Raw genomic sequence first — 118,296 nt, 5'->3', positions numbered from 1 at the left:
CGGCGAAGAGCAGGATGCTCGTGAGCCGACTCCAACCCCAACACCGGCTACTCCCTTGCCGGTGCCACCACCAGCATCTATCGACACCATTATGGCGCGTCTAGCTCAACAGGACGCCGCCCAAAAGGCGGTAACCGACCAGCTCACTGCTCTCGCTGCCCTCATCGCCCCCCTCGCCGCGAACGCCGACGCAACGACGGCAGCATACCGGCGACAACTTTTCGCCACCGAGAGCTTACCTACTCAAGACGACGCTCCCGACGCCGACGACCGCGTGCCGGCGCAGACAACCAACGCTCGTGGAGACGCCTCCGACGTGCAAACCACCAACGAGCTCGCGGCGCTCAAGCAGTCCATCCTCGACATCAGCTCGCAAATACACCACGTGACAACATCTGCTCCGCAGATCGAACGCGTCCTCGCCGAGTCTCTCCGAACCCCATTTTCCACGAAGATAACCAATGTTAGGCTCCGAAAAATGGACAAGCTCCGCTTGCCGACTTTCGACGGACTCTCTGACCCGACGGTCCATGTCACATCGTTCAACATCGCTATGCGCCGTGCAAATCTCTCCAACGAAGAGAAAGACGCCGGCTTTTGCCAGCTCTTCGTCGAAACCCTAGAAGGAACGGCTTTGGCTTGGTTCACCGGCCTCAAAGAAAACTCTGTCAACAGCTTCCATGACCTCTCCACCGCCTTCCTGAAGAACTATATCATGTTCACTCGCGAGGAAGCAACCGCTTCCGATCTGTGGAACCTAACCCAAGCCAACGGTCAGAGTCTCCGCGACTTCATGGAAAAGTTCAAATCTGTCGTCTCGAAGATAGACATCCCCGACCAGATCGCCGTCGAATCCTTGAAAAACACCCTTCACCTCAAGTCTACTTTCCGAGCCGACCTTTACCGACACCCGACGCGTTCTCTCGCAGATGCCATAGCGCGTTCCCATAACTTCATAAAAATGGAGGAAGACACGAAGGCAATCATCGGACGACAGAACGCTGCAAAAGACGCAGCAGCAAAGCAGAACTCAGCTAAGACGAGTGATAACCGACAGAAGCCGAGGCAACATTCCTCCGGCAATCCGAAGCGCAACTTCGCGTACGCCGTCGCTGACGAAGCGGATCCCGCGTCTACTGCCGCAGTCCGAGAAAAAGGGTGGAACGTCTACAACCGCCCGTCCTCCGAGAACGATCTGAAAGGCCCAACGTCGCCCGAGTCCTCGGGCCCTAACGCACCCCCTTCCCGCAAGTACTGCGCCTATCACAAAGTCGACACTCACAACACGAATGAGTGCAACGTTCTCTACAAACAGTTCTTGTCATCCGTGGAAAGTGGAAAGCTGGAGATCGAGCCACCCCCCAAACCAAAGCCCAAGAACGGCAAAAGCTGGAGGAAAAACAAGGAAAAGAAGTCTCAGAAATCCAAAGAGAAGCAACCTCAAGCCAAAGCGGACGACGAGGATGCTCAGGATAAAGACGACTCATCGGCTGACGAAGAACAGCCGAGGAACCGTCGGCGAGTAGAGGTCATCCTCTCCAAAATAAGTGACTCTTCGGACGACGAGCAGACTGCGCAGACACCTCCCCGAGTAAACGCTACCGACGCAGAAGGGACCGACCTTCGGGCTTTTCTAAAGCGAAAGGCCGCAACTGCAGCGATCCTCGTACCCACCGAAGCTCCGTCCAACGGTCCCACAGATAGCGCGTCCAAATCCCGAAGGATCGATCCGGATCACCCTTTCCAAGTTTCCGATCTACGCGACAGCCTCAACTCTAGGGTTGACGACCTGAGGATAAAGCTCAACCGTTCCAAACGATCTGACCTGCGTAGGCACTTGGAAAAAGCGAAAGAACGCCATTCCACTACCACTGCAGACGACGCTGGGACTAACGACCTCCGCGAACAGATCGAATCTCGACGCAGAAGTCGATTCCCCCGGATCAGCGTAATCATGGGAGGATCCCCCCTCTGCGGTGACTCCGTCAGAGCAGTCAAAGACTACAGGCGACAAGCCGTTACCTCCAGACGTTGGCCTTCGTCTGCTGGAGACGACCATCAAATAACATTTTCCAGCGCCGACGCACGGGGCGTCCACATGCCTCACAACGATCCACTCCTCGTCGACATCGGGATCGGAGAATGTCAAGTCACCAAAGTCTTGATCGATACCGGGAGCTCGGTCGATCTCATCTTCCGCCACACGCTGGATAAGATGGGCGTTGATCTGCAGAACATGAAACCATCTTCTCGCACCCTTACCGGATTTAACGGAGCTTCGGAGCAGATGCTTGGTACGGTACGCCTCCCCGTCTATGCAGGAGACATCGTTCGCACGGTAAAATTCTCCGTTATACAGGCCAGAGCGCCGTATAACGCGATTCTCGGCACCCCCTGGCTCCATGCAATGAGAGCCATTCCGTCGTCTTACCACCAGTGTGTCAAGTTCCCGGGCAAGGACGGCAGTACGCAAACCATCCGCGGAGACCAGCAGGCCGCGAGAGAAATACTCATTGCAACGGTGAAACTCCAGCAATCCGTATCCCTCATCAACTCCGTCTCCAAACCTATCCATAAAGTATACCCTCAGAAGGAAGAAATCCGCGAGGTCCCGCTCGACGTAAACGACCCAACAAAGGTCGTACGAATCGGCGCTTTTCTCTCGGATGAAATGCAAACCCAGATCACCTCTTTCCTCCGAGAGAATGCCTCAACATTCGCCTGGTCCGCAACAGACATGAAGGGAATCGACCCGACTATAACCTCGCACGAATTGAACGTCGACCCCACTTTCAAACCAATCCGGCAGAAAAGGCGTAAACTCGGGCCCGATCGATCGAAAGCAGTCAACGAGGAAGTAGACCGATTACTCGCAGCAGGATCCATCACCGAGGTCCGGTACCCCGAGTGGTTAGCAAATCCGGTTGTCGTCAAAAAGAAAAACGGGAAGTGGCGTGTCTGCGTAGATTTCACCGATCTCAACAAGGCATGCCCGAAAGATAGCTACCCACTCCCCCATATCGATCGACTGGTCGAGTCAACAGCAGGCAACGAACTGCTTACCTTCATGGATGCCTTCTCGGGGTATAATCAAATAATGATGCACCCCGACGACCGAGAGAAGACCGCTTTCATCACTGATCGGGGAACCTACTGCTACAAGGTCATGCCTTTCGGCCTGAAGAACGCTGGAGCGACTTACCAGCGCCTCGTCAATAAGATGTTTGCTGACAGACTAGGCAACACCATGGAAGTATACATCGATGACATGCTAGTCAAATCGCTTCACGCGAGCGATCACCTCGACCATCTGCGCGATTGTTTCACGACGCTAAACGAGTATGGGATGAAACTCAACCCGGCCAAATGCACATTCGGCGTCACCTCGGGCGAGTTCCTCGGATACATAGTGACCCAGCGAGGCATCGAGGCCAACCCGAAGCAGATATCAGCAATCCTCGACCTACCCAGTCCAAAGAACAGTAGAGAGGTGCAGCGTCTAACGGGCAGAATCGCGGCCCTCAACAGGTTTATCTCCCGATCAACCGACAAGTGTCTTCCTTTCTACGAGTTGTTGCGAGGGAACAGACGATTCGTATGGGACGATAAGTGCGAAGAGGCATTCTCTCAACTCAAGCAATACCTCACTACACCACCGGTCCTCGCGAAACCGGAAGTCGGTGATATCCTGTCTCTTTATATCGCAGTCACTTCTTCAGCAGTTAGCAGCGTCCTCATCCGAGAAGACCGAGGCGAACAGAAACCCATTTTTTACATCAGCAAACGCATGACCGAAGCGGAAACCCGCTACCCAACTCTGGAGAAAATGGCCCTTGCTGTCGTTACCTCGGCTCGAAAACTCCGCCCCTACTTCCAGTCACACAGTATCGAGGTTCTCTCCAACCAACCTCTACGGACGGTGATGCAGAACACGAATCAGTCAGGGAGATTGACTAAATGGGCAATGGAACTTAGCGCTCACGACATAACGTACAAGAACCGCACAGCGGCCAAGTCACAAGTCCTTGCTGATTTCCTCATCGAGCTCACGCCAGAGCTCGAACAAGACCTCGTCCTACCCAGTAACAACTGGATACTGCACGTGGACGGTTCCTCCACGAACAAAGGCTCGGGCGCAGGCGTCCAGTTGCAGTCGCCAACCGGAGAATTGATCCGACAATCCTTCACCTTCGGTTTTAACGCTTCAAACAACGAGGCAGAATACGAGTCTCTCATCGCGGGACTCCGTCTCGCCCAAGCAGTCAAAGTTAAACGACTAAGCGCGTATTGCGACTCCCAGCTTGTCGTCAGTCAGTACCACGGAGATTACGACGTACGAAACGACCGAATGGATTCCTACCTTCGCATCGTCCAAGACCTAGCCAAAGGTTTCGAGTTCTTTGAACTAACGAAAGTCCCCCGAGGGGAGAACATCTGCGCAGACGCTCTCGCTGCCCTTGGTAGCAAGCTCCACGATCAAGTAAAGCGAACGATTCCAATCCACCGAATCGAGAAGCCCAGCATTGATCAGGAAGGAGGGACCGTTGCTTCGGTCACCGAAGCGGCATCTCCCATTGACGATTCCCCCACGATGATTGACGATGATCAAACAACCGACTGGCGTCTCGAGTTCATTAACTTCCTCGCCCATGGAACGTTACCCACGGATAAATGGGAAGCAAGGCGATTAAAGCGACGCAGCGCGCATTACGTCGTCACCGAAGGTGAGCTCCACCGATGGACCGCCACTAAAGTTCTCCTCAAATGTATCTATGGCGAACAGACGAGGCTCGTTATGGCCGAAACCCACGAAGGCGCGGCAGGTAATCACTCAGGAGGACGAGCTCTCGCTCTGAAGATCAAGAATCTCGGGTTCTACTGGCCGTCAATGAACACGGATTGCGACTCCTATGTTCGTCACTGCGACAAATGCCAACGCCACGCTTCTACGATCCACAGTCCGACCGAACTCCTCCGAACCATGACCGCACCATACCCTTTCATGCGGTGGGGAATGGACATCATTGGCCCATTGCCGAACTCCAGGCAAAAGCGCTTCATCCTTGTCTTAACTGACTATTTCACAAAGTGGGTGGAAGCAGAGGCATACGCAAACGTCACCGACAAAGAAGTACAGAAGTTCGTCTGGAAAAACATCATTTGCCGTCACGGACTTCCTTATGAAATAGTCACCGACAATGGATCCCAATTTATCTCGCACAACTTCCGTGAGTTCTGTGAGAAATGGAGAATCCGTCTCAACACCGCGACCCCGAGGTACCCGCAGTGCAACGGCCAAGCCGAGTCGACGAACAAAACCGTCATAGACGGTCTGAAGAAACGACTCGACCTGAAGAAGGGATGCTGGGCAGACGAACTGGACGGCGTTCTATGGTCTCACCGAACGACACCTCGGGGAGCAACGCAAGCTACCCCCTTTTCGCTGGCATACGGAGTCGAGGCAATGGCACCAGCCGAAGTCAACGTCACCAGCCTACGACGCTCAAAGATGCCCCTTCACGGTGAGATCAACCGAGACATGCTCCTCGACGCTCTGGACAACATCGAGGAAAAACGCGATCAAGCGCTTCTCCGAATTCAGAATTACCAGAACCAGATCGAAAGCTATTATAATAAGAAGGTTCGATCCCGCCCTCTCGAACTCGGAGACCTCGTCCTACGCAAAGTGTTCGAGAACACTAAAGAGTGGAAAGCCGGCAAGTTAGGCGCCAATTGGGAAGGCCCCTACAAGATTACACAAGTCATACGCCCCGGAGTTTTCCGACTAGAAACCTCGCATGGAGATGCGGTACCCCGCGCCTGGAACTCCATGCATCTACGACGCTTCTACTCATAGGACGAACGTTCGTAAAAAAAAAAAAAAAAAAAAAAAAAAAAAAAAAAAAAAAAACCGAGTAAGTGCACCCTTCAGTCACTCTTACTCATAAAAAAAAAACGAGTAAGTGCACCCTTCGGTCACTCTTACCCGTAAAACCGAGTAAGTGCACCCTTCGGTCACTCTTACTCAAAAACCCGAACTACGAATGGCTTGATCCTCATCCGAGGTACGTAGGCAGCCTTAACCGGTCCAGCTATAACCAAAAACAAAACCAAACTCCCCCCCGGGAAGAGTATCCAACAATACGAGGGTCCGTCCCTCAGCAGCAAAATCTATACGCGAGCTCGGCCCCGTCCTCTCGCAAACGTACAATGATGCTTGCCCCTTCGACGAATACGTCCTGATCAGACACATATTCGCAGGAACATGGTCACGTCGGCACCGAAAGTCGGCGCGCCCGAAACAATGACTCTATTATTTCGTGATTTGTAAAGCAACGGTTTGGCCAACCAAAAACTTTGGAATTACTTCGAAATCAATAGAACCGTTATTGTCTGAAAATTTTCTCTAAGTTTAAAAGAGTCCCACACTCGTCTTTACATTCTCAAAAGAAGAAGCGATAAAGATTAAAACAATAGCACACATCCTTTTAAACAAAAGTTTGGATTCCATCCACCGTTCCCTAAAAAGAAAGCCATCGTTTGCCCCAAAGCCGAGCCGATCGGCAGGCAATTCAATAAAGTATTACAAGCTTTAAAAGCAAAGCCTAACAAGGCACAAAAAGAAATATAACAAGGAAGAAGAAGAGAGGATTAATCCTTAGCAAGATCCTCGGTCACATCCGGTCCCTGCTCCTCGGACCTCCGAGCTTCCGTCCCCGGTCCCCCGGATCCATGCTCCTCGTCTTCACCTTGTTTCCCAGATCCCTCGACCTCCTCCTCTCCTTGGTCGTCCGCCTGATCATCAGCAGAAGTATCCGACACGAGAAGGATCGGAGATCCCTTCCCAGCCACGTCCGAAACAGGCTCTTTCTCCAAGGTTCCTTTTTCCAGAGGCCGGTCAGTGGAAGTCAAAGCGCCGGTAGGATCGTCAACCGAAACCATCTCTCGCGAAGAACCGTCGCCGAGCTCCCTGTGTTCACATCCTTCAGCGATCGAGTCCGAAAGAGCAGCCGCGTCATTCGGATCGATCAGATTGGTGTTGGACCCGAAGGTGTTAAGGCCCGCTAACATCCTCTCGTCAACGAACTGAGAAGGCAACACAAGCGGAGGGAGAGTGAGGTCGCTTTCTGGGATATCTCCCACTTCGAGCTCCTTAGCCGCCTGATCGTAATCCTTCTCCCGAGCCGCAAACATATCAATGGTGTCCTGCGGGATGTCACGGCCTGCTTCCAGCAGAACCTCGAGGCAAGACCTCGTTCCAAACGCCTGATTGTACATGGCATTGGCATCATCAAAAGGTCCGCGACGCTTCTCCCGGTCCATTATGTTGCGAAACCGCCTGTTGCATTTTGCGATCATCTCAGTTTGAACGCGAATCCGCTCCTGCGTCACCTCGAAAACCCGAGAACGCTTCAATCGTTCGATCTCCTTTGCCTGGTGATCGATCTTCTTTTGGCACTGCTCAAGGATCCGTACCTGATCCTTCTCGGTCTCTTCTTCCTTCCCCTTCATCAGAGCTATCTCGGTTTCAAGGATCCCCACGGTTTCTTGAACGACGCCCAGCTCGGCTTCGGTAGCAGCCAACTTCTCTTTCTGGGCCTTCCGACGAGAGATCGCACGAGTCGCCTTCGCCTTGAGTTTATCGGTCTCCGCCGTCCACTCCGCCTTCTTCCTTCTAATAAAGGCATCCTTGGCCTTCACCAGCTTCTCCGAGCGCCGCAGCTCAGTACGAGTCGCCTTGAGCTCGGTATCGTACAACTCCACGACGAAATTCATGCTCCCATCACCCTGCAAAACGAGAAAACCGAAATTGCGGTTAACACCTCGACGAAAATACTTCCAGCTATAAGACAAGAAGAATCCTTACCCGAAGCTTGGCTTGAGCAGCGTCAGTGTACTCCTTCTTGAAGATAAGATCGTTTAAGACCAGTGGCCGGGGACCACCGTTAATCTGACTCATCAGCTCCGCGCACTTGCCCGGAGCGTAGATAAGGGGAGTCGTTCCGTCATACTCAAAAGACACCTTGTCCGGGAACTCGGGAGGACCTCTCCTCGGGGCGGAGCTTCGTCCAGCCGGAGGCTTAGAAGTCGATGGCTGACTCACGGCCGTCGTAAGAACGGGAGCCGGCGGATCCTCGCTTTGGGCATGCCCCTCGCTGGGACCCGTCTCTTTCCTCTTCCTGTTCAATAGCAACTGAGCCTCGGGGGAAGAACGTCCCGTCTCCTCCGCGGAATCAGCAGCTGCATCCCCACCATCACCTTCCTGAGGACCAGTCTTTTCCTGCAAAAGTGGTCCTTCGCCGGCTTTAGCTCCCTTCTTCTTCTTCTTCTTAGGAGGACCCTCAGCATCTGGACAACCGACAGACCCCTCCTCCTGATCCACTTTAGCCGAAGAATCACGCCGGGACCTCTTTTTCCCTTTCTTCTTCGAAGGACTGGGAGTTATCACCGGAGCGTCCTCGGAAGCCTCCACGACTTGCTGAACGTCCACAGCTGGATTCTCAATCGGAAGGTCTTCAACAAGAACCGGAGATCCGTCTCTCGAGGTAGCTAGCGGGGGACTCTCGGCAACAGGCGCCGACACACGGCGCGGAGGATCGGCTCTCGGGAGGTTTAGCTGAGCCCTTATCAACTCACTCAAGTTCGGCTGAGGCCTCATCTTCCTAGCGTCGTTGATTAGCTTCTGAATACGCGGAACGAAAAGCGAAAGACGTCTCTTACCAGGAACGCTACCCAAGGGAATGCTCGAATCCCAATCCCCTGCGAGAAAACACGACAAAAGATTAGCCATCGGAGCGAGCCCTCGCAAACTAAAAAAAAAAAATGGAGCAAGTAAAGGAAAGAAAGCAATACTTACTTCTCGATATCCTATCGATGCTCCGGCGAATCCTCTCCCGAGTAATCGTATTCCAATACTCCTGATGAAGCAAGGCAACCTTACGAGCGCTCGTAAGAAAATCCTCCGGGTATACAGACGATGTCGGATGATCAACTGCATAAACGACAAACAAAAAAAAAACATAAGGTCAGCAACTTGAAGAAGCGTCCGAGATAATCAAAGACGATCTACCAATATCAGGGTTCCATAGGACCCGATAGTCGTCATTTGGAGGATCCTCGAAAGCCGACTCATCCGCCCTAATATAAAAGTAGTATCTCTGCCAATCGTTCGTCTTGCTCAGATACCCGGTGACTACGTTATAGCTCGGGCGCATCTTGACAACCCAAAGCCCATCGTTCATCGTCTGAACGGATGTCAATTCCTCGAAGGCCCGAACACTTAACGACACGTCGTTCTCGGCGGCCATAACCATCAGCGCCACGGCTAGTCGATACGATCCGTTCAGAAACTGACTTATCGCCGCGTCCCGACGTCTAGCATATGAGGTCACCAATCTGGGAATCGGGAACCACAACTTAGTGTCCTTCTGGAAATAGGACTCGTAGACGCATTGATAGCCGAGCGGAGGAGACCACGGCCTTTGATCAGACGAAGGGATCAGGAAAGTCACCCCGGTCCCTCGGAAATCACGGAGTAACCTCTTCACACTGCTCGGTGTCGATCGAGTTCCTTCCACGTTGTCCCAGTCCTGCCCCGCCACGTCAGGCGAACGGATGAATTCAGGAGGCAAGGCCGAGAGCTCTTCGAAGATTCCCTCGGGAAAAAAGACCGTCGGTATGTAGGAAGGGACGGGATCCCGGTCTCTCGCTCCTCCTTGACCATCCCTCCCGGACTCTCGAGTCCGAGAGGCCGTCCCACCTCTCTCCTCTCTGTGAAGCTGCGCTGCTTCGGACACTAGCAGCCTCTGAGCACGGTCCATATTCTCCGTATCCATCATCGCCTCTCGATGGATTCGCTCGGCCTCATCCCCAGCTCCCGCGTCGGGTCCACTCGCCACCCTCTTCCCTTTTTGCTCTCTCGTTAATTTCCGACTCGCCGACATACCGCTATATATTCTACAACAACAACTAGAGAGAGAAGTGGAGGAAGAGAGAGAAAGTACCTGGTCTCGCGGAGAAGAAATGAGAGAAATGAAAAGGAAGGGCGCTATATATAGGAGAGAAGGATTCGCGTCTAATCGAGGCGTCATAATTAGGTCTACCTGGGCCTAATTGGGCCTCGATTAGACATTAATTGCCTCATTAAACCAACGCGTCGCTTCGTCTTCTCGGAGAACCGGAGTAAACCGTAACGAACCGTCGGTTTAAACCGACAATCACCAGACCGAAACACCGGTCCGATTTCCCGCGATAACCAAAACTGACCGGAAAGAGCCAACGGTTCAGAGAGAATTCGATACCGATCTCCAAACCAACAAATTAAAGCTGCAGTACCGAGTGGACGTCGACATCCGAAACCGTTCACCCCGCGTCACCGTAACTCGGTTCATCTATCATTCAAACCATCTCCTCCACAATTCATCGAGCTCGGCTCGCGCCTCCCATCAATAAACTGGGGGGGGGGACTTACTGTAGGGACAGGATTCACATCCTCCCACAAGGCCCGAATAATAGATGACCCGGCCCACTGACGGCTCCGCGTCGGCCCGACTCTCGACAGAACGGCGCCACAAAGCCCGTTGAGTTGAAGTAACGACACCCGGCCCACGGACGAAAAGCCCATCGAGCTTAGGTCACGAAGATTAGGTCATGGGATCAAGAGGATGTCAGCTATAAAAGAGGACGAAGGGACAACGAGGAGGGGATCCGAAATCACACTCACTCACTTGGCGGCTAGAATTAGGGTTTTCATCTTGTATTCTCGCCGTTGTACTTTTCCGACCGACAGCTTCCGAGCTCCGGTCTCTCTTTCTCACCGTTTGTTTCCTCTTTTGTACACCGACTAAACTCTTTCTCATCTGAATAAAAATGTCTTCGACTAAACCCACAATCGAAATCTGTCTACTTTAGCATAGAACCGTTTTCCGATCAAACAGATGCTACAGAAACAGAGGGTTTATTATGAGGCTGGCAGCTACTCCTACTTCTACTTCGTGATTACCCTAAGACCCGTTTTGTCTCCCTTCTCCTAGGCTTCTATTTATTACTGAAGTAAACTATTCCGTATATTCCTAAATGTCATTTTTTTATGAACCGATCCTAAATGTCATTTTTAGTCAATTAAATTCTCTGATATTCAAAAGGTTCTAATCGCTTCGATGAATAAGAACCGGAATGAAGCCGTTCTTAGTCCAAGAAGTTTTCGGTATAAGAGCATTTTCAAGGGTTCACTCTACTTTTTACTCTAAAATAGAGTGACTCTATAATAGAGATGGAGTTTGCTCCAATGGTACTATATTTTAGAGTAAAAAATAGAGTGATGAACAAAAAAAAAACAACTTACTATATATTTAAAGTAAACTTATTTTTCACTTTATTATAGAGTGAGAAATAGAGTACCATTTGAGCATTTTTAACTTTAAACTCTATTTTAGAGTGAGATTATAGAGTGGGGTTGGAGATGCTCTTAGATGTATCTCCAAAAACACTCTATAATTTCATATTTAAAATTTTTTGTTCTCCAAAAGAAACTTCAAAACTTCAAATTTGAAGTTTCACTTTTTATCTGCATTTTGGTCCTTATAATTATATATTATATTTGTTGTCAAAAAAAAAATTATATATTATATTTATGATTCTTGGATATTTTATTGTTTATCATTTTAATCTTTAAAAAATCATATCTCATAATATTTTATATTTATTTTCATAAATTTAAGTTTTACACATAAAACTAAATAAAAACCTTAACATAAGAAGTTTTAAAATTAAAAACATCTTTAGACTTCAATTATAAAGTTTAAAAACATCTTTAAACTTCAAATATGAAGTTTTTAAAGTTTCAAAATAAAGTGTTTTTTCTTGTAGTTTAATCTTTAGTTATATATTTATATTTATAATTTATATATTTACTATAACATTTTATTAATTAATATCAATGTGATATTTTTATATATGTGCTAGTTATTTATAAATTTTTGTGAATTTATATTAGTTATAACAAATATAAGGACCATAGTGTAAAATATAAATAATTTTGAAGTTTGATTTGAAGTCTTGTTTTTGGAGAATAACACTTTAAAACTTTAAATTTAGAATTTCGAAAACCCTAAAATAGAGAGTTTTTTTTGGAGATACTCTTATTGAACTTTAATTGTTTTAATATATAATATTTTATTGAATTTGACTTGAATGAAATTTGATAGATATATCAATATATTTTTGGGTTGGGATACATTTTTCTGAAAAACTAAACTACTTATAAATGTTTTATGGGGTCAGTTGACCTCCCTTTGAATACACTCTTCTGCTTCTGCCCGTGATGATTTTTTCAAGATTGTCTCTATTTTTATCTCTATATTTTTTTCTAAAATTGAAAAATTATATTATATAGATGAATTTGTTTCAATATATGCTATTCTTTTATAAAATTGCTATTTTCATTTCTAAATATAGAAGGAAAAAGTAAAATTTCTTTATATTTTTTTCTAAAATAGAAGAATTATATTATATAGACATATATTAGAACAAATCCACCTATATAATAAAAATTCTATTTTTAAGAAAAAATATAGAAATGTAAAATATAGAAATATACAAACTACTTGATCACATACGCTTTCGGTTATCTTACATCAATTGAGTGACTTGTTTGATGTTAATGTTCATATGCATTTACGGTTAATATGACGTTTGCTAAGCGCGTTTAATTAAATCGAAAAGAATATTCATCGTGGGGCAAATTCATGAAGGGTTATGAACCCACACAATACGGAACTAAAGCTAAATTAGTTACGCCTATTGGATTAAAAACTAATAAAAAGTAGCGCATGTGCATAAAGATACAGTTTTGCACGATAGTGTAACACCCAGAGAGCAAAGTTAACACGGTGCTCCTCCCTCTTTGTTTTATTTCTTTTCATGTTTTTAACTCATTTACTAGATTTTGACCCGCCCTTCAAAGGGCGGGTATATTTTTTGTTTTAATCTTTTTTTGAAAAATTATTTGTTTGTATTTGATTTATTTTATAATCATATTTGTGTTTGTTACTAATTTAATTTAATATAATATTCTTTTAAATAAATGAAATATATAGATGGATCCAATATGTCACATTTATTGGGTTTTTAACCAAAGATTTAAACATAAGTAATTTTATGTTAAATTTAGATACTTGTTCATGTATTACAAAATTTACATGTGATTTGTTCTTTTTTTATTTTTAATTTGAAATTTATATATTTTAGTTTATAGAATTTTATATGATTTAAACGGATAGTCAAACCCAAACTAAAACCCATAAAATATGAATTGAAACAAAAATTTGAATTCTGAATAGACTTAAACCAAAATCTCATCATATAATTAAACTTCTTAATTTATTAATAATAAATATTACAATATCAACAACTTAAAATATTTGTGTTCAAATATTAATAACATAAACAATTTTTCGACCCACACTTGAAAGCACCATATATTTTATGATGTAAAATTTCATTAATAATTTTACAAAAATTATGTAAATTCGTAAAGATTTTGTCTATTTTGAAACAGGAAAATTCGGATATGTTTTCAAATCTATAGATCTAGTGATTCAATATGTAATCCGGTTTGGATTTCAAGAGATATTCATCAACTAAAATTTTGATAAAACCCACAAAAACCGTTAAAACCAGAAGGTGCATGTTGAACCTATAGGTGATTGATATAATTCAATTTTATTTAAATTGTTATTTTTTATAAATTTAAAATTTAATTTCAATGTTTTAATTAGATATTTAGATAATTATTAATTGATAAAAGTCATCTCCAACATAAGTATTTTTATCTCCTATTGGTATAGGTGAACATATGAACATGACCTATTGACCTATACCAAACATAACAAAACGTATACCCGCGGATCTTAAAACATGAAAATGACCTATTGATATAGGTGTGGTCCAACTATTTAATAAAATAGATTAATAACTATTAACTATTTAGAAGAAATATTATACAAAAAAACACAGATACGATTAAAACACATAAATATATATTTTTTTTTTAAATATAAAACAAAAAATATACCCGCCCTTTTAAGAGCGGATCAGAATCTAGTTCTATTTGAATTATATAGCGTAACTCTAATTTGTTGTAGAAAATGTTTAAATTATATTTTATGTGAAATGAAATATAAATAATTTAAATTTTTTAAAATTTCTAAATTTTTAAAAATTACTTTTTAATACTGATATATTTATAAACTATATTATTAAATTAGAAAAATGACCTATTAATAGTCCAGCTATTTTATAAAATTATTAAAACTTTTTACTAATCAGTTAAGAAAAATATTCTACACAAATATGATTACAAAGAAAAACACAAATATGATTAAAAAGATACAAATATAAAAAATTGAATTTCTAGAAAATGTAAAATAAAAAATATACTCACTCTTTGAAATGTTGATCAGAATCTAAATTGTATTATATTATCTTAATTAAACCACAGTTCATTTCCATTAATTTTTATAGTGGACATAATATTTATTAATGTAAAGTATCAATATTATTGTTTCCAAATGATATAATTTTTATTTATTGAACTACGTAAGGTTGTCCACAGTTTGTAATAAGTAGTGAACCACTAATATTTTGGAATTAAAGGGTGACTTTACAAAATATGCATATATCTTAGAAGCATTACAAAATTATTTTATGAATAATAATAATTACTGTAACTGAATTTATTCTGATGGATCCCAAAAGAAAAAAATAACCGCATATTACGTAATATATAGGTGGAAGTTACAGATTTAGAAAACCAATGTGGAAGTTATAATTTTTTAATAAAGATAATTACATAATATATCTAGATAATTATTTAGATGCATTATATTTTATGTTGGACACAACCTTTAATCAATTGGACATGTTGAAGAATTAATAGAATAGATATAACTTTTGTTTGCCTTTGTGAAATTAAATATCAGTAACAGAAAATTATGTAGACAAAACAAAACAAAGTGGAACCCCAAAATGGAGGATGAAAGCGGAATGCACTAAAAAATCTGAACTAAATAAATTATAATTTTAAGAGTAAATACAAACTTAGGTAGCTTATTTGGCTGTGCATTAAGAATTTGAGGGAACTTATGCCTTAGCCAATATCCGTAAGTACTGATCAGGGGAAAATTATAGACTAAGGTTACTAATTTTCAACTTATCAAAAAAATATTTTGAATTAGAAGTATTGAATATATATATATATATATATATATATATATATATATATATATATATATTCAACTTATCGAAATATGTTATGTTATAGTATTATATTACGTAAAAAATCCACGACGCAATGCAAAAACATGCATAATTTATTGGGATTTATTTTACCCCTCAGCAATTGAAGTCGGGCTAGCTAGTTACGCGCGAGGACAACGTCTGAAAGTATATATCGAGCTGCAGCATTTGTATCATATTTTCATCTCTGTGATATGTCTCAGCTGCAATAGAGTGATATTTATCTCTTAGTTAAATATACTTGAGACCCATGTATATCATTAGTGCTCCACCCCACAAAATCTTTGTTAAATATTCGTTGTATGTTTAAAAATTAGAAGATGTTATGATAATGTTTCCATGCAATGCAATATGGACGCACTTTATACCTTATGGAGACCCAAAACATAAAAAGAAATAAAGTTCTAAAGGGACGAAATGATGACAAATTACAATGATTAAAAGTGGAAAATAGTTACATACCCAAACGATCTTGCAGATTTTTTATAAGACAATTTAAGAAACGAAGATAATTTTCTTAACAATTTATAGACCTTGCATTTTTGATGTAAAATATAGCATTTATATAGCTAATATACAAAAGTAATATACAAAGTACTAGTTTATACACTATTTACCATATATGTCATTTCAAATTTTCCTAACAATAACATCCCGACACCTCTCAACTTATTAATGATCATTGCATTTTATGTAAGCAAGAAGCCAAGAAGTGCAACCACAAATTACTTTTTACTACCAATTTATTTATATATAGTTCCATTTCAAGACACACATAATAATTATAGGTTTGAACTTGTGTTTTGATATTTCAAAACCATTGTTAATTTGGAATGCTTAGCGCAAAAGGAAAAATAAAGGACAATAACAACACATACAGTTCAGAAAATATGATTTCCAGATTTATTCCGGGAATAGAATAACAAAAGCCCAAGAAAATCACAAGATTTGACAGAAAAAGTAATTATAATAAATGTGAAAGGGTGATAATTCGTATGATTATGCAACCAAACGAGGTCTATAACGAGAGAGAAGATAGAAGTAATAGTTTGTGTTATTGATCTGTATAGCCAATAGGCTTCTTATATACACACGAGATCTCCTAAACATAAGGAGATAGATACAAAGTATATCCTTATCAATATTACAATAGGAGTTATCTAAATCCCTTAGTACTTATCATATTACTCCCCCTCAAGTTGGAAGTGTGAGATGTCGAACACCCAACTTGGATAGCAAACTCTCAAATAAGGGCCTAGGCAATGCCTTAGTAAGAATGTCGGCTAACTGGTTCTTTGATGTAACATGCTCAGTAGCAATGAGCTTCTTCTTGACCGCGTCGCGAACATGATGACAATCTCTCTCAATGTGCTTAGTACGTTCATGGAAAACTGGATTTGCAGCTATATAAATAGCAGATTTGCTATCACAAAACAAACGCATGGGCTCCGGATGAGGCATTCGAAATGAATCAAACAGCTCCTTCAACCACTTCAACTCCTTCACTGTTTCAGACATAGCACGATACTCAGCCTCGGCTGATGAGAGAGAGACATTATCTTGCTTCTTGGCACGCCATATAACAGGGGATTCTCCAAGAAAAACGATGTAAGCGCTGATAGAACGACGAGTGGTAGGGCAGGAAGACCAATCAGAATCACAGTAGGCGCTTATCTGAACAGAGTCATTGGCTTTTAAGAATATTCCTTGTCCAGGACATCCTTTCAGATAGTGAACAACACGCAGAGCTGCCTCCCAATGGGGTAAGAGAGGCTTCTGCATGAAAGTAGATAGAATATGCACAATGTAACACAGCTCCGGACGAGTGTTAGTCAAATAGATCAGGCGGCCAATCAATCTTCGATACTGCCGTGCGTTTGCAAGAGGACCAGTGGCTTCAGCTAACTTGTGATTAAGTTCCACCGGTACATAACACGGCTTACATCCCAACAAACCAGTCTCCGAGATAATATCCAACGCATACTTACGCTGAGATAAGTAGAAACCAGAGTCATTGCGAGCAACCTCAATGCCTAGAAAATACTTTAGTTTACCAAGGTCTTTCATACGGAAGCATTGTCGTAGATAGTCTTTAAATTCCTTCATCGATGTAGCATCATTGCAGGCGATCACAAAGTCATCAACATAGATCAAGATGTGAAGTGTAACAGATCCCCGGATTTTTGAGAAAAGAGAGTGATCAGCATAGTCATGAGAGAAACCAAACTTTTCCAATGCATCGGAAAGTTTTGAATACCAACATCGGGGGGACTGTCGCAGACCATATAAAGACTTCTTCAAACGGCAGACCTTAGTTGGATCCGAGCACTTGTAACCTTGCGGAAGCTTCATGTAAATTTCCTCATCAAGGTCGCCATGTAAGAAGGCGTTACTGACGTCCATTTGGTGTACTAACCAACCCTTTGCTGCAGCCAACTTGAGTATAATACGAACAGAGGAGAGCTTGGCGACCGGTGCGAAAGTCTCAGCGAAGTCCTCTCCTTCCGTTTGATGGTTACCAAGAACCACAAGTCGAGCTTTTGGCCGTTCCAATGTCCCATCAGCATAATACTTATTAGAATACAACCACATGTTGCCAAGAGCTTTTCGTCCAGGAGGAAGGTGCGTAACGTCCCATGTATTAGTTTCTTCAAACGCATCAACCTCCTTTGTCATAGCGTCGTTCCAAATTTTAAGCTTGACAGCTTCTTTAAAAGACTTTGGAACCTCATCGTTTGTAATGGCAGCCATGTATACCTGATGAGTCGCTGAAAACAAATGGTCAGAGAGATAGCTAGAAATAGGATACGGAGTGTTACCTGAAACCGTTTGTAGAAGACCAAGATCAGTAGAGGAAAGATCAGGGGAGAGTTTATTATTATGCTGAGCAGTGTGCGCGACATAGTCTTTAAGAAGAATCGACGGAGTCTTGTGGCGCAAGCCACGACCGAGTATCTCAGGTAGGCCAGGGGAAGGGGCCTCTGTTTGTTCAGACGAGACAGGAGGAGTTGGAGACGAGGGTTCATGCGTATCTGCAGGTACAATTGTATCAGAAGTAGAAGGGTTAGTAGCAGTAGTATCAGCAGGCGGGTTGGTAGTAGTAGTGTCAACAGGTGTGGTAACATTCGGTGTTGGAGCAGAAGTTGTAGGTGGAGTTGCAGAACTCCCCCTTGATTTCGTAGCTGGTAGAAGCCAGTCGTCAATGGCTGTAACATCATATGTAGTAGGTGGGCGAACATAGTCCTTATAAGCTACACCAGGGAACTTCGACTCAGAGAAAACAACATCCCGGCTTGTAAAGAATTCCTCAGTATCCAAGTCATATAGTTTCCATGCTTTCTTGCCATAGGGGTAACCAACAAAGAGACACTTCCTGCTGCGATCACCGAATTTGTCTTTGTTTCTGGCTCGCCTATGTGCATAACACAAGCATCTGAATACACGCAACTGATCATAGTCTGGTGTTTTGTTAAAGAGCAGTTCATATGGTGATTTACCGTGGAGGACCTGGGATGGCGTATGATTGATTAAATGAGCTGCAGTCAATATGCTTTCACCCCAGAAGGTAGCTGGTAACCGAGCTTGGAAGAGACAGGCTCGTGCAATATTAAGGATGTGGCGATGCTTGCGTTCGACACGACCGTTTTGTTGAGGTGTGTCAACACAAGAAGTTTGATGCTCAATGCCCTGCTTTCTGAAATAAGACGCCAGACACAAGAATTCAGAACCGTTATCAGTTCGAATCTTTTGAACATTCCTATCAAACTGGCGCCTGCAGAGAGCAACGAACTGTTGGATAAGGCCAGAGACTTCTGATTTCTCAAGCATGAGATAGATCCAAACAGCTCTAGAGTAATCGTCAACGATAGTCAAGAAATATCTAGCTCCACAAGAAGTGGGAATGCGATAAGGACCCCAAACATCACAATGAATTAACGAAAACGGAGAATAAGCTTTATTAGAACTATCAGGAAAAACACAACGAGTTTGTTTAGCTCGAAAACAGATCTCACAAGACGCAGCTTGCTCAGAATCAAACACCAATTTATCTAAAAACGGTAGAGAAGACAAAACACGAAAAGATGGATGTCCAAGCCTTCGATGCCAGAGTTCTGATGTAGAAGAGTTTTTCAACACAGTTCGGTGGACACTTGCAGCCGTGACTCCAGTAAAATAATAAACTCCCCCACGTTCTTCACCCGTTCCAATCAGGGTCTTCGTAAAACGGTCCTGCAACACACACAAAGTATCTGTAAATATAGCTATGCAACCAGTTTGTTTAAGTAAGCAAGATACTGAAATCAATGTGCAGTTGAAATCAGGAACATATAAAACGTCAGTCAAATGATAGTCACGACTAAGCATAATAGTGCCCTTCTTCTGTGCTTTAGAATATCGTCCATCAGGGAACTTGATCGATGATGGGAGTATATCAACAACATCAGTTAGTAACGACAGATTCCCTGTCATATGGTGCGAAGCACCGGTATCAATGATCACATCGGTGAATTGTGGTTTACCCGCCAGTTTTTCTGTAGAAATATTGGAACGTTGCTGAGATGTCTGGAGTAGTTGGATGAGCTGTGCGATCTGATCGTTGTTGAGGTTGGTAGAAGATGATGCAGAAGTCGCGTTATTGGTCATTGTCGGTTAGAGTTGCTACGACCGCGTCCTCTGTTTCCAGTAGAAGAGAACCGTCCACCACGTCCTCGTTGACTAGAGTAGTTTGATCCAGATGCCTTCTGCAAATCGTACCACCACTCAGGATACCCGTGAAGTAGAAAACATTCAGTGTGGTCATGACCTTTGCGAGAACAGTGAGTACAGAGTCTATTTGGATCACGACTTCTAGGGGCCACCATTGTAGATGTGGATTGTTCTTGCTTCGGTGACTCGGTCTGGACAGAAAATCCAATGGCGTCGTTCTTCAAATCAGTAGTACGAGCTGAATTGTTATGCTGCTCTTCTCGCACAATCCGTGAGTAGACATTGTTCATGTCAGGTAGAGGATCCTCATCAATGATCTGAGACCGTATAGTTCGGAAGCGAGACTCATCGAGACCAAACAAAAATTTGTGAACTCGGATCTCTTCTCGTTCTTTCTCAATGTCTGAAGCTGCTTCACACGTACAGGAACGTTTTGTGTTAAGGTTGTCAAGCTCTTCCCATAGCTTAGTAAGTCGTCCGTAGTAATCTATGACAGTCTGGCCATTCTGTTGACACGCCCCAATCGCGTCACGTAGCTGATGAATACGAACACCGTTGCTAACAGAGAAACGGCGCTGCAGGGTCTCCCATAGTTTCTGAGCGTCAGGAACAAAAGTGACAGTTGACCGTATTTTAGGATCAATGGAAGTTCGGATCCAACCAACAAGCATAGAGTTGGTTGCAAGCCAACGCGAGAGGTCAGGTTCATCGGTTGGTTTGGATATCGATCCATTGAGAAATCCAAACTTCCGTTTTGCTTGAATGGAGTTAGATAATTCAGTGGACCATTCCGTATAGTTGTCACCGCGAAGCAAAACAAAGGTAATAAGAGCTCCAGGGTTATCAGACGGATGTAGATAGTAAGGAGAAAAAACCGGAGTTTCTGAAGTAATCGCCGGAGTGGACGAGGTAATAATCGCCGGACTTGACGAAGAAGATAAAGTAGATGTAGTTTCTGCCATGTTTGCGTGAGGGACACGGAAGAGAGAAAAAAATTTTAGGTCAAAAAATCTTGAGGCTCTGATGCCATATAACGAGAGAAGATAGAAGTAATAGTTTGTGTTATTGATCTGTATAGCCAATAGGCTTCTTATATACACACGAGATCTCCTAAACATAAGGAGATAGATACAAAGTATATCTTTATCAATATTATAATAGGAGTTATCTAAATCCCTTAGTACTTATCATATTAAGGTCCACGAGGGACGATGGTTAGTGAATCTGTAATTCTGTATGATGTAATGATGAAAAGAGCCCGTAAAAGTAAAAACAGATTCACCTTGTAAACAAGTATATGATAAATATTTCACGCTGTAACACACTCATAACACAGAGTAAACCAATATTGACCGAACCGGGAAATGGAAGAAGTAAAGAGAGCAATGAAAATGGTCCAAACTGAAAATTGAATAATGAGTGATGATGCTTCGAACCTATCTCCAACCATCATTGCGAATCTTTGAGGGACGACGACGGCCTATCACCCTCCTCTTCATCATCATTTTCATTCAATAACTCGTTTCAGCCCTTCTTTGGTTACTTTACTCACTACAAATTACCCCTTCTCCCATCTTAGTATTAAACCCAAGCCGGTCTACATATTAAATGTAACTCTAGGGTAAGAAAGAACCGTTCTTATTGTTTTACTAACAATATAATTTTTTTTTAACATTATAATTTTGAGTTTCATTAAAAGTGTCAAGCTTATTGTTGATAACAAAAGCACCTCAAACTAGTTGGGAGTCTTATGCAATTTTCTTTATTTCTCTACTCTCCTCTTTCGATCATCATTCACATGACGCAACACAAATCGTTTCCCTACTTTTTCCTTCACAAAGTTAAAGCATGTAGAAAAGAAACAAAAACAAAATATATTGAGAGCTGCGAATTCGGCCGCCATTTATGCAAAACCACAACACAAAGCATGATTGTTGTGTCAGGAGAGAGGGGCATGACCCACTTCTCTTTCTCTCCCTTGCTTTTTGTGGCTCTATATAAGAGACACTATCTTCATTTTGTTCTCTTTGTCTCTATACTTTCCATACAACGAATCTCTCTCCCTACAAAACAAATAAACCCACTTTCACTTCTTCATTCGGTTCCAGCACTCTAACCTAAAGGTAATCTCTTTCTCCTTAGAAAACATACCTCCCCTCACGTACAAGCAACGTGAGTATCATTTACATGATCACCCAACTATATTTTTTTGTTTTTTTAACTAACTTTAAATCGATGGGAAAACTCGAAAGTTTTAGCCTTCTCTTTCAGGCAGAGCCAACCCGAATAAACCTTTTTTTTTTGTTTTTTCATTGTAATTTCGAAACTCTCTTTCTCCTTTTCCATGTTCCAATAAAGATCATTGGCTCTGTTTTTACTCGTACCTTGTTTATTTGGGTCTGTTTCTTCTTTTTTTTCTTGTCTAAATGCGTTCTGAGTGTTACAAAAAAAAAGTGTTACAAAAAAAAAAAATGCGTTCTGTATTTTAGTTTTGGAACTTCATCATTATACTTACTGCATCATCATTACTTTATACTTTGTTTTAATGGTTGTGCTGGCTTTATCTTTTCTATTCTCGCAACCACAAAGAGCATGATTGTTTTTCTGTTTGATCATTGTTTACTTCTATAAGAAAAATTGACATTTTTGGTTGAAAACGAAATAAATGCCTTCATGATGTTTGCTTATTGTAATTCCACATTAAACGTGTGAGGCTGCACAGCCCATGTGGTACTGCAATGATTTTACTTCAACAATAATCATAACAGAGAGTTTTAATAACTCAAATCTTCTTCTTCTTTTTGGTTTTAACGTAATTTCATGTTTTCTCTCTTTTATTATTAAAAAAAAGACAGGGCAAGGTCTATCGAAATGGAGAAGCTAAACTCGAAGCTGTACCTGCAAAATTGTTACATAATAAAGGAGAACGAAAGGTTGAGGAAGAAAGCTCAGATTCTGAACCAGGAGAATCAACAACTTCTCTTAGAACTCAAACAGAAACTCTCCAAAACCAAGAACCCTAATGGATCAAATCATGGAAGCAACAGCAACCTCACTTCGTCAAGCTCTGCTTCTGGACAATCATGATGCAACAAAAACTCTTAGGACAAGAATGGGATTTGGTAGGCTGAGAAAACCATCATGACCCTGCTTAATTAGAAGAACCCATCTTTTTATATCTTTTTTTTTGGGTGTAATGTAAGAAAATAAGACTTAAGAGTAGTGGTTAGTTGTAGTATTGTTATTAATTATCAACTAGTTCTCATGTTGTTTTATCTTATTTTAAAATTATGGGTTCTTCTAATTTATTAACTACAAAAAGGACATAAGCAAATGTGTCTCTCTGTCTATCTTCTCAGGGATATTTTACTTTTGTTTCCATTTACATGCTAAGTCGATTTTTTTTTTTTGCCTTTTCATGTGGGGTTTGGTTCTTTAGGATTTGGTTGATTTTGGGACTACGTTGTAACTTGTAACAACAAGTATCTTTATATCTTCTATATCCATTTTATATTCTACATTTTCATTTGTTTACGTTTTTTTAAAATCTAATACTTTTATAATAATATAGTTTTTTATTTGTGTCATAGTTTTGTACTTATGTTAGTTAAGAAATTTGTGATGTAAACGAAATTATGTGGTTAAGTGTTGAAAATGTTTTTTTAGGTGGATGTGTATTGAGTAGTGACAATGATATAAAAGAAGTACAACAACAGTGTTTAACAGATACCTCAACGTCTATCGATATTTACTGGGCCGGTGAGATCCATTGGGTCTTTTAAAAGTGTTACTTTAAGGAAGGACACTATAGTAATTTCCGAAACGTGATGTACGTCAACAAGCCAATGCGAAAAGGCTTTAGTGTATAGCATTTCGTCACATTCAAATATATTACTCTACAGACTGACGAAACTACCCTCAGACACCTTCTTCTTTCATACGCTTCTCTTCTTCTCTCTCTGTAACACCTTCACCGGCACTATGTTCAACAACAGCAGAGGAGGAGGCTACTCATCCTCTTCGAAAGACGAGGAGGAGCCTCTCCTCGACGAGCTCGGGATCCACCCGGAGCAAATCTGGAGCAAGACTCGATCGATCCTCAACCCGTTCCGAACCAACCGGACCGTCCACGAGGACTCGTCGGATCTCTCCGGGCCGATCTTCCTCTACCTCGCGCTCTGCCTATTCCAGCTCTTCGCCGGGAAGATCCAGTTCGGTGTTATACTCGGATGGATCGTGGCCTCGTCTGTTTTTCTCTACGCGGTTTTTAACATGCTCGCGGGGAGGAGGAGCGGGAACTTGGGTCTGCACACGTGTACGAGTTTGGTTGGGTATTGTTTGCTTCCGTTGGTGGTTTTCTCTGCGGTGTCGTTGTTGTTCGTGCCGCGGGAGGGAGATGGGGTTGTTGTTGTTAGGTTTGTGGTTGCGGGTGTGTTTGTGTTGTGGTCTTCGAGGGCTTGTTCTGGTTTGGTTGTGTCTTTAGCTGATGGTGGAGAGGAGCATCGTGGGTTGATCTCTTACGCTTGTTTCTTGATCTATTGTCTCTTCTCTCTTCTCGTTGTGTTTTGATTTAAAGAAAAATATTGATAGTTTTTTTTTTTTTTTTTTTTTTTTGAAACCTTTTTTCTATTAAAAAAGATTGATAGTTTTGTGAATCAAGACTTATATACAAAGATGATTTCATGTAAATAAATACATAACAAGTACAATATACATAATTCCTATTTTTCTTTTCAAAAATAGTTAAGCTTCTTACTCTCAGTCCCTAGTTTTTCAACATAGAGAAACCCTCTAAACCCAACCATATGACTCCAAGCCCTTGACGTTGCCGGCACGGCACCCGATATGTCTGCAGCTGGTAATAGACAGTTCGCCAGTAAAACACTGCCTGTCCTGGCCGGAAATCTCAGACAATCAGACGACCGCGCATCACTCACGGAATCTAGGTTTATCTCGAACAAGTCATCCTCCTCCTCGCCGTCTTCTTCACTAGCTTCCTCGCCACGGCATTGCTTAGGTACATTTGCTTCTTGTTTCTCTTCCTCAGTTTTCAGGTTAACTAAACCGGCGTTACCTGTCATGTCCGATTCTAACTAGTGTCCGGTTTAGGAAAAGCGTTGTGGTTTGGATTTGAGTATGTGGTTGATAAGTATTTATAAAGGTGATTAGACGAGAAGATGGGTTAGTGGAACGGTCCTCAACGAACCTACAACTATCTTTGTTGGGAAATTTTTAGCACTTTGGAGATATTATTATATGTTTACCATGCAAACGGTTGCTATATATAAATGTATTTTAATGAGCAATCGTCATGAATAAACAACGGTTCGAAAAACAATTTGAATTTTCGGAATATGTTTGGAGCAAAACGATATATTTTGAGTGTATTTTAGAAACACAACGTTAGTGCTTCAGCATGATGCTCTTTCCGGTATGATGTTTTTGGTTGCATGATGGTAAATATTTTTCTCTAATGGTGCTATGTTAATCAACGGATTACGTGGATTAATCACTTCCTATTACAGATTAACCAAACAAACAAGAAACGACCAACTTTTCCAAAAGTTTACAAGTAACCTGGTTTAATTAGACCTACCCTCTCTATTCTCACTTTCCACCAACTTTGCCTGCTTCTCTCCTCTTTGCCAATAAGGCCTTACTAATGATCAACAGATTCCACGAGCTCGCGCTCCCTAGGTTTTAATTTTTCTCCTCATACATTTTGAATTCTCCATTAGTTTATCTTAGTTTTTTTTTATTTTAGCGAGGTAGAAAAAGCATGGAACAGTTAAACAAAAAATCAAGAATCTTGTTCAAGAATTGGGACATGGTGATTAGATTCTTGACAATTAGACGATGAATTTAATGATTTACTTTAACAGATTTGGTCTCAAGAGACTTTACTTATTCACTTTATCAGACAATCCAGCCTTCTCCTCCAAAGTTACGTGGCTCTCCTGATAGTCCATTGGTCGCATCACCATGAATTAAGTTCAGAGAAGGAAGACAATTTGGCTTACCAAGAGCATAGTGTTCCTAGAGATGAAGCTTTTGTAAGACCGTCCTTGTCCATGTATCAGATAGTTGCAGCCTTGCAGGCGCCACAATGCCTTCGCAGCTCTACTATAACCTGTACTACATACAAATCTGTAATGATCCTCATGTCAAAATCCACTAATCATTTTGCCACCAGTTCAGAGATTAAATGTTATTGTTGTACGATATTAAGGAAAGTGTGTTTATGGTTTCATTTGTTTATCGAGAAAGTGATCCAAGTAAGGGCCCATAATGAATACTCGTATTTCCGATGCAAAACAATAGCCCACAACGAGAAACGATACATCAAATACGAGCAATAGGTACTTTTCTCAACATCCGACCTTAGCTCAGTTGGTAGAGCGGAAGACTGTAGTAGTTGCTGTGATCTTTAGGTCGCTGGTTCGATTCCGGCAGGTCGTATATTCTTTTTCCAATTTTTTTTTATTTTTATAAATCAGGATAATAGAATCATGGAATTCAGTTTCTCACGTGCTACGGTGCTATTCTTACGAATGAATCCAGATATTTTTGTTATACTATACATTTTGTAGCAGAGAGTCACACGTGTCTAACCATTGAGACGACACTCCAAGAAACAGAAATGTACACGTGTACAACACGTGTCGGACACTGCCGAGCCGATTTTTAGCCTCTGATCACGGGCTTGGACCTGGACTTTTCTAAGTTTGCATGTCTTTGAAATCTTTACAGAGATAACTTTGGACAAAAGATGTAGACACTCACGGTGAACATAAATACATCATCTTAACTCTCTCTTACCGCTTTCCTCTTAACATTTTATCTTTTGATCGAATGATCTCTCCCCCTTTTCAACACCAATACAAAAAAAGCTCCAAAACTTTTCAGTTAAATTTCTCCGGCGGGTTTGAATCTATGTGAAGTAAAAGGAGCACAAAGCTACAGTTTCTGGAAGACATTTAATTTTCAGGTTTTTGTCCAGCTACAACAATTGTTATTTATTTTTTTCAAGATTTTGAGGAATATGTCTTTTTGGATGATTTAATAGAGACTTTTTATATTTTTTTGACTTGTATAGTTGCTTGTTTCTAAGATGTTATTCCATAGTAAATTTGTTGTTTAATTGTTTTCGTTTCATCTTCAACTCTAATCATGATCTGTTGTCCGATCTACTTTGACAAACAGTCTGTTTAAATATTTGCAGACCTTCAAGTTATAATATATTTCTATGTATAAGTTGGGTAAAACATGAAAGGAAGTGGTCCTCTGTAATAGAGTGATATTAAGATAAAAGATTAAACTCTAAACTGTTTTTGCACAGCCGGAATAAGTTCCACAGAAGATAACAACGTTTCATAACAATATGAAGTATATGTTGTTGATAAGTTCGCTTTAAGGGAAAACGAGTGGGGTATGATACTTTCCTCTTTTGGAAGTGGAACCTTTATTGAACTGAGTAATTATTAGTTTTGTTCATTGCTAAATTTGGTATCGCTTGTCGCTGTCACGATAAGGACCGTTCTGCTTTGTTTTCAAGTGGGCCGACTTCAATACCATTTGATTCTTCTTTTTCCCTGTAAACATTTTAAATGCTTCGCATCTGTAAATCACCACTACCTTACCCGTTCACAACTAAATTTATCTTTTATTCATTGCAGTAACTTTTCATTACATAAGTTTAAAAACAGTGACTCTGATTATGTAATATGAATACACCGTTTTATAGAATCCAGATGAGGTGGCAGATTCATAAATCATAATAATCTTGATGCTGTGTTATATGCAGCTGGTAAATGGTAGGTAGAGAGACAAAGATGATGCCTGAGCGAGAAGTACAAAATGGAGGAGGTGGAGAGAATCATCCGTTTACTTCATTGGGAAGACAGTCATCAATCTACTCATTGACCCTAGACGAGTTCCAACACGCTCTCTGTGAGAACGGCAAGAACTTCGGGTCCATGAACATGGACGAGTTTCTCGTCTCTATTTGGAACGCTGAGGAGAATAACAATAACAATCATCAATCAGCCGCAACAGTCGCAGCTTCTCACTCCGTTCCGCCGAGTCGTAACGATTTCAACAACAACAACAATGGTGGAGGTGAGAGTGGAGCCTTTGGTGGTGGTTCTTCAGGTAACCAAAGGGATAATAAGAGGCCAGGGATAGCGAAGCAGAAGAGTCTTCCACGACAAGGCTCGTTGACACTTCCAGCTCCGCTTTGTAGGAAGACTGTTGATGAGGTTTGGTCTGAGATACATAAAGGAGGAGGTAGTGGCGGTGGAGATAGAAATGGAGGTAGTAATAGTAGTAGTAAGGGTCAGAACAATGCTCATAAAGGCGGTGGTGGTGGTGAGAGTGCGGCTAGGCAACCAACATTTGGGGAGATGACGCTTGAGGATTTCTTGGTGAAGGCTGGTGTGGTTAGAGAACATCCCACTAACCCTAAACCTATTCTGAACCCGACCCCATCTAGTGTTATACCTGCTGCGTCTACGCAGCAGCAACAGCTCTACGGCGTGTTTCAAGGAACAGGAGGAGGAGGGTACAATCATCAGGCACCACCTGTTCAACCAGGTGTTTGCTATGGCGGTGGTGGTGGTGGGTTTGGAGCAAGTGGACAGCAAATGGCGATGGTGGGACCGTTAAGTCCGGTGTCTTCAGACGGGTTAGGACATGGACAAGTGGATAACATAGGAGGAGGACAGTATGGAGTTGATATGGGAGGGTTAAGGGGAAGGAAGAGAGTAGTTGATGGTCCGGTAGAGAAGGTAGTTGAGAGAAGGCAGAGGAGGATGATCAAGAACCGTGAGTCTGCTGCTAGGTCTAGAGCAAGAAAGCAGGTTAGTTTTAAATGACTATGAATCTTCATTTTAGTGGAGAACTAATTAATCGTTGTTGTTTTTTTGGGGGTTTATGAAGGCATATACAGTGGAGTTGGAAGCAGAACTGAACCAGTTGAAAGAAGAGAACGCTCAGCTAAAACATGCATTGGTATAATTGATCTTTAATGTGGTTAAAGACTCTTTGTTGTGTTATGATTAGGAGTGTAACAATTAGCCTTTCTTTTGTTTACATCAGGGGGAGTTGGAGAGGAAAAGGAAGCAACAGGTTAACATGCATTCAAGCTATTATGAGTTTATGCATTTCTTGGAACATATGTATCGTGCCTTGGTGAGATTAAAGTTGTTGTTGGTTTATATGGTTGCAGTATTTTGAGAGTTTGAAGACGAGAGCACAACCAAAGTTACCGAAAGCAATCGGGAGGTTGCGGACATTGGTGAGGAATCCAAGTTGTCCGCTCTGAACAAACAAACAAACAGTAGGAGACAAAGAAGACTAGTTGGTTTTGTTTTGTCATGAGGCATAGAGATAAACAAATCTTTACCTTGATGTTTTTCTGTGTTGGTAGGTGGTACACAATCTGAAATCTTCTTTACTTATGTTCCATGTCAACAAGAAAGTGATTCTCTGTTTCAACGTTATGAATCTTTGGAGTATTAATATAGCAAATGTTCTGTTACTAGTTTCAGATACAATCCTTCATCCTTCCCAAGTATCTGTTTTAGTTTGCATCTTCTTTCGGTGAGTACTGAATTGTGACCACTACTCTTAGTCCAAAAGTCAATGATATTCATTATTTTTTTTTTTTTTTGTCAACCATATGGTATAGAATGAGTTTACCTGGTTATCTTTCATAAGATTGAGTTTTTCTCTTAAAAGTTATAAGTTGAAATACTGATTTAAATTATGATTGGCCACTACGAAATGCACTAAGAAATATGGTACTTTGAGGATCTATAATGTAAAACTCTCTTTCATATTATAATGTTGCATGGTAAAGTCAAAAATATGATATACATTTTAAAACCAAAATAGAGGATACATACACACTAAAATATGAAAAACAATCAAACACTAGAAAAATAATAATTATACACATATAATACTAAGTAGGAAAACAATATTGTACTAAACAAACCAATTTAAAATATATTCATTTTTAACCCCGTCTTAACAACATAACTAGATTTTAATCCGCGCTGGGCAGCGCGGATATTGTTCTGTTTATTTTAAAATAATTATTAGTGGTACATGATATATTTGTATTATTTTTATGATTATAGATGGGTAAGTTTTAAAGATATATCGAATTGTGATGCTATTACATAATATTGTTTGCAAAGTGTTTTTTTGTGTTCAGAGATTTTCAATGTTGTACATAGTGATCTTTTTCCGTATAATGTTAGATGTTTCTTTTATAATATTTGATAATAAAAATGTGATTGTTAATTTATTTTCTTATAAATATATTTATATGTTATTAAATATATATTATCAACATATTCCGCTCAAATATTTTATGGATATACTCTTAATATAATAAGTTGGGGGAAAAATCAAGATATAGTTTAATATGTTTTAAATATATGGTTAATTTAAATAAACCGAGATTAAATTATATAATTTTAATATATTTTTATGGGTATTATTTTTTCGTATATATATCCTCTTTATAATTTAAGATGTGAATATAACATACATTTCTTTTATATTTTTGACATATATATGAAATAATTAGACAATTGTGTGATAAATACTTAAATTTAGCACACAACTGAAGCATAATTGTTACACGATGAACCATATAGTTTTCAGAAAATTATAATTGTTGGTAAAGAATTGGCCCATTAGTTCTAACCGTTTTGGTTTGATCAAAATGTACATTAAGCCCACAAGATTTTTTTTTGAACGTGCGGGGAGGAAGGTAAATGACCTTTAACGTTATCTCAAAAAATCAAAAAATCTTTAATTGTACCATCTATGATTAATTTTAATTAATTTGATATGATCCATAAATTATGTAACACACTAACAAATTTCAAACAGACCAAAACTTAAATAAGAACTTTTATGGTAGATAAAATTTAGGACTCTATTTTAATAGAGTAGATTTAACTCTGAACAGTGATATTATAAGAAGAAAATCATTTTCAATTTTAATTGAGTTTATTTATTTTATTTTTATTTTTGGTGAAAGGAGGAGATATTTAGGCAGAAAACACCAAAACCCTCCTCTCCGTCCTCGGGGTTTCAATTCCATAAGCTCCTTTCTCTTCTCTCCTCTTCCTTCAATTCGCGCACACACTCTCTTCAGGTATCTCTCTCGTTTCCCATCCCTAAAAATTGAAACTTTCCTGTTTCTTTCCATGTAAATGCTGCAAATTTCTCAATACCCATCTCGAATTTCTTATAAATTTCAGTTTTTTCCGAGCTAAAGTTTCGTCCTTTATATACTTTTTTAACTCTCAAAGAAATGATGAACTAGGTTAGATAAGTGGGTTTGTAGTGTTATCTAGTTTTGATTGCGACAGCTCTTAATTGAGAGAACCAACCTCTGTTTCATTCACTTCTTGTTTAGGTAAAAGGAGAAACACAATCAGTGGGAAACTTTGGGGTTTGAAGTGGGTTTCGTTTCGACATGGCGTCTTACGTTTCACCGTGTTTTGCTCCTTGTGATTCACGTCTCCTCACTGTTCTTAGAAAGAATGCATCATCATCATCATCATCGTCTTTAACCTCCTTTAAAACCACCGAGACTAAGAAAAACCGAGTCTTTCTTGCTTCTTCTCAGAGACCCGAACCTTCTCTTCCCATCAGAAACTCTCAAAGGCATTCCCATAGCCAAGACCCTTTCTTGAACCTCCACCCCGAGATCTCAATGCTCAGAGGCGAAGGAGGAGCCAACACAGTATCCAACCCGAGGAAAGAAACTACTTCCGTGGTTCCTGTCGATGAGGACTTCGGTGAGCCTTCTGCTCCTAGCGGCTACAACGAGGCGAGGATCAAAGTTATAGGCGTGGGAGGAGGTGGGTCAAACGCTGTGAACCGTATGATAGAGAGCGAGATGATGGGAGTTGAGTTCTGGATTGTGAACACTGACATCCAAGCTATGAGGATGTCTCCTGTTTTGTCTGAGAATCGGTTGCAGATCGGTAAGGAGCTGACCAGAGGTTTGGGCGCTGGAGGGAACCCTGAGATCGGTATGAACGCTGCTCAAGAGAGCAAAGTAGCTATCGAAGAGGCTCTTTATGGTTCAGACATGGTCTTTGTCACGGTATGTACTGATTTGCTTGTAATATTAATGTCACTGGTTTAATGTTCTTTGGTTAATCTTATAGGCTGGAATGGGAGGTGGGACTGGTACTGGAGCAGCTCCAGTGATTGCAGGAATCGCTAAAGCCATGGGGATCTTGACTGTTGGTATAGCCACGACGCCTTTCTCCTTTGAGGGAAGGAGAAGAGCAGTGCAGGCTCAAGAAGGGCTTGCTTCTCTGAGAGACAATGTTGACACGCTCATTGTGATTCCGAATGATAAGCTGCTTACGGCTGTCTCTCAGTCTACTCCTGTGACGGAGGCTTTTAATCTAGCTGATGATATACTTCGTCAGGGTGTTCGTGGCATATCTGATATCATTACGGTAAATGGCTTTTCTTGTGGTTGTTTTTGTGTGTTTATGGCAAATGGTTTAATAGTTTTTGTCTTTTTAACAGATTCCTGGTTTGGTGAATGTGGACTTTGCTGATGTGAGAGCTATAATGGCGAATGCAGGTTCTTCTTTGATGGGGATAGGAACTGCAACAGGTAAGCTTTGGTCTCTGCATAGTTTCATAACCACTATGTAATCTTATGAGCGAGCTGAATCTTTGTGATCAAGCAGGAAAGAGCAGAGCAAGAGATGCAGCGCTGAACGCAATACAGTCACCTTTGCTAGATATTGGCATTGAGAGAGCCACTGGGATCGTTTGGAACATCACTGGTGGAACCGACTTGACATTGTTCGAGGTCTTTCACTCTCTCTCATATTTGTTTCTTATCTCAGTGTGAATCATTTGGTATCTCATAGACTGTGGTGTTCTTGTAGGTAAATGCAGCTGCGGAAGTTATATATGATCTTGTTGATCCAACTGCTAATCTCATATTTGGCGCTGTTGTAGATCCATCTCTCACCGGTCAAGTATGTCCTTTTGTCTTTTACAAACATATATGGCCTCTGGAGATGTAGAGATTGATTGTTTGTTTGGTACAAGGTGAGCATAACACTGATAGCAACTGGTTTCAAACGACAAGAAGAAGGAGAAGGAAGGGCGGGTCAGATGGCACAAGCAGATACCGCCTCGACTGGAGCTACTACGAGAAGACCTTCTTCCTCTTTCAGAGAAGGAGGTTCGGTTGAGATTCCAGAGTTCTTGAAGAAGAAAGGTAGCTCTCGCTATCCTAGAGTCTGATAAGCCTGAGATATGATCACACTATTCTGCACGCTGCAGAGCGACGTTGTCTCTTTGGGGGATACAGCAAGATGTTTTGATGTATGATCAAGAATTGTGTGTGGGTGTGTTTATGCGTTAGCTTTTGTGCTGTGACTTGAATAGGTTTTTGTTATTATAGAGATATATTATGATGATTGGTTATGTTATGTTTCTTTGACTGAAAAATAAAACACAAAGTCTCTTTAATTATGAACTGTAGAAAAATATATACGTGAGAGAGAGAACAAAATTGCATTGTTAAACATGGGACCGACCATGTGAAAGACGATTGATTATGACAATTGCTAATGTAACACTTTCTCCACGTATCTTGTTCTTTTCGATCCATTGCTGGGGATTTTTATTTTTTTTAAGTATCTTTGTATGCTTTTTGCCTCTAGTTACATATGGTTTATACATTTGCCGTCATGAGGACCTGACAAGCTTAGTATCGGCTTGCTGTTATCTTAATGTTTAGTTTAATGCAATGATGTAGTTTACATCTGTTATTTACTACACTTGTTTTCCCTTCCATATCTTAAATTTATAAATAAATGTCACCATAAAGAGAACCTAGATTGCTTTTGATAGATCCACATTACTCAATCATCTCATAAAGCCGTTTTTACACCTGACTCAAGAACCCTCTGATCAGAGTTTTGAAGCTAACTATATTCTAAGCACAACCTTTCCCCTTCATCTCAACATATCCAAAGCCATATTGAGTTTAAAGCTCCTGCAGTAACCATTGATGAGGATGATTGTGCATACATCTACTTACCTTTGCTCTTTCATTTCCTATCCTCTTGGTAAAAAAACTTCACATACCCATTCATTGCAGTGTTGTAAACTCCATCTTCCCAGCTCTATAGTAAGACGTTCTTCTCGTTCGACATACAAAGAAGATGCTTATCCCGGTATGCCTTTGAGGTGAATTATGAATATGGATATTAGTGTAAAGCTTTTTTCATTTAATCAATGTGTACAAGACGTGGAATTCTAGGCGGTTTGCAAGTTGCAGGTGGAATCAACTCGGAGAATTGCTTTCAGAGGAAACAGCAAGTCATGTCATTGTCACTTTCGGTATACGTAATCATAGGGCTTGTGTTTTTTTTTTTGAGAATCATAGGGCTTGTGTTTAGTCTTAATCATGTTTACAGTTGATATTTTCAGAAAGCTTGATCTTAAGAGGTTAACGTTTTAGATTTTTTTTCTTGTAATTATAAGATTGAGATTTTATAACTTAACTAAACTATTTTGTTTTACCAAATGAATTAAATAAAAATATTTGAATAAAATAATTAAATTATATTTCATATGTGTGAGAAAGGAAAATGGTGTTAATATCATTATTGGATATAAAAAATAAGCGTTTCGAACATAGGAAAAATATTAGTCTAGTGGTCTGATTGTCCATTGGATCATTGCCCTCTTAATTGCAATCACAATAGTTAATCAACTAGATATTTGGATTATTTCTCAAAGAAAATAATGTACACATCAATGATTGGAATGAGAAAAAGAAAAATCTACAACTTCACAAGATGTTGAATATTTTCCATCAACTATTTCATTGCTAATTTGACTTCCTTCGTTCTAATAATATAACCGAAATTACCATTTTAGTCTCGTAATGGTAGACGTATGCTTTAACTAATGCATAAATACAAAATGTATTTCTATAACAATTTACGATTCAAAAAAAAAAAGAAATATCAATGATTATAATGTGAAAAAATGTACATGAACAAATACAAAGTGTGGTTGGTGGTGGGGTAAGAATCACCGCCATCGCGTTGCCGTGTTCCTGAAGAACGTTCACCACTTTGCCGCGTCAGCGCCAACGATATTTCAAACACACACAACAACACAGTTAAAGCCGGTCCTACCAAAACCAACCAATCACTAAACATTACACTTGTCGACACGTCAACAACCACCTAACAAATCCCCTCTTCTCCCGGAAGCGAACCGGGTCATCCCACCCAAACCGGGAGCCACCGGTTCAACGTCTCCCGTCGGAAGCCGGCTCATGATGTCCTCGTGTGTCCCATTAGATGACGCGTGTTTGCAGCCACCTCCTATACGGAAGATGGCTCTGAAACTCGCCAAGAACCCGGGTTTCTTGACCCGGTTTGGCTTCTCCGGTCGAACCGAATTTTGACGACGGCTACGTTCTCTTTTGGATCTCACTCTCCCCATGCACGAGACTTTAGGAGAAGAAGGCTCCAGTAGCGAAAGATCCCTCTTCGTTCTTGACCCGACCCGTTTCAAGAAGACACGGTTCTTATCAGTTTTACCGACGTTTCTCCGCTGCTTCGCCTCGTATAAACACGTGTTCTGCGGCTTTGGCAAACCGATGATCGACGCTTTGGAGGAGTACCGTTGAGAGCTAGGGTTCGAGCTGGGGTTGGATTTGATATTCACTGATGAGTTTCCTCTATGCGATTCTTTACGGTCGAAGAAGGCGTTGTCGGTGAGCCACTCGAGCTGAGCATCTTTGGACAAGAAGTAAGATTCCGGCGGGAAATCAGTCGGACTACTCGCGGCGTAGTTGTTGTTGTAGTAAGGACGAGTACTTTCCGAGTCATCAACGAAGGTGGACTCACATGCTATCTTCGTGTCGGAGCCAACGGAGCAAACAAAGGCTTCAAGATCGACTTGAGGCATAGAGCTTGTAGAGACTAGAGTGAGAGAGAGAGAGAGAGAGAGAGAGAGAAGAAGTGAAGGGACAAGAGATGAGAGTATGTCTTCTTATATTATGAAAAGAAGAAACACGAAAGGCTCTTTCTTCAGATTGTTTTTTTGTCTTGTTATTAAAAAAATATGATTTCTGCTCGAGAAACCTGGGGACGGAGTGCCGACGGATAGATACAATAATAATAACCCGGATAAGCTATGATTAATGGTAAATCTGATACTAGAGTGGACCAGTGTTTGGTAATTTTATATGAATTGAATTTCTGTAAGTATTTAGATAAGATGATATAAAATCTTTTTTTAATATCAGCATAGAAAGGTTCTTTATATTTTACCAAAAAAATTCACTGACATTTTTTACAAGCTGTGTTATATAATTAGTGGTTTCGATTAATATTTGTATCTTTAATTACAATTATACTGTACATATCTTCAACTACAAATTAGCGATGTTAATTAAGAGACTCCATTACATATGCAGATTTTTTAATTGAAAAAAAAAACCTTAATATATCTAAATGTTCGATTGAATAAAATTTTAACACCAATTTAACAGCAGCATCAAATTAGTGTCAGTGTTCAGTTTTTTTAAATCGATATATAATCCACGGCTCTGTACATTTTTTTTTATATGATGTTTTTTCTTCCATATGTATTCTTAATTAATGAGATAATCTGATAATTAGTTTTGGCATAATCCAGCACGATAAAGATTACGAGGGGTTGGATCCAGTTAGCTGACGACTCATGATATAATAGTCCTTCTTGATTTCCTCCATCATGATGAATTGAAACGGCACCAAATCTTTTGGAACCTTCTAGACCATTTCCTTATTTTCAGATGCAAGAGATATTACTCGTAACCTAACCAATTGACCTGCACTACGTTGATCATATGTGAAACCTTTTCACTGTAAATAAAAGCTTTCCATGCTGGATAAAGATATTTATAAGATACTATCTAAACTTTAAGATTTGAAAACAGTGGACCGAAGATCACCGACTTGGTATATCTTCTAGATACAACGTATCTATTTGTTTTGTGTGTCCAAGAGAAACCTGTATTTTTGGTTTCGATAAAATACATGCAACTTATAATAATAAAATTGAGTTGATGCAGCACATCACGCTTCAGGGGTCCTACTGTATACACTTCGACTTACTTTGACATTTCTTCCTCTAAATTAAAATCTAGTTTACTGTTCAAGACAAAATAATAATTTGACGTTGAAAATTGTATCGTTTAGTGCGATAGATTCCTAGATGATCAGCTTATCTCTTAACTTTATCGATCTTCAGCATCATTGTTAGTAAAACGAAATACCCAACAACGAGATAACGTGTTAATATTCCTTTTGTATCGCATCATTTGATAAAATATACAATTATGCAAAGAAAAGCCAAAAATACAGACTAATCTGATTGGCTTTGTGGAACTTTTATATAAAGAAAAATACTAACTGTTACTCGATTTTTTAAAGTTTCCATCCTCGTGTTAGCTTTAATTAGTTTTTCTTCCCATATTCTCCGAAGTATTGGTCAAACTTTGAGGATTAGTTTTCCTTTTGTATGAACAGAATTAGCCACCTAGAAACAATAAGTTCGTGACTTTTCAATTAACTAATTTATTTTAATTTTATGGTCAATACTATTTCCTTCTTGGTAGTCATATAATGGGACATTGGTTATCTTGGAAATTAGGTTAAGAAATACTAGGAGGATTAAAATAGACAGCTAAGGAATGATCCCATCGAGTTATTATTGATCAATCACACGTAATATGTGACGAGAATGTAAGATAAGCGTCAAAGGCTTTGAAGCTTGTTTTGCGGTCAAATGTCCAACCCCATGGACTAATTAATACACAAACAATCAAGCGAGTATAAACTCCTTATAATTTCTAGAAATGTTCTTTTACACATCTAGAAACCTACTTTTTGTGGGTTTTAGAATCTCTCTTTGCCCTTAACCAAGAACAAAAAAAATTAAACCAGGTGGTTAATAAGACACGAGAAGATAATAAACCGTTTGGATTTGACCATAATCGATCAACTAGCTCGATGATTCAACTAGTCATGTAATTAATTACTCAGATTAGTGATTAATCTAGCATGCACGTTTCTGATTTGATTATTTACTTTTTTGGGTAAAAATTTGATTAGTTACTTTAGCTACTTAAAACACTCGTAATGTCGTACGCTAGGTTAATTACTGGTTACAAGCAGTCTGTTTCTATGTCCATCAACATCACGATCGAAATTATCGCTATTTGAAACCATGACTAAGCTAGCTATCATTTGTAATGGCAACATGAATTCCTAACAAGTTTGTTGGGTCCTAGAATTTTCTGGGCTGGGCCTATAAAATATACATTGGTTTGGTGGTTACACATTTGCTTTCGGAGTCCATCCAATCAACCATCATAATTTTCATTCGTAATTGATGAAAATGTGAGAGAAAAAGGGGGAAATCGTGTGATGGTTTTACGAAGAGTTATTCTTGAGTTCACTCCTTAGAGTAGGATGAACTTTTAAGTTCACCAATTAATAAGACTCAAGTATTTCATATTTAATATATTTTAAAAAAGGAAACAAAATATTGTTAAATTATATATATTTTCAAATAAATAACTAAAAAAAATAAAAACATTTGTAGTTGCAAAATTTTTTTTTAATAAAAATTCTAAACCCAAAATACTAAATCCTAAACCCTAAATACTAAACCCTAAACCCTAAATCCTTGGAAAATCTGGAACCTTTGGGTAAACTCTAAACTGTTTGGATGAATCATAGTTTTGAATTTTTTTTTAATTCTTTTTCTTCAATTACTACTATCTTTATTTATTTTAGTTATTTATTTTAAAAACATAATATAATTTAATAAGTTTTTATTTCCTTTTTAAAAAGATATTAAATAAAAAAATATTTGATTCCTTAGGGAGTGAACCTAAGAATAAATCTTTTATGAATTGACATTATTTGCATGCATCAACGTAATAGAAAATATTCCACACAGTCAATGTCGTCGTCGTAGACTCCTTTTAAGTTGGCATATTGAAGATAAGGCAAATTAATGGGAATATACAAATCCAGTATTTCAAATTCTTTGAAAAATACATGCATGAATAAAATGATTACTTGCCGTTGAATTATAGGATACATTCTACCACCAAATTAACATACGTACGTTCAATACAATGCATGCATATACACCATTTGTCTAGAATGGTGGTGCATCTTTTTTGATTCGTACATCGAAGTTATCGGAATTGTGAATGAACATTATGGACCAATACTAACATAGACAGACATGGCCTTTTTACTAATACCATTTTTCAGTATAAACACATGGTTCATCAATCATCACAGCTGTGTTAAAATCGATAAGCACAAAACATATATAGTTACTGTAGACAAAATGCGGAACTTGGTCTAAAATTATCATCGGAATTAATTGTAAAGAAACCAACACTAGTATATGAATGATATACATCTTTACTTAGGGGTGGGCACGGAGCGGATATCCGGAATTTTAAGGATATCCGTGATCCGATCCGTGTCTTACGAATATTCGATTTTTCGATCCGATCCGATCCGTAACTCTTCGGATATCCGGAACATCGGATATCCGCGAATATCCGATTTTTTTCGGATATCCGATTCGATCCGTAAAAAATAATAAAAAATTAAAAAAATAAATAAAAATAAAAAAAAGAAGAAAATCTGAAATAAAATAATAATATTTCATTACTTTTTTATAAGAAAATTACATACTTTCAAAATTTTTAATAACTAAATAATTAATTTAGTGAATAAAACATTATAATACTTATATAAAGATATAAAAGTATGTATATTATATAATTTTATAAACATGTATACATATATATGTATATAACGGATCGGATCGGATATCCGTTTCTAAAAATATTAGTATTTGTGATTTGCTTCGTCTTTGACGGATATTGGATTTTAGTATTTGCTTCGATTCGTTAAGTTACGGATATTCGGATTTTTCAGATCGAATCGGAACGAATAACGAATCGAATCAAAATTTACGGATATTTTTTACTCACTGACATTTAAGCGTTAGTTGAAACTAAAGCTTATTGTATTTTTCTAAAACGTTTGAACCAAAGATTATCCATATATTTTTCAAAAAAAAAAAGAAAAGATTATTCCATATTTATCTAGAAAAGGGAGACTTCCATAATCTTGCAGAATTGTTATGGTCTACCTTTGACTTAAACTCTATCATTGATTCCATGTGAAGATGGCATTCGGTGAAAACGCCAACAAGTTTTATTAGTAATAGTCTCAATATCTTTTAAACTCATAAAAGAATGTCGAACATATGAATACATACACATCTACCATAATAATAAAATCCATATTCGTTTTACCATTTGTATATAGTCATAGATAATCGAATAACAGTTGATAATTTGATATTAAGCGATTGGTAATATATATATATATATATATATATATATATATATATATATATATATATATATATTATCCGATTGAATATATGGTTGTTTAATTATTTCTTGCCAGGTAAATTAATTTAACATTTGATTTGAAGACCAATTGGTAATAGTTGTTATAACTTCATCGTATATATCAAGAAATTTCTGATCGAGTTTTACTCAACGACGAATTGGTCATATATGAAGCCAAAACATAAAAATAAAATTTAGCTGAAAGGCATATTCAAAGAAAGAGGCTATTGGAGATAAGGCCCAGTCTAAGGCCCATACGACATCAGTGGACTCAGATCAAGCAAAGCCCACAGCGCTTCTGATTCAACGGTCATCTTCTTCACCTTTGTCGGATTGCGGAACAGAGCAACGCGGTGAGGAAGATGACCGTTGAATCAGAAACGCTGTGGGCTTTGCTTGATCTGAGTCCACTGATGTCGTATGGACCTTAGACTGGGCCTTATCTCCAATAGAGGCGAGACAAATAGATTCATAGAGTAAACCCAGACACATTGGAAGTAGAGAAAATTAGAGTCAAAGTCATACAAGTGGCCAATACGTGTTGGAATATAATCCCAAGCTCGATTTAAAGGAAAACACCGTAGTCCACACTCCACAGTTTCTATAGGTACATCACTTGAGTTTAATGGGGGCCATTAGAAGAGCTTCGAGAAGCTCTAAACCTTTGACTATATGGACAAAGACAAAAGTGTGGTGGCCCCTGGCCCTGTATGGTCCAGTGATTTTTCCACTTGTTTCCACCTTTCAACACTTTCCTGCTTCAAACGATCCTTTTAACCTTTGTTGTCCTTCCTACTTTTTTCTCCTCTACAACTTAAGATCTATCAGAGAAATGGTAGTTATCGTAGGAGGCTAATTGCATATGTATTTGTTGTACGTACAGTTAAAGTCTTGCTTTCCAGTTTGTTCTTTTCTATGTTGACATGGTAAATACTAGCGCTTATTTTAGTCTAAATACATAAAGTTTTACGATATCTATCAACCATCTTTTTCAGAAATTGTAAACGCAAACACAATTATCTACATGCGAGGGAAAACATATTTAATAGATGTAAAACTATACTTGAAATTCGGCCTCTTTGTGCCTCCTTGATTTTGATCTGGTTTGTTTTGGCTTTTCTGTGAAGATCGAAGATGAGCCGTATCTTAATGTAAAGGCTTCATCGGAGGATAGGAAACCAGGTAGTGGCAATCTTATCCTTGGGGTTTGGTAGCCCGAAAGGAACCCCGGAGAGTATGATCCTTGGTACATCGGTAAATCCGTCGATGTACTCTCCAAAGGGTTAAAGTAAGAGTCCTTTTGTTGTTGACTGTAGATCAGACTCTCTAAGCTCCGTTGGAGATCTTTTAATTGATTTTTGAGGCTTGCCGTCTCTGCTTCTTTGCTTCGAAATTGAGTCGTGTCAACCATCATGTGCTTCGCCATCGTCATCATCTCTTGATGGAGACTGTTGAGCCGACCGTGTATTTCTGTTATTGAGTTTTGAAGGCTAAGATGCCTTTTGTTAACTCCTTCAGTCAGCTGATCGACCTTCTGGTTTATTGCTGTTAACATATAATTCTGAGTAAGAGAATTTTCTGTTTGCCAGTTTAGAACCTTTTCTGCTTGGCTAAGCTGAGTAGGTCCAGAAGAACCTATTGCTGCAGAAAGGATTTTTGGGGTATGAGCAACGTCGTCTTTGATGAAATCTTCTGGTGGAGGAAAGTTGTTTGGGCTGATCATCAGAAGTCTTGCTCTGGTTCTTTCTTTGCGCTGGGGTATTCGACTATAAAGTCATACCTATCATCGCCTAACGGACCAACAGAAGGATCTCCTTCGAGATAACTTTTGTATAGAGGGTCTTTTTTTCTTTCTTCTTCGTCTTCGTTTTCATCGTCGGATTCGTAGCTCCAGTAGGCGTCTGAACAGGCTGTGCAGTTGCAGATGTCAAAGCGGCAGTGTCCATCTTCATCTATGAAAGGATAGACTATATTTCCGTCTTTGTCGAATCGACAGGGCCTTGGGATGTCTTGTTTCTTAGCTGGGCCGTAGAAATCTCTTTCATCAATCTCGATGGCAAATTGAGTGAATAATTGCCTCCTGAATGACGAAGATCTTGGTTTTTCAAACTTGATTTCCGTTGTTCCATCTTTTCGCGAATGAAAGCTAACGTCTGAAGATTGAATTGGCGATCGAGTGGCTTGATGAAGCTTCTCGTAGCTTGTCACCCAAGACTCCGGTAGTCGTCTTATCAGCTCTTCGCGTGATAACTGGCGAGGAATTTGTATCGAATTTGGTGCCTGAGATGCTGATGTAACTTCGAGATATAGGGCTTCGTCAGACGAAGGTAGTACAAGATCGAGAGCGTGATCTTGAATTCGGTAGACGATCTGATGATGCAAAGTGGCTGCTACACTCTTCTCTTGCATAGGTGCTCCAATTAGTTGAAGCTGTACCTTGAGCGTCTTCAACAGATTTGGATCTTGTAGCGAAACATTAAAGTTTGGAAACAGCGTTACGAATACTGTTCCTGCATTTAATGTTGTCTGGACTGTTCCGATACACGCTTGTTGATATGACTTTAATCGGGAATCGATTAAAGCTATCCTAGCAATGACTGGTAGACCTTTTCTGGCGTGTAAGGTCAAACCAATTCTCACTACACCGAAGTGGAGATGGGTGTAGCCTTGTTGTTGCCATAATCTGGGTAGGTGCTCCGGAATGTTCAATGAGATGAACTGTTCTTCTTCAGTGGCTGGTACTTGGCAAGATGAGAACTTGCTGGATTGAACATACTCCATAACCTTTCGGTTAGAGGATGGTTTTATGAGTTCGTGAACGCCTTTAACAGAGAAGGCGCTAGGCTTTTTTGCAAAGTATTCATATGGATTTACTAAAGGAAGGGTTGTTTCTGGTAACTGGTCACCCGGAATATACTCGATTTCGTAAAGGGAGTTTATAGTGGAAGAGGAAGAAGAAGAGCGGCTTTTGCTTTTAAGAAGGGTTGAGATCGCAAACTGAGAATCGATTGAAGAAGGTTGTGATGTAGACATTATTTAAGAGGGTTGTTTTCCAGAACACTCAAAACATTCATTAATAAACAAAGATTCTATCATCCAAAACTCAAGATGAAGGCTCTAATACCAGGATAATAGTATGTGCATTAAATAAACCAAGGTAATTACGTTTTTTACTTCATCTGTATACAAATAAACATAGCTTAGAAGATCAATGTACAGTTTATGTTATCGGGTTATGGATTGTCAATCAACTTACTTTTTTGTTTGGACAATAAAATTGTTAGGGTGGCTTTGGCGATTGTTTGAGGGGAAGTGTTCGAACGTTAACGAACCGATTCGCTCGTGACACCGACTCTTTTCTTCGTTATGGAAACTTTATAATTCAATCCAGAATTCAAATGAAACTATGAAAGCTTAATTTTTTTGAGTTACAGTGAGGGAAGACAGGTAGATATTAGTTTTCTTTACATTTTCATCATCTATAAAAGCTAATACAAAGACATATTATAGTAGATGATGGTGGTTTTCTAAAAAATGATTTATATATGTGATGTGTAAAAGACAGACGAATTAAATTATCACTCTAAAATTCTTTTTTTTCACGTACCTACTTTATGCTCTCAACCTAGGCTAGGAGCCTAGGAAGTTGGTGTTGGCAGTTTGGATCATCTAATCATTAAGAAGACGATAACTAAAAACAAGAAGTTTCAATAACGATGGAATATTACGTTGTAAAAGTTGGATATAAAATTCAACCAGTTTTATTTTCTATTCATGCCGACCACAATGGTTACAAGGATGAAGGATATATATGAAACAAAAAAAAATCTAGGAAACCGATTATTAGAATGATTAATACTAATTAATATATGAATGGTAACACTAGAAGTCGCTATAAGCTCTCGCCGTGTAAGAGCCGTCTTGATAATCATTTTTTTCTGCACATAGTTATGACTTGGCTTAAAATTTTCCAACTAGTTGATCAATTTTATAATATGAATCAAAATTCCTGAATCGAAAATTTATGTTCAATTAAGAACAAATCCAAATTGTATTCGTCAAATAAAAACTAAAATTCAATAAAATAATATTTAAATTAAGTATATAAATATCTATTAAAGTATACAAAATTATAATATTAATCGAATTATCTCTAACAAAACAAATAAAAATAAATTGAACTGATATATACGATGAGATTGCAAATAACCTCTTTTTATATATAAGAGGCTTTCCAAATAGCCTTTTCAACATTGAAAAATTCAAAATCCAAATAATTAACAGTAACTAATCCAACTGAATAACTGAATCCTAAATTGATATTTGCAACCCATGATTTTTAATATTCTTAAACACGTTATTTTATACATATATACAATATGCCTATAGATCATAATTCGTATTTTTAAACACAGTATACTTTTGACCTAGACCAAAATAACTATATTCTATTTTTTTTTTTTGAAATTTTAATACATTTGATAGTCACGAAATAAGTTTCGTTCCATACAACCACTCAAACTAACCACTTATTAATCAAAATTTTGAATGATTTCATATTTATTTATGAGATGTTTTCAAGCTAATCAACAAATTCATGCATACATGTCAGTATGCTATTAGATGATTCCCACTTACATACTATTATAAATCATTAAATAGGAGTATAAATCTTATACACTGACTACATTGCAACACTAATTATGACATTTCACCTACTACCAAATACTATATGTAAAGGGTTAGATGCATATGTACATGACATTAAAAATACTAGAGTATATTGATTATCCGATTCCATACCTTTTGTTTTCTTTCATTAAATTAATCAATATTCGTCTTATAGTTAAATGTTTATATCAGATAAGGCATTTGATGATTTTTCGGTTGCTCCAGGCATTGGATGATCACCAACTCCTTATCCGAAGCTTAATTATTTGGGTAATCAAAAAATCATTAATCATTATTGGTTTATTTTTGTGATACAAGCAATCATATCGTTGAATAAAGGGCCACCTCTACATATATGTGTAATCCTGAATCAAACATGACGATTTATAGATTAAATTAAATGTCACGGACCATATGTATGAATAGTCGAATACGAATGTACAAAGGTCTAATTAAAAAAAGGTCTCTATCAAAAAAAGAATGTACAAAGGTCTAAAACTAAAAGTAATAATAACTGGTGGTGCCATATTTATTCATTTATAGACTTCAAAGACATCATGTAAGTTGTAGCCATGATTTGGGATGAGATGTATGCATATTTGTTATCTTAATTATTTAATATTCAAAAGTCACCATTCTCTCCGCGAAGGAATGAACCACCCTATTCCAAGTCAACACTGAAAAAGAAATCGAAAAAAAAAACAAAAATGAAAGGTACAAAAGTCAAGAACTTGCCAGTTTTCTTATTTATTATATTATACATACATCTAATTTTTGTATATAGTAACCAACTATCTTCGTTTCTATTGTCTTCATCTTCAGAATCTTAATTCTTCTACATATCTTACACAAGTTTCCAGAGGTGGAAGATATCATCTTATGTAAGACAAATGATGGGAAAAAGAATAGCATCATTCAAGAACTTAGCCAAGAAAGCAAAGAGTCAAAATGAAAGAAGGCGGCTCCGAGTATGTTCTGCTCGGTGAGGGGGGCGACACTTCTCCGACGAAGACGTCTACGGGAACGTTTGCGGTGTACGTTGGGGAAGAACGCGTGAAGCAGGTGGTTCCGACGAGCTATTTGAAGCATCCTCTATTCAGGATGCTCCTTGACAAGTCACGTGACGAGTTTCACTGTTCCGATCAGAAGGTTATGTTGGTCGTCCCTTGTAGCCTCTCTGCGTTTCAAGATATCGTTAACGCCATCGAGTCTTGTAATGGAAACTTCGATTTCGGCGATTTTGTTGAGGAGTTTCTTTGATATTTTATATGTTATTTCTGCCTTAATCATCGTTTCTTTTCGTTTTGATTGTAAATTTATTGTTTAAATCTTTCTAGAAAAAGATACAATCATTTTTTTGTCAACAGATATAATCATTTTTGTCAATTTTTTGGAATGATTTCCTATTTATTAATGATATGTTTTCAAGTTGTCATAGATGTTTTCAAGTTTTTTTTTGAAACTAAAAGATTTAAATCCATGTCAATTAAAAGACCAAATCTAACCGCTGGATAGAAGATATAGTCTATAGATGAATTATTTTCCGGATATTTAAATGAACCAAAAACAACAATTCGTATCCGCGTGGCAATGAGAATTGAACTGCAGATTTATCGTATTAGGATTATTCCACCAAAAAGCTTGACGAGAAATCGGTACAAGCTCCACTAGCATCAACGAGGAACCAAAGAGCAACAAAGATGAATAACCAAACCTAAACAAAAATTCTACAAAAGCAGTAATAAGGAGAGAGGAAAGGTTTAGGATAACCATGATATAGTATTTAGCTGATAGTTGGTTTTCCTTCTTCAAGGATTTTGTCTACCTCTTTTGGACGTTTGATTGTGGTATCTAGCCTGTTTACACACATAACAGTTTAAATAGCCACTTTTCTATTCTAAATGATGTAATCTTCAGTTCTATTCTATCTAATAACAATAACACCAGACGTTTTATAGATGAAATAAGATAAAATAAAATAAAGAGGCACATGATGTTTTATAGATGAAATTAAATGTCACGACCGTATGTACGAATAGTCGAATAAGGACATCCGTGATAACCTATTGCTCAGCTCGGTCCTGATCACATTTTCATGAAACATTTCAATAGGGTTTCTTTTTGATAGGGTTCCACATATGACCCCGGTTTTGAGATTTTGGGAACCATAGACGAATAAAGAGAGAATTTAATAATTTTGGGGATAAATTTTTCTCTTACAAATTTAGAAATTTATAATATCCACTTAAATTTTTTCAAAATTTTTGAGAATTTGAGAGAAATATTTCATTAGACTTAGCCAGGACAGATCTGGTTTCACAATTCTAAAAGTTTTAGTTATATATATATATATATATATATATGTGTGTAATAGATATTATATTGGTATACTAAATAACATTAATAATAAAAATGAAGATATTTACTCACTTTCATGTAATTTTCTTTTTAGTTTAATTATGCTTAGATATTTTACTTATATTGAGTTTCCTTAAATATATAAAACTTTATAATATAAAGATCTGATTCATGCTAATTTTGAATAAGACCTAATATTTCAGGTACGGCCTTGCCTCGTGTACTAGAGTATATAAAAGTAATAATAAGTGGTGCCATAGTTATTCATTTACATTTTACAGACTCCAAAGACATATATATCACTGTAACCAAGATTTGCCATGAGATTTTCTTAAAAATAAAAAATGATTTGCTACGAGATATACAACTATTTCTGCCAAATGCACCCCACTTTTATAAGCAAGTCAGTCAACTCAGCCAAAAATAAATTCGATAACAAAAAAAATGAAGTCAAAAGCTAACAGTTCTCATTTTACTATATTGTTTTCTGGATGTAAATGTTAAGATTTTATTACATTGTTATACATCTACTCTTTGGTATACAATCACCAAGACACCAACCATCATCTTTGGTATATAATCACCAACAAACATCTTATTCTATTTTCTTCATCTGCACAATCTTAATTCTTCTACATATACCTTACGAGTTTCCAGAGGGGAAAAATATCATTTTATGGTAAAACAAAATGATGGGAAAAAGAATAGCTTCATTCAAGAACTTGGCCAAGAAAGTGAAGAGCATCAAAACGAGAGAAGGCGGCTCCGAGTATGTTCTGATCGGTGAGGAGGGCGACCACTTCTCCGAGGAAGACAGCTACGGGTACGTTTGCGGTGTACATAGGGGAAGAGCGTGTGAGGCGGGTGGTGCCAACGAGCTATTTAAATCATCCTCTGTTTAGGATGCTCCTTGATAAGTCACATGACGAGCTTCACTGTTCCGACCAGAAGGTTATGTTGGTCGTCCCTTGTAGCCTCTCTGTTTTCCAAGATGTCGTTAACGCCATTGAGTCTTGTAATGGCAACTTCGATTTCGGCGATTTTGTTGAGGAATTTCTTTGATTCTCTCAATTAATTTCTGTATTTTTCTTGGTCATTTTCTTTTCGTTTTGATTTTTTTTTTGTATTGCTTGTCTTTTCATTTTGTATTGCTTGTCTTTCTAGGAAATTATATCATCATCTAATTTTTGTCAACAAATAATAATCATTTTTTGTCAACATATATGATCATATTAACAGATATAATCAGTTCTTTTTGTCAACAAATATAATCATTTATATTACCAAAAGAAAAAAATATATAATCATTTATAACTAATTAGTTGCGCGTTGTCCACCAAAGATGAAACACTTTCTATGGCAGTTGTTGTCAGGATATATAGCTGTCAGGAAGAATCTAAAAGCCCGGAGTCTGAAAGGGGTATTGGCTGTGATCGATGTGGAGCAGATGAGAAATCTATAAATCATGTATTTTTTGAATACCCACCAGCAGTCCAGGTCTGGGCTCTATCAAAGATCCCTACGAATCCGGCTTACTTCCCAGGACAATCCTTGTTCACGAATATGGATTATTTATTTTGGAGAATCAAACCTGCATTGGACGATCATTATTTTGTGTGGATACTTTGGTACATTTGGAAAGAAAGAAACAATAAGGTTTTCAGTAATTTGGACATAGATCCACAGGATACTCTTAAACTGGCTATGACTGAATCTTTACTCTGGTCGGAAGCCCAACGGGCTTTAACACAGACAAATCAGGTTCCAGCGAGATCCAAGCCTGATTTACCGCTTCGATCAGGACGATGGTGTTTTACGGATGGATCTTGGAAAACCGGAGATAATTTCTCTGGGCATGGTTGGTATAGTACATTACCAGGCTTTGAAGGATTACTGGGTGCTAGAAATACGAGAGCAAGTCAATCACCTTTACATACGGAAGTGGAAGCTCTTATTTGGGCAATGGAATGTATGCGGAATTTAAGGCAGTATAATGTTACTTTTGCAACTGATTGTTCTCAATTGGTGAAGATGGTTTCAGAACCAGAAGAATGGTCGGCTTTTGCAAGCTACTTAGAGGACATCAGAAGTCTCAAGAGGAGTTTTCACAGCTCGAAGATTATCCATATATCAAGGACAAAAAACAAGAAGGCGGATGGCTTAGCACGTGGTGTGAGGTAACATACGTCGTTTACTGTCCATATGGATACAAAGCAACCAAATTGGTTTACAGAGTCAATATGAGTCTGTAATCTTGCCGACAAAAAAAAAAAAAACTAATTAGTTGCACGGTGTGGATATATTTCTCTCGTAGAATTTGTATTACATCACATTTTATATAGTCATCACCATCAGCATCTTATTTAATATATTTCAGTAGTTTATATTTATTTATTTATTTAATTTTATTTTTGGGCTTGTTTTATGAGTTTAATATTTAAAAACTTGAATAAAAAGCATTCTTATTTCAAAATATTTATCATGTCATCACATTTTTCTGCAAGTAAATAGTATCAGTCATATTTAACGTGATTAACAAGTAAATTTGTTTAAATATTTTTTACATTAATAGAAGTGTTAGTTTTTTGGCGTAAATGTGTAAAGTATTGTATTTTTCAATTTAATGGGTTAAAATGATATGCCTTCAATTTTTTCAGGCTCACATCCACTATTTTGCAATAACAAATTTTACATTAACAACTAAAATAAAATTCCATAGCCACATATACTTCGTCCAAATCACAAAACTCTGCTATAGTTCATGTTCTTTTTTTTTTCCTCAACAGATTTTATTGATAACAAAATTGAGATCAACACAAACCAACAAAAACCAATAGATATAAAACTTTTCTATGGTTAACTTAACCGGCAGAACATAGAGATATTTCGAGACCTAGAACTCACAATAAGGTAACATACAAGATTAAGAGATGTTACAAATTACAACCTTAACACAAGTGACTAATCTTCCAAACTACTAACATAAGTCTTACAAAAACAGAGAAACTGTCCGATAAAGTATCAATGCCAGGGGCGGAGGCAGTGTTGTGGTAGTCGGATCAGCTGACTCCATTATTTTTTTTTAAATGTATGTTTTTGTTTAAGAATTATTTTTCTGACCCCATTAGAAAGGAAATTTGCTCATATTTAAAAAATTTGATCCCAGTATTAAAAGTTTCTAGTTCCGACACTGATTGGCAGCTGCTTAGTGAGAATATCCTCGGTCAAACCACCATCAAATCACATCCTCCTAGAACTCTGAAGAAACACCTCAAAGACCCAGTAACAGAATCTTCATAATCCGGCAAGTAAAGAACCTGCTATAGTTCATGTTCATGTACAGTTTTTTTCTCTTTCATAATTGGTGTATTATCAATGATTTTTTTTTTTTTTTTTGCGAAAAGAAGGTCGGAACTTAACCATCGGGCCTAAATGGGCTGATAAGTAAGTGGTGGACTTCTTTATTGGTGTGTCAAACTGGGCTAAAATCATACTAGTAAACAAATATTAATTTCGAAAAAGAAAAAGAAAAGAAGAAAAGAGAAAGGCGTCTCTTCGAAAATATTCAAATCTCACATCCACCCCGCTCTCTCTCTCTAAAAAGTATCCCGTCGCCGGCGATTAAAGGAAGGAAGAGAGAGAGAGAGAACTTCGAAACACAGAAAGCTTCGATCTTTCCAGAGTAGCATCAGATTTCGAAACTGCCCTCTCTCGATTTAAAAAATGTCCAGCCGCCACGACAAAGAGAAAGGCGTCAATGTTCAAGTTCTTCTCCGATGCAGGTTTACCTTTCTCTTCTCAAAATTAGGGTTCTGGGTTCGATTTTGGGCCTAATCCCACTTTATATTTATGCTCAAAATCGAAGCTTTTTTGTTTTTTTTTTTTGATGACAGGCCATTTAGTGAAGATGAGTTGAGGAGCAACGCTCCTCAGGTTCTCACTTGTAATGATCTGCAAAGAGAAGTTGCTGTCTCTCAAAACATCGCTGGGAAGCACACTGATAGGGTTTTCACTTTTGATAAGGTACCACACTCTAAAATGGCTTAGCTTTAGTGTATGTTTACTGTTTACAACTTAAAATTCAGATACTTTATGCTGTTAGCTTTAAGGTGTAGTGATTGTTTGTTCAGCTAGTTTGCTTTTGTGAAGTAGAATGGGTTTAAAATCATGTGAATTGAGTGATTGTCTACATTCTAAATGTGTGTTGTATTGTTGAACACAGGTGTTTGGGCCATCATCGAAACAAAAGGATCTATATGACCAGGCCGTTGTTCCGATCGTGAATGAAGTGCTTGAAGGTTTTAACTGTACGATATTTGCGTATGGACAGACTGGTACAGGGAAAACATATACAATGGAAGGAGAATGTCGTAGGTCTAAGGTCTGTTTTTTTTTATTGCAATGTTCAAAGGTTTCCTGGTGACTTTATCTGATATACATTAATTGACACAGGGCGGGCCTAGTGGAGGTCTTCCAGCAGGAGCAGGTGTTATACCTAGAGCTGTGAAACAAATCTTTGATACGCTTGAGGGCCAGGAAGCTGAGTACAGTGTTAAGGTCACGTTTTTGGAACTCTACAACGAAGAGATTACCGATCTACTTGCTCCTGAAGATATCTCCAGAGTTTCTTCTGAGGATAAACAGAAGAAACCTTTGCCTCTGATGGAGGACGGCAAAGGTGGCGTTCTTGTTAGAGGATTGGAAGAGGAGATCGTGACGAGTGCTAGTGAAATCTTCACTTTGCTCGAGAGAGGTTCCTCCAAAAGGCGAACTGCGGAAACGTTCTTGAATAAACAATCTAGGTAATGTCTCTGTCTATGATGTTTGTGTTGCCAATGGTCTCTCCTACATAACGCAACTCTTTATTTTTTCAGTCGGTCGCATTCTCTCTTCTCGATAACAATACATATCAAAGAAGCTACTCCGGAAGGTGAAGAGTTAATCAAGTGTGGGAAGCTGAACTTGGTTGACTTGGCAGGATCAGAAAATATATCACGTTCTGGTGCTAGGGATGTAAGTAACCTCTCACTCTTCAACTGAGTTGGAGCGTCTTTCCTCTCAGCTTTTATGTCAGATTTACTTGAAAAGCTTTTTCTGTGTAGGGCCGGGCTCGAGAAGCTGGTGAAATAAACAAAAGCCTTCTTACACTAGGGCGAGTGATCAGTGCTTTGGTAGAACATCTTGGACACATTCCTTACAGGTTTAAACTCTTTTTCTGATTTTTTTTATTGATGTTAGTGATAATGTAGCAGTGTTTCAAGCTATGCTGAATTCTATAAATTATATGAAATTTAGGGATAGTAAGCTCACCCGCTTACTACGTGATTCACTTGGTGGGAGAACGAAGACATGTATTATAGCAACAGTTTCACCTGCTGTTCACTGTCTGGAGGAAACCTTGAGTACTCTAGATTATGCACATAGAGCAAAGCATATTAGGAACAAACCAGAGGTACTGTCTTTTATATTATAGTCTTCTCATTCAAAAACCAGAACTAATGTTCGTACTCTTGTATATATCTGTTTGGCAGGTTAACCAGAAAATGATGAAATCTACTTTGATAAAGGACCTTTATGGTGAAATAGAACGACTTAAGGCGGGTAAGACTAAGCGGCATTCTCACTGTAGCCGTGGATTGAATAATCTGTGCTCTGACCTTTTTTCATTTGGTTTTCTAGAGGTCTATGCTTCCCGGGAGAAAAATGGTGTTTATATGCCAAAAGAGAGATACTATCAAGAGGAGAGTGAAAAAAAGGTATTGAGTTTCTGAGCACAATTCTGATTTCTCATCACCTCGTTAACTAATATAATCCTTTTTTGGCTCCTTTTGTAGGCAATGGCTGAACGAATTGAACAAATGGGTGGTCAGATAGAGAATTATCAAAAGGTTGGTTTCTCCTTACTCAATAGATCAAAAACACAGTTGTTATTTTACGCTAGTGTCAGAAACGGCATTTGAATTCTATTCTTTTCTGACCAGAAACTTGAGGAGTTGCAAGACAAGTACACAAGTCAAGTGCGGGAGTGCTCTGATCTGACCTGCAGGCTTGATAGCACCGAGGTATTGGTTTAATTCCTTTTTGATGGGCTTTAATGCTTTATAACTATATCAATATTGCTCTTGAGAGTTTTAATGTGCTATCTAGAAAAACTTGAGCCAAACAAGCAAAATGCTTGCTTCCACAAACGAGGAATTGAAGAAATCTCAATATGCCATGAAGGAGAAAGATTTCATCATCTCAGAGCAGAAAAAATCTGGTAATTTCTAAATCATTACTTTAACCAAGTGCTTGAAAAAATTCTCTAACACGCTCCCGCATTTTGCCAGAGAATGTACTGGTTCAACAAGCCTGTATTTTACAATCCAACCTGGAGAAAGCTACTAAAGAAAATGCTTCGTTACACCAAAAAATTGGTATGTGTTTTTACTATATTGGCTGTTTTTTCCATTAGCCGTATCATAAGAATTTTTTAAATATATGATCGATTTGGTGATGTGCAGGAAGAGAAGACAAGCTCAGTGCGGATAACAGGAAAGTGGTAGACAATTATCAAGCAGAACTTTCTGAACAAATATCCAATCTGTTCACTATGGTTGCTTCATGCCTGTCCCAGCAAAATGCACAGCTACATGGTGTTAACAAACTGTCCCAATCTCGGTTAGAGGCACATAACAAGGTATCAAACTGTTTTGTTCTTTAGTTTTCCAACAATTTCTCTAACTTTGTAACACTGTTTTCATATATGTTTTGTGCAGGCCATTCTAGAAATGAAAAATAAGGTTCAAGCGTCAAGGGATTTATACAGTTCTCACTTGGAGGCAGTGCAGAATGTAGTCCGCTTGCACAAGGCAAACTCGAATGCTTGTCTTGAGGAAGTTTCAGCATTGACGACTTCAAATGCATCTTCCATTGATGAGGTAACCCCTTTGTAATTTTTTTTTCTTTTAGTGATTTTTGGTGTGTTTCAATAGTAACTCTCTTGTGGATTTCAGTTTTTTGCTTCAGGGGATGAGACAACGTCCTCGTTATTCGATGAACTTCAGAATGCTCTTACGTCCCACCAGGGGGAAATGGCTCTCTTTGCGAGGGAACTGAGACAGGTTTAGTGCACTAAGAGAGATATATAACATCTTCTTAGAGATTTACAAAAGCTGTTAACTGGATTGTTTTTTTTTTCCTAATAAACAGAAGTTCCACACAACGATGGAGAAAACACAGGAGATGTCTGAATACACAAGTACGTTCTTTCAGAAGCTTATGGTAGAGTCTAAAAATGCTGAGAACCGTGCAGCAGAGGCAAATGATAATCAAATAAACAGCATTATCGATTTCCAGAAGACTTACGAGGTCATAACACTACTACATCTATTCAAGTTTCGTGCTTGAGTCCATCTATAACTGGCATGTGTGTATGCAGGCTCAGTCAAAATCTGATGCAGAGAAACTTATAGCGGATCTAACTAACCTAGTCTCAGTTCACGTTCGTCGCCAACACGAACTGGTTCGGTTGCTTCTTCATCCATTTGTTTCTTTTTCTTTGTCTTCCATTTCATGAGGCATAAAGACTGTATTGTCTTCTTCTTCTTTTTTTTTGCTTGGCAGGTGGATTCAAGACTCAGTAACTTTAAAGATGCAGTCTCTTCCAACAAAACTTTCTTGGATGAACACGTCTCTACCGTAAATACTCTGACTAAAGACGCAAAAAGAAAATGGGAGACGTTTTCCATGCAAGCTGAGAATGATGCTAAAGAAGGTGCTGACTTCTCTGCTGCGAAACATTGTCAAATGGAGTTACTGCTTCAGCAATCGTAAGATCATTTTGCTATGGTTTTTGCAACAATCTTTCAGTATTGTATTGTAACCCTTTACATCTTTGTATGCGTTAGTGTTGGTCATGCGGAATCAGCTTTGAAACACTGCAAGCTAACTCATGAGTCTCTAAAGGAGATGAACAGCAAGCAAGTCGCAGATGTCTCTTCACTTGTTAAGTCTGCTTGTGATAATAACGAGCAGCACGATGGCGAAGTGGATTCTGCTAGGACTGCTGCTGAGAAAGATGTAACCAAGAACAGCGATGAGATCATCCAGCAAATTGATGGTAAGTTCTCTCTTTCTTATGGGCTGATCATATTATCATATGACGGTTCTAAATTTGATATCCATGTAATGTTTGCAGGCATGTCAGAGGACGAGAAAGCGTATGTGTCACAAATCTTGAATGATGTCAAGACGCATGAAAAGTCACTCGAAAGTTTCCAAGAGGATCATTGTTGCCAAGCTAGATGCATTGAGGATAAAGCTCAAGAAACTTTTCAACAAAGATATATGGTAAGTTGTTTCCTCACAGCATAAATAATAACATTACTCTTTTTCACTCTATGGAGAATCTTATCACCAAGTTCTTCATTGGGTGAATCACAGGAGTATGAGCCCACAGGCACAACTCCGTCTAAGAGTGAACCAGAGGTGCCAAGCAAAGACACCATTGAATCACTACGAGCAATGCCAGTGGAGACACTGGTTGAAGTGTTCCGTGAAAACAACTCTTATGAATCCTTTGCGGACAAGGAATCAAAACCGCAGCAGTTAACACGGTCGCCTCTCTCACAAGTCAACTAGGGAAACCACCTCTGTTCCATTTCAAAATCGGTGGTGTGTGTCTGTGTAACTATTTATTTGCGTACACATTTTTGAAAGTGTGGGATCAAATCAATGAAGAGTCAGATGCTTCTGACACATCTTCTGAGACAACTAGTCCCTTGTGGGATTCAACTTCTTTCACCTACATTGAATCAGTCTACATTGTATACTGTATGGTTTCTTATTTCAGTAGTGGAATAATCTGACATCAATCTAAGTTCTCAGAGCTGGTTTGTTCTTAAAAACATTAACAAAATGCGAATCTGTGGACCCTTTTAGCTCTTGTTGTTTATGTGTACATTGCATATATACAACACTTGATTACTTTCTAAATATGACTCAACCAAGAATATGCTTTTCAAATCCCAAGGATGAACATTTTAAGTGGAAAATCAAGTAGCATTTGTGAGATCAGAGTCACTGAGCCACTAAAAAGATTCATCTTTCTCACAATATCATGAGAATTTCCAGAGATCATGAGAATGAGAGATTCCCATTGGACCATCTTTTACCATTTCAGAATGTAATCATGAACATCTTTTAGTTCGTGCTGGTTATTCCCAAAGCTTTACAACTCAGCAACTATGTGTTTGTATATAAAGCTTAAAATAACATGTTTATGATATTGGTAAATGGCAAATCTAGTTTCTATATATCAAGCTTTTGGTATTTGGTCATTCATTTTAGAAAGTGGAACATCAATAAAAGTAGAGTTATATACGTTTCTTTTTATTCTTGTTTCTTATATCAAATATATGGTAACCATTGGTTAAAGATATAGTGGTATGCATTAGCCTCAAGTAGAGTCAACTCAAGATAGAGATACTCACTCCTGCAAGGTTCATTTGCACAAAAGATGCAAGTAATGTCTATGTGGGTGATGTTTCACAATTATAGCAATGAAAGCATTACAGCATAAAAGTTGTGGAGGTATTTCTGGTTTATATATATATATATTATATAAAAGAAAAATATATGAGGTTGAAGTATACCTGAAATTTTGGTTTTGTGTAGAAGTAAGTTTCAATGCTGAATGAGTTAACTTGAAACTGTTAGAAGAATCTTTGCTTCACTTTTTGGCTTTATCCTGTGATGGCCTTTTCTAGTGAAGGTACAATTGCAATTGCTCATATAATAACCGGACATTAGGTTCGTTTATATCTCGTGTTTTGTCTATGAGTGATCTTATTTAGACCGGTTCTTGATTTTGACCGATCAGTTGGATACATGCAAGTTAATACTGAAATATCTCTATTTAACAAATGTGTCTCACCATTTTTTTTTGCCTAACTTGGGACATGGCGTAATATATCTTGGATCCGCTGCATGAAATAAACTTGATACTACTTAGCTAGTCTCAGTTTGGATTCGGTCAAGACAATGTACTTGATAGTCCAATAACAGATGATTTAGCTACTCTTGACAATAGTCTAAAGATATTCAAAAACTCAGACATACAGAATGTGTATAACCACTCTACTATATATCACTAAATGTGTTTTCCTGGAATGGATCCAACCAGTCAATACGACATTCGAAAAACACCAGTTTGTTATTAATCAACAAATGTAACCTCCAATTAAGTTCAGTTATATAAAATCATTTATTATTGTTGTCATAGTCAACAAATGTAACCTCCAATTAAGTTCAATTATATTAAATCATATATAACTATTGTTATAATTACTGTAGCTAAGTTGCCGTCAAAAAAAAAAATTACTGTAGCTAAGATGTTTGGAATCTTAAACCCATAACCTCTTCCGATCATAAAAATCATATTATTATTTTTAGTTCTCCCTAATGTCGAAATGGAACTTAGGGCATCCAACTTTATTCCTCCCAAAATTTATATTTGGATATTTTTCTTTTTTGATAATCAAGTGGTGACCCGGACCTTAAACCCGACTAATCCTCTTGACGCAGGTGATATTTTCAAAGGGCGTAAATCCGTCTTGCCAACGAGAATCAAACTAGGGAATTCGAGGTTTCACGGACCCACTATCCCAACTCCGCTCTGGTATTTGGAACTTTTTCATCTCGTTAGTATTAGTATCTAATGGAAAAATACATATATGATATATTTAATTCAACTGAAAAAAATATTAAAAGTTGTGACATCAAGTTCAGTTTACCTATTTGTGCCGATGCCGGAAAATTCAATGTAGAAAAGATAATTTTGTAAAAATAAGAATTTGAAAAGCATACTTAACATATTCATACAAGGACAACTAAACAAGAGCAGCACGATTTTTACTCATCTGCTGTTGTAAATGATTAGAGATTACTATAAGATAAGAAGAGTTATATACTTGAGGAAAATATCGTCACATAACTTTCGCAAAAAATGACGTCAAAAAAAAACACTTTCGCAACAATTTAAAAGATTAAATTAAGTTATGAAAAAATAATCCAGTAATACTATCAAACTAAGATATTCACTAAACAATGAATAATTACACATGAGAGAGCCTAGAAACTAAGAGTAAAACTGCCGGCCAAAGAAATAAACTTACAATGAAAAGATAAAAAATCAGATTCCTTATATTATTTATTATTATTTTAAAAAATCATTCAGATTTATATCGTTCTAAACTTCTAATTATAGTTAAGAGTAAAAACTCCACCGGTTTAACATTACCCTAAAACTTATCTATTTTCTGCTATCTACTTCCTCATTTTTAGCCTATATAAACATTACAACCAACTATATTATTTCCACCTATCAACTTCTCTCGTTCTTAATTAGTATACACCACTTCTCCACACAAGTATCAAACACCACTCAGATCCTGAGTTTTTGGATCAATGGTTGTCTCAAATATTGTTTCTGTGTTATTATTGTTTGTACTACTCAATTTAAGCAGTAATAACATCAAAGGAGTTGAAGCTTTTCATCATGTTTACGAAAATTTGCAATCTCAATCAGTCGAGGCAGTGAATCATCTTCACAGATCCGCTTTTCACTTTCAACCTCCAAGGCATTGGATTAACGGTACATGATCTCTTTATTGAATATTTAATTTAGTTTGAAACATTTGTTTCCTTAATTAGGGTTTATAATAATTTTCGTTTTGATGCTTGGCTTTTAGATTTCAGTTAAATATTTTTGATCTAATACTAATGTTTATTCCACTACGACGTTATTTGCAAAGCCAGAAATCTTCATTTCTTCAAATCCAATGTTTGCTTGTAGTATGTGTGATAAAACGATAAAATCAGTTTTTTCAGTGAACGTAACAAACAAACTTCCAGTGATCTAGGAAGAAAACTTCTTCCCGATAAGATTAGTATGTTTTTTTTTCTGTAAAATTTAAGCTTAGTATGTTTCCTATAATAACCCCAAATATCGATAGTTACTCACTAAATATACATAGGGAGATCAAGTATATAATTTTTACATGATTTTTAAAACTATTTATTTATGCATACAATGTGATTGTTATTCAAAAAAAGAAAAACTTACGTCTTTTTTTAGAGTATAAGTTTCAGCTTTAGAAACTCATATGCACCAATTGAAATACAGAATCTATAACGTGTAAACACATATATACCTCTTTATTTTTTTAAACTATGTTATAGTTTAATAGTTACATATGCATATCTAAGTAAGTCCAATTCTTTTTACAGCATACGAAGTGCACATATCGGTTTCTCTATGAATGTGTGATCATATCTCTTTCAATAAATATATCGTGTTGCCTCCTCTATTCAAGTTTGTTCTACTAAAGAGTTTCATTCATGTGAACCTCTTGTATCACTTATCCTCCTTAACATTCAACATAAACTAACATCGTTTTGCTTTGTTGTCGTGTGTTTCCATGTGGCATTCTCGAAAATCACAACAGATCCAAATGGTGAGTTTATCAGATTTTTTTTTTTTTTGAAACACAACAGAAAATACTTTTGTAAGTCTCAAAATTTTTAGATAATCTAACTTGGTTTTAAAAAACAGGTCCAGTATACTACAAAGGTTTCTACCATCTCTTCTACCAATATAACACCAAGGGTGCGGTTTGGGGCAACATTGTGTGGGCACATTCGGTTTCCAAAGACTTAGTAAACTGGGAGGCTCTTGAACATGCCCTATATCCCTCCAAATGGTTTGACATCAAAGGTACGTGGTCCGGTTCAATAACAATCGTACCAGGGAAAGGACCGATTATCCTCTATACGGGTGTTAACCAAAACGAAACTCAAATCCAAAACTACGCAATCCCAAAGGACCCCTCAGACCCATACCTAAGAAAATGGATTAAACCAGATGATAACCCGCTCGTAATGCCAGACTATACTATGAACGGTTCAGCGTTCCGTGACCCGACCACGGCATGGTTCTCAGAAGACGGCCATTGGAGAACCGTGGTTGGGTCAAAAAGAAAGAATAGAGGGATCGCTTATATCTACAGAAGCCGAGATTTCAAGCATTGGGTCAAAGCCAAGCACCCGGTTCACTCGAAAGAATCAACCGGTATGTGGGAGTGTCCTGATTTCTTCCCGGTTTCCACAACCGATTTCCAAAACGGTTTGGACTTAGATTACACCGGTTCGAACACAAAACACGTGTTGAAAGTTAGCTTGGACTTAACACGCTTCGAGTATTACACGCTTGGGACGTACGATCCTAAGAAGGATAGGTACGTACCAAACGGTGATACACCTGATGGTTGGGACGGTTTAAGATTTGATTATGGTAACTACTACGCTTCCAAGACATTCTTTGATTACAAAAAGAACAGAAGAATCTTGTGGGGTTGGGCCAATGAATCGGACACCCTTGAAGATGATATCTCAAAGGGATGGGCCGGTCTTCAGGTTATATATCTTATCTAAATTAATAACTTTATGGAATATTTTTCAATTTTTTCTTATAGCGATTTAATTATTTGTTAATAAAGGTTATTCCAAGAACGGTGCTTCTTGACGCAAACAAGAAGCAACTAGTGTTTTGGCCTATTGAAGAAATAGAGTCACTAAGAAGTAACTACGTCCGAATGAACAACAAAAACATAACGATGGGTCAACGCTTAGAAGTTGAAGGAATCACTCCTGCTCAGGCCGATGTGGAAGTGACATTCAACGTGGGACAATGTCTAGAGAAAGCTGAGGCATTCGACCCGAGCTTCACATTCAAACCGTTTGATTTGTGTAAAATAAAAGGCTCGAATGTGACAGGTGGTGTTGGACCTTTTGGTCTGATCACATTGGCCACTCCTGATTTGGAAGAGTACACTCCTGTCTTCTTTAGAGTCTTCAAAGACACCTCTACATATAAGCCTAAGGTTCTCATGTGCTCCGATGCTAGACCGTACGTTCCATAACCCTCTATGTATATATATAGTATGCTTTTCATTTAATGATTCTAACATTAATGAAACATTTCGTCATAGTTCATCGTTGAAGCAAGACAGGGGTCCACTCAAACAAGATAGGATGTACAAACCATCATTTGCTGGTTTTGTGGATGTTGATCTATCTGATGGAAGGATCTCTTTAAGGAGTTTGGTCCGTATATAGTAAAATCTTCGGTATTACTATTTATTTATTTTGTTTTGCGTACATGTAATTTGACATGAAATGGAATTTTTATTTACAGATTGATCACTCGGTAGTAGAGAGCTTCGGAGCATTGGGGAAGACAGTCATAACGTCGAGAGTGTATCCAGTGAAAGCAGTGAAAGAGAATGCGCATTTGTATGTGTTTAACAATGGAACACAAACTGTGAACGTAGAGAGTCTCGATGCATGGAGCATGGAGAGGCCTCTGAAGATGAATAATGGAGCTCTTTAATTAACTCTCATTTATCCTTTCTTATAATGTTGGTTAGTAACTACGAGATGATTTGATGACATTAGAAAGAAAAACTTTGTGATTTTCTGTGTGTTTATCAATATGATTAGTGCATGTCCGCACTTAAGATATGGACTCTTGTACCTTTCTACTAAAATTACTCAATAAATAATTTTAGAAAGCCAAACAACAAGAACATGTACCTAAATATCATTTTCGTTTATGATATTAATATTTATTGGATACTACAATACATGCGCTTTTCAGGATGACATAAGTACAACTAAAAAGTAAGATGGTAGAACTTTTTATGGAATTTTCAAACGATGAAAAGGTCAAAATAATGAGAAAAAAAACTTTTTAAAAAATCATCATGAGGTTCCTGAAAAAATCATCTTATTTTGTGTTGATTTTAGATTTACATGTTCAGAAACCATGTGTACTTTTGAGTAAAATCTGCGTAAAATGAAGTTTTAGTTTTTGAATCATGAACCATTGCTATTGTTATCGATTGCTAAGAAACTTTCATATAAAGATTGAATTTAGTATTTGTAATAACAATATTGGAAACAGAGGCTAGTCTTATAATAATAATTTATTATGCGTAATTCGCAAAAAACATAGATTCATCATCGTAGAAAAATATTGTTCAAAAGCATTGTACTGAAAAAATGAACAAAGCTAAAACTCAAAAAAAAGAAGCTAAAACTCAGAGCCTCCTTCCTCTTCTACCATTCTTTCGGCGAGTACTGTCTGTTGGGATGGGAGTAACATCCTCTGCAATGAACAACAAGCATACACTGTTAGCAAATGCTCACAACATGTTAAGCCCAAGATCTTAGATGATGGTAATGCGAGCTTTACCAATGCGGCCAATTTTCATGCCAGAACGGGCAAGAGCTCTGAGAGCAGACTGAGCACCAGGACCAGGTGTCTTCGTCTTGTTTCCACCAGTGGCACGGAGCTTCACGTGCATTGCGGTGATTCCAAGCTCCTTGCATCTCTGAGCAACATCTTGTGCAGCAAGCATAGCTGCGTAGGGTGACGACTCGTCCCTATCTGCTTTCACCTTCATCCCACCTATTAAATCAACACAGCACAAAAATTGAAACTTAAGAGAGACTAAGAGACTTGTCTTTTCATATTAATTAAAGACTAGAAAAACATTTAGACTGATCAATATAGATAATTTACCGGTGATACGGACAAGGGTTTCACGTCCAGACAAATCAGTTACGTGCTGTTAATCAAAGACACAAATGTCAGCTTCCCATATAAATGATAATCTGATCTCTCTTTTTTTTTTTCAAGACAACTTACAATGAAAGTGTCGTTGAAGGAAGCAAAGATGTGGACAACACCGAAGACTTGCTCTCCATCACGAACAGCTGGTCCAAGTGTCACTGTCTCCTCCTTGGGCTCTCTCGTCTTTCTCCTCGACTATACAACATAAACACTAACATTACACTTCTACAATAAACCCTAACATCCCATATCACCTTAAGATCGAGCTTGATCATAAATATACAGTTCCAACAATATCATTCTCAGTAAAAACGACAACTTTGAAACGTATACTATGATCGAGAACTTTACATTCAGACAAAGCTTACCATGGTTTAGGGCAAGAAAAAGGATATGGAAGAGTCTTGTTCTTGAAGTTTCCGCAGGCACAGAGTTTGTCGAGAAGAAGCGGAATCAGTAATCGATTTTTATACTAGGGCTTCGAAACATGTTTAGGGCTGAATCTTTATTATTGGGCTAGCATTAGTTTGTTAGCTCGGCCCTATTTATATTACAAGTCGGTTGATGCCTCCCCAGTAACGTCGTCGTTTCATGAATTTGAACCCATGAACAATAACAGCCTTTGCCTTTGTATTTCGGGTATCGGTTAGGTTTGCAGTAATCTCAGATATTTGTTGGGTTGGAGATGTTCTTAGGATAAAGAACTTGGTGATCCATTTAAAACCGGGAAATTCGGTTTGAGTCGGTTCAGTAGTCTTTGTTTCAGTTCAGTTTAAATAATAAAACCAAAAAACACCAATTTTTCTCATCTTTTAAGTAAAACTAGGTGTTTTGCCCGCACATGCGGGCATAAATTTCTTATAAATACTTATTAGTTTATGTCTTATTAATATAAAATCAGCATAATAAATTATTATTTATGTTTTTAAATAGTTAAATCAAACATCAAAATATTTATATATGTCAAATACTTTTAATCAAAATATATACTTATTATTGTGTTAAGTTTTTTTAAAACACTCATATCTTAGAGATAGTTTAGAAAATATATTTATATTTTTATGTTGACTAAAATATTTAATAATAAATTGTTTTGTATCTTAATTTTTCTTTTAACTTTTATAATAAAAATATTGTTTTCAGATAGGCACAAAAAAGAATATATAGAAGAATTATCTTTTTTATAGTTCTAAAATATTATTTTGTAATCAATTATTTAATATAGCATATAGCATATAAACTTTATATCATTAAAATAAATTAGTGAATAGTTAGAAACTAATAATAAATTAATAACCTATCTAAAAGTCTAAAACCTAATAAAAATATGACAAATAAGAAAAGCTAATATAACATATAAATTTAATATTAATAAAATAAAATTCGTTTTTATTTATATAGAATATTCATCAAGGCTATTATTTAAATTAATTATTTAGTGACACAGCTCAAAACAAATAATAAATCAATGATAATTTAGCTTAAACTTAATAAGAATATGACAAATAAACAAAATTACCTAAAATCATGGAGAACATGACAACTAAGCAAATTTACTTCATAAATAATAGTATAGATAATTTATCTATAATTTTGTTTAGGCTGGATAAAAAAATCGAAACTGAAAAACTAACCGAATCAAACCGAAACGAACGGAGAACTCTCAAATAACCGAATGGTTCCAAATAATAAAACCAAAAACAACAATTTTCAGTTTTTTTAAGTAAAATAATTTATCTATAATTTTGATGATTCAATTCAGATATAAAAATATATAAGTTTCCATCCGTTTTCACTTTGGTGGAAGATCTGCAAATATTGGTTGGACTCTATTATTGTTTATATAAAAACTATCGACCAATCTGATTCTTACATAAATGAGGATGCAAAGACATTAAGTACAAGGAGAAATAATGTCAGCCAAAGTATAGTTTCTATGAGACTCGAGCAAGTTCCACAGCTCGTTTGAGTGCTCCCAAGAGACTTCTCATGATTCTTTCTTCTCCTGGAGGTGCCTTGTCTTTCTTCCTCCCATTACGTGTCGCTCGGAACACTGGTCCTGAACCACTCTCTGTGCTTTGGTACACTAAACAGTCTATGTAAACCGGAACATCGGTTTTGCCTTCATCTTCCATCACTATGAATCCTAACCTCGCTCCTCCACTTATTCTATCCACCTGCTCTAGTTTGATATCAGTTGATGACATATAGATATCGATCAATAGAAAAATGGAGAGAAAATCACCTTGAGAGGAACAGGGAGAGGTATGTTGGCTCCTTGGCAAAGACTGTTCGCCCACTGTTGTTACAACAACAAAAAAAAAATGTTACATAAGCAAAAATCGCTAGAAGGAGGGGTCGAACCTCCGACCTTGTGGTTAACAGCCACACGCTCTAACCAACTGAGCTATTCCAGCTTTGCACGTTTTAGTATTCAACGTTTTACCTGAAAAATAAGAGTTTCGAATCTTGCGAGATCTGTATCTATGGGAAGCTTCATGGTACCCAGTGAAACACCGTCTTCCTCCACAGGCAAAGCATTTGCTACTACTACAAATGGTCTCTTCATTTGCCTGCGTGCGCCGTTCTTGCTGCTCGCTGCTGCGCCATTTGTGGGAAGAACAAGAAGCCGGCAAGGATTAGGACGGAGAAGGAACTTAGCTGGAGATCGGACGCTAACAGTAGACGGGAAGAAGAGAGGCGCTCCTGCTGCGTAAGACATTTTTGGTGACTGAGAGAATCTGAGAGATAAGAGCTTTAGAGGATATGAGTTGAGACAAGATGACACGTTGTCTGAAAACAATTGATGACGTGTTCTGTCTGAAACCGTTGATATCAAGGACAGTTTGTGTAGTAAATTATTCGATTATTTGAAACAACATATGTTGAACAGAGAGATAGAGATACAGACTTGACTCATTAAAATCAACCATGACAAAAGCTAGTCCAATAGTAATAATAAGGATCAGTACAAACAGAGTTATGGTTCTTCATCAAGTTAGTCATCGTCGTTTACTACTAATCAATCACTTTGGTCCTCAGAATCTTCACTTCATGGATTGGCCTGTCGGTGTTATCGGTTTGGATACTACCGAGCCTCTTGATCACCTCCATACCACGGCAAACTCTGCCAAATATAGTATGCTTTCCTGGAAAGATGAACATAGAGATGTCATCAATAGAAGAACAATTCTCTTTTGATAAGTTGATAGGATCTCAAAACATGATCTATATAGCAAAATTAAAATTTAGAGATGTATGTGGTTTACCATCCAAGGAAGGTGCAGGTGCTAAAGTGATAAAGAACTGACTCCCATTAGTGTTAGGACCAGCGTTTGCCATTGACAAAATCCCAGCTCCTGTGTGCTTCAACTCTGCCTTTATCTCGTCCTCAAACTTGGAACTAGAACACAAGAGCAAGGACAAAAGAGTCACCCCCTTACGATAAAATGCTAAAACAAATATACAACATATCCATTATTATTTTTAAACCCTAAATATCTCTAGTGAATAGAATATAACCAATGGTTAGCCATTTCATGATCCAAACACACTAGTCCCATGGAATCAGCTAACAGTGATCTCTCTGTATGTTATGTTACCCATAAATGGACTGGCCACCTCTTCCAGTTCCAGTAGGATCACCACCTTGCACTATGAAATCCTAAAAAATTCAAATAACAAAAAGGATTCATTCAATAAAGCTCAGTGAAAGTCAGACTGGAATGAAAGAGATCAGATTGGAATCAAAGAGATCAGACCTTGATGATTCTGTGGAAGAGAACATTGTCATAGTAACCTCTCCGTGATAGCTCCACGAAGTTCCGGCACGTTCTCGGTGACTGTTTGTAATACATCTGAAAACAACTTTCAAAATCAAAAATCACTCTTAAACCCTAAAACCCCAAAATCGGAAGTTGGATTAGAGAAGAATGCAAACATCATCACCTCGACGGTGAAAGGACCCATGGAGGTCTCCAGTGTGACCTCCGGCGGACTTCCTTCTGGTCTCGCCGTCATTTTCTCAGAGACGGAGAGAGAGAGCAGCGTCTTGTCAGGAGGAACCGAGACGCTTACTATAGAGTCAATATCGGGTCGGATCTGATTCTTCCTTCTCAATGGGCCGACCTTAGAAATCTAAAGTAGTTGGGCCTGGTCCCTTTTTCTCCACAAGCCCACAATGGATCATGAGAGTTCAAATGTATCCGATTCGAATTTGGAATTCGGCCAAAAAAATCCTGAAATTTTCTGAAATTGCTAAAAGAATTATGTACACTTGCCTGGCTAATAAAAACCTAAACTTTTGTTAACTTATTTAAATAATTTAGAAACTTACGGTTGACTGACCAGATTAGCACACCGTTAAACAAGAGTTAAGACAGAGTTAACACAACGTTAATAAAAATACGAAGAGACCGGGTTTTAAACCAAGTTGTTTGGATCAAATGGCAAGGTAATTTACCCACTAGGCTAGTGGTACATTCAATGTACGTACTAACACATTTACTTTTTATTGGTACTGATTTTGAATATAAAAAAAATTTCTAAAAATTTAAAAGGTCTTTAGAATTCCAAAAATATGAAAATAAAGATTTTTTTAAAAATTAATTTTGAAACTAAAAGTAAAAATAAAATTTTATTTTTCCTTAAAAATCAAAAATCTTCCAACATTTTCATTTTTAAAAACAAATTCCAAAAAAATAAAATTTTCATTTTTCAGAAAAAATCGAAAAAATAAAATAAAAATCGAAAAATATCAAAAAGTTATAAAAAATTCGAATCTGAAAATAATCAGAATTTATTAAAATATTTTTTTATTTTTTTTATAAAAATATTTTTTATTTTTTTATAAAAAATGCCAAAAAGAAAATTTTTCATTTTTCAAATTATAAAAAGAAAAATTGAAAAACAAAATTCGAAAAAATAAAATTTCAAAAAGGGATAAAAAATTTCAAATCTGACAACATATAATCAGAAACTATAAAAACATTTAAAAAAATAGTAATAATTATATATATATATATATATATATATATATTTTCTGATTATATGTTTTCAGATTCGAAATATTTTATAACTTTTTGGAATATTTTTTTGAATTTTTTTGAATTTTTTCAAATTTCTTTTATAATCCGAAAAAATGAAAATTTTCTTTTTTGGAATTATTTTTCAATTTTAGAAAATTTAAAGATCTTTTTAAGTTTTTAGATAATTTTTTAATATTCAAAATCAGTACCAAATAAAAGTAAATGTATTAGTATATACAATGAATGTACCACTAGCCCAGTGGTAAAGTACATTTCCATTTTATTTTCAAATCATGTAAAACGACGTCGTTTTATCTCATTTCAAAACGACGTCATTTCACTTAACACCAACTTTTAACGATGTTATTTTTTTCTGTTAAATTTGGTGACGGCGTGCTAAATTGGCAAGTCAACGAAAACATTGTTAATTAATTCTAAAGTCAATGAAAAGTTTGTGTTTTTTTTTGTCAGCCCTAAAGTTCATGTTTCTTTTGACAATTCCTGAAAAGTTCAGGATTTTTTTTGACCGAATTGCCAATTCGAATTTAAAATGTTTTCCTTTTTCTTTCTTCTACTTTGATATCAAATGGAAGTACATATTTGACCCCCAAAAAAATGGAAGTACATACAGTATAATCTCTTTAAATTAATAATCCATAAATTAATATCTCTATAAATTAAAATAATTTCATAGTTCTAAATTAAATTTTTGGTTCAATTAGTATCTCGATAAATTAATAATTTTTATAAATTAATAAAAATTCATAATTTTGGTGTAGTCCTAGCATTATTAATTTATAGAGGTTTCAGTGTATATGTCTCTGATTCTTTCAGAATCTAGCTTGATCTTTTTCTTTATAAAACGTTAGCTGTAAGATTTCCACTGCAACTGTAGATTTTAATGGTACAAAATTTTGGTTGTTAGTTTGGGAAAATTTAACAATTTACCTAGTAAGTTTTACAAAAAAATAGAAAAGGAAAAAGAAGCATGTTTACATAATTATTATTAACAAAAAATTGCCGACTTCAAAAGTAAATCAAGGGTAAAACTAAATCTACACAATTATTGAAATGTATCCAATTCGGTGACCCAAAAAAATGTTATCATGTTTTTCTTTCTATTTTGATTTTAAAAAGGAAGTATATCTCTCTGATTCTTTCAGAATCTAGCTTGATCTTTTTCGTTATAAAACGTTAGCTGTTAATTTTTCACTGCAACTGTAGATTTTAATAATACAGAATTTTTTTATTAGTTTGAGAAATTTTAATAATTTATACCTAGTAAGTTTTACAAAAATAGAAAAAAAATAAAAAAGAAGCATGTTTACATAATTGTTTTTTTTTTAATTGCCGACTCCGAAAGTAAGTCAATGGTAAAACTAAATCTACACAATTATTTAAGTTAATATTGCAGGGAAAAGTAAAAAAATACGTTCAATCACACGGTAAGAGAGGACTTATATATCAAGCGAAAGCTTACATTCTTATTATCAGAATTCGTATACAAACTATGGGTACTCAATCATCTTTTGACCTAGCCAACATGTTCTTTGTTTTTGCTAAAAACCTAGCCAACATGTTCTTACGGGAGAGAAGAGAAGGAAGAAAAATATGCAAGAGCCGTGAACTTCCTTCTGAACTCGTGATTGAGATTCTCACGAGACTTCCAGCTAAATCCCTTATGAGGTTTAAATCCGTATCGAAGCTCTGGTCATCGTTAATTTGTTCCCGATATTTCACGGACCGTTGCCTGAAAGTTTCATCATCTCCGCTTATATACATGCGCGTCGATATGCTCCCCTTCAAAAATATATCACTATCATCATCCTCACCTTTGGACGATACTACTATGTTGTCCTTTGTCGTTGACCAGGAGTTGACTATCCCATCAATGGAAGGCTACTCCGTCTCTCAGGTTTTTCGCGGTTTGATGTGCTTTATAAACGGTCAAAGTGCTAAAATATATAACACTACCACTAGACAAGTTGTAGCCTTACCCGACATAGAAGGATCCAACATCACAGCTAAGGATAAGTGCTTCATGTACCATATCGGACATGATCCTGTTCATGATCAATATAAAGTGCTTTGCACAGTTTCAACACGTGGAGAAGGCAGGAATAGAAGCAGGAGGATGCTCGCGTCAGAGCATTGGGTCTTACTACTAGGAGGAGGAGATGGATCAAGTCGGTGGAGAAAGATTTCAAGCCCATGTCAACCACATCTTGCTTTCACGCAAAGATTGAGTATCAATGGGCGTGTCTATTACCTAGCTAGGGTTCGTGGGAATCGTCCTCATGCGGTCTTCAGTTTTAATATTCGTTCTGAAGAAATCTGTATCGTCCAAGAATTTGAACATAACGCCTTTTACCCTCGTTTTATTGCGCTTATAGAATATGGTGGAAGAGTAGCTCTTTTACACCATTACGATTTTGAAGCAGTAGGTGTGATGGACCTATCGTTTATGGATGATGCGGATATATGGTCGAGAAAGTCTTTTGTGTTGGATCTTTCCCAGATGGATTTACTAAATGGCATCAGTTTGAGGGTACAAGGTACAACTAGAAACGGTGAGGTTATTTTGGTACCTACAAATACATCTCGTAATCCCACCACCGGCAAGATGATCGTTCAACCTCAACGTACCAATCGTTTCCACATTTTTCTATACAATCTACAAAACAACCATTTGAGAGAAGTTGAAATCAAAGACACATTCAACCGCTATCTTACTAGTATTTGGGACGTTATTGGATTAGATGATGTTGAGAATTTGATGTATCTTTAAGCGCTTATGCTTCTTTGTGTTTTCTTCTCCCCTCCTAGGTTTCTAGCTAGGTTTATTTGGTTTAAAACATTTTGTTTTGTTTGGATGTTTTTGTTGTTCTTTACTATACCATAAGTCATTTGGAAGAAATCAAAAGGAGTATGAAAGAGGTCACAAATCGGGTCAAAGAAGGACTTGTATGTTATGAGATGCAAAACGAGCATGTATTTTGAGTCTTACAAGAGAAACGTTATCATGTCTTTGAGTTGTTGAAAACCAAAATGTCTATACAAAGAGGTTCCTCGAAAGAGAGTAGCCTGCTTGGAGTTCATTAGCATGAGACTTTAGAGGACTTTTTTTTCGCGCAGCACCGGCATACACAAATCCTCTTTACCGTGTAATTGTTGCAACAAATGTTTCAGAACGTGACATGTGTTCTACGAACCGAGTCTGTTTCCACATCAAATAAGCACAGATTATATAATAGCCCGAAGATAGATCAGAGACGCAACCAATAAGTACCAAGAAGCAAAGCCCATCAAGATCAACAACATATGCCAACTAATAGTAATACATAACTATATGGGGAAAACATTTCGACCCAATGCGGTTGAGTCAAGATTACAGAGTTGCATTAAAGTCTTTAAAATCATCATCATCACTATCAAATATTGTACTATAAAAAAGATATATGTAGATTTGAAATTCCTTTTTTTTTTGGGATTGAGCTGGACTGGGTTCTGGGTTTTAACTCTAACAGACATGCATATATAATACAGGGTGGTGATGCTGATGTCAATCATGGTCCAAGTACAGAGTCCCATTACAATCGATCTTTAAGAATATGACAATGCTGGTCTTTAACATAATCCAGGAAATGATCAAGTGAAGCACAGCTGCACATGACTTATGTTAAAGACCAGCATTGTCGTTATCTTCAAGCGAAGCACATGTGCAAACCCTAAATCGAATTTGGATTCGAGAAGAATGTATCATCATCACCTCGACGGTGAAAGGACCCATGGAGGTCTCTAGTGTAACCTCCGGTGGACTTACTTCCAGTCTCGCCGTCATTTCTCCAGAGACGGAGGGAGAGAGAGAGAGAGAGCAGCGTCTTGTCAGGAGGAACCGAGACGCTTTACAGCTTACTATAGAGTCAATATTGGGTCGGATCTGATTCTTCCTTCTTAATGAGCCGATCCGAGAAATCTAAAATAGTTGGGCCTAGTCTTTTTTCTCCACAAGCCCACAACGGATCATAAGAGAAGCGTTCAAAAAATAGAAAAGGAAAAATAGAGAAGGAAAAGGAAGCATGTTTACAATACCCTAATTATTATAAAAAAATTTGCCGACTTCAACAGTAAATCAATGGTAAAAATAAATCTACACGATTATTTAAGTTAAAAATATTGCACGGAAAAGTAAAAGATAAGTTCAATCCACGGCAAAAGAGGACTTATCAAGCGAAAGCTTACATTCTTATCAAAATTCGTATACAAATCTTTTGACCTAGCCAACATGTTCTCACGAGAGAGAAGAGAAGGAAGAAAAATATGCAAGAGCCGTGAACTTCCTTCAGAACTCGTGATCGAGATTCTCACGAAACTTCCTGCTAAATCTCTTATGAGGTTCAAATCCGTATCAAAGCTCTGGTTATCTTTAAATTGTTCCCAATATTTCACCGACCGTTGCCTTAAGGTATACATGTGGTTGAGCTTCCACAAAAGTAATCACTTCAAAAATGTATTACTATCAGCATCATCATCGCCTTCGGACGATACTACTATGTTGTCCTTTGTCGTTGACGAAGATTTGACTATCCCAGCAATGGAAGGCTACTTCGTCTCTCAAGTTTTTCGCGGTTTGATGTGCTTTACAAAAGGTCAAAGTGCAAAAATTTATAACACTGCCACTAGGCAACTTGTCGCCTTACCCGACATAGAAGGATCCAATATCATAGCTGAAGATTACATGGACAAGATCTTCATGTACCATATCGGACATGAGTTCATGATCAATATAAAGTGCTTTGCCTAGTTTCAACACGTGAAGAAGGCAGGACGATGTACGTGTCAGACCATTGGGTCTTACTACTAGGAGGAGATGGATCAAGTCGGTGGAGAAAGATTTCAAGCCCGTGCCAATCACATGTTCCTTTAACACAAAGATTGAGTATCAATGGGCGTGTTTGTTACCTAGCTTGGGTTCGTTTAAATCATCGTGTGCTCGTCAGTTTTGATATTCGTTCTGAAGAAATCAGTATCTTCCAAAAACCTGAAGATATGGCCTTTTACCATATGTTTACTGCTCTTATAGAATATGGTGGAAGAGTAGCTATTTTACCCCATACCGTTTTGAAAGAAAGAGGTGAGATGGAACTATGGGTTATGGATGATGTGGAGAAGAATATATGGTCATCGAAGAGTTTTGTGTTGGATCCTTCTCAGATGCATTTACGCAATGGCATCAGTTTCAGGGTACGAGGTACAACTAGGAACGGTGAGGTTATTTTGGTACCTCAATATACATTACGTCATCCCTTTACCGGTACCACCCGTTTCCACCTTTTTCTTTGCAATCTACAAAACAACCATTTGAGAAAAGTTGAAATCAAAGACACATCCAACCGCTATCTTATTAAAATTTGGGATGTTATTGAATTAGATGATGTTGAGAACTTGATGTATCTTTAAGCACTTATGCTTGTTTCTGTATTCTTCTCCCCTTCTAGGCTTCTAGCTAGGTTTAATTGGTTCGGAAACATTTTATTTTATTTTGTTTGGATGTTTTTGTTGTTCTTTACGATACCTGATTCCTTCTAGCTAGTATCATGTCTTTGACTTTGAGTAGTTTCAAACCAAAAATGTCCATATCTCAGCATCTAGTAGTGGAGGGTACAAAAGGGTTTCCCGAGTATCCTGGTTGGACTTCATTAGCATGAGACCTTAGAGGACTTTTTTCGCGCAGCTCCTGCATACACAAATCCTCTTTACCATTAAATTTGCCGCAAAGTTTTAGAACATGACATGCGTTTTATTTACCCAATCTCAGCTGCTAGAGACATCTTTACACCAATCTATCTCTTGTTCTTCTTCTCCGCACGAACTGACAGGTTTTCCACTTCAAATAAGCACATATTACATGTACAACCGAACTTTGTTAATTGAATGACTAAATACTTTCAAATTAGTTGGTCATCTTGAAGCGACGCACAAATTGCTATTTTAGCTTTCTTTTATCTCAAATTATTAGCACACGATGAGTTAATAATGATATTCCAACTTCATTATTTCACATATAATGATATTTTAGCTTTCTTTTATCTCAAATTATTAGCTGAGACCCAGTAAGGTGGGGAAAGTAAGAAGCAACAACTCCTCTTCCCGGATCCTAACAAATCAACTAAACTAATCACTATTTTTTTTTGTTTAAAACAATCACTATATAAATACTTGTCCACCTTCCATTAGTCTCCCACCACAAGTTGAAACCATTTCAATAACAAAAACACACTTTTTCTTCTTCTTTGATTCCCAACTGCAAGAGAGAATGGCGAAAGAATCCACCACCATTGACGTCGGCGAGCCGAGCAAAGTGACCAAAAGTACAAGCCATGTCGTAGTGGAGGAGAAGACGAAGAAGGGCTTTGTGGCAGCCGCTGCAGGAGGTGGCTACAAGAGAGGTTTGGCCATATTCGATTTCCTCCTCCGTTTGGCAGCCATAGGAATCACCATCGGGGCTTCCTCTGTCATGTTCACCGCCGAGGAGACACTTCCCTTCTTTACTCAGTTCTTACAGTTCCAAGCCGGTTACGATGATTTTCCCACATTTCAGTAAGTCCATTTACATTTTCTGTATGTGCTTACTAATTTACATTACGTCTTACACGATAAATACACGATAAATACACGTATATAGTATAATCTCTAACAAGGGTTATATATACTTTTTACTAGTTTACTTTACTCTTATAGTTTTAACTGAAATCAAATATTTAAATTCATATTATTTTAAGTAAAGTCATGTTCCGATTATATTTTGCAAAGTTGTGTAGTTATACGTTTTAAACTTGTCCAATTAATGACTTAATGAAATATATACACGTAAATCGATCTTTTTGAAGGTTCTTTGTGATAGCAATAGCCATCGTTGCCAGCTATCTCGTCCTTTCACTACCCTTCTCCATCGTAACTATTCTCCGTCCACTTGCGGTTGTACCCCGGCTCATCCTCCTCATTGCTGACACCGTAATTTTCCCTTTTCATATATCCACTTTATTTATTTATTATCTTAATTTAATTCATTTGTTTAATTATGAATGTTTCAAGGTGGTTTTAACGCTTACCACATCAGCAGCTGCTGCAGCTGCATCAATTGTCTACCTTGCACATAACGGCAACGCAAACACCAATTGGCTCCCCATTTGTCAGCAATTTGGAGACTTCTGCCAAACCACAAGTACTGCAGTTGTAGCCGCCTCTATCTCGGTTGTCTTCTTCGTCCTTCTCATAATCATCTCAGCCATTGCCCTAAAGAGTCATTGATTTGATATTTTCCGCGTCTCAAGATGGAAAGAGGCCTAGTATTTTTTTCATGTATATGTGTGTTTGTGTCTTTCTCAAAAATGTATATATGTTTGGGGTGTGCGCTTTGTGTAACATGAGAGTTATAAGTATATGGTATCATTATGGTGTTGAAAATGTAACCGGAGTTCATATATTTTAAGAAGATTTATCTTGGTTCAGCTTGAAAGCTTCGTATATAGAAAAAGGAAACTTTGTGAGGATGTTTATACAATGGTTTTGCATTCGAACCAACATCCGAAATCACATGTCAAATTTATCAAACAATTAGTGTTTTGCATCTTGGTAACGCATCCGTATGCTAGAACGAAGAACGCTGTCCTTTTAACAAATTAAAACAAATAATATTGGTTTTAAGTTTTCAAAATGAATGTCATTTAATATTTTAATTGTTTCGATCCATTCTTGTTTAGTTTTTATGGAAAGTCCTGCCCTTCTGTTCTCTCAGCGACCTATATATCTTGGCTTGTCTCGACAAAAAGAGAAGCATATACAATTTAATAAAAAGGCTGAAAGTTCAGTAGTTGACTGATCAAAAGAGTTAATAATCGGTCATTGTCAGCTGGTTATTATCCCTAAGCTAATGTTCTAGATAGCTAAGCTACAATTGAAGAAGATGTGATCTCTGTTTTACTTGGAAGCTACAAAACTGTTATTAATTTATAAACCCCAAGAGAGATATTGCGATTGAATGATTGGTTATGCTTATGCATGAATAAGTTAATAACCATACAAGAATTTGTGCTTCGCTTAAAAATAATTAATTACTAACTTGAAAGTAATTAATCTTTCAATTAACAATGTTCGTTGTTCTATAGTCATAGAATAAAATGTTTGCGGATATATGCCAACTTCATTACAGGTCACATTTCTTTTGACTTTAATTGTTAGCTCAAAGCCAATCGAGTGCGGAATAGTAAGGAACAACAACTCCTCTTCTTGGAGTCTAACAAATCAACTAACCTCAGTATCAAACAACTAAACAAAAAACCTCGTCATTAGTTAGCTACTAATTGTTCCTAATCAATCACTGCTCAATACATTTACTATATAAACACTTGTCCATCTCCCTTTGGTTTCCCACCACAAGTACAAAGCATTTCAACACACAAATACACTTGTCTTTCAATTTAAACCCCAATTGCAAGAGAAACTGGCGAAAGAGTCTACCACCATTGACGTTGGCGAGTCGAGTACCATGACCAAAAGTAGAAGCCATGTCGTGGCGGACGACAAGAAGAAGAGCTTTGTGTCAGCCACCACAAGAGGCGGCTACAAGAGAGGTTTGGCCATATTCGATTTCCTCCTCCGTTTGGCGGCCATTGTAACCACTATCACGGCTTCCTCTGTAATGTACACAGCCGAGGAGACTCTTCCCTTCTTTACTCAATTCTTACAGTTCCAAGCCGGTTACGATGACTTTGCCACATTTCAGTGAGTCTAACATCATTTTATTAATGTTACATCATGTTTTAAGCAATAATTAATGCATACGATTCAACTTGTCCCTTTTTTTGCTAAAATATATAAATGTAATATCAATGTAACTCATTTTTGAAGGTTCTTTGTGATAGCCATAGCCATCGTCGCCAGCTATCTCGTCCTTTCACTTCCTTTTTCCATCGTAACTATTGTTCGTCCACTTTCCACCTTGCCCCGGCTGATCCTCCTTATCTCTGACACCGTAACTTCACTTATAAACTTTTTCTCCAAGAAAAAAATATATTTTAAAGTTCCATATTAAAATATTCTCTTTTATGTCATGGTAAAGGTGGTCGTGACGCTTACCACATCAGCGACGGCTGCGACAACTGCAATTGTCTACCTTGCACATAACGGCAACCCAAACGCCAATTGGCTCCCCATTTGTCAGCAGTTTGGAGACTTCTGCCAGGCCACGAGTAGTGCTGTTGTGGCCGCTTCTATTGGAATTGTCTTCTTCATCCTTCTCATCATCATCTCAGCCATTGCTCTAAAAAGACATTGATAATATATTTTTCAACCTGTCAAGTTCGTAATGAACCTAGATGTTTTCTTGTGTTTGTTTGTGGCTTGTGCTTTGGTGTGTCATGAAAATGTAAGCACAATAGTATTCTATATGGTATGAAAAAATGTAACTAGAATTGTTTTATGTTTGAAAGAAATTTGTGAAGGTTTTGAGAAGGCATGTGGATTCGGTTCGGATGTCTCGGTTTGCATAACATATTGCCGAATTGAACCGAACAAAAGAATTGGTTTGGTTAAACATTCAGCTGGTTAGGTTAATGAAGATTTCACCAAAACTAATCGAAACTTTGGTTTCAATTAAGTTTTGATTAAAATTTTGTAATTTGTCTCAGTCAATTTTGGTTATTTTAGTCTGAAATTTAGTTATAGTTTGCTTTATAGTTTTGCTTTAAATATGAATCGAACCTAATTCATAGCCGCATCTATATATATAAAAGAGAGTTGGTTCTCTCCTGCTGACACGTAAGCGTCCACGTCAGAAATTCGCTCAATTTCCTTGCGACACGTGTCCATTAGAGTCAAAACGCAGCGAGTCATTAAACTGTCTTGATGGGCTTCGTTTGTCTTCCTTTTTAATAGGCTTTTTGGAAGTCTATATATATAAAAGAGAGTTGGTTCTCTCCTGCTGACACGTAAACGTCCACGTCAGAAATTCGCTCAATTTCCTTGCGACACGTGTCCATTAGAGTCAAAACGCAGCGAGTCATTAAACTGTCTTGATGGGCTTCGTTTGTCTTCCTTTTTAATAGGCTTTTTGGAAGTTAAAATTCTAAGCCCGGCGAAGAAAGATGTGTGGCGGTGAAATGGATTTCGTCTCTTCTCTATGTGTGGCGGCGATCCGATGACTTCTGGGCTTCCTCTTATGTCTTGCAACGGTGTGATTAATGGCTTCCTTTAAATCCTTTAGTGGCTCTATCACGATGTATTCAAAGCTTCCTAATGATCTTAGAGGCGGTGTCAGGATTTGTATAAATAGAGGTGGGATCCCATCTCCTCTTCTTATCTCTTTCATCTGGGACTGAAAAAAATTGAAATGGCGAATTCCAGAGCTTTTTACTCCGACATCAAAATCGGCAAGTGCTCCTCCGTCGTGGAGGCCCGGCTCCTGAGGTTCTGGGATACAAGAAACGTGAAACGTGGGGGGATCTGATGTGGGTCGACATGCTCTTTGTGGATGTCAATGTGAGCTTTTTTTTTTACGGTGTGTGGTTGAACAAAAAATTTCTATGAATTTTCTGTGTTTTGTTAGAGTCAATTTTTTTTTAATTTTGTGTGTTTCCGGCGAGCTTCTTCATGATTGTTCGTTTTATATATAAAGATTCCGGCGAACCTCTTTATGTTTTGTTAGATTTTAAATTCTGGTTTTGATTTTAGGAATAAAACCTCTACTAATTGTTGAGTTTGCAAAATACTATGTAACCCCTTCGTGTTTGTTCGTTTTGGTATTTAAGTTTATATGATTTTTATTCCGGTGACTCTCTTCATGTTTTAGTTTTTCCAGATCTTTAAAGTTACGTGTCTAACAATATTTCAGCGAACCACTTCGTGTTTGTTTGTTTTTAATTGAAGGGAAGGTTCTTCTTTTGGAGAGCATCACCGGCGTCGTCTTCTTCCACATACAGTGGCAAAATCCAGATCTCTGATTGCTATTAAAATCCCAGGTATGACTATCCAATCGTTACCTTGAGAGAACAATGTTTTCTAATACTGTTTTCCAGTAATTACAGAAATCTGTAATTGGCCAAATAGGTGAATTAGAGACATTGGAATTTAACAGAACAGAGTTAGAGTTTCTATTTTTGATTGGATTCAATAAAATTGATGTGGTTTGATCAATAGAAAGAAGATTACAAGCTGAGACTCGCAGATTTCAGTAATGTGTATCGATCATACTTGCATTTCACCTTTGAAAACCTTTTGGAGCGGTTCTCATCACAATGAGTTCTATAAAGTTCTGTACTTTACCTAAACCACTTCGCAAATATTAACATTCCATATTATGCAATACTTTTACCTATAAGAGAAAATATTCTTGCATGTTTATCGAGTTAGATTATACTCTTGGATTTATATGATTTCACTCAAGGCTTTTGATTCTGCATTGACTCGACCCTTATATCTCTTTTTCTGTGATCGACAGGGTGAACCAAGTAAGTCGTTCTTCAAGGAATTTTCCTAATTTTTACGGTCCACCTTGGTCCAAGATACTACCGGGACTCATTGACTCAAAACTTTGAAGCACCTGATTAAAGAAGGTGCCATCTGTGAGCCAAGCTATAACGGTTCGAGTAAATATATGTAGTAATATTAAGAAAGTTTTGGTTCCAGTAATCTTTCTCCAAAGTATAAATATTTACCCTGTATAGTTTTAAGTACCACTATCTTTTTATCTTATGTAGTAGTATATTGAAAACCTTATGTGATAAGAATCTATCATTCTCAGAATTCAAAAAGTTTCCACATGGCGGAAGGGATGTAACACTTTTTACGTCCTATGAGTTCCAGAACCTATAATCACGTGGTCAGTCGCCACCGTTTCAACAGTGGTATCCCCACTTTGGTTCAGCTAGCGTTCCATTACATGGCAGTTAAGTTTAAGTGGGTTACTCTTCATTGACCGGGAAAAACTGTATATTTCTTGGAGCAAGAGTGTGCTCAAGTTAGCTATGGTACCTATTCATCTCTCAAGTTAGCTATGGAGATTCTGAAATGGAGTGAAGAGAAAACAAGTTTAATGTAAATAGTGACCCCTATATGGAATAGAGATTCCTACACATTGATGTTAATTGATTAAAATTCAGCTCAGCTCATTCATCTCTTTTTTTAATAGGACTTGACCATTGCAGCTCTTAGCAACAAAACCATGACTTGAACCCCTATAAATAGACTGTTCTATAAAGTACGTTCACATTAGCAGATTAACAATTCTGACTCTGGTGGGATTACCAGGACAAAATTCATTCACCGGAAATCTAACTTACCTCAACAATATCTATTGAGAACAATATTCACTAACCAGAAATCTAACGTACCTCAACCATATCTATTGAGAATATCTTGATTATCTTTTACACTGAGTTTTATTCTAGAATAATATTTTAACTATAGTTAAATTGCAATATATTGTTTTGTTTATATTAAAATAGTATATTCAATAATAATATTTTTATAGAAGTTTTGGTATTTTTGTAATACATGCAACATTTTTCATAAGAGCTGTTTTAACTATTTGTATGAAATTTCTTTTTTAAATATGAGATACGGTTTATTTTACTGAAAACAATGAATATATAAGTTAGCTATAATTATTATGATTATAAAAATATATTATAAGCACAAGAAAATATATTATAAAAACATATTATTTGATGTTTTAGTACTTACACAATTTAAGAAAAAGAATACTTTCACTAAAATCATTTGATTACAACAAAAAATTACTATAACAATTAATCATACAAAAATAATAATTTAGATCACAAAAATAAAATATAATAATCCGTCCGTAGGGCGGACTGACCCTAGTTTGATATAAAAAAAAAGAAAACCTTTTTGCTTCGGTTTGGATCAAAAATCCCCGGTTCAGTTCTGAGAATTCATCAATGTTATTGAATCTTGATTGATAATATCAAAGTCACCGAGACCAAATATAAAACCCAGCAAGCGATACAAAACCTAAAATTCCGACAGCTACCGTTAAAACATCAAATACCAATTCCACCTTCATCCTCTTCTCTTTCATCTCTCTCCTCTTCTCCATAAACTCTTCGTGTCTCCTTTTTGACTCCATTTCCCTCCTTCTTCCATTTCCTCTTTTACCCTCCATCACACTCCTCAAAATGACCAAACTGTCCTTCCCGTTCAAATGCGTTCCCTCCATCTTCTCCACCCTGAGACTCACCTCCTTCACGTGCACCTCCTCCTCCCCGCACGTGACCACCGTGATCACACACTCCACCGACCCCACCACCGTCGCGAATTTCGCCTCCGCTCCACCGCTCAGCCAGTTCCTCTGCGCAGACACCGGCCGGTGGCTCGACAGATCCGCCGCTCGTTTTCCGGTGGGATCGATCGCAATCCAGCTCAGACTCAGTCCCTGCTCTAGATCACGACACGTGTCCTCCGTCCACCGCCCTCGCTCGATCGGCGTCGGCACCGGATCCTTCGGATCCACGAGATCGATCCTCAGAGGCGAGCTGCGGAACCACGCCGTCGTCGTCTCCGTCTTCACGACTCTGCTCAGAATCAGTTTCCCTCTGTAGCGTACGTCCACGGCGGAGATCAGCTCCGGGAACGGACGGTCGGGATCGGAAACTGGAGCGGCGGTGTCGAGGACGGAGTAGGCGTCGGAGAAAAAATGGCGGGAATCTTCGTCGGAGGAGGAGAAGGTGGCGGTGGAAGGCCACGTGGAGCGGCGGAGTTTGGACCAGAGGAGCTCGTTCGAAGCGAGCTCGTGGAGGTGTGAGGAGGCGCAGGAGACGGAGGCTAGGGTTGGTCCGTCGAGACGTGTCAGGATGTTAGCCTCTATGATGTCGTGATGGACGGTGGAGATTAAGTTCGTTACGGTGGAGGAGAAGCCAGCCATTTCAAGGTTGTTACTCACGGTGTTAGTGATTGTTTACTTGTTGCTGAGTGATTAGTAGTTAATGGTATTTGGTTAATCAAGTAAAGGGGGTTGTGTATATAAGAGCGTCGAATTTATCGTTTGGACAAAAAGACCCATGTTTTAAAACTTATTTACAATAATACACCATTGTTTTTCTCAAAAAAAAAAAAAAATACACCATTGATGCAACGGGGGCAACTTGATATTTTTCTTACATCATTGCTGTTTAATATATAAGATAACTGACCCTAGAAAATTAGATGAAAATTAAATTAAATTAATATGATTGTCTCTTTGTGATATCTCATTTAGTGTATTATTAAATTTAATATTAAGAACTAAATGGATGAACTTTTTTGATAACCATGTAATTAAGTATTTTATAAAAACGGATCAGTTTGATATTTTTGTTCATTAATTTACTTTATTTAACTCATGTTATAGCAATATCGGTTTATCAATTTTAACAAATATTTTACTATTTTTTATTTTAATTTATACTTCTATTTATTATGTAATCATGATTATTTAGAAATTGAATTGTAGACGATTTAAGAGACTGTAAATGAATTTTGGGACAAAAGTATAAAATAAGAAATGTCCATGCAAAGAATACTTAGCCAGAGCATCACCACACAGGCATTCGATTGCCGGACAACTTGATCCACTGGGAAAGGGAAATTATGTATATTCTATTCAAAATATGCCCTTTGTCAAATACATAATTCAAGAACTGGTAATGTTTGTCAAACTATATTTAATAGATAATTAGAGTTGTTTGATTTTTGGAAGACGTTTCTTCAAATTATATAGATTGACACATATCTTGAAATAAAGTTTTTTTTTTATTTCTTAAATAACCATGTTGAAGACCTTGTAGACTTGTAGTGTGGTTTTCTAAAGTTTTAGATATGTGTATATCTATGTTGAGAAATTGAGAAATTCATTGAAAAGTATCTTAAATGTGAAATTAAAAAAAAAAGCTTCACAAAATATGGGTAAAAGATCTAGTCAACGCAGATCATCCAATCTCATTTTAATAATATAGCAGTGTCCAAGCCGCTACGTGAAACCGTTGGAGACATTTTGCTTGTGGCGGGTTCGCTCTCGGGCGTTGGAACATGACGGCTAGATAATACCTTAATCTTTTCTCGATCACTTCAGAACATCTTCCAGCGAACTTGGGACTCTGCAGTCTTTGTTTGACCGTTGTTGTAAACCACTGTGAGCCTGCTGCCTTTTGCTGGTCTATAGTGGCTGTGGTGTGGGTCGTGACCGTTGCCTAAAATTGTTGGATGCACAAATGGTTAAAATCATCAAAAATTAAAAAATATCAAACAAGTAAACATAATAGCTCGTACGCTCTGATCATCATTTTCGCTGAAAGCTCTGATCTAAACGTAATCTAATCACGTGGAAGCAGTTTTAGAAAGCGTATAAATCTTAATGTTAATAACCTAAAATCAATGTTTTTAATATCGGACCACCAATAACTGAAATTAAAAAAAAAATAGTTGTGGGTTGATATGGTTCAATCGGATTCAACCAAATTTAATAAATTTCAGCCATTTTTGGTAAATTTTACAAACTCAAATAAATTTAATCAGTAGAATATAAATTAAATGATTATTAAATAAAATTTAAATCCAAACCAAATGAAAAATTACCAAAAATGAAAACTATATTTTTCTTTCTAATATTAAATATATATTTAATTTTAAATATCATTATCGTGAAATATAAAAATGAAAAAATGAAAAATAAAATGTGTATTTATAATAATTATAATGATTTAAAGACAAAAACAAGTAACAAATCTTATTTTTAATAGTAAGTTAAATGGCTTTTATTCATCCAACCTGCATGATATATTTTCCGGTTCATGGTTCGACTATTGGTTTCGGTTTAAAAAATAATAGTGATGAATATTAAATATGATAACAGTAAGTAACCGTCAAATTCTTAATGATAAAAACATTTAGTGATATATTTATTTATTTTTTGCAAAAGGTTTAGTGATATACATATGCACAAAAAAGTTTTAAGAAAAACCATTTAGTGATGAAGATCAAATACATACACACATATGCGACGATGTAATGTGTCACACAGCAAAGGAGTCCTAGAGAGATACGTAAGAAGGCGGAAAACCGAGAGTTATTCCTAGGTTCACTTCTTAGGGTGAACCTCAAGGTTCACCAACCAATATGTTTAAGTATTTGATATTTGATCTTTTGAAAAAGGAAACAAAATTTAATTTCCAAATTATATTGTATTTTAAAAATAAAAAATATAAATACATAAAAAATGGTAATAGTTACAAAAAGTAAATAAATTAATATTATTAAGCTTTTAGTAAAATATTAAACCCTCTACCCTAAATCCTAAACCCTAAAATCTCAGGGAAATTCTAAACCCAAAAATTTTAGATAAACCTAAATTTTTTTATAAATCCTAAACCCTAAATCACATATATTAAAAACTAAATCATAAAAATACTAAACCTTAAATCCTAATCACTAAACTCTAAACCCTTGATAAACCCTGAACCCTTGGATAAATCATAAACTTGAACATTATATATTGGTCGGTGAATCTACATGTTCATCAATTATCCAAGGATTCGGATTTATCCAAGGGTTTAGGGTTTAGTGATTAGAATTTAGGGTTTACTGTTTTATGATTTAGGTTTTAATTTTTATGATTTAAGGTTTAAGATTTATCAAAAGGTTCAGAGTTTACCAAAAAATTTTAGGTTTAGGATTTAGGGTATACGTTTTAGGATAAAAAATATATGAAACAGCGGTGTGTGGTAACGTGGCAATTTCATCTATTTAGAATAAAAAAATCGGTATGTTGAAAAAAGCTTAAATCCGTACTAGTCTTACATGCATGTGAATCAAAGGGAAATGAAAAGAAACACTTAGCAAAATAAACCAAAACAAATGAAGAAAATTAGTGAAAAGAACAAAAAAATCGAGCAGTCATCGTGATTTAGTTGCTGAGAAAGAAAAAAAACACTAATGAAAAATGAAAGTCAAAGACAAATTTTCCCTTCATTAAAGAGAAACATTAAAAATCAGTGAAAACGATTCTTATGTTAGTCAAACTCGAGCCTAAGACCATCAATATAGGTGTTCTTAGGTTTGCTCTTAACTGGTTTTGGGTTCAAATTTAAATGAAAAAGAGCTTTTAATTATAAGAGACTTGATCGATTGTCCTAAGCTTAGATACATTTGGGTTGTGTCCTTAAGGCACGTGTTCTATTGCTATTTGTCGATGGAAAACGTAAACAGATCTGTCGTTTTACCTTTCTCTCTTTTTTTGCATGTTGTCTCCAACTCATCTCTGCACTGCGATTTCCAGTGTCTTCATTCATCTCTCTTTTTGAGTTTTTTTTCATCAACATGTAATTTTTTTTAAGTTTGTAATTTTCATATCTTTTCAATTTTAATGTTAAATTTCTGTTTTATATATATATTTTCTAACTTCTAGTTTCTAAATGTCATTTTCCTTTTTAAAATCAATTTTATTGACTAAGAAACAAATAAATGTCCTACCTATAATCCATACATTTAACAAAGTCCTTACCTTGTGTCCTTAAGCACCAACTATTAATAAAAAAACTAAGGACCATCACCTAAGGACAGTGGATAATGATGTTCTAAGATCTTAAAGATTTTCAGCCACTGCTTAACGCATTATTTTGATATTTATTCTCAAATATATATTAGATTGTATAACCAAAAACCTGAAAATCATCTTTAAAAATTCGTTGTTTACTCCCCATTTTATTTTCGATTTCTCAATAGCTCGCTAAACATAGTTTTCAAAAAAAAAATAACTCGCTAAACATGGATCTGTCATATCAAGTTTCCAAGCAACTAAACAAAGTTACTTTCTAATAGGCAAATTCCAAATAAATTGCAGAATATTTTTCTGTAGAGGGTGAAGGTGTATGTAATTTGCGTGACTTAATATAAGGGTTAACTTGCTAAGTGACTATATTGGCGAAAATTTTAGTTTTGTAGTAAGAGGGGTAGAGAGAAATAAAACAAAGGAGAGAAAGAGTGAAATAGTTAGTCGAAATATAGTGCTCAATTTCCGTTGATATAATAGCAAGTGGTAGCAGCGGTTCAAGGCCTTCTTTTAGAAAGAAAAAAAAGGACACTTCAAAGGATATTTGTATCCAAACAGACTCTCAAGTGTTTTCTCGAGCAATCAATTCTCGCCGACAAACAATGGAACTCTAGGGAATTTTCTCTAATATCGACGATCACTTCTTCTCCGCCTTTTAACTTTTCTGTAGTTGCCGTTTCATGTTTATTTCTCGGGCCAGTAATAGGCCGCCAGACAGTCTTGATAAGGTCTATCTTGCAACCTATGTATTGTTAGATCTAAACTCTAATTAGTTTTACTAATGAACAACATAAAAAAAAAGACTGACCGACAAATAAATATATATATCAGAGAGACCGACAGATTTGTGTAATTTTCATGACTGAATAGGTGATTATCTCGTCCATATCCTTATCAAAATATTCATATATAAAAGTTTGATATATGAGTCCAAGTAAAAGTTTAGAAATAAATAAGAGAGAGTGAACTATATATCTACAAACAAAAAGAGGGAGAGAAAGAATTAACGATGATAATTATTTACAGTTTGATATATAATTTTAGAAACAACAGGCTATGGGCAACTCTATTACACCAGATTAAGGGTTTCCTTGAATATAACATATCACCATCGATTAGGTTTATAGAACTTTTACGTTGATAAAATAATGGGGAATAATTGACTAGCAAGTAATAACCAGAAAGAAAAGGCAGACCGAGAAAAGGAAAGGCCAACAATGTTTTACATCAGCATGATTAACAATGGAATTGATAAAATACATCCTCGTGACATTTCCTTACATATTAAAAATATTCAGTGACTAATTAAATGGTTTAGTTCAACTTTCTTAGTTTGGAATACCTGGTAATTAGAAATCGTTTGTAAAAAAAAACCATCTTAAATAGACATTAAAACGATGCAGAGACATAATTTGGCTATATTATTAATTCATCTTAGTTAAGTTTATAATTAACAAACCTTATGTGATATCCATCTGTGTGATAATATATATATAAGCCTACGACATCATGTGTGTATCACATTTGTTTATTTGTTTACGGTTCCTACTCTCAACCTAATTTCCTCTTTTGACAGGCTATATCCACTGCATGCATATTTTACATTTTAAATTGGTTATATAGTCAACAATATAGCGAATGCATTACATCAGAGTAGCCAACTCTTTTTTTTTAATCAAAGATATTACTGTTAGTAATAAATTACAAACCATGTCTTATATGAAATTCAAAATGACCCATACAATCCAACAATGGTCATGCTAGTGAATGGCTCTTATGGTACATTATCTTTCATCTTTTTGAAGATATTGATAAAACGATAAGGAACTGTATCATGTACACCAAATATTTCATGAAACCGAAACTGGAAGGGCTGTTGCGGTGTTGGTTTGGAACGCATTACACAATTCTTTTAAAACTCTCAATTTTCTTTTAGTGATCAGTTTCTGTAAAAATAGCTTTTGGTTACGTATGTAATAAGACACATTATTATATTGATGCTAAAACCACATTTTTTAAAAGTTGCTGTAACGTCTCGAGTGCTTCAATCAGTGAGTTCTTTTGGCCATTCACTTAACATATGAGCCCTATCATCCGGCTCACAGTCAGTGTGTTAATTTTTTTTAAAAAAATCAAAAGATTTGATTATTGATCGTATAATCATCATATGAGTTTTTCCATGTTTTAGTATCGAGCCATTTTAGTATCGAGTCATTTTAATAGACCACTAATCTTTCCACTGTTCCAGCAAAAGAAAAATTTCATCGTATTCATAGAAATAAGGGATTTAATTCACATTAATATAGTAATCTCTAGCACATTTAAATATATAGCTATTTGTGGATTTATGAACTAAAAAATAAGTAAACTTTCATAACATAATAATCCAATCAATATTCTCTTAAATTTTTCTATACACCCCACCGTATACAATAAAAAAACCGGGGCTTCTAACTCAGTTGGTAAAGGGTTCACAGCTGTGAGTTCCGCCACCTGGGTTCGAATCCCGACCACTGGAGAATTAACATTTCGGCATCGCCAGTAGAGCTGGGAATTTGATTCATTATCCGCGGGTCCCGCCCCGTTTGATCCGCCGCGGGGCGAGTGCGGATCGAGTGATTTGAAAAAAATTGTTCGTGGGTGCGGGTGCGGGTCGAGTGATTTTAATGCGGGGCGGGTGCGGGTCGACCGAATTTAAACTGCGGGTACCCGCCAACCCGCAAAAAAAAATAAAAAAAAATTTCTTTTTAAAATATGATTTTTTTAATAAAAATTATGTTTTTTATAAAAAATAATAAAAAGTATGAATATTTTTTAAAATTTATTTAAAATATATTATTTTTTAAAAAATATTAATTAAAATAATTATTTTTATTATTTTCTATATTACCCGCGGGTTACCCGCTAATTTATGCGGGGCGAGGCGGGTCTTACATTTTTTAGATGCGGGTCAAGCGGGTCGAATTTTTGAATCGAAAAAATGAGTCGACCCGCAGCGGGGCGGAGCGGGTCGGGGCGGGTCAACCCGCAAACCCAACACTAATCGCCAGGGACAGAGGACCGACATGTGGCAACACGTGACTAGTCTGGACCACTTCGGTGGAGTCAGGATACCTCTGTATAATTCAAAAAAAAGAGATTTCAATAAAAATAGAGTAGATTTGTTTTACAAAAGTAAAAAAAATTGAACACATTAGAAATTTGTGTTCAAATGTAGAATTTTATATACTTAGCCCTGGACCTAGGCTAAAACCCATGAAGCAAAGACTACAGGTGCCAAGATCTATTACAAATTTAGGGGTGCCAAGTTTAAGGAAGCTAATTTGGTATAGTGGTTGTGTGCTACGGCAGCTTGAGTTTTCCAGTTTCAGCTTCTTAGTTTTATTTTTTTTTCTCTTTGATAACAATTTAAAAGATTTTGAATCTGATATCTAATCATTCAACCATCAAGTAGGGGTGTGTCCACCCTTCGTGCAAGATAATTATATTTGGTTAGTTAAATAATTGGTATTTGTTTTAATTTGGAGAGAGAGAGACAAGATTTGTAAAATCCAAAACAGACTTCCTACAAATAGAGATCTTGAATATATAGTGGGCCCAAGTTAAGGTCCATGTATCGATCTGATCATATATTATCAAAGTTGAGTCTCAAAGTTTCATGACTACATAGTCCATCTATCTTATTAAAACAGAAATATTCTGTTGGATCTAACATTTGTTTTGTAAGTTTTTAAATTAAATACATCTTTATACTTTATAGTTAAACATATATTAAATCATTAATGTTCCTTTCTTTATACTACTATTCATGTTTCCAAACAATATACTTATTTCTTTATATTACTATCAACGTTTCCAAACAATATACTTATTTCTTTATACTACTATCAATGTTTCCAAACAATATATTTTTTATACTACTATCAATGTTTCCAAATAATACAATAATTAATCTTAATTATTTTATATCTATTATTTTCTCTTTAAATTTTTGTAGAAACGTCATAATTTCATAAATTGCAAAATAGTGAACTTTAAAATTTCGATTATAAGATTACAAATTATGAAACTATTACAATTTATATCCAATTAGATTATATATCGGTCATCCATCAGTTCAATCGGTTAGTCTCGGGTTTTAGTGATTTTTTAATATGAATATTTTAGAAACATAAATTGAATTGTCAGATCTCCGGATTAACCAGTATAATCACAATCGGGTTGAATTTAAAAATACTGATTTAAATGCAAAATATTTTAAATACACACTCTTTAAAAATTACCAAAATATTTGTTAAATTATTAGTGAAATTTTTCATCGTAAAATATCCCGCGCTTCAAAAGCGTGGATTAAAATCTAGTGGTTTATTTAATACATAACCATATCCATATTATTCGTAAAGATAAATAGCATAGCATCCGTGTCCATACGAGGCGGATTGCTTATTAACTTTATATACCCATTACCTATAGACTACCAAGTTAATTAGACGCTTAACCACATGCCTACAACATTTGTTTAAGGGGAAAATCGCATAAAAAACCTTCAAAGTGTCACTTACTAGCACTTTAAACCTTGAAGGTTTTTCACTAACACTTTTAACCCTCAAAGTGACATTTGTATCATAAAAAACCTCAAACGCAAAAATTTGACTTGTTCAGCAGGTAATTTTTCAAAAGTAATTATTTAATTAATAAAATAAAATAAATAAATGAATAATAAATTTGAAAAATAAATAAAAATCGAAAATTTTAATAAAATTCATAAAATGAAAACATAAATCAAAAATTAAATTATAATTTTAGAAAAATAAATAAATATTTTAAAATTAAGTAATTTTCTAAAATTTTAATAAAACAAAATAATTAAAATTTAATAATAAATAAGATTAAATTTAAATAGAGAAGAACTGAATAAAAAGTTCACAATTTTTTAAAATAGAAAATTAAAAATATATTTTTAATTATAAGATTTTTTTTCAAAAAATATATCGTATCATCGTGGACTATAACAATTTCTAATATATCACTAGTGACGATGATGGTTTCTCACATAACCATTAACAATGACGATAATTGTCATATCTCCAATGATAATTTCCAATATCATCATTGAAAAAAATATTTATGAAAATATATTATTTAATTAATAAAATAAATAAAAATCAGAAAATTAAAAAAAAATCGTAAGATTTAATTAAAAAATCATAAGTTAAATAAAAATCAGAAACCATCATCGTCACTAGTGATATATTTGAAATTGTTATTGTCCACGATGATATGATATATTTTTTGAAAAAAAATCTTATAATTAAAAAAATATTTTGAATTTTCTATTTTTAAAAAATTATGAACTTTTTATACAGTTCTTCTCTATTTAAATTTAATCTTATTTACTATAAAATTTTAGTTATTTTTATTTTATTAAAAAATTATTTATTTTCTAAAATTTTAATTTAATTTTTATTTTGTGAATTTTATTAAAATTTCGATTTTATTTATTTTTGAATTTTTTATTTATTTTATTTATTTATTTATTTATTTATTTATTTATTTTATTAATTAAATAATTATATTTAAAAATTACCTGCTGAACAGGTCAACTTTTTGATTTGAAGGTTTTTTATGATACAAATGTCACTTTGAAGGTTAAAAGTGTTAGTGAAAAAACTTCAGGGTTTAAAGTGCTAGTAAGTGACACTCTGAGGGTTTTTTATGCGATTTTCCCTTTGTTTAAGACACCTCACTTGTGTCATCACTCTTGCATTATTCTTGCCATAATTCTCTGTGTTTATAAGCGAACTTGTTCTTAATTACATCTAAGTGCAATGAACTTGCATCTCTTTTACAATGTACTTTTAAATATTAATCCAGGTGTGTCAGACACCTACTAAATCAAACTACTAAATCAAACTTTGATTCTTTGTCTACTATTGAATACTACATTAATTTTCATAATCAAAAGTCTACGAGTGTCGTACGTGTAAATGTACACAGATGTACTTCAGTACATGCACAGTGAACACATACTTAGACGTAGGTGTACGTAGTGGCACGTGGGTACACTTCTAGCTACTTCTATGATAATGTTTTTTGTCAGTATATGTTTTTACTTTTGATGCTACTTGTATATAATTATATAGTATCATCTTTTAATGTAATTTTACTTACGGGCCGGAGTGCTAATTACTAGCTAGTTCACTATTAATCTAGTCTTAGGAGCTAATTTTTTGGCTGCTACCATCTTTGAAACGACGTGACAAAGTACAGCTTAATCAAGGAGAAGCGAACAAGGTTAAAGGACGTCAGTTGTGAACGAATCGTAGGAAATAGGTTTTAATGACAACTAGATTTTGACCCGCACGCCCGTGCGGGTGTATATTTTTATAAAATATGTTGTTTTTAATGTTAATATTAGAGTAGGACAAAAAATCCGAATCCAAAAATCGAACCGATCCCGATCCAAAAAGAAGTACCAAACCTGATCTGAAGTTGATTAAATATCAAAATTTTGGTATTTAGAGAACTAAAGCCAAATCTGATCCGAACCGAAGTATTTCAGATACGTGAATGTATTTGAAAAAGATTTATATACTTATATATATTATTACTTTTAGATTTAATGTAAATAAAAACATTCAGAATATATATGGTATTTATAAGTTGGTTTAAATAATTGAAAATATATATAAACAGTCAGATGTAAATATCTAAAAAGTTAAAGTATACTCAAGTCACCAAAAATACTTAAATAATTATTGATTATCTATCCAAATATTTAAATCAAACCAATTTATATGTTAAATTCAGGTATTCTTATATATGTTATTCAAATTTATATGTAACATATATATATATATATATATTTATATATATTTTGAGAAATTTAAAGATATAATGAATTTTAAAAATAATTTAAACGGGTTATCCAAAACCCGAATAAACCCGCAAAGATCTAAATCGAATTCGAACAAAAATTTATAATTCGAATGAGACTGAAATCTTTCACCCCGGAAATCCGAAACCCAAACAGATCCAAACCAAACCCGAATGGGTACCCGGAAATCCGAAACCCAAACTCCTAATTCACAATCAATTTTTCTTTTAAAAACACAGCACACATATAACTAATAGTATTTTATATGTACTATCATATAAATAATCACATATATTATATTTTTTAAATTTAATGTGAAATATAAAAATAATAATTTAAGTTGGTATATGAAATTTGACTTCGTATTGTATTTTTCTTATACATATTTGAAATATTTTTTTAATAATGGTTATTGAAAAATATTTTAGTAAAAATAAAATTTTGAATATATGTATATTTTGAATCAATTTTTGATATAAATAAACTTAAAATTATTATTTTGATTTGAAATATATATATATAAAGTTTAAATTTTGTTTTATGATTATTTTAGACAAATAATTTTTTTAGGTAATTAGATTAACTCATTTTTGTATTTTAAAGTTGATCCAAATAGATATTTTCTCATAATATAATAGATTTCTAATATTTTAATAACATAGTTCATTCTTTTCTTAATATACTGTTATCTATGTTTTCAAATAACTTTATATCATTTTTAATAATGATATTTCTGTTTCTAATCAAATTTTTTATTTTAAATTGATATTCATGTTTTCAAACAAATGTATTTTTTAAACTGTTATCCAAATTTTCAAACAAACATTTTTTCAAATTGTTATCTATGTTTTCAAAGTAAACCTAATTTGTATTTTAGTTCTAATAATATAGATATCAAAATATAAATGCTGTAATTAATATACCAAAGGAATATAACAATATATGCATATGGACCGAGAAATCTTGTATCCCATATCAAAATACAAAGAAATCTAATATGAATTTGATTTTACGATCACTTTTAAAACAATAATCATATGTCCACAAAACTATTTTTGATCATCATATTCTTAATGGGCTTGGGAAATCTACTAATGAATAAAAGCTTTGCAGAGAATTTTCATTATTAAGTGGAGTGGCATTTGATTGTAAATATTAAAGAAAAATTAGGGTAATTTCCCATTTGTACTTCACTTTTAATAGGATAGATTATATTTTTATAAGTAAATGATCCTCGAATCAAAACCAAATTAATATTTTTTTTTGTTTAAACCAGATTAATATTTAGATACGCGAAGCGTCAGATATTTTAATTACTTAAGATTATCGTGGATTAGTGGTCTATAGTTGAAATCACAGTAGAAAAATATTTCTCTCCAATTGCAAATGAATGAACTACCAAAATTGATTGTTTAATGATTAGTAATAGTATTAATTAGTTTCAACCGCGTCTTGCGCCTGACTTATAACATTTTTACGATGTTCTGTATTTAAAATAATAATAATAATAATAATAATAATAATAATAATAATAATAAACTGTATATTAAATATTTCTTAAGAAGGTGTATGTTGTATACCTTTGGTAAAAAAAAGTATTTGCACCTCTTACCCAAACACATCTCCACTATTAGCAATATACACATTTTCTTCTAAATATTAGAATATTTGCACCTCCTACCTTTGTACTGTTTTAGGTATTTTCCTAGTTTTAGGTTTTTGGCCTAATTAACGCCATTACATTTATTTATGGCCTTTGACTAAATATATAAAATCTTAAATATTAACCTTAAAAGAAAGTCTGAAACTCAACTAAAAAGAATTCAAATTTTGTGGATGTATATGTATACAAAATAAGGTCTCTGTTTTTTTTTTTTTTTTTTGAACATCTGTTTTTTTCTTCTTCTACTAATCTGTATAATTGAATCAGAGCAGAACTAATTTCATAAACATGAAAATTATTACATAACTTCAACCACTTCACCTTCCTTGCAAACTGCAACATCTCTAAAGTATTATTCTTCTTTGATTTCACCCTGCAACAATTGTTTTTTTCCTTTGATTAAAGGTCTCTGTTTTTAAAATTTCCATTAAGCCCTTAAAGCACCATTAACGGTCGTTGTTAATTGAGTGCTTATGATTTTTTTAATTAGAAAAAGAAAGAAAGAGAAGAAGAAAAAAAAAGCAGAGGAAGAAGCGCTTAAACAAGCAGCGATTCACGTGTGTTGTTTCAACTATTTGCGGGCTCCACTGACATGTGGCGGCCCGCAATTGGTTCTTTTTTTTAATTTTTTTTTTAGTTCAGATAAAACAAAATTCAAAAAAATAAATAAATAAATAAGCAACCTCTATTGGTCTGCTGGGTTAATGATGCTCTTATATACCCAAGTACCGTACTAGTTATTTATGTTATAAAGCTTTCACAGCTACTTACGTAACACCTTTTCCAACAATAAGATTTAAGAACTCCATTTTAAAATAATATTTATTTTAGATACAAACAACTAGTATAGAACATCACCCCATACATAGTCGATTGATAGGGGGAAATTATTATATATTCGTCTATAAATTTTCTTTCTGCTAGCATCGGCTATTGTCGCCACCACCGGCCTTCAAGTCAAGTTGAAAAATTCCATATTTGCGGTCTTTGTCTTTATATTAAAAATTCAGTCAATATTCATAATGTTTTATGCCAATTGACAAATTCTTTAAGTATTTCTATTCTATTAGTGTCATTATTTTCATCTACTCTTGGCAAGTTATAGTAAAACTATTTAGTTAATTATTTAGCTTTATATATATTTGATTATTTACATTAACAATCAAATATATATTTTTCTAGAAAATCTTATTAATTAATAAAATATCAATAATAAATCAAATTTACCTATATATTAAATTTCTGAGTTAAAAGATTATTAACGAGACATCTACTTCTCTTCCAGACACATTATAAAACAAAATAGTTATTAGTAACACAATATTATTATAAATAAATGTTTACTAAAATTTAATTATAAAACAAAAAGTATCTGTTAACTTTTTAAAACTAAATTATAGATATAATTTATATTATATTAAAACAGAAGTATTATAATTAAATATGAAAAGATTATATTAAATTGGTAAATTAAACTATATTATGTTTAAAGATGATTTTATTTAGATAACTATTTACCATTCACTTTTAAAATGGATTAAATTCTTAAATATGTAGTAATTTTATACAAAAAATAAAATTATTAATATATATTTAAATTTTATATCTACAACTATATGTTATCGTTTGATTTATTTTGAAACTCACAACAATATATCATCTAAATTATTATATAGAAAATAATAGTAATAACTAACATTTAGTTCATGTATTATTTACAAAAGTTGTTATAGAAAACTTTATAATTTTAATAAGAAAACAATGAATCAAGCATACACAAAGGAGAAAAAAAGACAAAAAAATAATGCAGGAAAATCTCTTTTTTTTAATAGAAAACATTATGATTTTTAGGTGAATTTTTAGGTTAGACTTACTATTAAATATGAAATATTTTTGGTCCTATTAATAAGGTAGAGCATTCGTAATGACATGAATCTAAGAATGAATGGGGTTCCCTAATAATAAGAATATGATAGTATATCTTCTTTTTTTTTTTGAATATGAAGTATATATAATTAGTTATACTACTTTTCTGTCACTCAATAAAACGGAAACACTGCGAAAAGGGAATCAAAGTGGGTATAGCAAAGCAAAAACCCATAGGCTTAGAGTTAGAGCATATATGACCTTCGTGCGTGGTCAAGCTTATTAGTCTCACTCACTTCCCTCGCGACTAATCGCATACCTCCTTTTCTGGATACAAAGTTCTCTCCTCAACTTTTACAATTTCTTGGAATTTGTTGGTCTCTCCAATTTATATATCCATATTTATTGATGATTGTCTGGTTGATTCGTCGCTAAGGATCCGCGTTCATTCTCTCAGTAGTTTTAGTTGAATGCACAAAGACTAAAAAACATACTGTATTATTTATTTTAAAATTAGTTTTTGATATATAAATTAAGTATATTTAAACCAATCATAAATAAATACATATTATTTGATTGGTCATTTTATACCAAATAAAAGTAAAAGTTACATAAATAATAAAAACTACTTATATTTTGAAACAAACAATTTCTTCTTAAACTATTTATAATATGAAAAGGGGGAGTATTATTTATTTATTTCAATACATTTTGAATTTAAAAGAAATCTGGATCAAAACTTATGATTACATTGAATGATCTGAAACAAGAATCGGCTGTCAAATTTCCATTACAGTCTCCAATTATTCTTAATGAATGTTATCTCAGCATATAAATACTCCCTCTGTTTCGTAATAAGTGTCACTTTAAACACATTTTCTTGTTACACAAAGAGTGTTACTTTACAATTCTAATGTAAATTATACTAATTTTCAGCTGAAAATTAATTACAAACTGCATTAATTTTATAAATAATTGTATTTATCTAAAATACTATTGGTTAAAGAGGTATAATTAATTACGACTTACATATATTTCAACAACTTTCTTAATCTGTGTGAAAATATCACAACGACACTCTTTAAGAAACAGAGGGAATATTATTTAACAAAATAACATTCATTACGAATAACTGCATAACGTTTTCGAACATTTGTTGTTGGTTTGTAATTGATAATTTGGCTTTTTGTCTAAAAACCATAAGACTTGTACATTGCCGCGGTAACATTGAATCTGAAAATTAAAATATGTCAATATTTGCTATCTTCAATTGGAATAATAAAATGCTTTTAAACATATCGATGGACATCAAATCAAAACTTCAGGAAAATATTAGTAAACTGGATTTTGAACATGTAGCAAACTTTAAGGCAAATAAATTATAAGAATATATATGCTGATGAACATACCATTTTATAAAGAAAAAAACAAACCATAACAAACTTTGAGGGGAAAATGTTTCTCTTGGTTTCAACCTCTTATATATAAACCAATTATCCTACTCTCTTTGTTTCAGAATATGCATATTTTATATTCTCACATATATTAATAAAATATATTAAATTTGAATTATAAATACAATTTTATGATTTTTATTTTCCATAATATTAAACTATTAAAAGTTTAATAAATGTAATTAATCTGATAAAAATTACAATATGTCATATTATTTGATAAACATATATTCAAAATATATAAAAATGTATTTTTGAAATAATTTTTTTCTAAACATGAAACAGAAGAAGTTTATAGGTAAAGTGTAGTAGTGGACACACATTAATGTCGAAGTGAAGAAAATTAGTTTACCTGATAGATGAATCTACTTGGAAATTGGTGAAGTTTCGCGACGATCAAGAGGGGTACGCATTATCACTTGACCGATTTATTATTTGAAGTACATAAATACCTTTTGGTGGACACATAACTTTTTGAATCAATTTTTGTCCTTTTTAGATTTAAAATTGTCTGACAATATATATGACGTACTTTGTCAACTTTAATAATTACACTCGATCCAACAATTTATCTACGTTGTGATTTTTTTTCTTTTTTTTATACGTTGTGAGTTGCATTTTCTTTACCACCAACAAAAGTTGTAGCACAGGATGCTGAATTTCAACCCCGTCCCATATCAGCAGATAGATGACCATAACTTTCCATGAAAACACACGTTTATTGTAAAACTCACACGATTGTTGTATTTTTTTGTTTTTTGAAAAAATTGTTGTATTTTTTGGTTTCGAAATATAATTGATAATATTGTTAATTAAGGTTGCAGAAATAAGCTGAGGGGAGTTATTTCTTATTTAAACCTCTAGTATTGAGAATATCTAGCCTCTAAATCCGAAATGTGTGATCAAATGTGTTATGACTAATGGAATTAGTTCTAATGTTCATCAACAGAACAAAAACATTCAAATCTATAACTAAAATAATTTAAAATATATACTACATAACTTTTGAGTTTTTCAAAATTACCTTTCTCAACTGTACTAATTTTTTTCATAAATAAATAAATAATAATAATAATAAATGATTTTTATGAGAAAAGACACAAATGAAAAAATGTGATAAATATGTCAGAAAAGGGAAACAAAGAGGACAAACTAGTCGGAAAGGCATAAAAACAAAAAGCAAGTAACAAATAAGAGAAGATTTTCCAGAGCCTGTAAATTAAATAGTTTGTTTCGGTTTACGTGATACATTATAAAAATTTATGATATATATTCTTATTTTATTTTATGTTAGTTTGCGAGGGGAAATGAGAGGAGAGGAATGAAACACGACCGAAGAGAGAAGGAGCAGACAGTTGAAGACAGATCTTATCTATATCCCTCCCACGACTCTTTTCTCCGGAAACACAAAGCTATCTGTTCTTTTAAAGTAATTATCCTGAACATATTTTATATTTTATCGTTTCACGTAAAATAGCCAGAACTTTTTTTCGAACTTTTGTGAAATATACGTAGACATTTAAGACATGTGTCATGCACGTGATGAAAAAAAAACTAAAATAAGGAAAGGCTGTACACAGAAATCTTCTTCGTTAAGAGACAAAAGATCTTTTCAAGGCTTTGATCCATGCATGTATCTGCCTCTTTTTCATTATTTTTCTACATTACTATTTGTGGAATTATACATTTCTTCCTACTCTGTGAATTTTGTAGGGTCGCAAATTCAAATTATAGTGAACATTAAATAGAGAGTATTAAAAAATATATAAATAGTATTTCAAGGAAGTTATGAAAACCAAAAATACAACAGACTTTTTTCTGGACAAAAAAATAGAAGACAAACTATATGTAGTTATGCTCAGTTAAAAAAAAAACTATATGTAGGTCGGTATGTCAAAATCTAACATATTGAATGAAGTAATTGGATGATTTCAGTTCAAAAAGAGAGTAACTGGATGATTTGTTGGGTTGTGAATGGAATGCACGTGCTTGATAAGTTAGTAGTAAGCTAGAAAATGAAGGATACTGCGTTAACATGTGCCTCATCCCGACAAGGAAAATCTCGCAAGTAAATATAGGTATGTTAACCGGTGATGGTGGCATAGTAGCGCTTGAGGGATTTAAAAAATCCAATAAGATAAATCCGGGTTTAAACTCCATCGACTACACGGATATGAGCTATTGCTTTCGGTTCATTTGAAAGTCCAGGAGAGGGTCTATCCGTGGATTGTACCTCCACCCGAAGGTTAGACTTGTGTCATCATTGATTCGGGTTTAACCCTTTATTTATTCAAGTGCCTACGTATATATTATAAGAACCAAAATGTGAACCTTTTTTTTTGTCAACTGAATAATTTCATAAATTTAAAAGGTTTTGTGGGTCGGCCCAAAATTATGGGTTTACAGCAAAAATTAAAGCAATAATAGAAAAAGGCCGAAAAGGTAAATGGGTCGAATGAACAGAGATAGGGGCCTGGGCTAGAGCCCGTTTGGCCAAGTGATCCGCTTCTCGGTTTTCATTTCTTGGAATGAAGGAGAACGAGATGTCGGGGAACGCAGACGAGATCTGTTGAATGTTGCGAAGAACACCAAAGGTCTCTTTGGTCTGCATGTTGCCTGTGATTGCTCTAACGAGTGTTTGGTTGTCGGAGGATATCGTGACTCGGTCGATTCCCAAAATGTGAACCTATACACCCTAAACTACAAAGAAATAACAATCCCTATATACTAGATTTATAGGTCAAAAGAAAAAACAACAACCCACCTTTTCATATAGTTTGTATGTTTATAATACGGTGAACTTTTTACATTTATATCAGAATTACTAAAATAATTTTCAATGGATGTCATAAATAGGTCCAGTTGTATGGAGTATATCATTGGACATTGCATATATTTAACCAGGAAGGAACACACAAACACGCATATCTTACACATTTACATATATGATTTTTATAGAATTGTAGGTAATTTTTTTTTCTATTAAACATATTTATACACATATTTGTTCAAAAACATATATTTAGACAGATATAAATAGAGGCAGATACATGTAACCTCAGCATTGGTATCTCAAACAGATATTTTCCATCCCTCTCTCTCTCTCTCATCACTATTCTCCATCTCTTTCTCTTTCATTCAAATGTCAATAAACCAATATTCAAGCGAGTTCCACTACCATTCTCTCATGTGGCAACAACAGCAGCAACGCCACCACCAAAACGAAGTCGTGGAGGAGAAAGAAGCTCTTTTCGAGAAACCCTTAACCCCAAGTGACGTCGGAAAACTAAACCGCCTCGTCATCCCTAAACAGCACGCCGAGAGATACTTCCCTCTCGCCGCCGCCGTGGTAGACGCCGTGGAGAAGGGATTGCTCCTCTGCTTCGAGGACGAGGAAGGTAAGCCATGGAGATTCAGATACTCGTATTGGAATAGTAGCCAGAGTTACGTCTTGACCAAAGGATGGAGCAGATATGTTAAGGAGAAGCAACTTGACGCCGGAGACGTTGTTATCTTTCATCGCCACCGTGCTGACGGTGGAAGATTCTTCATTGGCTGGAGAAGGCGCGGCGACTCTTCATCCTCCTCCGACTCTTATCGCCATCTTCAATCCAATGCCTATCCTCATGCAGGTACCCTTTTTATTTAATTCTTTCGGTATGAATTGTTTTTTCCTTTAATAACGTAGACTTTTGGACCGAAACCCAGTATAGCCCCAGAATCTGTGAAAATATGATATTTTATCATACAAGAAAATCAATACCAACTACAATGATAATCGTAGTGAACCATATAGTTGAATAATTAACAAATCCTTTAGATATTAGTAAAATTTAAGCAAAGTCTATTTTGTCAACGTATAGATGCATTTGCAATGCACATATTTGGGCATATAACGAAATTACAATTTGTTTAACGAATCATGTGATATTTTATTTATTTAAAATTAAAAGTGACAAAAAAAAACAAAAAATCTATAGTTAAAATCTTTTTCTTGTAATATTTGAAGTTACGTGAACATTTTTTTTAATGAGTTTGAAAAATAAAAGCTTGAAGGAGTTTGTAATGGGCGCGTGAGGTGCTGAGGGTATACGCTCTTGAAAGTAAGAAGAGAAGTAAAAATAAAGAAATGATGGAAGCCCATAGAAACAGAATCGGATTCGTATTATCGTTTCTGCGTGACATTTGTTGCGTATCCTAACATTTTCATCTGTCATACATATATGTTCTATATACTTTCACAGTATTAATACACGCAACATATATTAATCGGTAACCAAAACCGTCGTGCACTCGCTCACTATATGTTCCGAATATAACCATTCACTCAAACTCTATTTAAAACATCAATTAAGTCCAACACCCATCATTACAATGTATATAGGTATTTGGAAAATATATATACAAGCGTGATAGTGATTTAAACTACAAATGTAATTGGTATATAAGTATGATGAGTATAAATAAACATGACGTGTCATTGTGGTAAAGCTTGTCATCTGAGTACCAAATTGGAAAAAAAATCTGATAAAGTCTTGTTCCTTTTGGGAATTACATGTCATAAAGTCGATGTAGTTATCCATTATAAATTCTTAAACCTTTTTGATTCTTAAAAACCTAAATATAATTTTCTACATTAATTGAGATGTCAGTTAACCGGATAGCAGGTGCTCAAGCGGTGGAGAACCAGAGAGGTAACTCCAAGACATTGAGACTTTTCGGAGTGAACATGGAGTGCCAGATAGATTCGGACTGTTCCGAGCCATCCACACCTGATGGTTTCACCACATGTCCAACCAATCACGACCAGTTTTCCTATCTAACCTGAACACTATCCTCCTCCGCACTACACGGTACGTTTCAATTTTTAGTTTTATACAATAAACAAATAACTCCATACATTTTCGTTTCGTGAGAATAGTCTAAGTAGCGAACCCGGGTTCAAACCCCACCGGCCACACGGATATGAGCTATTGCTTTCGGCTCATTTGAATGCCCAGGAGAGGGTCTATCCGTGGGTTGTACCTCCACCCGGAGGTTAGGCTTGTGTCATCATTGACCCGGGTTTAACCCTTTTTTTTACAAAAAAAAAAAGAGAATAGTCTAAGTAGAATAGTTATAGATCAGAAGTAAATGTCCAAATCACTCAAACCGACGTTTTGAGTTTCCTGTCCACGCGTTTTCATATTGAGATAAAAGTTATTCGAGTTGGTTTGACCTTTTTCCATTTATAATCACCATGACGGTACTCTATCTCTACGTCCTTTAATTTATGTGGCCTCTATAATGTTTTATCAAATATCAATAAATTATTTTTTGAACTTCTATACTGCAAGTAAGAAAAGAACAAACTGTATACACAGTTTCTACTTACTGTTAACATGTCACGCCGAGTAGTCGTTCTAAACTTATCCTACAAAAAAGTTAATAAGCCATTGGTCGATGAAAAGAAACTTATCCTACAAAAAGTGCCGTCCACAATTGTTATAATTATCATGACTATTATTGCTACAGTTAGAGTGATAATTATTAATGTTTGTTATTGTTAGGCATGCACGCTTTCCATTTATGTCATATACTTTTAGTCTTCGAATCAATAATTTTGACATTTGGAAAATAAAAATTGACAATTCCGTCAAATTTTTCTTCTATACCAAATATTTATACATGAACAAGCATAATTGACGTTTAAGCTGATGTACATATAGACGCATATATGTCTTGCTACCGCATCTATTATTGGTTTTTAGTACCGTCACAATATATCTACTTCTCGACAATATTTGGATTTGGGGATGCATCAGGTGTTGCCCCGATAATAAAGACATCTTTAAGTTGACTACGTAAGTCAATAAAAGGGAAAGTATATTTGATGTTTTTGCAAGGGATCGTGTAGGATTAAGTGTTTTTTTATATAATAAGATTTTTTTTTTTGGACAACAAATATAATAAAATTTTATGTTATTTTGCAGGACGTAAGCTTTTACAGGAGATGCACACCAGACGAGAAGCCAACAAGGGTAGAACAAATACTTCACATCTGGTCCCTGTGTTTTAGATGTTGATCCAATAAATTTACAAGCTTCATTTTGAATTATTTATAGCAAAATCGTATTGATATTCTTCTTTTAACCTTTCTCAGTTTTCACCCTCTTATTTTTATTCTTCTCTATGTATTATATTCTTTTCTATTAGTTAACAATTGTATAGAATTCAAAGTTCTGGATATTCCAAAGTCATCTTTTATATGCTACGTACCCAATTACATCGAGGCAAGTATCGGTCAATTATATCCATATACAGTATCTAGAAATTCGGTTAAATTAGTCTAAAATATCAACGATGTTGCAAAATGCACCATGGTTTTAGAATTTGAAGACTATATTTTTCTTAAATTAATTGACTGAAGTGTCTTTACCAGTGATCGACAGAAACTCTAGTTCACCTAAATCAACTTTATTATGAGTATCTTACCGAAAATAACTAAGTAGTAGTCAAAGTAACACATTCGCACAACACTCGATTTACAAGTTCCTCTATCTTTCAAGGGTATGTCTCGGCGAATATATAGTTCGCAACATCCAGCTGTGTGATAGTTCTTGCTGCAGGTTACAACAGAACAATTAGAAAGATCTCTAAAAGGTTCGAGAATCCTTTGCTTCTACAACGGCTCCTTTTTAACTTCTTCGTGGGCGTAGATTGCATCAAGCCCATTATTCTTTTTCAATATATTATGTCTTTCAAGGCCCATTCTTTACAAAAAAATAACAGCTAACTAAACAGATTTCAAAGACCAGACTAAACAACTTTAGATTACAAATATTATTTATTTTTATGCCCATGAAATCATATAAATATAACAAGATAATATATAAGTATACTTTCGAAGTTTGGATATCTCAAATTTACAAGAATAAATGGAAAGAGTGGAAAGATTTGAAAACTAACAATTTTCTTTATATATTTAAAACGATATTTTTGGATATAACTTTATGTTAAGTTACTATTTCGTATATATCTTATTTCTTACTAGATATAAGTCCGTTGCGTTACAACGGAATTTTTAATGTTTTAATTTAATAAAGAACATAAAGTAATAATAATTTTATTATAGTTTTATGATTGATTTGCATATGTTGTGTGAGATTTATTTTATAATTAATTTTTTTACATAAGTTCAAGTTAAAAAAATTATTTTATAATCATGATACATAAATGAATTTTATTTATTTATTTAATAGATAGTTTTTATTCATGATTTTTATTAAATAATTTATTATATTGTTGAATTTTATAATTTAATTTTGTTTAATAATTTTTTTTAACTTGCTTGGTTCTTCAAAGTTGATAATTAATATGATGGCAATTATATCTTTAAAATGTGACTTGTTCTAATATATCTCATAATTAAAAGAATATATACTATGATAATAACCAAAACAAAATTTTGAGAAAGTAATTATTAATATTATTTAATAGTAATTTTCAATTTTTGAAACCCTAACCAAAATATAATTGCAAAATATTATTTGATAACAATTTGTTTTCTAATATTGTGACATGTGTTTTAAATATGTAATGATTAAAAATATATGTACCTTGAAAATAAAATAAACGAAATTTGAAACAACTAATTCTAAAAATTATTTAATGTTAAGAAAAACAATTTTAAAATTATTTAATAGTAATTTGAAGAAATTTTCCTTTTCAATTAACAGAACAAAACAGATTTGAAAATAATTTATTTAATACTAATTTTCTTTTTCTAAAATTTTAATGAAATCTTATCATAAAATACTATATTGAGCCTAGTTTTTCAAAATTAATAGGTAACACATGACAATTATATATTTAAAAATGTGATATGAGTTAAACTATCTCATAAAAAAATAAATATATACTAAGATAACAAAAATGATTTCTATCTTTTATTTAGAATTTTAAAAATGGAAAATTACTATTAATAATATTTATAATAAGGTTTTTAATTATGAGATAGATTAACACATGCTACAATCTTAAAGAAGGAAAAATTCTGAAAAATAATATTAAATAATTTTTAACTATTAAAAATATTTACAATTAGATTATTCAAAATTCGTTTTTATTATATAAGTAAATATATTTTTAATCATTATATATCTAAACACATGTAAAATATTAGAAGGAAAATTACTATCGAATAATCTTTTACAATTATCTTTTGTTTAGAATTTTGAAAATGGAAAATTACTATTAATAATATTTGTAATAAGGTTTTCAATTATGAGATATATTAACACATGTCACAATCTTATATCTTTTGTGTAGAATTTTAAAAATGGAAAATTACTATTAATAATATTTATAATAATTTTTTTAATTATGAGATAGATTAACACATTTCACAATATTTATAATAAGGTTTTTAATTATGAGATAGATTAACACATGCCACAATCTTAAAGAAGGAAAAATTCTGAAAAAATAATATTAAATAATTTTTAACTATTAAAAAGTATTTACAATTAGATTATTCAAAATTCGTTTTTATTATATAAGTAAATATATTTTTAATCATTATATATCTAAACACATGTAAAATATTAGAAGGAAAATTACTATCAAATAATTTTTTACAATTATCTTTTGTTTAGAATTTTGAAAATGGAAAATTACTATTAATAATATTTGTAATAAGGTTTTTAATTATGAGATATATTAACACATGTCACAATCTTATATCTTTTGTGTAGAATTTTAAAAATGGGAAGTTACTATTAATAATATTTATAATAAGGTTTTTAATTATGAGATATATTAACACATGTCACAATCTTAAAATTTTAATTGCCATGTGTCGCGATCATGTTAATTAGTAACTTTGAAGAACCAAGCTTTATATAATAAAATATGAACAACTGAATATAACTTAAAAATAATTCGTTTTTATTTAAATTAAATTATGCATACAGATTTATTTTTTCTGTATTTTTACTTTCTTACTTGTATTTATCCTTTTTAATATTCTCTCTGTATCATTTTATGTGGGGTTTAATTTTTTTCACAAAGATTAAAAAACACACAAATTTTATGTGATTTATCTTGGTTGCATAAAAATATTATTAAATATTAATATTTTAATCAATTAAAAAGATACACTATTTTATAATTGGTCACAAATTTGAGATAACATTAAATTTTATCTAGATTGGTGAGAATATCACTTATTTTGAAACAAAATAAAAATCCTTAAAACCCACTTTTTAATACGGAGAAACTATTAATTTGAGATACATGAGATATATGGAATGATCCAGACTAATCTATAAAAAAATATAATTTAACAGGAGAATATCTAGGTTTGTAAATAGGTCAAAAGAAAAAAGTATATAAATTTTTACGAGTAATTAGTTTGGTGTAACAGGTGGATCGAAAATAAAATATGTTAGAATTACAAATCTCTTTTCTTACTATACAACCACAAGATCCCAAACTTATTTATTTATTTTTGTTATACTTGGCTTAGTTTTTACTTGTTCTTTTTGAGAAAAAGTTTTAAATATTTCGTGCCAAATTTTTTCATTCCTTTTTCAAATGTTATATTAGTTATAATATGTTTAAAGAGTTAGATAGATGAATTATTTTACATAATATTGTATTAATAATAAAATAAAATTTAGTGTTTTGATGATTATTTTACATAATATTAGTCATCCTGATTAGGTAGAACTATATATTTTAAATTTAAAGAAAATGAGAAGAGCATTAAAAATTGAGATAAACTTCCATATTAGTCATCATATTTTAGTTTTTTGCATGTCACTGTTTGTTCCGGTTGAGTCAAACTCACTGAGAAAATAGATTACCAAACCACATATTTAAGTTGAAATCTTGTAACGACTTTCGATGGGTATCCGCACATACATAACCACACGGTTCATGAATCGCGCCACCTCATTCCATATGAATCATATCACATCTAGAAAGAAATTTGATCAATTAGCAACCGATGAACCAATGGTATATGATTATCAATTATTAATATAACAAAAAGTGTAATACAATGCAAGGAATGCATACATACATGACGCAGATGGGTCCATCACCAAGCCATGCACCCATGTGCTCATCATTCAACGGAAGGTACGGACGAATTTTGTTTGATTCTTGCTTTGGTAACATGCTTCTATTGTTTTAAAATATGTAGGTTTTATTCAAAAAGGAATACGCTGGAGTACTCATTTACATGGACAGTTACCACAGAACAATTAGTAATTACGAGTGACTACATTAGTGTGCTACAGACTGTAGTTTTTCCGAGCAATTTTTGGCATAATTTTTTTATTAAAACTATCCAGCCTAACCCAAATTGTGTTAACTCCAGGCCCGTCTCAAGTGTTATATGGACCCTGAGCAAAAAAAAATTTCTCATACAAATTTTTTTTTTTTAAATATTGGACCCTAAATCTAAACCAGAAAAAATCAAAAATTATAATGGACCCTGTGCCAGTGCTCTCAAAGGTATAACGTTACGTTTTTCAGTGAAAATATTTGGATGTCGTTTAGATACCATCGGTCTGAGCTTTAAATTAGAGAACATTTAATCATTTATCTCACAAATCATTGATTGGTCTTAAACTCATGCTCTAGCTTAGAGTAATGAAATGAACCGCGTAATCGTCATGGCCAAAACCTTAGGGTTTAGTCGTAACATATGATGTATAACAATAGTACGGTGATTCTATGACGTAGAACAAATGGGTTGGAGTTCAAAACCAGTGGTTTCTCTGGATATGTGGCCCAACTAGATAGCAGAATATTGGTTATTTTATTTAATTTGATTTTCTGCTTACTTTATATCTCTACTATTATTAAAAGAGAAGTACACTTAGAAAATACCTTTGAATTTTCAATGTTAATTACACTTCCATGCCACTGAACCTATTAATTAACATTTCTAAAAAAAATTTGTTTTTTCAGATTATTAAATGCATGTTTTTTACTCTGATTTTTCCTTAAAAATTGAAAACACCATCTTCACAGAAAAGGAAATTATTTATTTTATTTTTAATGACTTAATCAATGATAGAGATAAATCACCTATACCAATAGATGTTTATTAATTTTTTTTCTTTAACCAAAATAAATTTAATATCTAAACATAATATCTTTGCTGACAATAAGTTCTAACCTATAATCACTTTCAAATATTTAATATACCTATAAAACAAAGAAACTTATCCTATAATTACGCTAACTTCTAAAATTTGGTGAATAATAAATTATCTTTATATTTTTTCCATATCTAAGTAATAAATAAATTGTTGTTTTAACAATAATGTAATACATATAATTTACAAATACATATATATATATATAATACATATAATAATGTAATATATATATATTATCAGTAGTACAAAGAAAAAAATTAGTGAAAACAAATATTTATACGGCCACGGGTCAAGCTATAGAAATAAACAACAACAGCGCAAGATTATATTTTATTCATTTATATTTTTTAAAGAATATTAAGATTTTGGAATTGGAAAAAATTATGACCAACCTCTATATTATTTTAATTAGAAATTTTAAAATTTATATCAAAATATTTTGTTAAACATTTAATCTTAATTTTATTATAACTATAAATATTAATTTCCAATATAAATTTATGTTTAAATATTACAAATATATTATTTAGTATAAATAAAAAACTAAAAACATAAAATAATACCCGTCCGGTCGGGCGGGTCGAGGTGTAGTTATCTTTTAAAAGATATCAAATGATGGTTTTAGTTCTGATGTTCGGACAAAATCAAAGCTAGAGAGATACAAAAATAAAATATTACTGTATTTAATTAACAATACCAAATAATCAATACTTTCATAAATTTGTTGAAATCTACATATCTATCGAAAGTAAAAGTTAGTGTTTACCAAACACTTTTTATAAAATATTAATAATCAATCACAACTAAATAAAAACGGAGAATAAAAAATATATACAATAACTTTTAAGACTAGATAAACATTAAGGTATAAACTTTACAAATTAAACTATTACTGCTGTTATAAGTTATAACATAATGAATTCACTATACGAATTTACGATCTTGCTTCATCTTTTTCTATAAGGAGATCGAGCTCATGTGAGAAGAGATGTGTAGGTCCGGAGACTCATTTCCAGTTTTTTTATATCATAGATAAAAAAAAAATACCGTATCCTAAAGGGATCCAAAATATTTTTGTTCCACAAGGGTCATTGTATGCTTTTATTTTATTTTTAAATCGGTTGTGTGATTCACAGGGCCGGCCCAGAGGGGAAGCCACCCAAGCCATCGATTAGGGCATCCAATTTAAAGGGGCATATTTTCTATAAATTTTTGTTACTATATAGATAAAAAACAATTTATAAGATTTTTTAATTGAAACTATACTTATTGGACATTTTTACTTATGATATTTTGAAGGCATAATTTAAATACTGAAAAATTCTTTAAAATGATATTCATTCGAACATAAATAGTGGTATTTTACTTATGGAATTAATATTCTACAAGAATCAATGTCACAATAGATTAGAAAACCTACTATAATATTTTTTTGTTAAAGAATGAATGTTATATGACAATATAAAGTATTTAGTGGGCATTTTTACTTATGATATTTTGAAGGCATTTTTACTTATGATATTTTGAAGGCATAATTCAAATACTGAAAATTTCTTTAAAATGATATTCATTCGAACATAATTAGTGGTATTTTATTTATGGAATTATTATTCTACAAGAATCAATGTCAAAATAGATTAGATCGCCTACTATAATATTTGTTTTTTAAAGAATGATTGTTATATGAAAAATATAAAGTATTTAGTGTGTATTTTAGAATATAAGAATATCGATCATCACATATAAAAAAATTTTAAAAGGTAAAAATAGTTATTAGTAGTATAACATGTTATTTAAGAGATTACCTAAATTGATTTTGTTATCGATCAAAACTGTTATAAGAATTGACTATATTTATTTAATGAATGCTTTTACATGAAAAAATGCAAAAAAGTATATTTTAATGTTTTATGTTTACTGTTTTAGTTCAAAATTTTAAATTACTTTTATATTAGTTTTTTTTTTATAATTTCAATACAAAATATTAAAAGGCATAGTTTTAAAATTGGATTAGGACATTGTTAAACGTTAGACCGGCACTGGTGATTCAGTAGATTGTTAGGAAACGCTTGATCAAAACTTCGGTTTCTTCCTCTTACTGTGTTACCTCATTGTTATGTTTTATATCCCAAATCGTACAAATTCCGCTATACATAACATTATGCGAGTGATTTGATCAAGTTTTGTTGATACTATACGAATGCAAGATCCACAATACATTGGCTATAAGGCATACTTGTTATTATTATCAGCTATCTTCGTGATTTTTGACAAAAACATTTGAGATTGCTTTCATATATTAATCTTAAATTACAAAAAAAAGACATTCAGGATTTTGGTATTTATTTTCATGGATGGAACACTACCACGACTGAACTATGTCCATTCGGGCCACTAAAGAGAAGACAATAATGGTCCCATGGAAATAAGGACTAGTTAGATAAGATTTGACCAACAAAAAAAAAAAAGTTAGATAAGATTGATCCCTTGAAAGCGATAATCTTAATCTTTAATCATTCTTTCATATTAGAAGATCAAAAACATGACATTCTCCAAGTTCTGAGCTACAAATATTATATCTTTCGTATTCGTGCCACCAACACACTGTCCCCTCCTCCCCACTTTAGTCACGTCGCTGCAATTTCATGGACCCAAAAACAATCACATTATAGACAATGTCTTAGGATAGCTCAATTATTGTTACAACATGTGTGTTCATGGATTTGTTTCAGGATAACTTTTTATGTTAAAACCCCGTTCAAATCCCAAAGATATGTCTGTATGTTGTTATAAAATAATGGAGAAGTCATCGGGTTTCGAGCTCTTATTCTAGACAAAACCATCGGTAGAAATATTGCTTTTGTAAGCATAATCATATATTTCAAAATTTTGGAAATAAACTAGTCTTTTTTTTTTTGATCAATGGAAATAAACTAGTCAATAACGACTTTTAGAGGGTTTTCAGTCCAAATTTAAGTTTTTTTTTAAACAAAGTCCAAATTTAAGTTGCAAGATAGAACGAGGTAGTAGTCTTTTTTTTTTTTTTGGACTGGATTGGAAAACGTTTTTTTTAATATCCAAAACTGGTGAGCTAAGCTGAGGATAATATTACTATATAGAGTTTTTTTTTTTGAAAAAGGGATTTGTAAGATAATAAATAGAACTAGGAAGAAATCATGATTTTGATATAGCGACGAAGAGAGAAGGATGATAGATTTCTTAGGACCACATTCTATCAGCTGGTGGATGCCACTAAATGGTCCATTTCTTTGCTCGTCCACCACCCGTAAACTTCCATGACGAATATTTTGTACATCCAAACATTTAAACCGTTTGTTCTTAGACCGTCTCCAGTATATTACTCTATCTATAATAGAGGTAAGTTTTTCTCCAGCGTATTCTTTTATTTCCTTCTTAAAAATAATATTCTTAAAAATTTGTTTTTGGTTTTACGATTAACACTTTTTAGCTTATAAATGTTGAAAAGTAGGTTAACCTATTCATTATATCTTTTGGAAATTTTCATAAAAGTGCAATATTATTTAATTTAAATGTTTTATTACAAAAACCATCAAAAATAATAATAATAAAACAAAGTATACATTATCTAACCATCATTATTACTATACTTTCTCATAAATAATCAATTAATATATTATGAAATGAGAAATTAGTTTTTTTATCTTTGATATTTTTAATAGACTTAAAAACTCTTGGAATCGATTATCTTCATCATCTGATATTTGAAGCAACCAGCAATAAAATCAAAAAGTTTTATATCTATCCACTTTGTTTGCAAAATATTCTAATGATTTTTTTTGTAGATTCAGAAGTAATTTACTAGAATATTAAATTGTTTTAGTATGTTATATTAATTAATATTTAAGTTCAACTTAAATATGTCATCAATATGTAAAATCTATGTGGAAATTTTAAAAACTAAACTATAATTAATAATTTTAGTTTTAAATATAAAATTTAAGGATTATTTGTTACAAATTAGACTTTCACATAAAATAGTAATATTATTTATTTATTTTATTTATAACTGTAAAAATTAAGAATATTATGTAAAAAATTAATTATGTTTATATAAAAATAATGTATTTCTACATAAACATGTATTTTAGCTATAATTACAAAAGGTTAAATGTCTATTTTGTAAATAAAAAAAATATGTCTCTAGTATAGAGGAATGTATTTTTCCCTAAATATAGAAGAGAAAATAGTAATCTCTATTTTAGAAGAAGAAATAGAGATAAGATAAAATAGATTTTACTCTATTATATCATATAGAGGCAAATATAGAGGAGAATTTGGAAATGCTCTTCGTAAAACTATTTTTGAAACAATTATAAGTTCTTAAAATAAAATTGGAAATTCTAAACCCATATGTTAAGATATTTTTGCTTAAGTATATTTTTAAAAATTGGTATTCAACGTAATATATTTCAATCAGTTTCTCAAAATAAAATCAAATCCAAATGCAGTACTGTTCTTTTTTAAGAATCTCGTATCTGAATTATGTTCTATTGCCTTACACCTTTTAGACATAAAAGAGATGTCGTGTATCAGTTATATTCCAATGTAATCGCTCTATTTCATAATAAATGTCATTTTAATTTTTTCTTGTTATACAAAAATATCATTTTACAATTTCAATACAATTTTATATTTAATTTCAGCTAAAAACTAATTACAAATTACATTAATTTTATAAATAATTTTATTTATTTCAAATAATATTGATCAGAAAAGTGTAATTAATAACAATTTACATATATTTTAACTATTTTCTTAATCTATGTGAAAATATTAAAATAACATTTATTTAGATACAGAGAGAATATAATTTTGTTCTCATATAAAGATATTCTTATAAAATGTTTTAAATTATTTTCTATGCATATGTTTTTTTTTTCTATGCATATGTTTTAGTTCTTTAATATTGCATGATCATTTGTATCCGGTGTAATTTATTTTTATTGACTGGATTGACTTTATTTACGTAATATATAAATATTTATGTAATGGAAAATCATTTTAGATTTTATATTTTCTTAGTCTATACGATTTTTACTAAAAAGTCTTATAAAAAGAATGCAAGGAGTATTGAATTTAGTGTGTAGAAGTTAATTAGGAAATGGCTATACATCCGAAATTTATATTCGTTTCCATCTTTGAAGAAGAAAATTATGAAAATGCAACATAAATTCAGTATGGAAGTAAATTAAAATTTGAATTGTTCAATACGAAGTTAAAAATTTGAATTGTTTATGGACCAAAATTTAATGTGACCTAATATGTTGTCTTTCCATAGAAATACGATTACGTTTCCAGGCCACGTGCAACATACATTAGTAGCCTTCTTGTAGGAAAGCTTCCATGATCTTTTCGAAACCGCGATCATTGACACTTAGCTAACTTTCCATATTCGCCTGTATATTCATCGATAATGCAGCACGGTAAACGATGTAAGTTTGGCAAAAAAAAAAATTACAACATGATTTATTAGCCCCAATAATTTGTGTAGAATCAACCTTTTAGCATCCTTTCAAAAAGCAAAGTTTAAAATATCCAAAAAGAAGAGTTAAAATATTTTTAATAAGTCTAAAACAGTGAAAGCTCTGAAAAAGGAAGACGAAAACAAGAAAGTAGTATCATTCATTATAATAAATACGAAAACAACTTAACCGGGGAAAGGTACTGAATTATATTGAATGAACCCCAACCAAACAACATTGAATTTTTTGAAGACGTTAATTTAATACAACAACCAAATAAAAGAACGAAAATTAAATAAATATATAGACGTTAAAATAAGTAAAGAAATAGACCCCATCAAGCCTCTTCCCCTCTTCAAACCCTTGAAATCTTCCCTCCCTCACTCCATTAACTCTCTCAGCTTCTTCTTTTTTCGGCAAAGAACTCTCTCAGTTTCTTACTTTGAAACCAATCTCCAAAAATACAAGGAAATAAATTATTTTCTTGCCCTATTTTTCTTTTCTCAAAGAAGAGCATAGAAGAAAATATGAAACTCCCATTTCTAAACAAGAACAACCCTTCATTTTCGTGTTCTTCAAATTCAAATTCAGTTTCATCATCAACAAAGCCCACTTCATGGCCATGGCCTTCTTGTCATCAAAACCCTAAAACCATATCTTTCAGAGCAACCATCACTTTCACCAACCCTATCCATGACCAAGATGACGATGAACTCGACCCACCTGAGGGTACTGAGTCGATAGAGAGTGTGATAAAAGGGCTAAGATCATCAGAGAGACTCATCTTCGAAAGCAAAGGAGAATCCAACTCCATACTCGAAGAAGCTACGACTAAGCAAGAAGGAGAAAAAGCCGACGAGGAAGGTTTCATGCTCTTTTCCTTGGAATCAAACGACCCTTACTCTGATTTCAAGAGATCCATGGAGGAGATGGTTGAGGCACAAACGCTTCACCGCGACTGGAGAAGCCTCGAGAAGCTTCTCTTCCAGTTCTTGAAAGTCAACGCCAAGACCAGCCATCGATACATCTTCGCCGCTTTTGTCGATCTCCTCTTGAACTTAACACTGCACACGAATGAACCCATCAATATCAACATTGCCAAAGATGACGTGGACGGATTCTCGGCCGCACGCGCCACCATCGGAGAAGCAAGTGCTTCTTGTTGTAACAGTATGAGTCTTGGCGAGTCTCCGTTGTCTCCTCTGTCACTCTTCACGTCGTGTTCTTCTTCTTCCTCCGATGAGACTTCCTCGACGTCTGTAAGATTCTTGCCGTTGTCTTCTTTGTTAGAGATGGATGAGAAATGTAAAGACATCTTGGTTTAGAATGCTTTACTTCTTTATTTTTATTTTTTGTATAATTAAAATTTGTGTAGAATCGTAACATTGGCTACCCTTAATATTTTATATTGGCATATGTGCTCTTACGTTATAGTTTTCATTTGTGGCTTTTTGTTCCTTATGTTAGGATGATGATATTTGGATCGGACCATTTTATTTGATGAAAACAAAATCAAATCACTTGAGCGGTAGCTGATATAAGTTTTTGACACAATGTGCATAACAAACATATTTAAAACAATAGCCTTTATTTTCTATAAGAAAAAAACAACAAAATAACCGTGACTATAGCCTAAAGTGAATAACTGTACGTAGTATTAGTTTTGTTAGTTAACAACTATAGTTGTTGTATATAACGAGTTTCTTAAGACAATTTGTTCTCTAAAATTTTGGCAATTTTTGGATGAGATTAGACGAAGTTCAATATAATAATATAGATTTAAAACTTTATTTGAACGGTTTAGGAAAAAAAAACTTTGTTTGAACGTTGGATAAGCGAGAACGGAAACAGCGAAGAGATCTTCGCTTCTACGGCAGGTTGGCCTTTAAGATGAGACATGTGGGACTGTGAACTTGTGACACAATCCTACGAGATTGTCTCCCTAATGTAATTTTACACATACATAAAAGATAACAAATGATAATAATAATAATAATAATAATAATAATAATAATAATAATAATAATAATAATAATAATAATAATAATAATAATAATAATAATAATAATAATAATAATAATAATAATAATAATAATAGCTGGGATGATATGCTTTAATTAATCTCTGACATCATGTTTTGATAGATCTTATCGGAGCCCTTGGTTTTGAATTTTACATGGCAGGGCACTTTTTGTTTTATAGGAGACTTGGTTCATAGTAAATCCAAAAATAATTGTGACTGCAAAAAATTACTCAGAAATGGGGAATAATACAAAAAATATATTAGATGCTGTAAGATATACCTGCATCTGTCGTTATTAAAAAAAGCTCAGCATCTCTGATTCTTTTTAGTTTTAAATCTTCCACACATGTCTAAACTTTTAAGAACCCATCGAAAAATTAGTCGGATAGGAAATTAGTTTGATTAGTATATAAATAATTATTACCTATTCCCTCCATTTCAAAATAATTTAAATTTTAAAATTCTTACGCACATTACAATAATATTTAATTATAAATTTATTATTTTTTGTGATTAGATATTTTTCATAATTTTAGTCAATGAAAATTTAGTATACATAATTAAATATCTTCAAAGTTTACAATTTACCATTATTACATGTATTGAGAATGTAAAATATATATTTGTAAAACATGGAGTATAAGACGGACTTAAAAGGTTGTAATGGTTTAGATAACTATTAGTTCATCCGCACTTTATATTTGTGTCTGGCTTATTAGTTTTAACCATTTGTCCCTGCTCCAAAACTTTTTCAATTCCTTCTACATACCATGCATCTATAAGAAAAAAAATTCAAACAGAAACATAATTTAAGCAAATAAAACTAAGACCGAACTGAGACCATCGGAGTTAGATTGAATAAAAGCGAGTAAGGAACACACAATAAATGAGCTGGAACAGAAGTTCAACTTATGAAAAGAAGGACCATCATATCTTCGTTTTAAAAGCTCTTTTAGAAAAAAAATATCCAATTTATCACATTTTGATGCTGGTAGCTACATATCTTTGAATCACATCTAAGTCACTGAATCTTGTCACTAAATTAAAGAATTTTTTTATCTTGCTAAACTTACCATTAAAGGAGCTTACGTATATTACTTACTATTGAAACATATTCAAATGTGAAGGCACTTTGACTAGTTACTGCAATCCAAGCCTTTTACATGTGGAATTGCATATGCTATACATGACAGGAAGATCTTGTACATAACTTTCTTTGCTGACTCAGTACTTCCACATAAGTTATTCTAATATATGATCTTTACTTCTGGCTCTGTTTCATTTACCTCTCATAATGACGTGTGCAACACCACAACACACGAAGAGCAGTGAAAATTCTTAGGGAGGAAAATGCATGGGATGTGTTGATTTTGGCTGCCGTTGAGACTTCAACGGTAACTCATCAATCCTCACTCCCTTCGAAATATCATATAGATAGTAGTGGTTCGAATGCCGTTTGAATGAAGATGTGTGACAGATAGTTATATGTTGGATGTACATAGTTACAATCATGTACATTCTAATTAGCTGCATAACTTAACGGTTAACGAAAACGGTAAGACGGAGACAAATTATTTGATTGGTTTATAATATTCGATTAGATTGATGTGGAAATAAAATAATGTCAACTCTCTACTTTCGAGATTAGTCTTTCGCAGTAACGATTATTAAAATCTCAACGAAGCTTCGAACTTTTGTATCAGTAGCCATTTCGAGCATATTTCTAATTGAAGATCCTCATCATCCTTCCATTTCAATATAATTTTTACTTTTCTTAGACTTTTTTTTTTTTTTTTTTTTTTTTTGATCAAAACTTTTCTTAGACTTTTTCTTAGCATCGGTTAACAGTGAACACATTTCATCTTTCCACATGCATTATTTATAG

The 118,296-nt window shown here is 34.9% G+C and overlaps 16 protein-coding genes, 1 non-coding gene and 3 pseudogenes across 22 annotated transcripts; 13 read left to right on the top strand and 7 right to left on the bottom strand.

Moving 5' to 3' along the window:
- Positions 1–23,841: 23,841 nt before the first annotated feature.
- Positions 23,842–24,627, top strand: LOC108852361 (uncharacterized; the record flags this gene model as incomplete). The annotated part of the gene is made up of 1 exon (XM_018625856.2): positions 23,842–24,627. A coding segment is annotated over one exon (732 nt), but the record flags the coding sequence as incomplete, so codon positions are not given.
- Positions 24,563–25,356, bottom strand: LOC108852362 (uncharacterized). Its single transcript, XM_018625857.2, has one exon. The coding sequence runs from the start codon at positions 25,083–25,085 to the stop codon at positions 24,738–24,740; it is 348 nt and encodes a 115-aa protein (XP_018481359.2). The 5' UTR covers positions 25,086–25,356; the 3' UTR covers positions 24,563–24,737.
- Positions 25,357–26,743: 1,387 nt separating this feature from the next.
- Positions 26,744–29,551, top strand: LOC108854019 (protein ABSCISIC ACID-INSENSITIVE 5). 2 transcript variants are annotated; one of them, XM_018627505.1, is made up of 5 exons: positions 26,744–26,992; positions 27,809–28,862; positions 28,942–29,013; positions 29,101–29,130; positions 29,231–29,551. In XM_018627505.1, exons 2-5 carry the CDS (start codon positions 27,816–27,818, stop codon positions 29,324–29,326), a joined length of 1,245 nt encoding a protein of 414 aa, XP_018483007.1. In that variant the 5' UTR covers positions 26,744–26,992; positions 27,809–27,815; the 3' UTR covers positions 29,327–29,551. The 2 variants fall into 2 exon arrangements, with proteins under 2 accessions (XP_018483007.1, XP_018483008.1); XM_018627506.2 differs by having other exon boundaries at positions 26,744–28,862.
- A 1,501-nt stretch (positions 29,552–31,052) lies between these two features.
- Positions 31,053–33,502, top strand: LOC108848235 (cell division protein FtsZ homolog 2-1, chloroplastic). Its single transcript, XM_018621545.2, has 7 exons — positions 31,053–31,177; positions 31,442–32,137; positions 32,202–32,501; positions 32,575–32,665; positions 32,742–32,866; positions 32,946–33,038; positions 33,112–33,502. Exons 2-7 carry the CDS (start codon positions 31,502–31,504, stop codon positions 33,307–33,309), a joined length of 1,443 nt encoding a protein of 480 aa, XP_018477047.1. The 5' UTR covers positions 31,053–31,177; positions 31,442–31,501; the 3' UTR covers positions 33,310–33,502.
- A 1,527-nt stretch (positions 33,503–35,029) lies between these two features.
- LOC108849860 (uncharacterized) lies at positions 35,030–36,064 on the bottom strand. Its single transcript, XM_018623473.2, has one exon. The coding sequence runs from the start codon at positions 35,998–36,000 to the stop codon at positions 35,260–35,262; it is 741 nt and encodes a 246-aa protein (XP_018478975.1). The 5' UTR covers positions 36,001–36,064; the 3' UTR covers positions 35,030–35,259.
- Positions 36,065–45,976: 9,912 nt separating this feature from the next.
- On the top strand, positions 45,977–46,626 carry LOC108852573 (auxin-responsive protein SAUR15-like; annotated as a pseudogene).
- Positions 46,627–48,035: 1,409 nt separating this feature from the next.
- Positions 48,036–48,775, top strand: LOC108852737 (auxin-induced protein 15A-like; annotated as a pseudogene).
- A 2,331-nt stretch (positions 48,776–51,106) lies between these two features.
- Positions 51,107–56,432, top strand: LOC108855559 (kinesin-like protein KIN-5C). Its single transcript, XM_018629409.2, has 22 exons — positions 51,107–51,345; positions 51,457–51,586; positions 51,786–51,944; positions 52,016–52,365; positions 52,438–52,576; positions 52,666–52,763; positions 52,859–53,015; positions 53,095–53,164; positions 53,243–53,319; positions 53,398–53,451; positions 53,545–53,625; positions 53,711–53,822; positions 53,893–53,979; positions 54,067–54,242; positions 54,322–54,483; positions 54,559–54,666; positions 54,755–54,913; positions 54,984–55,067; positions 55,169–55,374; positions 55,453–55,664; positions 55,743–55,894; positions 55,988–56,432. The coding sequence occupies exons 1-22, from the start codon at positions 51,287–51,289 to the stop codon at positions 56,183–56,185; spliced, it is 3,030 nt and encodes a 1,009-aa protein (XP_018484911.1). The 5' UTR covers positions 51,107–51,286; the 3' UTR covers positions 56,186–56,432.
- A 2,509-nt stretch (positions 56,433–58,941) lies between these two features.
- Positions 58,942–62,170, top strand: LOC108855560 (beta-fructofuranosidase, insoluble isoenzyme CWINV4). Its single transcript, XM_018629410.2, has 6 exons — positions 58,942–59,198; positions 60,052–60,060; positions 60,159–61,018; positions 61,102–61,511; positions 61,594–61,708; positions 61,800–62,170. The coding sequence occupies exons 1-6, from the start codon at positions 59,012–59,014 to the stop codon at positions 61,992–61,994; spliced, it is 1,776 nt and encodes a 591-aa protein (XP_018484912.1). The 5' UTR covers positions 58,942–59,011; the 3' UTR covers positions 61,995–62,170.
- Positions 62,171–62,571: 401 nt separating this feature from the next.
- LOC108852845 (40S ribosomal protein S14-2-like) lies at positions 62,572–63,748 on the bottom strand. Its single transcript, XM_018626324.2, has 5 exons — positions 63,608–63,748; positions 63,315–63,434; positions 63,189–63,234; positions 62,859–63,074; positions 62,572–62,771 (listed from the first exon to the last, which is right to left on the bottom strand). The coding sequence occupies exons 1-5, from the start codon at positions 63,608–63,610 to the stop codon at positions 62,704–62,706; spliced, it is 453 nt and encodes a 150-aa protein (XP_018481826.1). The 5' UTR covers positions 63,611–63,748; the 3' UTR covers positions 62,572–62,703.
- Positions 63,749–65,055: 1,307 nt separating this feature from the next.
- LOC108848625 (uncharacterized) lies at positions 65,056–66,096 on the bottom strand (the record flags this gene model as incomplete). Its single annotated transcript, XM_018622035.2, has 3 exons — positions 65,056–65,416; positions 65,485–65,538; positions 65,686–66,096. Coding segments are annotated over 3 exons (708 nt in total), but the record flags the coding sequence as incomplete, so codon positions are not given.
- On the bottom strand, positions 65,583–65,656 carry TRNAN-GUU (transfer RNA asparagine (anticodon GUU)). Its single transcript has one exon. It is a non-coding gene; the product is annotated as a tRNA-Asn (tRNA).
- Positions 66,097–66,122: 26 nt separating the features above from the next.
- On the bottom strand, positions 66,123–67,332 carry LOC108848626 (peptidyl-prolyl cis-trans isomerase CYP18-2). The gene is made up of 5 exons (XM_018622036.2): positions 67,188–67,332; positions 67,001–67,096; positions 66,842–66,903; positions 66,509–66,642; positions 66,123–66,388 (listed from the first exon to the last, which is right to left on the bottom strand). Exons 1-5 carry the CDS (start codon positions 67,257–67,259, stop codon positions 66,258–66,260), a joined length of 495 nt encoding a protein of 164 aa, XP_018477538.1. The 5' UTR covers positions 67,260–67,332; the 3' UTR covers positions 66,123–66,257.
- Positions 67,333–69,694: 2,362 nt separating this feature from the next.
- On the top strand, positions 69,695–71,104 carry LOC108850960 (F-box protein At4g19940-like). The gene has a single exon (XM_018624404.2). It carries the CDS (start codon positions 69,777–69,779, stop codon positions 71,052–71,054), a length of 1,278 nt encoding a protein of 425 aa, XP_018479906.1. The 5' UTR covers positions 69,695–69,776; the 3' UTR covers positions 71,055–71,104.
- Positions 71,105–72,481: 1,377 nt separating this feature from the next.
- On the top strand, positions 72,482–73,754 carry LOC108850959 (F-box protein At4g19940-like; annotated as a pseudogene).
- Positions 73,755–74,512: 758 nt separating this feature from the next.
- LOC108852781 (casparian strip membrane protein 1-like) lies at positions 74,513–75,804 on the top strand. 2 transcript variants are annotated; one of them, XM_018626264.2, is made up of 3 exons: positions 74,513–74,866; positions 75,157–75,280; positions 75,362–75,802. In XM_018626264.2, exons 1-3 carry the CDS (start codon positions 74,583–74,585, stop codon positions 75,575–75,577), a joined length of 624 nt encoding a protein of 207 aa, XP_018481766.1. In that variant the 5' UTR covers positions 74,513–74,582; the 3' UTR covers positions 75,578–75,802. The 2 variants fall into 2 exon arrangements, with proteins under 2 accessions (XP_018481766.1, XP_056863034.1); XM_057007054.1 differs by having other exon boundaries at positions 75,157–75,804.
- A 656-nt stretch (positions 75,805–76,460) lies between these two features.
- Positions 76,461–77,616, top strand: LOC108850961 (casparian strip membrane protein 1-like). The gene is made up of 4 exons (XM_057008293.1): positions 76,461–76,560; positions 76,765–77,050; positions 77,177–77,300; positions 77,388–77,616. The coding sequence occupies exons 1-4, from the start codon at positions 76,461–76,463 to the stop codon at positions 77,601–77,603; spliced, it is 726 nt and encodes a 241-aa protein (XP_056864273.1). The 3' UTR covers positions 77,604–77,616.
- Positions 77,617–81,011: 3,395 nt separating this feature from the next.
- LOC108851881 (probable F-box protein At2g36090) lies at positions 81,012–82,347 on the bottom strand. The gene has a single exon (XM_018625356.2). It carries the CDS (start codon positions 82,206–82,208, stop codon positions 81,258–81,260), a length of 951 nt encoding a protein of 316 aa, XP_018480858.1. The 5' UTR covers positions 82,209–82,347; the 3' UTR covers positions 81,012–81,257.
- An 18,421-nt stretch (positions 82,348–100,768) lies between these two features.
- Positions 100,769–103,976, top strand: LOC108852379 (B3 domain-containing protein At2g36080). Of its 4 annotated transcripts, none has more exons than XM_018625877.2 (3): positions 100,771–101,360; positions 102,393–102,581; positions 103,701–103,976. In XM_018625877.2, the coding sequence occupies exons 1-2, from the start codon at positions 100,871–100,873 to the stop codon at positions 102,554–102,556; spliced, it is 654 nt and encodes a 217-aa protein (XP_018481379.1). In that variant the 5' UTR covers positions 100,771–100,870; the 3' UTR covers positions 102,557–102,581; positions 103,701–103,976. The 4 variants fall into 4 exon arrangements, with proteins under 4 accessions (XP_056863518.1, XP_018481379.1, XP_018481378.1 ...); XM_018625876.2 differs by having other exon boundaries at positions 102,381–102,581; XM_018625878.2 differs by having other exon boundaries at positions 100,773–101,360; positions 102,396–102,581.
- Positions 103,977–114,690: 10,714 nt separating this feature from the next.
- On the top strand, positions 114,691–115,828 carry LOC108852194 (transcription repressor OFP15). The gene has a single exon (XM_018625698.2). It carries the CDS (start codon positions 114,916–114,918, stop codon positions 115,711–115,713), a length of 798 nt encoding a protein of 265 aa, XP_018481200.1. The 5' UTR covers positions 114,691–114,915; the 3' UTR covers positions 115,714–115,828.
- The last annotated feature ends 2,468 nt before the right edge of the window (positions 115,829–118,296 follow it).

This window comes from Raphanus sativus, chromosome 4 (genome assembly GCF_000801105.2).
Source record: "Raphanus sativus cultivar WK10039 chromosome 4, ASM80110v3, whole genome shotgun sequence".
NCBI classification, from domain to species: Eukaryota; Viridiplantae; Streptophyta; class Magnoliopsida; order Brassicales; family Brassicaceae; genus Raphanus; species Raphanus sativus.
Note: the sequence above shows the minus strand (reverse complement) of the source record. Positions and strands in the feature narration are given on the sequence as shown.

Bases quoted from the DNA above. Each gene is read 5' to 3' on its own strand.
- LOC108852362 (XM_018625857.2), bottom strand. From the start codon at position 25,085: ATGACAGGTAACGCCGGTTTAGTTAACCTGAAAACTGAGGAAGAGAAA.
- LOC108854019 (XM_018627505.1), top strand. From the start codon at position 27,816: ATGGTAGGTAGAGAGACAAAGATGATGCCTGAGCGAGAAGTACAAAAT. The intron at 28,863-28,941 runs GTTAGTTTTAAA...GGGTTTATGAAG, and splicing joins GGTCTAGAGCAAGAAAGCAG to GCATATACAGTGGAGTTGGA. The intron at 29,014-29,100 runs GTATAATTGATC...TGTTTACATCAG, and splicing joins CTCAGCTAAAACATGCATTG to GGGGAGTTGGAGAGGAAAAG.
- LOC108848235 (XM_018621545.2), top strand. From the start codon at position 31,502: ATGGCGTCTTACGTTTCACCGTGTTTTGCTCCTTGTGATTCACGTCTC. The intron at 32,502-32,574 runs GTAAATGGCTTT...TCTTTTTAACAG, and splicing joins GCATATCTGATATCATTACG to ATTCCTGGTTTGGTGAATGT. The intron at 32,666-32,741 runs GTAAGCTTTGGT...GTGATCAAGCAG, and splicing joins GGGGATAGGAACTGCAACAG to GAAAGAGCAGAGCAAGAGAT.
- LOC108849860 (XM_018623473.2), bottom strand. From the start codon at position 36,000: ATGCCTCAAGTCGATCTTGAAGCCTTTGTTTGCTCCGTTGGCTCCGAC.
- LOC108855559 (XM_018629409.2), top strand. From the start codon at position 51,287: ATGTCCAGCCGCCACGACAAAGAGAAAGGCGTCAATGTTCAAGTTCTT. The intron at 51,587-51,785 runs GTACCACACTCT...TGTTGAACACAG, and splicing joins GGGTTTTCACTTTTGATAAG to GTGTTTGGGCCATCATCGAA. The intron at 53,626-53,710 runs GTATTGGTTTAA...TGTGCTATCTAG, and splicing joins GCAGGCTTGATAGCACCGAG to AAAAACTTGAGCCAAACAAG.
- LOC108855560 (XM_018629410.2), top strand. From the start codon at position 59,012: ATGGTTGTCTCAAATATTGTTTCTGTGTTATTATTGTTTGTACTACTC. The intron at 61,512-61,593 runs GTACGTTCCATA...ATTTCGTCATAG, and splicing joins ATGTGCTCCGATGCTAGACC to TTCATCGTTGAAGCAAGACA. The intron at 61,709-61,799 runs GTCCGTATATAG...TTTTATTTACAG, and splicing joins GGATCTCTTTAAGGAGTTTG to ATTGATCACTCGGTAGTAGA.
- LOC108852845 (XM_018626324.2), bottom strand. The intron at 63,235-63,314 runs GTAAGTTGTCTT...TTTGATTAACAG, and splicing joins CCTTCAACGACACTTTCATT to CACGTAACTGATTTGTCTGG. The intron at 62,772-62,858 runs GTAAAGCTCGCA...TGTTCATTGCAG, and splicing joins CATGAAAATTGGCCGCATTG to AGGATGTTACTCCCATCCCA.
- LOC108848626 (XM_018622036.2), bottom strand. From the start codon at position 67,259: ATGACGGCGAGACCAGAAGGAAGTCCGCCGGAGGTCACACTGGAGACC. The intron at 66,643-66,841 runs GTAACATAACAT...CTTGTGTTCTAG, and splicing joins GGTGGCCAGTCCATTTATGG to TTCCAAGTTTGAGGACGAGA. The intron at 66,389-66,508 runs GTAAACCACATA...TCATCTTTCCAG, and splicing joins ACCTGCACCTTCCTTGGATG to GAAAGCATACTATATTTGGC.
- LOC108850960 (XM_018624404.2), top strand. From the start codon at position 69,777: ATGGGTACTCAATCATCTTTTGACCTAGCCAACATGTTCTTTGTTTTT.
- LOC108852781 (XM_057007054.1), top strand. From the start codon at position 74,583: ATGGCGAAAGAATCCACCACCATTGACGTCGGCGAGCCGAGCAAAGTG. The intron at 74,867-75,156 runs GTAAGTCCATTT...ATCTTTTTGAAG, and splicing joins GATGATTTTCCCACATTTCA to GTTCTTTGTGATAGCAATAG.
- LOC108850961 (XM_057008293.1), top strand. From the start codon at position 76,461: ATGCCAACTTCATTACAGGTCACATTTCTTTTGACTTTAATTGTTAGC. The intron at 76,561-76,764 runs GTCTAACAAATC...CCCAATTGCAAG, and splicing joins CAACAACTCCTCTTCTTGGA to AGAAACTGGCGAAAGAGTCT. The intron at 77,051-77,176 runs GTGAGTCTAACA...TCATTTTTGAAG, and splicing joins GATGACTTTGCCACATTTCA to GTTCTTTGTGATAGCCATAG.
- LOC108851881 (XM_018625356.2), bottom strand. From the start codon at position 82,208: ATGGCTGGCTTCTCCTCCACCGTAACGAACTTAATCTCCACCGTCCAT.
- LOC108852379 (XM_018625876.2), top strand. From the start codon at position 100,871: ATGTCAATAAACCAATATTCAAGCGAGTTCCACTACCATTCTCTCATG. The intron at 101,361-102,380 runs GTACCCTTTTTA...TTGAGATGTCAG, and splicing joins CAATGCCTATCCTCATGCAG to TTAACCGGATAGCAGGTGCT.
- LOC108852194 (XM_018625698.2), top strand. From the start codon at position 114,916: ATGAAACTCCCATTTCTAAACAAGAACAACCCTTCATTTTCGTGTTCT.